This window comes from Triticum urartu, chromosome 2A (assembly GCF_056163025.1).
Source record: "Triticum urartu cultivar PI428250 chromosome 2A, HENAU_Tu73, whole genome shotgun sequence".
NCBI classification, from domain to species: Eukaryota; Viridiplantae; Streptophyta; class Magnoliopsida; order Poales; family Poaceae; genus Triticum; species Triticum urartu.
In genome coordinates, this window is record NC_141874.1 from 625278021 (window position 1) to 625422199 (window position 144179).

The 144179-nt window shown below is 43.0% G+C and overlaps 1 pseudogene; it reads right to left on the reverse strand.

The window, feature by feature from the left end:
• Window positions 1-37919: 37919 nt before the first annotated feature.
• Window positions 37920-99427, reverse strand: LOC147986289 (uncharacterized; annotated as a pseudogene).
• Between the last annotated feature and the right edge of the window lie 44752 nt (window positions 99428-144179).

Genomic DNA, 144179 nt, shown 5'->3' on the forward strand with positions numbered 1-144179 from the left:
ATGATTTTTCAAAGTTCCTGTCTGAGGGAAGCCTTTGTGAAGGAACTGCTAGCTAGGGTGATCCAAATGAGTTGAAATTTTGCACACTCCTGCATGTGCTCATATCATTTCCCTCCTCCAAGTTTCAGCCCTATCCAATCATCTATGTGAGCATAGGACCAAATCTTTTTTTCTGGCAATATTTTTAGGTTATGAAGCAAGTCTAATTTTAATGCTTCATTAATTCTGATAAATTACTAGATCATGCTTCTACCCATATAACATATCTCCACCAAATTTGGGATCATTTTCTTAGGCCATTTGATCACCAAAATTATTTCTAGTTTGTCCAGAGGAGATGTTTGTGAAGCAAGTACTATTTTGGCATGTCCATTTGGTATGAAACTTTTTGAGCATCTTCATATGGACAAATAACCCTGCCTTGCCAAGTTTCAACTCGACTTGACACTCCATGTGAGTGCACCTTCCTGATCAAGTTTCTGGACCAAATTTAGCAGTTGTTAAGCAAGTGCATTAAATATTGGTCCACTTCCATCCAAAATTCACAGGATCGTAGTCCTTCCTATCCTAAACACCTAGACAACTCCATTTTACCCAATCAAGTTCATGTGGATCAGCAGTGCTTGGACAAGTCTGATACAGCAAAGTTTCAACTATGCCACACTCCTCTCGTTGTCTCCTTCTCTAGATCCATCGACTCCCTAAGCTTATATGATGAAGGGACTCATCACTAGACAATGTTTCCCTGCCTCTTGCGTCCCCTCCTTGCCGGTCACAGTGGTGACCACCATTTTGGCATGGCGTTTCTCGCGCTCTAGCGCCTCTGTCTTCTTCTCCCTCGCTGCGCGCTTGTCCCGCCGTCGCCTAGCTATGTCCAAAGCCTTCCCCGTGATGTCGACGTCCCTCTGGAGCCCTTGCCCCCTCCGTCCCCTTCCCCGGTGAGCCGTCTCCGTCACGAACAGAGCGTGTCCACGGGTGCGCTGTAGCCGACCATCGCCTTCCTCCTCTGTCCGCTTCCTCCACATGCCTCTTGGCCGCCTCCGCCCCGTGAGACTCTCGCCCGTTCCCTCCTTCATCGCCTACCTTCGAGCTCATGCGCGTGCACACGCGTCCGCGGCGCCGGACACGCGTCCGCGGCGGCACCCGAGCTCGAACCGTCTCTTCCCGCCTATAAATAGCCAACCTCGTGGCCACCCGAGCTCACCATCGCACTCAAGGCACTCCCCTAGTTTCCCCCAGGCCCTCCTCTGAGCTCGAGCGGCTCTCCACATGGCCATTGCTCGCCATGGCCGCCGCACGGCCTCGGCTAAATTAGCCCGAGCCGAGCCCTCCCTCTCCTCCTGGCCACCACCAGAGCCCTCCACGGCACCCCTAGAGCCTCCCCGCCGTTTCCCTCCTCCTCTGGTAGCCCCTCGCCGCGATGCCCAACCCCCAACCGAAGCCATCTCCGCCGGAGTCCAGGCCCTCGTCACTCCGGTCCTCCTCAGTGTCCGTGCCCTACAGGGACAGGTTCGCCTCGGTCCCCTCTGCGTGTGGGTGGTCCGGGCACTGCGAACGGTGGCCGGAGCCGGCTGGACGAGCGCAGGCGCCGTGCTCCTCCTCTGCTCTGCGGGCGCATGTCGGGAGATGGAAGAAGGGACGAAGAGGAGAGAGTCAACGCCCGCGGGACCCACGTGGAAGCCACTTCGGCCTGGACCGCCTCTGCGTGCGTTGACCCGTACGGTCAGCGTGGATAAGTGACGGGCCCTACCCCGTGGGACCCGCACGTCAGTGAGACAAGTCGTGGCCCCGCCTCTGCCTAGTCACGTAAGTGGAAGCGTATTCGCAGGAATACGTTTCCGTTTCTCAAAAGCGTGTTCTTCCTTTTGATAAACCAATATGCGCTTTCCCTTCCAGAAAGCGTATTTCCTTAACTTCAGCTCATAATACGTTTTCCTTTTCAGAAAAGTACTCAGCAGAAGGCGCTTTCAGTTTTTGTCTCCAGGGACTTGTTTGTTGAAGTTTTATTCACAGATTGGTCCCTGATGTTCAACACCTCATATCTCCGCAACCGTAACTCCGATTGAGGTGAATCCAACGCTCACTTCTTCGTCTCTTCGAGCCCAAACTTTTGGTACCATTTTCATGATGTTTCAACATTCTGAAAATGACCATTTTGCCCTTGCCCCTAATCAGCCCCCTCCGAGAGAACCCTTTCCGACGAATCTTTTTGCGGCTTCACCACACTTCTTCCCAGAGTCTTCTCCATCCCCAGGCAAGCCACAACAACCATTTGCATGATATCCATGCAGAAGCATTTGGTTTTCAACTTGAATCTTTAATAACTGTTTGTTGGTTTTGCTACAGCTGACGGTATTCCGGTTATGCTTATGGATTGGTGTTTACCGTCATGCTATGTTTTCTTGCACTCTGTTATTATGTTCTTCACACTAGTATTACTTTAATATTGGCAATGTTTGGTAGTAGTACATGTTATTGATGGTCTTCGGTGCATGACTATCGTCTATTCCGAGTACCGCCGTTATGCAAGTTCCTTTGCATCCAGTTGATTAAATACTTGCATGGTAGTTTTATCGGTATGTTATTGCATGATGTTATTGTTGATGCTAGTGGTCATGTTATGCTATGAGTAGTGTTATATTTGTGATGTTCATGATCGCCATTATGCCATGCTTAGTTGGATATGATTTATTGTTGATATGGTTAATGGTTATGTTGCACCCCATGCTTATGTTGATATCATGTTCATGCATTGTAGTTGCATCCTGTTATTTTTGTCATGGCTCAGCACATTGCATTCAAGTTTAACCGGATTAAATTGAACTTGAACAACTGTTGGCTGAGTCATGGTGCCACCATATCGATCTGACCAGTGCAACCACGCTTACCCTATGAGAGGGTCCTAGCTGGGTCTATTGTCATGCCTCTCACCGGTGCCTCCCGCGAGGGAAGGTTATGCGCGGGCGCTACCTTGGCTAGGTAGGACGACATAAGCCTTGTGTGCCCGTTGTTTTTGTAAGAATCCTTGTCCCCGTGTGGGACCGTTTTGTCACGACGGTGGCCGTTAGTGCCTTTGGTAGGCACGGGGCCACCCAGGACTTATCCCAAAGGGGAATTGGTCGGAGTGGCCGGGAGAGTGTCATGGCAGTAGGACGGTGTTGCCGGAACGCTTTGGTCCACCCGAATGGGAGTGCGAGGCCAGGGTTCCATGGTGTGGGTACAATGTGGTAACCTCTGCAGAGTGTGTGTTTAATCTATCGATAGCCGTAATAATAATAATAATAATAATAATAATAATAATTTGCTTAATAGAAACCCCGGTTCAATGATGAAAGAAGTTGGTTGATCTTTGTTGTGATCACGAGAGGATCACTGTGGTATTGTGGATACCGAGTTGTTGATATTTGTGGTGTTATGCGAGAGTCAAGGGTAAAGGTCAAGCTCCTTGTGGTCATGTATGATTACTACGGTATTGTTAATACCAAGCTTCATTGGATCCTGAGATGATCGTGTGATGTCCGTGATGGTAAGTGATCCATGTGGTGGTTACGATGTAACCTAAATAGAGTAAGTTGGTGCATGATAGTTCATCATGTTGCATGCTAGTCTCGTCATGTTCATATGGTCATGCCATTGTTCGTATTGTACTAGCTGTATCATCTTGTTCATGCTATGATTGATCTAATAGTACCATGTTAAACCTTGTTAACCTGTAATTGCCATGCTATTGTTTGTCTTGATTGCTTTGGTGGCTGTGAGCTTGCAAGTACATTGAATGTACTGACCTGGCGTGTCATGCCAGTTTGCAGGTCATGCCGGATATGATTGCTTGTTTTCCATGGATCCCTTGTTTGTGCGCTAGGATAAGCGTTCCAGTCAGAGTCCCTGCGGAGTGGAGTTCATCACCATCGTCGTTGTTCCGCTGCCAGTAGTCATTCCGCTGCGTCGAGTTGTTGTGCTGCTTGCATAGAGCAACCGTGGCAGGCGTAGTGTTGTCGTGCCGATGTAATCCCTTTGTACCTAATATAGCTTGCAATAAAGAGTGGGTTTGTTCTATGCTAAGCAGTGCCGTATTCTAGAAGACCTCTCCTCGATCTCTGGGCTGGAATACGGGGCATTCCGGTTTCTCTGAGCCGGGGTGCCACAGCATGTGCGTCGACTTCACCAACCTCAACAAGGCGTGCGCTCAAGACCCCTTTGCGCTACCACACATCGACCAGATCGTCGACTCCACCACTGAGTGCGACCTGCTGTGCTTCTTGGCGCATTCTCAGGGTATCACCAAATCAAGATGGCGGTACAAGATGTCGAGAAGACGGCTTTCCTGACCCCGTGCGGGGTGTGCTGCTACACCTGCATGCCCTTTGGGCTGCGTAATGCCAGAGCAACCTTCCAGCAGCTGATGCACATCGCTCTGGGCAAACAGCTCGGGAGGAACACTGAGGCCTACATCGATGACATAGTGGTGAAGTCTCGAGAGGCGTGGACCCTCATCGAGGACCTGGAAGAGATGTTCGCCAGCCTGCGCAAGGTGGACTTGCGGCTCAACCTGGAGAAGTGCATGTTTGGTGTCCCCTCCGGCAAGCTGTTGGGCTTTCTGGTGTCACACAGGGGGATCGAGGCAAACCCGGAGAAGGTCAAGGTGATAGAAAGGATGAGTCCCCCACAGACCCGTAAGGAAATGCAAAAGCTAGCGGGCTGTGTGACCTCGCTCGCAGGGTGCTTCATATCAAAGCTGGGGGACCGCACCCTCCCGTTCTTTAAGCTGATGAATAAGAAGGGACCGTTCGAGTGAACCCCGGAGGTTGACGCCACATTTCAAGATCTCAAGAGATACCTCACCAGCCTGCCGGTGATGGCGGTGCCGCGTTCACTCGAGCCCCTGGTGCTTTACTTGGCCGCCATGCCTCACCCAGCCAGTGCGGCACTAGTGGCCGTCAAGGAAGAAGTCCAGCCCAAGGGCCTGCCACGCGACTCCACATGCTCGGTCAAGACGACGCAGCCTCAAGGCGGCGCTCCTAAGGCCACAGTTGTGCCAACGGGCGACCAAGCTCCTAAGGTCCGCCAGCCTCAGGAGGCGCCTCAGCCCCAAGAGGTCTCGGACTACACCGACAGCCCCACCCTCGTCAAGCACCCAGTGTACTTCGTCAGCATCGTACTACAGGATGCACGGGCACGCTACCCCATGTCGCAGAAGCTCTTGCTCGCGCTTCTCGTTGCCTCGCGCAAGCTGCACCACTATTTCCCAGGCCATCCCATCAAGGTCATTTCGGCCTACCCAGTAGAGAGGGTGCTCCGGAGCCCCAATGCTGGAGGAAGGGTCGCCGAGTGGAATATCGAACTGCACGCATTTCAGCTGGAATTCAGCACCACCAAGGTCATCAAGGGAGCTACGCTCGCCGACTTCATGGCGGAATGGACTGACGCCCTAGGACAGGAAGATGGCGAGGGCCGATCGCTCTCACCGGGGAGCGAAGCACCAGATGGCTAGGTCATGTACTTCGACGGCGCCTTCGCACGACAGGGTGCAGGGGTTGGAGCCTACTCAGGACAAGCTCTACTACGCCGTGCAGCTCTGCTTCCAGCACCGCGAAAAGGTCTCCAACAACATCGCAGAGTACGAAGACTTGATCACCGGCCTCAAGGACGTAGCCACTTTGGGTGTGAAGCGCCTCACCATCAAGGGAGACTCCCAACTTCTCGTCAACTTGTCCAACAAAGTGTATGAGCCGAATGATGAACACATGGAGGCATACCTGGCGGAGGTACGCAAGATGAAGAAACAATTCTTGGGACTGGAGCTGCAGCACGTGCCCCGATGCGCGAACAAGGAAGTCGACAACATCACCAAGAGAGCATCCAAGCGCCTACCTTAGGAGCCCCGTGTCTTTGAGGAGCGGCTCTTCAAACCGTCGGTGCCCCCTCCCCTGGTCGCGAGGCCAGCATTTACTCAGGAGGAGCTCCCACCAGCACCAACCTCGGGAGCCCCCGCCTATGGCCCGGCTTCGGGAGCACACCTGCTCCTAGCGCTCGAGCCTCAGGAGGGGTGCTGGACCGAAGAATTCAAGGCGTACCTACTTCCGGGAACCCTGCCGGAGAAGGAAGAAGACTGACGGTGTCCTGGACTAGGGGGTACTTGATAACCCGCAAGTATAGGGGATCGCAACAGTTTTCGAGGGTAAAGTATTCAACCCAAATTTATTGATTCGACACAAGGGGAGCCAAAGAATACTCTCATGTATTAGCAGCTGAGTTGTCAATTCAACCACACCTGGAAACTTAATATCTGCAGCAAAGTATTTAGTAGCAAAGTAATATGATAGTAGTGATAATGGTAACAAAAGGTAACGGTAGTAAAAGCAATGTTTTTGGTATTTTGTAGTGATGATAGCAATAGCAACGGGAAAGTAAATAAGCGAAGAACAATATATAGAAAGCTCATAGGCAATGGATCGATGATGGAGAATTATGCCGGATGCGGTTCATCATGTAACAGTCATAACCTAGGGTGACACATAACTAGCTCCAGCTCATTGATATAATGTAGGCATGTATTCCGAATATAGTCATACGTTCTTATGGAAAAGAACTTGCATGGCATCTTTTGTCCTACCCTCCCGTGGCAGCGGGGTCCTTACGGAAACTAAGGGATATTAAGGCCTCCTTTTAAAGAGAACCATGACAAAGCATTAACACATAGTGAATACATGAACTCCTCAAACTACGGTCATCACCGGTAAGTATCCCGATTATTGTCACTTCGGGGTTAACGGATCATAACACATAATAGGTGACTATAGACTTGCAAGATAGGATCAAGAACACTCATATATTGATGAAAACATAATAGGTTCAGATCTGAAATCATGGCACTCGGGCCCTAGTGACAAGCATTAAGCATAGCAAAGTCATAGCAACATCAATCTCAGAACATAGTGGATACTAGGGATCAAACCCTAACAAAACTAACTCAATTACATGATAGATACCATCCAACCCATCACCGTCCAGCAAACCTATGATGGAATTAATCACGCACGGCAGTGAGCATCATGAAATTGGTGATGGAGGAAGGTTGATGATGACGATGGCGACGGATTCCCCTCTCTGGAGCCCCGAACGGACTCCAGATCAGCCCTCCCGAGAGGTTTTAGTGCTTGGCGGCGGCTCCGTATCGTAAAACGTGATGATTTGTTCTCTTTCATTTTTTCACCCCGAAACTCAATATATGGAGTTGGAGTTGGAGTCGGAGAGGCAACAGGGGGCCCACGAGGTAGGGGGGCGCGCCCCCATCCTCATGGGCGGGTGGTGGGCCCCCTGGCCTTCATCTTTTGCAGGTATTTTTCATATTTTCTGAAAAGTTGCTCCGTGAAGTTTTAGGTCATTCCGAGAACGTTTGCTCCTGCACATAAATAACACCATGGTAATTCTGCTGAAAACAGCGTCAGTCCGTGTTAGTTCCATTCAAATCATGCAAGTTAGAGTCCAAAACAAGGGCAAAAGTGTTTGGAAAAGTAGATACGTTGGAGACGTATCAACTCCCCCAAAATTAAACCTTTGCTTGTCCTCAAGCAATTCAGTTGACAAACTGAAAGTGATAAAGAAAAACTTTTACAAACTCTGTTTTCTCTTGTTGTTGTAAATATGTAAAGCCAGCATTCAAGTTTTCAACAAAGATTATAACTAACCACATTCGCAATAACGCATAGGTCTCAAGTTTACTCATATCAATAGCATAATCAGCTAGCGAAATCTCGGATGACAACACTTTCTCAAAACAATCATAATATGATATAACAAGGTGGTATCTCGCTAGCCCTTTCTGAGACCGCAAAACATAAATGCAGAGCACCTTTAAAGACCAAGGACTGACTAGACATTGTAATTCATGGTAAAAGAGATCCAGTCAAGTCATACTCAATGTAAACTAACAGTAATGAATGCAAATGAGAGCGGTGCTCTCTAACTGGTGCTTTTTAATAAGAGGATGATGACTCAGCATAAAAGTAAATAGATAGGCCCTTCGCAGAGGGAACCAGGGATTTGTAGAGGTGCCAGAGCTCGGTTTTGAAACAGAGGTGGATAATATTTTGAGCGGTATACTTTCATTGTCAACATAACAACCAAGAGATGGCGATATCTTCCATGCTACACACATTATAGCCGGTTCCCAAACAGAATGGTGAAGTTTATACTCCCCCTTCCAGCAACAAGCATCAATCCATGGCTTGCTCGAAACAATGAGTGCCTCCAACTAACAAGAGTCCCAGGGGGAGTTTTGTTTGCAATTATTTTGATTTAGTTTGCATAAAGCATGGGACTGGGCATCCCAGTGACCAGCCATTTATCTCGTGAGTGACGAGCGGAGTCCACTCTCTTGAGAATAACCCGCCTAACATGGAAGATACGGACAACCCTAGTTGATATATGAGCTATTCGAGCATACAAAACAGGATATATATTTGAAGGTTTAGAGTTTGGCACATACAAATTTACTTGGAACGGCAGGTAGATACCGTATATAGGTAGGTATAGTGGACTCATGTGGAATAACTTTGGGGTTTAAGGGGATGCACAAGCAGTATTCCCTCTTAGTACAGGTGAAGGCTAGCAAAAGATTGGGAAGCGACCAGCTAGAGAGCGACAAGAGTCATGAACATGCATTAAAATTAATCAACACCGAATGCAAGCATGAATAGGATGTAATCCACCATGAACATAAATATCGTGAAGGCTATGTTGATTTTGTTTCAACTACAGGCGTGAACATGCGCCAAGTCAAGTCACTTAAATCATTCAGAGGAGGATACCACCCTATCATACCACATCATAACCATTTTAATAGCATGTTGGCCTGCAAGGTAAACCATTATAACTCATAGCTAATCAAGCATGTCACAAGAAACTATGATCTCTAATTGTCATTGCAAGCATGTTTATTCATAATAGGCTGAATCAGGAACGATGAACTAATCATATTTACAAAAACAAAAGAGGTCGAGTTCGTACCAGCTTTTATCATCTCAGTCAGTCCATCATATATCATCATAATTCCCTTTCACTTGCACGACCGAACGATGTGAATAATGATAATAGTGCACGTGCATTGGACTAATCTGGAATCTGCAAGCATTCAATAAACAGGAGAATACGAGGCAATATGGGCTCTTTTGTCAGATAAACAATAATGCATATAAGAGCCACTTCAACAATTTAATCATGGTCTTCTCCTATCGACCCCCAAAGAAAAGAAATAAAACTATTTACACGGGAAAGCTCCCAACAAGTAAAAGAAGAACGGGAAATATTTTTGGGTTTTATTTTTAATTACTACTACAAGCATGGAAATTAAACTAACTAAAAGCTACAACTAACTTTTTTGGTGTTTTCTTAAGGTTTATTAAATACACAAGAAGAAAGCATAAACAGGGAAATAAACTAGCATGGATGATACAATGAAAAAGTATGAGCACCGATATCTAGCAATGAGTGTGTGAACATAAATGTAATGTCGGTGGGAAATACGTACTCCCCCAAGATTAGGCTTTTGGCCTAAGTTGGTCTATGGCCACGGCTGGCCTGGCGGATATCCATAAGAGTAGCTGGGGTCGTACTGCGATGCAGCGGCTATCGCCTGCTCAGCTGCAGCGTGGCGATGAGCGGCCTCCTCTCTCCTCTCGTACTCATCTGCCTCCTCTCTGGTAATAGTATATCTTCCTCTTGCCTGATAATCAAAGAAGGCAGGAGCAGGGAGAGTAATACGGACAGCACGACGTTTGTCAAAGATTAGTCGATATTGGAGAGGTGATTCGTTTCGCTCGACAAACTGGTGGTGAACCATAGCATTAAAATCTAGATAAGCAGGAGGTAATTCAACATCATCTTCGCGTATGGCTACACCAAGAAAATTAGCTATGCGGGTTGCATAAATTCGACCAAAGAAATCTCCATTGAATCTATTAAGATGCAACCTACGTGCAACAATGGCTCCCAAATTATAAGATTTGTCTCCTAACACAGCACTCCTAAGAATACTGAGGTCAGGGACACACATGTGGCATGCTTCATATTTACCATTTATGCATCTACCTATGAAGAGAGCAAAATAATGTATAGCAGGAAAGTGAATGCTCCCTATGGTAGCTTGTGTAATATCTCTAGATTCTCCCACAGTTATGCTAGCAAGAAAATCTCTAAATTCATATTTTGCGAGGATCCCTTATACTACCCCATTGTGGAAGTTTGCGAGCAGTGGTAAAATCCTCTAAGTCCATAGTGTAAGATTTATCATAAAGATCAAACAGGATAGTTGGAGAATTACGTGAAGTTGAAAATTCAAACCTCCTCACAAAGGTACTAGTGAGGTTGTGACACTGGCTGCACTTCTCTTCCTCGAAGCTCACAAGATCAGCGTTACGCAAATATGCGTTGAATTGTTCCTTAATTCCTGCTCGATCCATAAAGTTCTCAGAAGGCCATTCACAAGGACGCACTGGAGCGTCTCTTGGTGGCTCGTCATCAGCATCACGCATTGCAAGCCTGGGTCCTTGCTTCCTTGAAGAACCACCTTGGAACATTTTCCTAAGCATATTTCTTCCTCTGAAAAATTCTGAAATTTTTTAGTAACTTCAAAATAAAAGTAAACCAAACTCAATAATATTGATAGCAACTACTCCTACAAGTGCCTAGAGCCTATATCATGCATCAAAACTACTTGGAACCATATAAATTTGACATGAAAGCTCAAGAACAGGGTCACCTAAGCAGCAAAAATTTGCAAGGCATAAAGCACTAGAACAAAAACTAATTGGACCAATGGAGGAGTCACATACCAAGGAACAATCTCCCCAAGCAGTTTTGTGAGAGGTGCTTTGAGCAAGGAGATCGAAAATGGCAGCAAAACGAGCTTGGACTCGGGTTTGAGCTGGATATTCGTGTTTGGGGGAGGAAGAAGGAGTGTATGGGTAAAAGGATAAGTGGAGGAGGGCCACTGTGGGGGTTGGCCCCCCTACTATGTTCTCAGTGCCAAATATTCTCAAATATTCTAGAAAAAATCATATTTAAATTTTAGGGCATTTGGAGAACTTTTATTTTCGAGGTATTTTTATATTGCAAGGATAATCAGATAACAGACAGAAAAATATTTATTTTTATTTTATTTAACATAAATAACAGAAAGTAAAAGTGGGGTACAGAAGGTTCTGCCTTCTAGTTTCATCCGTCTCATGATCATCAAAAGGAATCCAGTAACAAGGTTGATCAAGTCTTGTTAACGAACTCATTTCAAATAACATGGAACCGGAGAAATTTCGAATAACACTATGTTACCTCAACGGGGATATGCACATCCCCAATAATAAGAATATCATATTTCTTCTTGACAGTAGGAAGAGGAAATTCAAAACCTCCAAATATAATCGATGGAATTTTTCCAATAGAGTTGATATTATGGACTTGAGGTTGTTTCCTCGGAAAGTGTACCGTATGCTCATTACCATTAACATGAATAGTGACATTGCCTTTAGTGCAATCCATGATAGCCCCTGCAGTATTCAAAAAGGGTCTTCCAAGAATAATAGACATACTATCGTCCTCAGGAATATCAAGAATAACAAAGTCTGTTAAAATAGTAACGTTTGCAACTACAACAGGCACATCCTCACAAATACCGACAGGTATAGCAGTTGATTTATCAGCCATTTGCAAAGATATTTCAGTAGGTGTCAACTTATTCAAATCTAGTCTACGATATAAAGAGAGAGGCATAACACTAACACCGACTTCAAGATCACATAAAGCAGTTTTAACATAGTTTCTTTTAATGGAGCATGGTATAGTGGGTACACCGGGGTCTCCTAGTTTCTTTGGTATTCCACCCTTAAAAGTATAATTAGCAAGCATGGTTGAAATTTCAGCTTCCGGTATCTTTCTTTTATTTGTAACAATTTCTTTCATATACTTAGCATAAGGATTCATTTTGAGCATATCAGTTAATTGCATAGGCAAAAAGATAGGTCTAATCATTTCAGCAAAGTGCTCAAAATCCTCATCATCCTTTTTCTTGGATGGTTTGGGAGGAAAATGCATGGGTTTCTGAACCCAAGGCTATCTTTCCTTACCATGTTTCCTAGCAACAAAGTCTTTGTTATCATACCGTTGATTCTTTGATTGTGGATTATCAAGATCAACAACAGGTTCAATTTCTATATCATTATCATTACTAGGTTGAGCATCATCATGAATATTATCATTAACATTATTACTAGTTTCAGGTTCATTACCAGATTGAGTTTCAGCATCAGAAATAGAAATATCATTTGGATTCTCAGATGTTTCAGTAACAGGTTCACTAGAAGCATGCAAAGTCCTATCATTTTTCTTTTTCTTCCTTTTTGAAGGACTAGGTGCATCTATATTATTTCTCTGAGAATCTTGCTCAATTCTCTTAGAGTGGCCTTCAGGATACAAAGGTTCCTAAGTCATCTTACCACCTCTAGTCATAACTCTAACAGCATTATCATTATCTTTACTATTCAATTCATTGAGCAAATCATTTTGGGCTTTAAGTACTTGTTCTACTTGAGTGGTAACCATAGAAGCATGTTTACTAATAAGTTTAAATTCACCTTTGACATTAGCCATATAATCACCCAAGTGGTCAAGCATATTTGAATGTATTTCAATTGTCTACCAAAATAAGCATTAAATTCTTCTTACTTAGCCATAAATTTATCAAACTCATCTAAGCATGGGCTAGCAAATTTAGTAAATGGGACTTCAGCTTTATCATATCTATAGAGAGAATTTACCTTTACTACCTGTGTCGGGTTATCAAGACCATGAATTTCTTCAATAGGTAAAGGATTAAGATCATATGTTTCTTCAACAGGCGGTAAATTAAGACCATGTATTTCTTCAATAGGAGGTAAATTCTTAACATCTTCAGCTTTAATACCTTTTTCTTTCATAGATTTCTTTGCCTCTTGCATATCTTCAGGACTGAGAAATAGAATACCCCTCTTCTTCGGAGTTGGTTTACGAATAGGCTTAGGAATTGACTCCGGAAGTGTCCAATTATTTTCATTTGTCAACATATTATTCAATAGAATTTCAGCTTCATCCGGTGTTCTTTCCCTGAATACAGAACCAGCACAACTATCCAGGTAATCTATGGAGGCATCGGTTAGTCCATTATAAAAGATATCAAGTATTTCATTTTTCTTAAGAGGATGATCATGCAAAGCATTAAGTAATTGGAGAAGCCTCCCCCAAGCTTGTGGGAGACTCTTTTCTTCAATTTGCACAAAATTATATATATCCCTTAAAGCAGCTTGTTTCTTATGAGCAGGGAAATATTTAGCAGAGAAGTAATAAATCATATCCTGTGGACTACACACACAACCAGGATCAAGAGAATTAAACCATATCTTAGCATCATCCTTTAATGAGAACGGAAATATTTTAAGGATGTAAAAGTAACGAGTTCTCTCATCTTTAGTGAACAGGGTGGCTATATCATTCAATTTAGTAAGATGTGCCACAATAGTTTCAGATTCATAACCATGAAAAGGATCAGATTCAACCAAAGTAATTATATCAGGATCAACAGAGAATTCATAATCCTTATCAGTAACAAAGATAGGAGAAGTAGCAAAAGCAGGGTCAGGTTTCATTCTAGCATTTAGAGATTGCTTACTCCATTTAGCTAATAATCTTTTGAGTTCATTTCTATTTTTGCAAGCTAAAATAGCTAAAGAAGCTTCTTGATCAAAAACATGACCCTTAGGAATAACAAGTGATTCTTCATCATCACTTTCATCAGTATCATCAGATTCAAAATTTTCAATTTCTCTAGCCCTAGCAAGTTGTTCATCAAGAAAATCACTAAGTGGCATAGTAGTATCAAGCATAGAGGTAGTTTCAACATAAGTATCATGCATAGCAGAAGTGGCATCATCAATAACATGCGACATATCAGAACGAATAGCAGAAGCAGGTGTAGGTGTCACAAGCTTACTCAAAACAGAAGGTGAATCAAGTGTAGAACTAGATGGCAGTTCCTTACCTCCCCTCGTAGTTGAGGGATAGATCTTGGCTTTTGTATCTCCCAAGTTCTTCATAATGATAAGCAGATATATATCCCAAGTGACTCAAAGAACAGAGCTATGCTCCCCGGCAATGGCGCTAGAAAATAGTCTTGATAACCCGCAAGTATAGGGGATTGCAACCGTTTTCGAGGGTAAAGTATTCAACCCAAATTTATTGATTCGACACAAGGGGAGCCAAAGAATACTCTCAAGTATTAGCAGCTGAGTTGTCAATTCAACCACACCTGGAAACTTAATATCTGCAGCAAAGTATTTAGTAGCAAAGTAATATGATAGTAGTGATAACGGTAACAAAAGGTAACGGTAGTAAAAGCAATGTTTTTGGTATTTTATAGTGATGATAGCAATAGCAACGGGAAAGTAAATAAGCGAAGAACAATATATGGAAAGCTCATAGGCAATGGGTCGGTGATGGAGAATTATGCCGGATGCGGTTCATCATGTAACAGTCATAACCTAGGGTGACATAGAACTAGCTCCAGTTCATTGATATAATGTAGGCATGCATTTCGAATATAGTCATACGTGCTTATGGAAAAGAACTTGCATGACATCTTTTGTCCTACCCTCCCGTGGCAGCGGGGTCCTTACGGAAACTAAGGGATATTAAGGCCTCCTTTTAATAGAGAACCGGAACAAAGCATTAACACATAGTGAATACATGAACTCCTCAAACTACGGTCATCACCGGTAAGTATCCCGATTGTTGTCACTTCGGGGTTAATGGATCATAACACATAATAGGTGACTATACAATTGCAAGATAGGATCAAGAACACTCATATATTGATGAAAACATAATAGGTTCACATCTGAAATCATGCCACTCGGACCCTAGTGACAAGAATTAAGCATAGAAAAGTCATTGCAACATCAATCTCAGAACATAGTGGATACTAGGGATCAAACCCTAACAAAAATAACTCTATTACAAGATAGATCCCATCCAACCCATCACCGTCCAGCATGCCTATGATGGAATTACTCACGCATGGCGGTGAGCATCATGAAATTGGTGATGGAGGATGGTTGATGATGACGATGGCGACAGATTCCCCTCTCCGGAGCCCCGAACGGACTCCAGATCAGCCCTCCCGAGAGGTTTTAGGGCTTGGCGGCGGCTCCGTATCATAAAAGGCGATGATTTCTTTGCTCTGATATTTTTCTCCCCGAAACTCAATATATGGAGTTGGAGTTGGAGAGGCAACAGGGGGCCCACGAGGTAGGGGGCGCGCCCTACGAGGGCACGCGCGCCACCACCCTCGTGGGCAGGTGGTGGGCCCCCTAGCCTTCCTATTTTGCAGGTATTTTTCATATTTTCTGAAAAGTTGCTCCGTGATGTTTCAGGTCATTCCGAGAACGTTTGCTCCTACACATAAATAACACCATGGTAATTCTGCTAAAAACAGTGTCAGTCCGGTTTAGTTCCATTCAAATCATGCAATTAGAGTCCAAAACAAGGGCAAAAGTGTTTGGAAAAGTAGATACGTTGGAGATGTATCAGTACTCACCACATCGTCTCCTGATCGGTTGGATTGGGCCGAGCACCCCCATGGCCGTTTACTAATGGGCCAGTTCGGACAGCCGAAGACATATATGAGGAAGATTTTACATGGCTTGGTGATCAAGACAAGGACTCCTCTCCATCGGCGTATTCGACTAGGACTCTTGTTATCCTAGGCCTCTGGTACATTATATAAGCCGAGGCCAGGGTAGTTGGTAGATTATTATGACATTACCCATCATACCTGTAGGGTTTAGACCACAACATACGATCTCGATGTAGATCAACTCTTGTAACACGTATACTCATCAAAGTCAATCAAGCAGGAAGTAGGGTATTACCTCCATCAAGAGGGCCCGAACCTGGGTAAACATCGTGTCCCTTGTCTCCTGTTACCATCGATCCTTAGACGCACAGTTCGGGACCCCCTACTCGAGATCTGCCGGTTTTGACACTGACAAAGGTGCTTTCATTGAGAGTTCTGATGTGTGATCGGCAAAGGATCAATGGCTCGCCCGCAGATCAGCTGCGACGCCGGCATCTTCATCGCCGGCTCGACTGGTCACCTTGGCTTGACCGAGGACCGCGCTCCATCTCCGATTGTCATGTTCAGACTAGGGGCCTTCATCAACATCAACTCCTATCTCCATCAAGATCATGGAGGAATCATCCATGGAGCTCGGGGCTCAACGTCAACATTGCCCTCGGGCGACCATGCTGTTTTTTCGAACAGCAAACATATATCCACTGCCACCACCTCCTCGAGCTCCGCTTTCACGATTCCTTTGGTGGAATTGTGCGGAATTGAGTCTACAACAACCATGCAAAATTTCGTCGAGTTCCGATGTAGGAATCTCCAGCAATCTATGATATACCGGAGCCGTGTCAAATTTGGACGGGAATCTGGATGAGTTTAGGGCGTGGTCTCCAGCACCTAGCTCGGACGTCCTTTGGAAGATCCAACCGTTGATCGGCTGCGGAATTCCTATATCTACCAGTCCTCGAAATTTCAGCTTGATCCAATCGTCCAAACTCCAGGAACCTTCTGATTAGTGCATCACTTTTCAGATCTGTTTTCTGCGCGAATACAGATCCGACCAGAATTCATGTTTCTTTATGAACGTGATATTGGACAACCTTTTTAAAGGAATTTTCTTCTATGGTATTGTGCGTTGTTTTTAACATGTGCACATCAAATTTTAAGCCTTCTTTGAGGCACTCTTCACCATCATGCTGGTGTCACACCAGTCCGGTAACATTGCTCCACGTCTGCCGACCCGCGCTAGACAAATCGTTGCTTCATCGAGCCGAGCCTAACCTTATCGGATCATCAGCTCGGCAAGCCGAACAATAGTTCGGCATCGTGAAGGATAAATCATCACCAACACCATCGCCCCACGGATTGCATGGGTCAGGCGCGCCGACATCGCCGCTCGGTCACTTCATCAATCCGGCATTGACCGCATCACAAGTTATGACCAACGTCGGCATGGCCGCTCTGTTGCTTTTTCAATCCGATGTCCATCACGCCGAACTGCTTCAACACCTCGGCTGACATGGCAGATGCAACGTCTCCTTACTGACCTGCTCCGTCATCTCGGCTAGACCGGGGACTTTGCTATTTCTTCATCAACATACTTCGGTGACTTCGGCGTCACCAGCCGACCAGCTTCGTCACGTTAGCTGGACCGGGGGCTTTTCGTCGGCGAGCCCACCTTTGCCAACATCGCCATGCCGTCTCTTTATCGCCCATCAGGCAATGGGTGTGCGGATCGAGTCCCAATTTTGGGAGTAACCTTTCTTCAGATTGCTACAACAGATAAACCAGGTGCTATTAATCTTAGTATTTTTTCTTGCTTGGGTTTATTTTTCCCAAGGAATTATTACTCTGCTTTGTTTCATCATGTGTACACAGGTCTATCAAATGGTGGCCGCATTAACAACGATCGCGTGGTGGTTCGGTCAGTTTCCGTATACAGTTCGGTAAATGCCGCATCCGGAACTTAGACCGGCCTGTAAAGTCACGCTTTGCCATGCCTTCACCGCGTCACGCCGATGCCCTGCATCGGCATTGACTTCGGCGCCAGGCCACATCTCTTTCAATAAATTATTTTTGCGAAAAAAATTATCCTTTTTGGACCGCACTATTTTATGTGTGTAGGTGATTGACTTCGACTCCGTCACGCAGTCACTTTGGCAAGCCGACGTCGTTGTCCCAATCGGCATAAATCGGCTCGCGTGATCACCTTGTTGGCCTAATCGCCATACCGACATGTTCGGTTGCCTCGGGGACTTCGGCATCACTGAGAGAGCTCTACCTCATCGAGTGTTCGGCACACGGGTCATATTTTTTTTATTATTCATTTTGCATAAATTATTAATTATGCAGAGATTTATTATTATTATTATTATCATTATTATTATCTCCAGATTGCACTATCTTTTGTGCACATGTAAATGCGACCGGGCAGCGCTATTAACTTGGCGCACCAATGTGCTGATGTGGGGGTTCTGTCGTCACCTTGCCGACCTACCACATCACCTCGGCTTGACCGGGGGCTTCATCTTCACTTCATTAACACACGTTGGGGGCTTCGGCGTCACACTGCCGGCCTGCTCCGTCGCCGTGGTCGGACTGGGGTTTTCACCTCGCCCATCGACTATGTTGCGTCACCACTTCATCAAGCCGAGCTCTTTACTCGGACATTTCGGGACCGGCTTGGGGGCTGGGATCTCGTCCCGCCACAATCTTGGCATTTGTCATCAACATAGAGCACATTGACCATCTAAGTCGCTTTCATGCTCAAAAACTTTTAGTTTTAAATTTTGTTCGGTTCGACCAAGCATTATACTTTTTGGCAAAAAGTTGTTTGTGGCAAAATTCCTTGTCAAACCTTTGCTTGTGACACACAAATTCAAATACCCCGTTTATTTAGGGGCTTCCTTTATGAAGCCTTTCCTCTTGCATATGATTATACTTGTACGGCTTCGTTCCTTGTTCATGTATTACGCCACAATATGCACCATGTTGACTTAAGTGTTTCGCAAGCTGGGTTGCCTGGCTCCTGTGCTTACCCCTACGTTCCCGATTGTTCGGCTAGGCGGTAAATGGAGCACCTCTGGGATTGTTACTACCGGTTCATCCGAGTTAGTACCTCAGACTGGGTGAAGCCGAAAGCTAGCGCTCTTATTGTTTTCAATAATAGTCGCCACACAATGGAACTCATGAGTACAAAAAATCTATTGCACAAGTCTCATAGTAACAATGAGCAACCGACGAAAGGTATCGGTGGAGGTACTATTTTCTTCTAAGATGCTTCTTACACTTCGTTAGTAATATAGCATAAGTTCCCTGAGCACGCTTTGTCTGTTACAGCCTTATTGCCTGATTGCCTAGTTATCGGAAACACCGTCGATGCTTTTGACAGGTGGAGTACATGACACTTTTCGGTCCTTGACTGAAGAGGGAGAAGCCGACAATCGGTTAAGATGCGTTTAAAGTTCGGGTGAACACAGATATGATATAAGTACATCGGTACATACAATCATTATACATAAAATTCTTTTACCCAAGTCACTTGGGGTCTCTTAAAATTTATATGAGCTGTTTTATAGTAAATATGTTTTCTTCTTGGTCGTTGCCGAATAGCCTGTCTTCTCTCTAAAAATCCGCTCAAGTTTAGTTCGCTAAACTGGCCTCGAAGAAGTACTCCGCCTTTGGGATAAGGAGTTCGAAGCCGTAGGCTGGCCTGCTAGAAGTGTTGAGATCGGGTGTGTCATGTTAAAGCACGACAGAAGCACAATTTTTTCTTTTTTCCAATTTTCGGATTGACACCGAACACTTGATCTTGTTCAGACGTCAAGTTTTTACTGATGTTTGTTGGTTTTACAAGCTTATGGAACTTTTAAACTATTTGTGTGTTTTCAGCAGAAGTCAACGCCGGACACCTTTAGAGATTCGGCAAAAACATTCTTGGATATTGCTAAATATGCATCGGTTTCGAATTGTGTCTTCGATCAATAGTTGGGTTGCCCGGCTCCTGCGCTTGCCTCCTACGTTCCGCTTTGCTCGGCTAGGTGTGCAAAGGGAGAACCACTGCGATTGTGCTTCCAGCTCACATGGTTAAGCACCTCGGTGGAGAAAGCCGAAAACTGACGGTCACAATAAGCGTAATCTGGTCAGCGATCTGATGACTGTGTTAAATGACGAGCCGTTCATAACATTGGCTGAAGTGTTTACGGCTTAACCTCAGCTTTCGCCGAACACTAACCGGGGGCTCGTAGCTAGCTTCCCCAGTTTAAAGCTCCTATGACTAAGTGAAAGTTATAAAGCCCGCATATCTGATTGCCTCGTTTCCGCTAACACAACCGCCTTCGAGCACCGAGATGTCGGCTAAGGGTTGTCTTGTTATTGCGAAAACACCCTGCGTAGTATCTGCACAGGGGTAGAAGTCGACGATGGGTCACTTTCAAGTGATAAACGGTCGCAACGGAGTCAAAATAAATATATCATCGGCGTTCGTATTTTATATACGAGGGCTACCTTCCGTAATCATCGTTATAAAGCCATAAATATGCATCAATTTGACTTAAGATTTTTGCCAAGCTGGGTTGCCTGGCTCCTGTGCTTACCCCTACGTTCCCGATTGTTCGGCTAGGCGGTAAAGGGAGCACCTCTGTGATTGTTTCTACCCGGTCATCCGAGTTAGTACCTCAGATTGGGTGAAGCCGAAAGCTAGCGATCTTAAAAGGATCACATTGGTCAGCAATGACAGAAGTAAAATTTTTGGTTCATTAATACCATATATTTCGGGAACTTTCCCCGAACTAAATCCTCAATATTTTCCTCCCACATTGATCGGAGGTGAGGTTTCATGATCATGATAAGCATGACGACCCAAAGAAAGGTACCGATAGCGGGACTATTTTCCTTGGAAGTTGTTTCTTACATTAAGTAATATAAAATACCTCTCCCCGTACCTTTGTTCATAAAACCGTATGGCTAGATTGCCTTGTTTTCCATAAATCTTTGCCCTTATAACGGCTTTCTAAGTAGGACAAACACTCCCCGGCTTCTGGACGAGGAGGTTGAAGTCGATGGTCGGTCAACAAAGTTTTATATAATCCGGATCCGAGCATTAATGATGTAAAGTACTTGGATATGTAGAATCATTACACATAATTTGTGGTTTTACTCTGGATATCGATCCTTAATTCGGCATTAAGGCTTGAGGGCTACTGGGCTTCGGGCTTATCATTCACTAATATTGAAAGGGGCGTATCGACCCCCTGATCTGGTGTTGCCACCCGACCAGTGTCTCGGGGGCTACTGCATTGACAATCCAATGCAGAAAATTTAAAGTGCAATATAGCTTTCTAGGAGATTATGATCCTTAGGTTGGTCGGCCGCACCCAACCTGAGTCTCGAAGAATTTGCACGCCGCTTTTTGTGTCCCGAAGTATTCCTCCGAGCTAGGAGTTGATCCTCAGGCTGATTTTGTGAATCAACCTGAGTCTTAGGGGCTACTGGGATCAGCGGTCTTATGTCATCCTTCAGGGCTACTGGCTATATATCTCGGCAGATAATAAATTGCACCATCAAAAATATTGACAGAAAATCGGCCCACAGTTGGGGTGGTGCACCACTTTGGAAGCAGTCCGGCATAAAGCTCGGTCGCTAGTGGCTGGCTCCATAGAGGGCATTTCCGGCATTAAGCTTGGCTAAACTCCTTCAACTTTTTTGAACCAAGGTGATTTATGACACCTCGGATATAGTCCGGCGTTGGAGCTCGGATACAGTCCGACGTTGGGGCTCGGACACATTCCGGCGTTGGAGCTCGGAAGCGGTCCAGCGTTGGTGCTCGGCTGCAAAACATACTTCGAATGCAGTCCGGTGTTGGAGCTCGGATGCAAGAGGACGCTGCCGCCCGGGAAAAACTTCAAACCCGAGGTGTGGCATAAAAATAGCAAGGCATTGATAAAGGCCGAGAACTTAAAGGGGCTCCTCGCATACCCGACGTGTAAACTATTCGGATTTACTTTGGCGATCCTCAAGATCGAAGATGGGAAGATTTATTGAACCAGTTTTCAAGACCGACGACCGAAGATGAAGAATAGTTCGGGAGAATCGAGGAGCGTCCCCAACTTGAAGACCGGTTGAGGGGGCTACTGACGGTGTCCTGGACTAGGGGGTACTCACCACATCGTCTCCTGATCAGTTGGATTGGGCCGAGGACCCCCATGGTCGTTTACTGATGGGCCAGTTCGGACAACCAAAGACATATACGAGGAAGATTTCACAAGACTTGGTGAACAAGACAAGGACTCCTCTCCACCGGCGTATTCGACTAGGACTCTTGTTATCCTAGGCCTCTTGTACATTATATAAGCCAAGGCCAGGCTAGTTGCTAGATTATTATGACATTACTCATCATACTTGTAGGGTTTAGACCACAACATACGGTCTCGAGGTAGATCAACTCTTGTAACCCCTATACTCATCAAAGTCAATCAAGCAGGAATTAGGGTATTACCTCCATCAAGAGGGCCCGAACCTGGGTAAACATCATGCCCCCTGTCTCCTATTACCATCGATCCTTAGACGCACAGTTCGGGACCCCCTACCTGAGATCTACCGGTTTTGACACCGACAAATATGCCGAGCGCGTGGCTCGGTAGTCCACAACCTACTGCATTCGGGACGGTGAGCTATACCGAAAACGACCAATCGATGTTTCCTTGTGGTGTATCTCCAGGGAGCAAGGGTGCAAGCTGTTAGCTAACATACACGGCGGAGACTGCGAACATCACTCGTCATCACGCACCTTGGTGGGCAAGGCGTTCCGCAGCAGGTTCTACTGGCCCATGGCACTCAGCGACGCTGTCGAGCTGGTGAGATCCTGTGAAGCCTGCCAGTTCCATGCCAAGCAAGTCCACCGGCCTGCTCAGGGCCTCCAGACCATCCCGCTCTCATGGCCGTTTTCGGTCTGGGGGCTGGTCATCTTGGGTCCGTTCCCTTGAGCGCCCGGGGGCTACCGCTACCTCTATGTCGCCATCGACAAGTTCACCAAATGGGCATAGGTCGAAGTCATCCGCACCATCCCGGCAGGTTCGGCAGTCTAGTTCATCAAGGGCCTCATGAGCCACTTCGGGGTCCCTAATCGTATCATCACCGACAACGGCTCACAGTTCACTAGCATTCTCTTAAAAACATATTGTGCTAACCTTGGAACGCAGATATGCTACGCATCTGTAGCACACCCGAGGAGCAACGTCCAAGCTGAGCGCGCCAACACGGAGGTCCTGAGAGGCCTCAAGACAAGAACCTTCAAGAAGAAGCTCGAGGCCTGCGGCAGGGGCTGGCTCGATGAGCTCCAGTCTGTGCTATGGTTAGTCCGCACCACCACGACCAAGCCGACCGGCGAAACTCCATTCTTCCTCATCTACAGAGCTAAAGCGGTTCTTCGACATGAGGTCAAGCATCGCTCCACGTGGGTCTTGGCGTTTGAAGAGGCATTCCAGGACGCCACGCAGGGGATGGACCTTGTGCTGGGGGAGGAATGTCACTGTCAAGCCTCCCCCAGCTCAAGGTGGGTGATCTCGTCCTACTGCGGGTGCTCTCCAGGGAAGGGCTGCATAAGCTTTCATCCATGTGGGAGGGCCCGTTTAGGGTCACCCGCGTCTCCAAGCATGGCGCCACGCGCCTGGAGACACAGGACAGGACCCCCATCTAGAATGCCTAGAACATCCAGCACCTCTGGAAGTTCTACCCATGAAGCAAGGCCCAGTGCCTGTGAAGGTCTCCGCTCATGACACTCTCACGTAATAATGAGTGGGGCTGTATGATAACCCACATGTATAGGGGATCGCAACAGTTTTCGAGGGTAGAGTATTCAACCCAAATTTATTGATTCGACACAAGGGGAGCCAAAGAATATTCTCAAGTATTAGCAGCTGAGTTGTCAATTCAACCACACCTGGAAAACTTAATATCCGCAGCAAAGTATTTAGTATCAAAGTAATATGATAGTAGTGGTAACGGTAACAAAAGTAATAGTTTTGGTTTTATAGTGATTGTAACAGTAGCAACGGAAAAGTAAATAAGCGAAGATCAATATGTGAAAAGCTCGTAGGCAATGGATCAATGATGGATAATTATGTCGGATGTGATTCCTCATGCAATAGTTATAACATAGGGTGACACAGAACTAGCTCCAGTTCATCAATGTAATGTAGGAATGTATTCCAAAAATAGTCATACGTGCTTATGGAAAAGAAGTTGCATGACATCTTTTGTCCTATCCTCCCGTGGCAGCGGGGTCCTATTGGAAACTAAGGGATATTAAGGCCTCCTTTTAATAGAGTATCGGACCAAAGCATTAACATTTAGTGAATACATGAACTCCTCAAACTACGGTCATCACCGGTAAGTATCCCGATTATTGTCACTTTGGGGTTAACGGATCATAACACATAATAGGTGACTATAGACTTGCAAGATAGGATCAAGAACTCACATATATTCATGAAAACATAATAGGTTTAGATCCGAAATCATGGCACTCGGACCCTAGTGATAAGCATTAAGCATAGCAAAGTCATACCAACATCAATCTCAGAACATAATGGATACTAGGGATCAAACCCTAACAAAACTAACTCGATTACATGATAAATCTCATCCAACCCATCACCGTCTAGCAAGCCTATGATGGAATTACTCACGCACGGTGGTGAGCATCATGAAATTGGTGATAGAAGAAGGCTGATGATGACGATGGCGATCGATTCCCCTCTCCGGAGCCCCGAACGAACTCCAGATTAGCCCTCCTGAGAGAGATTAGGGCTTGGCGGCGTCTCCATATCGGAAAACGTGATGAATCCTTCTCCTTTTTTTTTCTCCCCGAACGTGAATATATGGAGTTGGAGTTGAGCTCGGTGGAGCGTCAGGGGGCCCACGAGGCTGGGGGCGCGCCCAGGGTGGTAGGCGCGCCCCCACCCTCGTGGACAGGGTGTGGGCCCCCTGGCCTTGATTCTTTTGCCAATATTTTTTATATATTCCAAAAATATTTTCCGTTGATTTTTAGGTCATTCCGAGAACTTTTATTTCTGCACAAAAATAACACCATGGCAATTCTGCTGAAAACAGCGTCAGTCCAGGTTAGTTCCATTCAAATCATGCAAGTTAGAGTCCAAAACAGGGCAAAAGTGTTTGGAAAAGTAGATACAATGGAGACGTATCAACTCCCCCAAGCTTAAACCTTTGCTTGTCCTCAAGCAATTCAGTTGATAAACTGAAAGTGATAAAGAAAAACTTTTACAAACTCTATTTGCTCTTGTTGTTGTAAATATGTAAAGCCAACATTCAAGTTTTCAGCAAAGATTATGAACTAACCATATTCACAATAACATTTAGGTCTCATGTTTACTCATATCAATGGCATAATCAACTATAGAGCAATAATAATAAATCTCGGATGACAACACTTTCTCAAAAAATCATAATATGATATAACAAGGTGGTATCTCGCTAGCCCTTTCTGAGAATGCAAAACATAAATGCAGAGCACCCTTGAAGATCAAGGGCTGACTGGAAATTGTAATTCATGTTAAAAGAGATCCAGTCACAGTTATACTCAATATAAACTAATAGTAATGCATACAAATGACAGCGGTGCTCTCCAACTGGTGCTTTTTAATAAGAGGATGATGACTCAACATAAAAGTAAATAGATAGGCCCTTCGCAGAGGGAACCAGGGATTTGTAGAGGTGCCAGAGCTCGGTTTCGAAATAGAGATGAATAATATTTTGAGCGGTATACTTTCGTTGTCAACATAACAACCGAGAGATCTCGATATCTTCCATGCTACACACATTATAGGCGGTTCCCAAGCAGAATGGTAAAGTTTATACTCCCCCACCACCAACAAGCATCAATCCATGGCTTGCCCGAAACAACGGGTGCCTCCAACTAACAACAATCCTTGGGGAGTTTTGTTTGCAATTATTTTGATTTGATTTGAGCATGGGACTGGGCATCTCGGTGACCAGCCATTTTCTTGTGAGTGAGGAGCGGAGTCCACTCCTCTTGAGAATAACCCGCCTAGCATGGAAGATACAGACAACCCTAGTTGATACACGAGCTATTCGAGCATACAAAACAGAATTTCATTTGAAGGTTTAGAGTATGGCACATACAAATTTACTTGGAATGGCAGGTAGATACTGCATATAGGAAGGTATGGTGGACTCATATGGAATAACTTTGGGGTTTATGGGATTGGATGCACAAGCATTATTCCCGCTTAGTACAAGTGAAGGCTAGAAAGAGACTGGGAAGCGACCAGCTAGAGAGCGACAACAGTCATGAACATGCATTAAAATTAATCAACACTAAATGCAAGCATGAGTAGGATATAATTCACCATGAACATAAATATCGTGGAGGCTATGTTGATTTTGTTTCAACTACATGCGTGAACATGTGCCAAGTCAAGCCACTCAAATCATTCAAAGGAGGATACCACCCTATCATACCACATCACAACCATTTTAATAGCATGTTGGCACGCAAGGTAAACCATTATAAACTCCTAGCTACTTAAGCATGGCATGAGCAACTATAATCTCTAATTGTCATTGCAAACATGTTTCATTCCTAATAGGTTGAATCAGGAATGATGAACTAATCATATTTACAAAAACAAGAGAGGTCGAGTTCATACCAGCTTTTCTCATCTCAACCAGTCCATCTTATATCGTCATTATTGCCTTTCACTTGCACGACCAAACGGTGTGGATAATAATAATAATGCACGTGCATTGGACTAAGATGGAATCTGCAAGCATTCAATACAAGGGAGAATACAAGGTAATATGGGCGCTTTGTTAGATCAACAATAATGCATATGAGAGCCACTCAACATTTTCATCATGGTCTTCTCCTCTCGACCCCCAAAGAACAAGAAATAAAACTATTCGCACGGGAAAGCTCCCAACAAGCAAAAGAAGAAAGAGAAATCTTTTTGGGTTTTCTTTTTAATTACTACTACTACAATCATAGAAAGTAAAGTAGCTAAAAGCTACAACTAATATTTTGGTGTTTATTAAGGTTTTTCAAACACACAAGAAGAATGTTGGAAAAGAAAATAAACTAGCATGGATAGTACAATGAAAATGTATGAGCACCGACAACTGGCATGAGTGTGTGAACATGAATGTAATGTCGGTGAGAAGTACGTACTCCCCCAAGCTTAGTTTTTTGGCCTAAGTTGGTCTATGCCCACAGATCAAAGCTGCCCTCTCCGGTGTACTGAGGAGGATCCTCAGGGTGCCACTGGTTAGCGATCTCCTCCGGATCCCACTGATAAACAGACTGACGGTGAGGATCAAGTGGTGGCTCCGGCTCAGGCTCTGGAGCTGATGTCAGGCTCCGTTATGCATGAACGGCCTCCGGCGAAACAAGGTACGTGCCTGAAAATATGTTGAACAAAGAGGGAGCAGGCAAGGTAATAGTCTCAAAGTAATTTTTATCAAATATCAGTCTATAGTTAAGCATCTTCTTCTTATTCTTAACAATAAAATCATGTGCTACCATACTCTTATAATCTAGAAAAATATGAGGCAGAAACTTTTCCTCTTTCTCATAATGCCTAATAGGTATGCTAAAGTGTGCAGCAAGGCGCGAGGCAAATATGCCTCCAAAGACGGGGCCCTTTGTACGGTTCAGATTTAACCGTTTAGCAACAATAGTGCCTAAACTAAAAGTGGTATCAGGAAACAAAGCATGGTGCAAAATAACAATATCAGGGGCACTAAGATTTCCACTGTTCCCGCGACCAATTAAGCATCTACTAGCAAATATTGCGAAGTAACGTAGGATAGGAAAATGTATGCTAGTAATTCTTGCATCGGAAACCTTCCTCGTTTCCCCTACAGCAATCATATCAATGAATCCTTCCACATCATTACAATGTGGTTCCTCTATTCTACCCTCAAAGGGTATCCTACAAACCCGGCAAAAATCACAAAGTGACATCTCCTTATGCTCATCATCACTACAAGAAATCTGTTAATACGTGACGGTCCTCGGCCGTCACAGATCAACCAAAAACTGTCATGCATGTCCATCCTTGACGGACTTGAGATCCATCATGTATATCGTGTCATAATTTGACATTGTAGCTTCCATGACGGATCTTGGCCGTCATGGAACAGCCTCAGGCCCGCCCAAGCCCATACTAGGCTATGACGGAATAGACCGTCATGGACCAATGCCATGTAGGATTTTCAATTGATTAATTGGAATGACGTGGCTGCCTACGTGGACACTATTTGTTTGTCACAAAAACCGTCATGGATTTAGGATCAATTTAAATTTGGTCCCATCAACTTCCTTCAGCCCAATTTTGATCGAATACACTTGTAGCATAATATGTTCCATAAACCATAATACATTTTTTGGACCAAATCACTCAATATGCAAAAATCCATAGGTATATACAACATATATTGACGAAATCACTCAATATGCAACCATCCATACATATCTACAACCTAGCAGTTTATAATATCCATCCATAGATAATAATCAACAATTTATACAACATATATCTACAAAATATATCACATAGCAAGGATTAGGAACCGGTACAATTCAATTACATCAACAAAACATATAAACTACTAAGGTTGTCACTCTTGTTCTTGTCATCGACCCTCCTAATGGCAACTATATGTCATGGCGGATTGTGATGGATAGCAACATACCTACCATATTCACAACAACATTAGACATTTGTAGATATGAATATACAGTAGAAGAAGAAACTTAAAAAACAAGTTACATGCTTTCAAAAATCCTTAAATGTTATTGTGCCTACAAATGAGAATAACAAAGGATCTAGTATAAAACAACAATAAATTGACTCACTAATACATGTGCGTAGTACACAAATAAACAGGTTTAAACCTTTGCATTCTTACTGTAGGACTGCCACAATGTAACTACGTAATTTTCTTCTTAGATTCGGATTAAACTTATTTCTGGAATACATAATCACCCGGAGGCATGAGGTGACAAGGATAGAAAAACAAATGCCTAGGGAGAAAACCCACCAAAAAAATAATGCTCAACATTTCTAAAGAAAGAATAGTAGTATGGTCCGTGTTTGTCCATACAGTAGGTTAATGGTTTTAAAGGTCAAGATAATGTTCAGCATTTCCTAATTGAAATTTCAGATTAGATCTGGAAATTCTGTACATATATTTTGAAGGTAAAAGTTGAGTTTTTGCCAAGTTCATCTTCATATACCATTACTATATATACACCGCCAGTAAGGAATGAGGATTGGTTTTAAATTTCTCAGATTTGAGAAGAAACCCCTATTTACTAGAATGCAGTTTCAGCGTACTACTCACTCTTGAAACAAGAGTTCGAGCTATCCTGTTTACATAAACACTTGATCCAGTCGAAAAGTAAACAGGCAAGAAGGCCTACTCACAATGTTACTTGGCTGACCCAATCGAACATTCAGTTCTGGGTGCAATATAGAGAAAAACAATATTGCAAAACACTTGAAAAACATGGAAGGATCATATATATTGTGTATCAAAATTTCTAAAACTACAAGTAAATGGGACACTAGAGTAAGGATTCCTTCTTTTTACGAACAGGAAGAGCAAAGAGGTTGTAACTTACTATTTGTCTCCACTAGATGATCACTTGTTTCCATTTTATCCTCCATCAACGAGAGCTCAAGGAATGTGACAACAAGGATCTAGTGCCTCTTCCATACTAGCAGCCTTACTGGGACCATGAGGAACATTGTTCCCAGCATAATAATCACAACCGCGGTGCCTGTTCATATAGCATGACATGCAAATAAGTATGGCGTAATCTGCAGAATGCAGAGTGCATTATAAAGGTTCAGCTCCACTTGCTTTTAGAAGTTTACTAGTATGGCGTAATACACATATATGCAATGCAACTTCTAGATTTACCATGATATTTAGGAAATAAAAAATTATTGGAATAGTAGATCTATTAATAACTTCGAGACACAAATTTTAAACATGAGGACATACAAATGCAACACATATTCTCTGGTTGCCTACAGATTTCCAATAGTGGTAGCACCTACCTTATCCCTCTCATTTCAACAAGATAACTACTTTGCTCAAGCCTAAACATAATCGAATCGAGCTAATCGAGCCCAAACAGCACCAATACCCTAACTAACCATGGATCAGGTTCAGCTCAAAGGCCACAAAACAGTGTATGCCACAGCCACGGGCTCAGAGCAGAGGAGGGAGGCAGAGATACAACTGCTCACTGAGGTGGTTTGTAGATGATGCAAGGGTCGCAGAGGAGGTCGGCCACCGTCACCGCGCGGCAGAGGAGGTCGCCACCGATAGCACAAACACACTCTTCACTGAACAAAAAAAATGTACTTGTACCAGCACATGAACCAAATTTTATCTATCAACCAAGCTTAAATGATTTAGTCTATCTCATAGCTGATTTCAAGTAATTGTTATTTTCTTCCAAGCAAACCAGAAAACTGATGGACTTCCCAGTTTAAATTAAAATGGAAACAAAATTATGATCAAGTGGATCACCTATGATCAGGAACTTAATGAACATGTAAAATACTTCTGATACGAATAAGAGTTACGACCGCAAGGCCAACTGTTATCAGGGGGTAATGCTAAGTTACTAACTAGGCGAACTACAACATCACATGACAAGAATGGGTACTGGAAATCTATATTAACTCATGTCCTAAAACTTTAAATTGTCCAAACCCAAATCATGTGCTCGTCTCGGACCCTGCATATAATAACAACAAAAGGCCAACATAGGCAGAAGTCCTTAGTCACATGTAACAGGAATTACTCCCAGATAAATACCATAAAGCTATAGAATTTATTAACTATCAGCTAATTAGTGTATTCATGTCACGCCATTGCAGCAACAAGGTTTAGATCAAACAAAATGGAAACTGTGACGAATCATTCAACTATTTCTTACCCCTGTAGAGAGAAGTCGTTGTGACAGGCAGTGAACTAATGGCGCCAACCACGCCTCCCACAACCTACAGAGGATGAGCTCCGGTGACCTGCGGTAGAGGAGTCGGTCCTTTTCTCCCCTTTGCCGCTTTACCCGACGCAGATGCAAGTCAGTTGGGGGGAGTACGGCAGCGGGAGGGCCGACGCTGCCAAGGCGCTCACTCGTTGTAGCCGCGCCCTTGGCAGTCCTCCGAATAGGGCCTCGCCGCATCTCAGTGTGCACCATGTTCGGGGTGGTCGGCGGCGCATCACCGTGCGTACCATGGTAGTGGCGGTCGTTGACGCGGTCAAGAAGAGTGGATGATGTATTCCTGCTCGACCCACAGGGAAAGGGCGGCCGCCACGCCCCTTGAGGAGAAGAAGAGCACCGGAGATCCTAGATCGGGCGTGCAGGTGTGGATGAGGTATATGGGAGCCATCTATGGGTTAGAAGGGACCTACATCCATGATGCCGGAGGGAGGAGATCGTCGTGGCCGACGAGGGACGACAACGACAAAGGGGTGGTGGTGGCCGGCATCGCTGGTTGAGGTTGGGGGCTGCGACCAGATCCGGGGAGAAGGAGCCCCCGACGGAGAGCTCCACGAGCACCTAGATGGACGGGGGGGGGGGATGACCATGTCCGCGCGTATCTGGTGAGGGGCGCGTCGGGAGCAGAAGTCTACGGCGCCACGATCCAAAATCAGGGGGATCACTGGGAGGGAGTAGCCGGTGGCTCGTGGTGGAGGAAGAAAGAAGGGAAAGAGAGAGAGAGAGAGGAGAGAGAGAGGGGAGGAGTATGCCTACCGTCGGATCCAGGAGGGATGGACGGTCCTTATGTGTGATCCGTGGGAGCGTCGTACCAACCAATTAGAAAACAGCTTCGGCTCCATGCAAGATTGACCCATCAGCACAAGCCGTTCGTGACGGACCGGGTGGCGTACATAAAAAGAGAAGGGTAGGTCCAGTTGGTCGATCCATGACAGTTTCCATGACGGTCTGTTGATGTATGTCATAAAGGTACTATTGTTTTGGAGGCTATTCGCATCTTGTTCAATTGTGACAATTTTCATGACGGCTTTTGAGAACGTCATCAGGAATCCGTCATGGATTAACAGATTTCTTGTCATATAAATAAAATTCCACTGAAGGTGGCGATCTCCTAGCATGGAAATGAAAATTTTGCACAAAAATATTGGTGAGTAAGAGATACTGTTCACGCTGGTCGTGGTGGAAGTCGGTGAGGCCTGCATTCTCAGCCAAATAATAAAAATCTTCATAAATCCCGGCTTCTCTTAAGAACTCATCACAAGGTCATTCACACGGCCGAACCTCCATAGTATGAGGGAGATTATAATTGGGCTTCTTATTTTCTTCACTTTTCTTATCCTTCGAGCTTCGGCTCGATGAGCCCCTCAAAAAGCTCTTCATCTTTTTCTGAAATTTTTAGTAACTTAAAATAAAAGTGAACCAAACTCAACAAAACTGATAGCAACTACTCTACAAGTGTCTAGAGGCTATATCATGCATTAAAACTACTTTTGACCACATAAATTTGATATGCTAGCTCAAGAACAGGGTCACCTAAGCAGCAAAAATTTGCAATAAATAAAGCACTAGAACAAAACTAATTGGACCATTGGAGGAGTCACATACCAAAGAACAATCCCCCAAAGTAGTTTTGTGAATGGAGCTTTGTGCAAGGAGATCGAAAATGGTAGCAAGATGAGCTAGAACTCGGGTTTGAGCTGCTAGGTGATTTTTTCTGGAGGAAGACGAAGTGTGTGGGTTCAAGAATAAGTGGAGGGGACCCACATGGGGTCACGAGGTAGGGGCGCACCCTCCACCCTCGTGGGCACATGGTGAGGCCCCTCGGTGTGTTCTCAGTGCCAATAATTCTTAAATATTCCAGAAAAAATCATATTAAATTTTCAGGGCATTTGGAGAACTTTTATTTTTAGGGTATTTTCTATTGCAAGGATAATTCAGAAAACTGACAGAAAATGCTATTTTTGCTTTATTTAAACTAAATAACAGAAAGTAAAAAGAGGGTACAGAGAGTTGTGTTTTCTAACTTCATCCATCTCATGCTCATCAAAAGGAATCTACTAACAAGTTTGAGCAAGTCTTGTTAACAAACTCATTTCGAATAACATGAAATCGGAGAAATTTTGAATAACACTAGGTTACCTCAACGGGGATATGCACGTCCCCAACAATAAGAATATCATATTACTTCTTGAGAGTAGGAAGAGGAAATTCAAAACCTCCAATAGTAATTGTTGAAAATTTTCAATAGAATTAATACTGTGGACTTGAGGTTGTTTCCTCGGAAAGTGTACCGTATGCTCATTACCATTAACATGAAAAGTGACATTGCCTTTGTTGCAACCAATAACAGCCCCTGCAGTATTGAAAAAGGGTCTTCCGAGAATAATATACATACTATCATCCTCGGGAATATCAAGAATAACCAAGTCCGTTAAAATAGTAACATTTGCAACCACAATAGGCAAATCCTCACAAATACTGACAGGTATAGCAGTTGATTTATCAGCCATTTGCAAAGATATTTCAGTAGGTGTCAACTTATTCAAATCAAGTCTACGATATAAAGAGAGAGGCATAAGACAAACACCGGCTCCAAGATCACATAAAGCAGTTTTAACATAGTTTCTTTTAATGGAGCATGGTATAGTTGGTACTCCTGGATCTCCAAGTTTCTTTGGTATTCCACCCTTAAAAGTGTAATTAGCAAGCATGGTGGAAATTTCAGCTTCCGGTATCTTTCTTTTATTAGTAACAATATCCTTCAGGTACTTAGCATAGGGGTTCATTTTAAGCATATTAGTCAAACACATACGCAAAAAGATAGGTCTAATCATTTCAACAAAGCGCTCAAAATCCTCATCATCCTTTTTATTGGATGGTTTAGGAGGAAAAGGCATGGGCTTCTGAACCCATGGTTCTCTTTCTTTACCATTCTTCCTAGCAACAAAGTCTCTCTTATCATAATGTTGATTCTTTGATTGTGGGTTATCAAGATCAACAGCAGGTTCAATCTCTACATCATTGTCATTTCTAGGTTGAGCATCAACATGAACATCATTATTAACATTATCACTAGGTTCATGTTCATTACCAGATTGTGTTTCAGCATCAGAAATAGAAATATCATTGGGATTCTCAGGTGTGTTAACCACATGTTCACTAGAAGCATGCAAAGTCCTATTATTTTTCTTTTTCTTCTTCTTAGAAGAACTAGGTGCATCGACATTAGTTCTCTGAGAATCTTGCTCAATTCTCTTACGGTGGCCCTCAGGATACAAAGGTTCCTGAGTCATTTTACCCGCTCTAGTCATAACTCTAACAACATTATCATTTTTCTTATTATTTAATTCATTGAGCAAATCATTCTGAGCCTTAAGTACTTGTTCTACTTGAGTGGTAACCATAGAAGCATGTTTGCTATAAGTTTAAGTTCACCTTTAACTCTAGACATATAATCACTCAAGTGTTCAACTATATTAGCATTGCGTTTCAATTGTCAACGAACATAAGCATTGAAGTTTTCTTGTTTAACAATAAAATTATCAAACTCATCTAAGCATTGGCTAGCAGACTTATAACGAGGGATATCACCTTCATGAAATCTATAGAGAGAATTTACCTTTACTACCTGTGTCGGGTTATCAAGACCATGTATTTCTTCAATAGGTGGTAAATTCTTAACATCTTCAGCTTTAATACCTTTTTCTTTCATAGATTTCTTTGCCTCTTGCATATCTTCGGGACTGATAAATAGAATACCCATTTTCTTCGGAGTTGGCTTAGGAGTTGGTCCAGGAAGTGTCCAATCATTTTCATTACTCTTAGCTTTATCAATTGTTCTTTCCCTGAAAACACAACTAGAACAACTATCTAAGTGGTCTTTGGAAGCATCAGTTAGTCCATTATAAAAGATATCAAGTATTTCATTTTTCTTGAGAGGATGATCAGGCAAAGCATTAAGTAATTGGAGGAGCCTCCCCCAAGCTTGTGGGATACTCTCTTCTTCAATTTGCACAAAATTATATATTTCCCGTAAGGCAGCTTCTTTCTTATGAGCAGGGAAATATTTAGCAGAGAAGTAATAAATAATATCCTAGGGACTATGCACACAACCAGGATCAAGAGAATTAAACCATGCATGTTTTAGCATCACCCTTTAATGAGAACGGAAACAACTTAAGGATAATGTAATAGCGAGTTTTCTCATCATTAGTGAACAGGGTGGCTATATCATTTAATTTAGTAAGATATGCCACAACAGTTTCAGATTTATAGCCATAAAAAGGATTAGATTCAACCAAAGTAATTAACTCAGGGTTGACAGAGAAATCATAATCCTTATCAGAAATACAGATAGGTAAAGTAGCAAAAGCAGGGTCATATTTCATTCAAGCATTAAAAGATTCTTCTTTCATCTTAGCTAATAGTTTCTTAAGATCATATCTATCATTGCAAGCTAAAAAGTCTCTAGCAGTTTCTTCATCCATAACATAACCCTCAGGCACAACAGGCAATTCATATCTAGGGGGAGAATCTTCATCATCACTTTCATCAATATTACCAGTTTCAATAATTTCATTCTCTCTAACCCTAGCAAGTTGTTCATCAAGAAATTCACCTAGTGGCACAGTATTATCAAGCATAGAAGTAGTTTCATCATAAGTATCATGCAAAGCAGAAGTGGCATCATCAATAACATGCGACATATCAGAATGAATAACAGGAGTAGGTGTCGCAAGTTTACTAAAAACAGAAGGTGAATCAAGTGCAGAGCTAGATGACAGTTCCTTACCTTCCCTCGTAGTTGAGGAAAAAATCTTGGTTCTTTTATCTTTCAAGTTCTTCATAGTTATCATCAGATATAAATCCCAAGTGACTTAAAGAATATAGCTATGCTCCCCGGCAACAGCGCTAGAAAATAGTCTTGATAACCCACAAGTATAAGGGATCAGAATAGTTTTCGAGGGTAGAGTATTCAACCCAAATTATTGATTCGACACAAGGGGAGACAAAGAATATTCTCAAGTATTAGTAGCTGAGTTGTCAATTCAACCACACCTAGAAAACTTAATATCTGCAGCAAAATATTTAGTAGCAAAGTAATATGATAGTAGTGGAATGGTAGCAAAAGTAATAGTTTTGGTTTTATAGTGATTGTAACAGTAGCAACAGAAAAGTAAATAAGCGAAGATCAATATGTGAAAATCTCGTAGGCAATGGATCAGAGATGGATAATTATGTCGGATGTGATTCCTCATGCAATAGTTATAACATAGGGTGATACGGAACTAGCTCCAGTTCATCAATGTAATGTAGGCATGTATTCCGAATATAGTCATACGTGCTTACGGAAAAGAACTTGCATGACATCTTTTGTCCTACCCTCCCGTGGCACCGGGGTCCTATTGGAAACTAAGGGATATTAAGGCCTCCTTTTTAGTAGAGTACCGGAACAAAGCATTAACACTTAGTGAATACAGGAACTCCTCAAACTACGGTCATCACCGGTAAGTATCCCGATTATTGTCACTTCGGGGTTAACGGGTCATAACACATAATAGGTGACTATAGACTTGCAAGATAAGTTCAAGAACTCACATATATTCATGAAAACATAATAGGTTCAGATCTGAAATCATGGCACTTGGGCCCTAGTGACAAGCATTTAGCATAGCAAAGTCATAGCAACATCAATCTCAGAACATAGTGGATAATAGGGATCAAACCCTACTAAAACTAACTCGATTACATGATAAATCTCATCCAACCCATCACTGTCCAGCAAGCCTACGATGGAATTACTCACGTACGGTGGTGAGCATCATGAAATTGGTGATGGAGGAAGGTTGATGATGACGATGGCGACGGATTCCCCTCTTCGGAGCCTCGAACGGACTCCAGATCAGCCCTCCCAAGAGAGATTAGGGCTTGGCGGCGGCTCTGTATCGTAAAACATGATGAATCCTTCTCCCTGTTTTTTCTCCCTGAACATGAATATATGGAGTTGGAGTTGAGGTCAGTGGAGCGTCAGGGGGCCCACGAGGCAGGGCGCGCGGCTAGGGGGTAGGCGCGCACCCACCCTCGTGGACAGGGTGTGGGCCCCCTGGCCTTGATTCTTTCGCTAGTATTTTTTCTATATTAAAAAAATATTCTCCGTTGTTTTTCAGGTCATTCCGAGAACTTCTATTTCTGCACAAAAATAACACCATGGCAATTGTGCTAAAAATAGCATCAACTGGGTTACTTCCATTCAAATCATGCAAGTTAGAGTCCAAAACAAGGGCAAACATGTTTGGAAAAGTAGATACGATGGAGACGTATCACTGTACACGCCCCGGAGTCTCCGGAGAGCCGCTCTCAGGCCTTGGGGGCTCCCTCCCACGTCCTAGTGGCAGCACTTAGCTTCGTGCTGGTGAGAAGACTAGACTAGGTGTTGGACGCGACTGTTCAATTGCTTGCTTTCTGTAGTTGGTTTGTGATATTTCTTAGTGGAATTTTGAGTTCTCGCATTTCGGATTGCCAAGTTGGATTTCCCTCTCGCCTTTTCTCTTGACCGCCGGTCACGGCCCTGGATGGATGGCAGTTGCCCGCTGCTCTTCCTCGCGCGTCTCGCGCGTAGGCCTGGGCAGGTATGTACGTGCACGTCGGGCCTATCCCGCGTCACGAACATACTTCGCCACAGCCCTGTCCCCCAGGGCCTTAGATTTTTCTATCCTTGAGATACGCTCTCGACCTAGCTTGTGGTTGGCACATCTCCTTAAGTCCGTGCCCCCCGGGTACCGCGACGCGATGCACTAAGCCGTGACTAGCTCGCGCCTGAGGACTCACGCAAGGCAGAACAGGACACCCGACAAAATTTTCTAATGATTCTACAGCTTCATGATGCCTCCTGAGGCTAGCAACCCCTGAGCCAACAGTAAGGGGACCTCACGAGATGATGGAGAACGCGACATCACGAGAGGGAAGAATACTACAGGTATATCAAGCTAAGGTTATCCTACCCTACCCATTTGAAGCACAAACACCGCAGCATAACACCGGAACAACAAACGTAGCATAGCAGCATAAATGCCATGGTTCATTACACGCCCCTGCAGGGCCCTCTTCTTTCTTTTTCAAATGCAGGAAGAAAGGAAAGGTTAAACAAAAGCGGCCCGAGCGACCGCAGCAGCTCGTGAGGCCTGGTTCCAAGGGCCTCCCGGACTCAGCTTAGCCTGAGCCTTCCTCATGCTTCACCGAAGCATGGTGGCACGATGACCCGCCACCATCCTCGAAGCGAGCCCGGTAGCGTGGTGGCTGGTCGTAGCCACCGCTTCTGGTGCTCTCGCTGGAGAAGGAGCTGCCATCGCTAGACGAACCGCGGCCGTCGATAAGGGCAAGCTCGCCCTCTGAGTCGTCACGGCCGTCGTCAAGGCCGAGCTCGTAGTCGCCGTCGCTGTCTTCGGGGAAGCACCCTGCGCGGCGACCATCGCCCTCGGTGTTGTCACGGCCGTCGTCAAGCCCGATCTCATCGTAGTCAACACCTTGAACTTGTTGAAAACATTTTTGTGAAAAGTCGAGCTTTGTAGATAGTAACACTATCATCAGCGTCCATCTTCCTCTTAAAGATCCATTTATTCTCAATGGTTGCCGATCATCGGGCAAGTCCACAAAAGTCCACATTTTGTTCTCGTACATGGATCCTATCTCAGATTTCATGGCCTCAAGCCATTTATTGGAATCTGGGCTCATCATCGCTTCCTCATAGTTTGTAGGTTCATCATGGTCTAGTAACATGACTTCCAGAATAGGATTACCGTACCACTCTAGTGGGGAACATGCTCTAGTTGACCTACGAGGTTCGGTAGTAACTTGATCTGAAGTTTCATCATCATTATCACTAGCTTCCTCTCTAGTTGGTGTAGACATCACTGGAACTGATTTTTGTGATGAGCTACTTTCCAATTCGAGAGAAGGTACAATTACCTTATCAAGTTCTACTTTCCTCCCACTCACCTCTTTCAAGAGAAACTCCTTCTCTAGAAAGGATCCATTCTTAGCAACAAAAATCTTTCCTTCGGATCTCTGATAGAAGGTGTACCCAATAGTTTCTTTTAGGTATCCTATGAAGATGCACTTCTCTGATTTGGGTTCGAGCTTATCAGTTTGAAACATTTTCACATAAGTATCGCAACCCCACAGTTTAAGAAAAAACATCTTTGGTTTCTTGCCAAACCATAGTTCATACGGTGTCACCTCAATGGATTTAGACGGTGCCCTATTTAATGTGAATGCAGTTGTCTCTAATGCATAACCCCAAAACGATAGTGGTAAATTGGTAAGAGACATCATAGATCGCACCATATCTAATAAAGTACGGTCACAACGTTCGGACAGACCATTGCACTATGGTGGTCCAGGTGGCGTGAGTTGTGAAACTATTCCTCATTGTTTTAAATCAAGGCCTAACTCATAACTCAGATATTCGCCTTCGTGATCATATCGTAGAAACTTTATTTTCTTGTTACCATGATTCTCCACTTCACTCTGAAATTCTTTGAACTTTTCAAATGTTTCAGAGTTGTGTTTTATTAAGTAGGTATACCCATATCTGCTCAAATCATCTGTGAAGGTCAGAAAATAACGATACCCGCCACGAGCCTCAACACTCATCGGACCACATACATCAGTATGTATTATTTCCAGTAAGTCTGTGGCTCGCTCCATTGTTCCCGAGAACAGAGTTTTAGTCATCCTGCCCATGAGGCATGGTTTGCAAGCATCAAATGATTCATAATCAAGTGATTCCAAAAGTCCATCCACATGGAGTTTCTTCATGCGCTGTACACCAATATGATCTAACCGGCAGTGCCACAAATATGTTGCACTATCATTATCAGCTTTGCATCTTTTGGCATCAATATTATGAATATGTGTATCAATACGATCGAGATTCAATAAACCATTTACACTGGGTGTATGACCATAGAAGGTTTTATTCATGTAAACAGAACAACAATTACTCTCTGACTTAAATGAATAACTATATTTGCAATAAATATGATCCAATCATATTCATGCTCAATGCAAACACCAAATAACATTTATTTAGGTTCAACAATAATCCCGAAGGTAGAAGGAGTGTGCGATGGTGATCTTATCAACCTTGGAATCACTTCCAACACACATCGTCACCTTGCACTTTAACTAGTCTTTGTTCATTTTGCAACTCCTGTTTTGATTTACTAATCTTAGCAACTGAAACGCTATCAAATACCCTAGGGTTACTATGAACACTAGTAAAGTACACATCAATAACATGTATATCAAATATACCTTTGTTCACTTTCCCATCCTTCTTATCCGCCAAGTATCTGGGGTAGTTCCACTTCCAGTGACCATTCCCTTTGTAGTAGAAGCACACAGTTTCAGGCTTAGGTCTAGCTTTGGGTTTCTTCACGGGAGTGGCAACTTGCTTGTCATTCTTCTAGAAGTTCCCTTTCTTTTCCTTAGCCCTTTTTCTTGAAACTAGTGGTCTTGTCAACCATCAACACTTGATGCTTTTTCTTGATTTCTACCTTCGCTGATTTCAGTATCGCAAAGAGCTCAGGAATCGTTTTCGTCATCCCTTGTATATTATAGTTCATCACGAAGTTCTAGTAGCTTGGTGATAGTGACTAGAGAACTCTGTCAATCACTATCTTATCTGGAAGATTAACTCCCACTTGATTCAAGCCATTGTACTACCCAGACATTCTGAGTACATGCTCACCGGCTGAGCCATTCTCCTCCATCTTGTAGGCAAAGTACTCGTCAGAGGTCTCAAACCTCTTGACATGGGCATGAGTCTCAAATATCAATTTCAACTCTTGGAACATCTCATATGCTTCGTGGCATTCAAAACATTTTTGAAGTCCCGGTTCTAAGTCGTGAAGCATGGTGCACTAAACTATCAAGTAGTCATCATACCAAGCTTGTCAAACGTTCATAACGACTACATTTTCTCCTGCAAAAGTTCTGTCACCTAGCAACGCATCAAGGGCATGATTCTTCTGTGCAGCAACAAGGATAATCATCAGATCACGGGAGCATATCATCTTTCAACTTAGTTTTCTATAGGAACATATCAAAATAAAACAGGGGAGCTATACGCGAGCTATTGATCTATAACATAGATATGCAAATACTATCAGGACTAAGTTCATGATAAATTAAGTTCAATTAATCATATTACTTAAGAACTCCCACTTAGATAGACATCCCTCGAGTCATCTAAATGATCACGTGATCCATATCAACTAAACCATGTCTGATCATCACATGAGATGGAGTAGTTTCCAATGGTGAACATCTCTATGTTGATCATATCTACTATATGATTCACGTTCGACCTTTCAGTCTCCAGTGTTCCGAGGCCATGTCTGTACATGCTAGGCTCGTCAAGTTTAACCCGAGTATTCCGCATGTGCAAAACTTTCTTGCACCCATTGTATGTGAACATAGAGCTTATCACACCCGATCATCACGTGGTGTCTTGGCATGACTAACTGTCACAACGGTGCATACTCAGGGAGAACACTTATACCTTGAAATTTTACTGAGGGGTCATCTTATAATGCTACCGCCGTACTAAGCAAAATAAGATGCAAAAAGATAAACATCACATACAATCAAAATATGTGACATGATATGGCCATCATCATCTTGTGCCTTTGATCTCCATCTCCAAAGCACCGTTATGATCTCCATCGTCACCGGCTTGACACCTTGATCTCCATCGTAGCATTGTGGCTGTCTCGCCATCTATTGCTTCTACAACTATCGCAAACGCATAGTGATAAAGTAAAGCAATTACATGGCATTTGCATTTCATACAATAAATCAACAACCATAAGGCTCCTGCCAGTTGCCGATAACTTCTACAAAAACATTATCATCTCATACAATAACGTATATCACATCATGTCTTGACCATATCACATCACAAAATGCCCTGCAAAAACAAGTTATACATCCTCTACTTTGTTGTTGCAAGTTTTACGTGCCTTCTACGAGCTTCTAGTAAGAACTATTCTTACCTATGCATCAAAACCACAATGGTGATTTATCAAGTTTGCTGTTTTAACCTTCAACAAGGACCGGCCGCAGTCAAATCCGATTAAACTAAAGTTGGAAAAACAGACACCCGCCAGTCACCTTTATGCATAACTAGTTGCTGTCGATGGAACCGGTCTCATGAATGTGGTCATGTAAGGTTGGCCGGGCCACTTCATCCAACAATACCGCCGGATCAAAATAAGACATTGGCACAACTCTTTGTCTACTACTCGTGCATATCATCTACGCATAAACCTGGCTCAAATGCCACTGTTGGGGAACGTAGTATGCAATTTCAAAAATTTCCTATGCTCACGCAAGATCTATCTAGGAGATGCATAGCAACGAGAAGGGGAGACTGTGTCCACGTACCCTCGTAGATCGAAAGCGGAAGTGTTTGACAATGCAGTTGATCTAGTCGAACTTCTTCTCGTTCTGACCGATCAAGCACCAAACGTACAGCACCTCCGAGTTCTGCACATGTTCAGCTCGATGACATCCCTCGAACTCTTGATCCATCAAAGTGTCGAGGGAGAGTTTCACCAGGATGATGGCGTGGTGACAGTGATGGTGAAGTGATCTGTAGCGACCAGACCTCAAATGGTCCAATCTCTGTGCTCAGGTGTCATCCCTGGATCAGTAATGCTGACACCACACAGTACTTGAAGGATTTATAATAGAGTAGCAATCACACACATATTACATCGAGTGTCTCAAAAGAGAACTTATTACAATAAATATGGCTTAAGGCCATCTAATCACGATAACAACGGAAGGCTTGGAACATAAGTGAGTCCATCAACTCCAATGGCATCACTGAGTATAGAACCACGACCTAAAGGCACCTTAATCGTCGTCTGAAAAGTTTGCAACATGAATGTTGCAGCCTGAAACAGGTCAGCGCATGGAATATGCTGGCAATGTAACACATAGAGAGCAATGAAAGATACAAGCTATACTGTATGCATATTTGGCTGGTGGAAAGCTCTATGGTTACAGTTTTGCGTAAAGCCAATTTTTCCCTACTGCAAAGGAATAAATTTTATTTAACTATCATGGTAGTTGTTAAACATTGAGAATGGTTGACAGCATTCTCAATCCCAATTAAGCATCATCATTAAACAACCCAACAAAATTAATTGAAGAACATGATGAGATTCATATGATAATCCAGGTACTAGATACTCAAGATGTCCATAACCGGGGACACGGCTAACCATGATTAGTTTATACACTCTGCAGAGGTTGCGCACTTTTCCCCATATGACTCGATCTCCTCCGTTGGGATTCTCGCACTACATGGTGTTTGAGAAACGGATGACCGAGACATAGTCTTTCAGAAGCGCTAGCACCTTACGATCGGGTAGACCGTTACACCTACTTTCCCCTACATCTGCTAGTCTACCACTGTAAGAGTTCGCACGACTTAGTCAACTATGCTAGAGCCCATAGTAGCTTGTGGCTGCACACGGAAGTTTCTAGCATGAATAATCTCATGATCCCTTTGAGCCTGGGTGGCGGTCCAAAATAAAAAACAGGAAATCGCTGGAATACCCAGGTGCCTCAATCCACCCGGATGTGTATTTAAGTTGCCACCTTAGATAAACCATTAATTTAAGAATCTCACATCTGTCATGGATTTCACTCACCCAATCCACGTCTACTAGCATAGCATGGCATAATAAGCTAACGTAGAAGTAACTCCCAAAGGTTTGATAATAGAACAGGTGATAGGTACTACCTCATCTACTTCCCAAACCCACAATTTAATTAGATCCTAATCATGCAATGTGTGAGCATTGATCTAATGCAATAAAAACTGGGTAGTAGGAGGTATGATCAAAGTGTTACTTGCCTTGCTGATGATCCGCAAAACATAGCGATTCGAAGTAGCAAGCGACACACTCCGGGTACTCTATCGCAAACAAACAAGCAGACAATAAGTACTCAACTAATGCACAGGTAAAACTCGAATAAGAGATCTAACCAGAAAGTTCAACTTAAGAACTTCGGTTGGCCAAAAGAATCAACTCGAACGAAGCAACGAAAGACAAACGACAAAAGAAACAAGCTTCATTTACTATTCTGGATCTAGGGCAATTTTTGCAGTGGCAAAAACTTCTTTGAGTTGGTTAAACGGAAAGAGGGTTTCGAGACGAAACTCCAGGCGCTTGAATCGCCTGATTCCGATAAACGAGCGAAAAGTTATACTAGAACGAAAATCGGATCAGGAATCGCGATCAGAGAAATCGCGGATTTAATCCGAGAAAAAGAAAAACGACAAACAGATTAACGAACAAACGTTCGTTATCTGGATCGAAATGATGAACGCGTTCGTTAAAACGAACAAACGAGCGAACGCTCGCTAATTAAATAAACCGGAAAAACCGATCTATTAAAAAAATGAAACTAAAAGAACGAACAAAAAACCGACAGAAGACTGAATGGTTTTTTGAGAAAAACCGGCGGCGGCGAGGTCAACCTCTGGCGAGCGGCGGCTTCAGCGGGCGAGGTCGGCGGCGGCGGCTTCGGCTCTGGCGGGCGGCGGCGGCGCTAGGGTTTTGGGCGCGCTAGGGTTTGGCTCGGCTGGGCTCCTCCCCTGGCTTATAAGGCCGGCCGGGCCAAGTGTCCGGGTCGGACACGGCCCGATAGGTCGGTTCGCGTTTTTTTAAATAGTTACGCTCAGAAAAAAGGAATACTAAGCGGACTCCAAAAATCCCGAAATAAATTTTCCCCGGCTTCTAAAATCAAGCCGCACAGGATGAACATTTATTTGGGGCCCAAATGCAATTTTGAAAAACACGCAGTTTTTTTAAATTCAAATAAAATAGCAAATAAAACCAAAATAAAATCTTATTTGATTTTATTACTAAATCCTCAATATTTCTTTATTTTGGGAAATTCATTTTATTCCCTCTCTCATATTTTTGTAATAGAAATAATTGAAGATAAAATAAATGAAATCAAATGATTCTATTTCAGAATTTGAGAAAACTCAAATATGAAAATAACAAAAATCCCCGACTCTCTCCGAGGGTCCTTGAGTTGCGTAGAATTTTCTAGGATCAACCAAAATGCAATAAAATATGATATGCAATGATGATCTAGTGTATAACATTCCAAACTGAAATTTCGGGATGTTACAAACCTACCCCCTTAAGATGAATCTCTCCCTCGAGATTCGGGTTGGCTAGAAAATAGGTGTGGGTGGTCCTTCAGCAATTCTTCCTCTCGCTCCCAGGTGGCTTCATCCTCCGTGTGGTGGCTCCACTGAACTTTGCAAAACTTTAGAACCTTGCTGCGGGTGACTCGACTGGCATATTCTAGAATCTTGACTGGTTTCTCTTCATAGGTCAAATCACTGTCCAACTAAATTGCTTCCAGCGGCACTGTATCTCTCAGCGGTATATCAGCCATCTCTGCGTGGCACTTCTTCAACTGGGAAACGTGGAACACGTTGTGAACTCCTGACAATCCTTTGTGCAACTCCAACTTGTAGGCTACTTCTCCCATACGATCCAAAACTTTGTATGGGCCTACAAAATGGCGCTAACTTTCCCTTAACTCCAAAGCACTTAACTCCTCGAAGTGGAGATACTCGAAGATAAACTCGGTCTCCGACTTCGTAAACTGTCTCCTTGCGTTTAGAATCTGCATAGCTCTTCTTCCTGGATTGGGCTACCTTGAGCCTATCGCGAATCAATTTTACTTTCTGTTCAGACTTCTTAATCAGATCCGGTCCAAACAACTGGCGGTCTCCAACTTCATCCCACGACAATGGGGTCCTGCACCTCCTTCTGTACAAGGCTTCGAAAGGGGCCATCTTCAAACTAGATTGATAACTGTTGTTATAAGAGAACTCTGCATATGGCAAATTCTCGTCCCAACTAGATCCGTAATCTAGCACACAAGCTCTCAGCATATCCTCCAAAATCTGATTGACTCTCTCGGTTTGTCCATCTATCTGTGGATGGAAAGCTATACTGAACTCTAGCCTGGTACCCAAAGTTTCATGCAACTGATTCCAGAATTTTGAGGTAAACTGGATTCCTCTATCTGATACAATGCTCCTTGGAACTCCATGCACACATACGATTCTGGTCATGTATATCTTTGCCAACTTTGCACTGGTATAGGTAGTCTTCACTAGAATGAAATGAGCTACCTTTGTCAAACGATCGACTACAATCCAAATCGATTCATAGCATGAACGTGTTCTGGGCAATCCTGTGATAAAATCCATTCCTAACTTATCCCACTTCCATTCGGGTATCAGCAATGGCTATAGCAATCCTGCTGGCTTCTCATGCTCCGCCTTCACTCTCTGACATACATCACAAACTGCTACATACTCCGCAATATCCTTCTTCATTCCGGTCCACCAGAAAATATCCTTCAAATCCAAATACATCTTGGTATTTCCTGGGTGAATCGAATATGGTGAATCATGGGCCTCTTGTAGAATTAACTTCCTGATCTCTGAATCATTAGGCACATAAACACGGTCTTCAAACCATAAGGTATTGTGCTCATCCTCACGAAATCCTTTAGCTTTTCCCTTGCTCATTTTCTCTTTAATAGAAGTGATCTCCTTGTCAGTCCTTTGAGCTTCTCTGATATTGTACATCAAAGTAGACTGAATCTCCAATGTTGCTACATAGCCTCTCAGAACTATCTCCAAACATAGCTCATGAAGATTCTTGGCTAACTCTCTTGGTAAATCTCCCGTCATTAGTGTGTTGACATGGCTCTTACGACTCAGCGCATCGGCTACTATGTTAGCCTTTCTAGGGTGATAATGCAATCTCATATCATAATCCTTGATGAGCTCCAACCATCTCCTTTTTCTGAGATTCAACTCCTTCTGCATGAAAATATACTTCAAACTCTTGTGATCCGTGTACACCTCACAATGATTTCCAATGAGAAAGTGTCTCCAGGTTTTGAATGCATGCACTACGGCTGCTAACTCCAAATCATGCGTAGAATAATTCAACTGATGAGGCTTAAGCTGTCGTGAGGCATATGAAACAACTCTTCCTTCTTGCATAAGCACTGCTCCAAGTCCTCGACGTGAAGCATCGCAATACACCTCATAATCCTTGGTTTGATCTGGCAAAATCAACATAGGTGATGTAACCAAACGTGTCTTCAACTCCTAGAAACTGGCCTCACATTCCTCAGTCCATATGAACTTGGTATCCTTCTTCAGCAACTCCATCATAGGCTTTGCAATCTTCGAGAAATTTTCAATAAATCTCCGGTAGTATCCTGCAAGTCCAAGAAAACTCCAGATCTCTCCAACTGTTGTTGCGCTTCCCAATTTGTCACAGTGTCAACCTTGGTGGGATCTACTGTTATACCTTCTCCAGATATAACGTGTCCGAGAAATCCAACTTCCTTCAACCAAAACTCACATTTGCTAAACTTGGCATATAACTGATGTTCTATGAGTTTACCAAGTACCAAACGCAAATGCTCCTTATGCTCCTCTTCGTTCTTCGAGTAAACCAGGATATCATCAACGAACACTACGAAGAACTTATCCAAAAACTCCATAAACACTTTGTTCATCATGTTCATAAAATATGCAGGTGCATTAGTCAGACCAAATGACATAACGGTATACTCGTATAGCCCATACCTGGTGGTAAAAGCCGTCTTAGGTATATCCTGTTCTCGAATCTTCAACTGATGGTATCCTGATCGCAGATCGATCTTGGAAAATACCTTAGCTCCTTGCAATCGATCAAACAGATCATTGATCATCGGTAGTGGGTACTTGTTCTTGATGGTTACTTCATTCATTCCTCAATAATCAACAACCATCCTTAACGATCCATCCTTCTTCTCCACTAGAAGTACTGGCGATCCCCAAGGCGAAGAACTTGGGCGAATATAACCTTTATCTAGTAACTCCTTAATCTGCTTCTTAATCTCCACCAAATCCTTTGAGGGCATCCTATATGGTCTCTTAGATATTGGCCCTGTGCCTGGCAAAAGCTCAATCAAAAACTCAATATCTCTATCCGGTGGCATGCCTGACGATTCTTCTAGAAATACATTAGGGAAATCCTTCACTGCTGGTACTTCCTCCTACACAACTCCTGTTAGACAATTTACTTGAGTCCTCTTTGGCACATGCCGGGATACATACTTGATCCTTCTCCCTTCTGGGGTGGTAAGAAAAATTGACTTACTGGCGCAATCGATGTTTCGTCCATACATCGACAGCCAATCCATACCCAGAATTACATTCAATCCTTGTGATTCCAAAATGAGCAAATCCGAGGGAAACACATGCCTACCTATACTCAATGGCACTTGAAAACATCCCTTACTAGCCATATACTCCGCTCCTGGTGAGCTTACTAACATAGGTGTTCTAAGAACTTTGGTGGGCAGCTTATACTTATCCACGAATCCCCTTGATATGTATGAATGTGATGCACCAGTATCAAAAAGAACGAGTGCAGTAAATGACTTAACCAAAAACTTACCGATTACTGCACCCGGCTTCTCTTCAACCTCCTCCACGTTAACGTGGTTCACCTGTCCCCTGTTGAAAGGGTTCGGCTTCTTCCCAGAGCTTCCAGTGCCATTTCCATTCTGGGATTCAGGACATTCATTTGCATAATGTCCCGTCTTCTGGCACTTGAAACAAGTGACTTGGCTCAGGTCTCTCTTGGCTGGGGTTGATGGGTTGGTGCGGTTCTGGCCGTTGCTTCCTCCATTCCCATTACCATTCTTGGTACCATTGTGATTGTGCGAGCTACCTCCTCCATGGGTATGCTGAAAATGTCCTCCCGGTCTAGGGGTAAAACGTGGCTTCTGCTGAGCTCCTGAATTGTACTTCACTTGTCCATACTTCCTCTTGCGATTCTCAATCTCCTGTTGCTTCCCTTCAATCATGAGAGCACGATCTACCAACTCCTGGTAGTTGTTGAAGGTTTCTACCATCAACTGCATGCTCAACTCATCATTCAGTCCTTCCAGAAACTTCTCCTGCTTAGCTACATCCGTAGCTACGTCATCTGGGGCATAACGTGCTAACTTACTGAAGTCCTCCACATACTGGCCAACTGTCCGTCCTCCTTGGCGCAAATTGCAAAACTCTCGCTTCTTCATGGCCATAGCTCCTGCTGAAACATGGGCAGTATGGAAAGCCTGTTGGAACTGGTCCCATGTGACAGTGTCGACAGGGAAAGTGGCTGTGAAATTCTCCCACCATGATGCTGCGGGTCCTTCAAGCTGATGTGCGGCAAACTTCACCTTTTCCACATCTGTGCACCCTGCCGTAGTCAACTCCCTTGCTGTCTTGCGGAGCCAATCATCTGCTACTATCAGCTCGGTGCTACTGGAAAACATCGGCAGATTCGGCCTAAGAAAACGGGCTAAGTGATCAACAGGTGGTGGTGGTGGGTTGTTGTTGTTGTTCCCCTGATTCTAATTCTGGACTAACAACTGCATCAATGTGTTCTACTGCTGGATCAACTGAGTGAGCTCCGGTGGGAAGGTAAATCAGGGGTCACGTCTCGGAGGCATCTGAGGGTTGAGAAAAGATGAGATTTAAGAATAGAGAGGGGTCTAGAGAGAAAACACTACCCATATGCACATGAGGCAAAAGCAAACAATTCACTTCATTCAATCAATCAAACAAGGGCATACAATCGATCTAACTATCGCAAAAGTGCTCGGACTACTATATTTACAAGGTGGACTACTACTACTGATGGGGTGGTCTACTAGAAATATTCTTCGGTTGCAGACTCCATGATATCTGCTCCAGCTTCATCAACATAGTCATCATCGCTACCATCTGGATCCGAGTCGGTGTCGTCGATGATGATGTAGTCTTCCGGGCGAATCTCCTTGGGTTCTTTGTCTTCTTCTACTGGGGTAGGGCCTCCCATAAATATTCCAATCTTCATTGTTAGGTCGGCATTCTTGTCCACTAGTACTTCGATTTCCTCTTCATAATCTTCATGTGTGGCCTTGAGTTCTTCCTCCAGTTCCTTGATTCTTGTCCTCGCCTTCTTCAGATCTATCATGTCGGAGCACATCTGGTTTTCCTGACGTCAAATGTGCTGGTTTAACTCCTGGATAAAAGCTGCAATTGATCTATCCTTCCTGGTGCTGATCATCTCCCAATGCTCATCTCGGCGCCCACAAATCTGGTAGATAGTATCCTTGAGATCATTGCGGTAAACTTCTCCAATGCGTCCCATGGTGATGTGAGCTGCCATGCTCTTTCCTAGATTCCAAGTTGGTTCATCAAAAGAAAAGTCTATGGGTTCAGTGACTGGCATGAATGTCCTTCCTGGAACTTGAACTTGAATCATCCAGCTCTCCTCTTCAGGTAAAGTGGCATTGTAGGTTCCGGTGAAGCTTGGTACTCCTATGTTCAGGTATCTAGTGACTTCCTTCAAGTGACGTCCAAAGGGTGTATCTTCATCCGGTTGTGTGAACTTGTTCCTTGCATCCGCAATCCTAAAAGAGTAGAAAAGATGAGAAGTCAGAATGAGAAGAGAGTGAGTAGTGATCTAGGTCTTTAGCTTAGTGGTCGTGTCCTATAGTCAGCGTGTGCTCTGATACCATCTTTTAGCGACCAGACCTTAAAACGGTCCAATCTCTGTGCTCAGGTGTCATCCCTGGATCAGTAATGCTGACACCACACAGTACTTGAAGGATTTATAACAGAGTAGCAATCACACACTTATTACATCGAGTGTCTCAAAAGAGAACTTATTACAATAAATATGGCTTAAGGCCATCTAATCACGATAACAGCAGAAGGCATGGAAGATAAGTGAGTCCATCAACTCCAACGGCATCACTGAGTATAGAACCACGACCTAAAGGCACCTTAATCGTCGTCTGAAAAGTCTGCAACATGAACGTTGCAGCCCGAAACGGGTCAGCACATGGAATATGCTGGCAATGTAACACATAGAGAGCAATGAAAGATACAAGCTATACTGTATGCATATTTGGCTGGTGGAAAGCTCTATGGTTACAGTTTTGCGTAAAGCCAATTTCTCCCTACTAAAAAGGAATAAATTTTATTTAACTATCATGGTAGTTGTTAAACATTGAGAATGGTTGACAGCATTCTCAATCCCAATTAAGCATCATCATTAAACAACCCAACAAAATTAGTTAAAGTAACATGATGAGATTCATATGATAATCCAGGTACTAGATACTCAAGATGTCCATAACCGGGGACACGGCTAACCATGATTAGTTTATACACTCTGCAGAGGTTTGCGCACTTTTCCCCACAAGACTCGATCTCCTCCATTAGGATTCTCGCACTACATGGTGTTAGAGAAACGGATGACCGAGACATAGTCTTTCAGAAGCGCTAGCACCTTACGATCGGGTAGACCGTTACACCTACTTTCCCCTACATCTACTAGTCTACCACTATAAGAGTTCGCACGACTTAGTCAACTATGCTAGAGCCCATAGTCGCTTGTGGCTGCACACGGAAGTTTCTAGCATGAATAATCTCATGATCCTGTTGAGCCTGGGTGGCGGTTCAAAGGAAAAAACAGGCAATCGCTGGAATACCCAGGTGCCTCAATCCACCCAGATGTGTATTTAAGTTGGCACCTTAGATAAACCATTAATTTAACAATCTCACATATGTCATGGATTTCACTCACCGAATCCACGTCTACTGGCATAGCATGGCATAATAAGCAAACGTAGAAGTAACTCCCAAAGGTTTGATAATAGAACAGGTGATAGCTACTACCTCATCTACTTCCCAAACCCACAATTTAATTAGATCCTAATCATGCAATGTGTGAGGATTGATCTAATGCAATAAAAATTGGGTAGTAGGAGGTATGATCAAAGTGTTACTTGCCTTGCTGATGATCTACAAAACTTAGCGATTCGAAGTAGCAATCGGCGCACTCCGGGTACTCTATCGCAAACAAACAAGCATACAATAAGTACTCAACTAATGCACAGGTAAAACTCGAATAAGAGATCTAACCAGAAAGTTCAACTTAAGAACTCCGGTTGGCAAAAAGAATCAACTCGAACGAAGCAACGAAAGACAAACGGCAAAAGAAACAGGCTTTGTTTACTATTCTGGATCTAGGGCAATTTTTACAGTGGCAAAAGCTTGTTTGAGTTGGTTAAACGGAAAGAGGGTTTCGAGACAAAACTCCAGGCGCTTGAATCGCCTGATTCTGATAAACGAGCGAAAAGTTATACTAGAATGAAAATCGTATCAGGAATCGCGATCAGAAAAATCGCGGATTTAATCCGAGAAAAATAAAAAACGACAAACAGATTAACGAACGAACGTTCGTTATCTGGATCTAAATGATGAACGTGTTTGTTAAAATGAACGAACGAGCGAACGCTCGCTAATTAAATAAACCACAAAAACCGATCTATTAAAAAACGAAACTAGAAAAACGAACGAAAAACCAACGGAAAACCGAACAGTTTTTCGAGAAAAACCGGCGGCGGCGAGGTCAACCTCCGGCGAGCGGCGGCTCCGGCGGGCGAGGTCGGCCGCGGCGGCTCCGGCTCTGGCGGGCAGCGAGGGGCGGCGGCGGGGCGGTGCGGCGGCGGGGCGGCGCGGGCGGCGGCGGCGCTAGGGTTTTGGGGGCGCTAGGGTTTGGGCTCGGCTGGGCTCCTCCCCGGCTTATAAGGCCGGCTGGGCCATGTGTCCGGGTCGGACACGGCCCGATAGGTCGGTTCGTGTTTTTTTAAAAATAGTTACGCTCAGAAAAAAACAAAAGGAATACTAAACGGACTCCAAAAATACCGAAATAAATTTTCCCTGGCTTCTAAAATCAAGCTGCACTGGATGAATATTTATTTTGGGCCTAAATGCAATTTTGAAAAACGCGCATTTTTTCTAAATTCAAATAAAATAGCAAATAAAACCAAAACAAAATCTTATTTGGTTTTATTATTAAATCCTCAATATTTCTTTATTTTGGGAAAGTCATTTTATTCCCTCTCTCATATTTTTGTAATAGAAATAATTGAAGATAAAATAAATGAAATCAAATTATCCTATTTTCAGAATTTGAGAAATCTCAAATATGAAAATAACGAAAATCCCCAACTCTCTCCGAGGGTCCTTGAGTTGCGTAGAATTTTCTAGGATCAACCAAAATGCAATAAAATATGATATGCAATGATGATCTAGTGTACAACATTCCAAATTGAAAATTTGGGATGTTACATGATCCGCGCAGGGCTTCGCCTAAGCACTACGACAATATGATCGGAGGCGTAAACTATGGAGGGGGGCGCCGCACACGGCTAACAATTATTGGTGTATGTTCTAGCGGTGCCCCCCCCTAATATATATAGGTTGGAGGGGGGAGAGGCAGCCAAGGGGGCACCCCAAGTAGGAGGGTCCTCCCAATTCGGCCTCCCCCATTTCCTATTCCAATTCGGGGAAGGAAGGAAAGAGCGGGAAGGGGGAATCCTATTCCCTTTTTCCTTTCCTCCTTCCCCTTTTCTACTCCAATTTGGCCAGCCATGTGGGGGGGCACGCACCAGCACCTTAGGGGCTTGTCTGTCCCTCTCTTGGCCCATTACGCCCATATAGTTTGCCGGGGGTTGCCCGGAACCCCTTCCGGTGACCCGATACGTACCCGGTACCCCTAGAACACTTCCGATGTCCAAATACTATCGTCCTATGTATGAATCATCACCTCTCTACCATTTTGAGACTCCTCGTCATGTCTGTGATCTCATCCGGGACTCCGAACAACATTCGGTCACCAAATCACATAACTCATATAATACAAATCGTCATCGAACGTTAAGCGTGCGGACCCTACAGGTTCGAGAACTATGTAGACATGACCGAGACACCTCTCCAGTCAATAACCAATAGCGGAATCTGGATGCTCATATTGGCTCCCACATATTCTACGAAGATCTTTATCGATCAAACCGCTATGACAACATACGTTATTCCCTTTGCCATTGGTATGTTACTTGCTCGAGATTCAATCGTCGGTATCTCCATACCTAATTTAATCTCGTTACAGGCAAGTCTCTTTACTCATTCCGTATTGCATCATCCCGCAACTAACTCATTAGTCGCATTGCTTGCAAGGCTTATTATGATGTGCATTATCGAGAGGGGCCAAAGATACCTCTCCGATACTCGGAGTGACAAATCCTAATCTCGATCTATGCCAACCCAACAAATACCTTCGGAGATACCTGTAGAGCATCTTTATAATCACCCAGTTACGTTGTGATGTTTGATAGCACACAAGGTATTCCTCCAGTATCCAGGAGTTCCATAATCTCATAGTCAAAGGAATATGTATTAGTCATGAAGAAAGCAATAGCAATAAAACTTAACGATCATTATGCTAAGCTAATGGACGGGTCTTTTACAACACATCATTCTCCTAATGATATGATCCCATTCATCAAATGAGAACACATGTCTATGGTTAGGAAACTTAACCATCTTTGATTAACGAGCTAGTCTAGTAGAGGCTTACTAGGGACATGGTGTTTTGTCTATGTATCCACACATGTATCAAGTTTTCGGTTAATACAATTCTAGCACGAATAATAAACATTTGTGTTGATATAAGGAAATATAAAATAATAGCTTTATTATTGCCTCTAGGGCATATTTCCTTCAGCTAACGCCGCCGTCCTCGACCTCAGGTGCCGGCGATCCCCGCCACTCGATTCGTCGCGTCCAGAGCATCACCAAGCCAGACGACCTACCCAACTGACTCTCGGTGAGTGATTGCTTGTATCTACGTTGGTAATAACCCAAAGAGGAGAGTATGATGCAGCACAGCAACGGTAAGTATTTCCCTCAGTTATGAAAGCAAGGTTATCAATCCAGTAGGAGAACCAAGGAACACTATATAAATGATACCTACACACAAAGAACAAATACTTGCAACCCAACGCGCGTGAGAGAGGTTGTTAATCCCTCCAACGTATTGATACGTCTCCAATGTATCTATAATTTTTTATTGTTCCATGCTATTATATTATCTGTTTTGGATGTTTTATATGCATTAATATGCTATGTTATATTATTTTTGGGACTAACCTATTAACCTAGAGCCAGTGCCAGTTCCTGTTGTTTCCCTATTTTTGAGTTTCACAGAAAAGGAATACCAAACGGAGTCCAAGAGGAATAAAACCTTGGCGATGATTTTTCTTGGACCAGAAGACAACCAGGAGAATTAGAGATGAAGTCGGAGGATCCATGAGGCGGCCACAAGGACGAAGGGCGCGCCTAGGGGGGTAGGGCGTGCCCCACCCTTGTGCCCCCCTCGTGCACCTCCTAGCCTAATTCTTTCTGCTATATATTCCCAAATATCCTCAAACCACTAGGGGCATCCACAAAAACACTTCTCCACCGCCGCAACCTTCTGTACCCGTGAGATCCCATCTAGGGACCTTTTCCGGCACCCTGCCGGAGGGGGATTCGGTCATGGAGGGATTCTACATCAACTCTATTGACCTTCTGATGAAGCGTGAGTAGTTTACCACAGACCTACGGGTCCATAGCTAATAGCTAGATGGCTTCTTCTCTCTCTTTGAGTCTCAATACCATGTTCTCCTCGATGTTCTTCGAGATCTATTCGATGTATTACTTTTTTGCGGTGTGTTTGCCGACATCCAATGAATTGTGGATTTATGATTAGCTTGTCTATGTATATTATTTGAATGTTCTCTGAATTATTTTATGCATGATTTGATATCTTTAAAATTCTCTTCAAACTATTGGTTTGGTTTGGCCAACTAGATTGGTTTTTCTTGCAATGTGAGAAGTGCTTAGATTTGGGTTCAATCTTGCGGTGTCCTTTTGATACGTCTCCAACATATCTATAATTTTTGTTGTTCCATGCTGTTATATTATCAATCTTAGATGTTTTATAATCATTTTATATCATTTTTTGGTACTAACATATTGACATAGTGCCAAGTGCCAGTTGCTGTTTTTTGCATGTTTTTTACATCATAGGAAATCAATACCAAACGGAGTCCAAATGCAACGAAACTTTACGGAGATTTTTTATGGACCAGAAGACAACCTATGGGCCAAGGCATCGCATGGGGGGTGCTCCGAGGGGAGCACAACCAACCAGGGCATGCCTGGAGGCCCAGGCGCGCCCTAGTGGGTTGTGCCCACCTCGGGTGCTCCCTGGACCGCCTCTTTGCTCTACAAATACCCCAATATTCTAGAAATCCTAGGGGAGTCGATGAAAATCAATTCTAGCCTCCGCAGAGTCCAGAACCACCAGATCCAATCTAGACACCATCATGGATGGGGTCACCACTTCCATTGGTGCCTCTCTGATGATGCGTGAGTAGTTCTTTCTAGACCTTCGGGTCCGTAGTTAGTAGCTAGATGGCTTCCTCTCTCTCGTTTGATTCTCAATACAATGGTCTCCTGGAGATCCATATGATGTAACTCTTTTTGTGGTGTGTTTGTTGGGATCCGATGAACTTTGAGTCTATGATCAGATCTATCTTTTTTATATCCATGAAAGTTATTTGAGTTTCTTTGACCTCTTATATGCATGATTGCTTATAACCTCGTATTTCTCCTCCGACAGTTGGGTTTTGTTTGGCCAACTTGATCTACTTATCTTGCAATGGGAAGAGGTGTTTTGTAGTGGGTTCGATCTTATGGTGCTTGATCCCAGTGACAGAAGGGGAACCGACATGTATGTATCGTTGCTACTAAGGATAAAACGATGGGGTCTATCTCTACATAGATAGATCGTGTCTACATCATGTCATCGTTCTTATTGCATTACTCTGTTTCTCCATGAACTTAAAACACTAGATGCATGCTGGATAGCGGTCGATGTGTGGAGTAATAGTAGTAGATGCAGGTAGGAGTCGGTCTACTAATCTTGGACGTGATGCCTATATAATGATCATTGCCTGGATATCGTCATGATTATTTGAAGTTCTATCAATTTCCCAACAGTAATTTGTTTACCCACCGTTTGCTATTTTTCTCGAGAGAAGCCACTAGTGAAACCTACGGCCTCCGGGTCTATTTCTAATATTATTTCCCCTTCCATTCTATTTTCCTTTGCTTTTAATTTCAGATCTATTAAACCAAAAATAAAAATACCTTGCTGCAATTTATTCTTATTTATTTTATTTGGCATTCGATCTATCAATCTACTACAATTTATTCACATCTGTTTGCCATTTTCTGGTGTCGTTACCCAAAAGGGATTGACAAACCCTTTTACATGTAAAGTTGTGAGTATTTGTTATTTATGTGCAGGTGATGTTTACGTTGTGTTGCTTGGTTCTCCTACTGGTTCGATAACCTTGGTTTCATATCTGAGGGAAATACTACCGCCGCTGTGGTGCATCATCCCCTTCCTCTTTGGGGAAATACTGACGTAGCTTCAAGCGACATTAAAAGGAGTTTCTGGCGCTGTTGCCGGGGAGGATCTTCAACATATACCAGGTTCCTAATCACAAATCACATATCCTCGCAATTTACATTATTTGGCATTTTCCTCTCCCCCACTTCCCAAAAATTTGCCGTTTTATTGGGCCCTCTTTTTCTTTCGCCGTTTTCTTGCCGGATCTATTTTTAGTGCAATCTTGCTTGCTTTTATCTTCATGGATAGTTCGTCCTCTATTGCGTGCACTCCCGAGAATGAAGTTCTCAACTTTAAGCAAAGGGGGGAGAAAATTTAAAAGATGCTTGGTGTAGAATTTGCAATGCTGATAATAGATCTATTCGAAAGCAATATACCGTTGTTCTTCTTCATTGTTTTTATGTGGGCATCACCACTTGGTATAGGTTCTTCCTTGATACGATTACCGGTGGAAATTTCTTGATGTGTCCCTCTCTTGATGGTTTTAATGCTATGGGAAATTTAGTAGGATCACCACCCCTTATGATTAATGAAACAACTTTGACTCTTGAGCATGTCATGGAAAGATTAGATGCTATTGAAAAGAAAATACTTACTGAAGAGCATATTGAAAATTTGGATAAAAAGATGCATAATTTTGCTACTAATATTGGGTCAAAAGCGGGAGAAGTTTTTAAGTTGTTAAAGGAGAAGGGGACCGTAATTCATGAAAGAATTGAAGAAAGTCCTTCTCGGATTGATAAACTAGAACAAATCTGTAGTAATTTGAGCACAGCTTTTGCTTCCGCTAAAACTATTTAAAAAACTCCCATAAAGATCAGCAAGACTACTCATGTTACTAAGAACAAGGGAGCAACTTCTAGTAATAGTAAAGAGGATCTTAAGATGATTAGCATCCACCCGGATTTTGTTGAAGTTATAAGAGATCCCTTTGGCAAGAATGAATTCTTTAAAATTGTTCCTAGGAATATTGTCATTGAAAATCTTTATGCCAAATCTTTGAGGAATTCTAAGTGTTTGATCGAAGAGTTGAACAAGGATGACAAAACTTAGATCCTTGCTTTATGCCTAGCTAAGGGCGTAAAACTATATCGCTTGTTGGGAGGCAACCCAATGAATAAAATTTATTTTTGCTTTTTGCTTTCTATTCTTGAGTGTTTGCACAATCATGCTACTATTATGGATGTGTTTTTTTATGTTTTAATTAATGTTTGTGCCAAGTAAAGCCTTTGGGATCTTCTTGGGTGATAGTTGTTTGATCTTGCTGAAAAAACAGAAACTTTTACACTCACGAAAATAATTTTCATTCTTAACCAGAGAGCGTTAAAATACCAATTCCTTCTTAAGTACATTAATATAAAAATTTCATAGGTCGTCCTAATTTTTCAGAGTTTTTGAAGTTACAGAAGTATACGAAGTATCCAGATTGGTACAGACTGTTCTGTTTTTGACTAATTCTGTTTTCTTTGCGTTGTGTGCTTATTTTGATGGCTCTATGGTTTTCTTTTATGATTTTTTGCCATAGAAAAGTTGGAATACAGTAGATATAATTCAATAACAAAATATGAATTGGTTTGCTACAACACTTACAGTAGTGATTTTTTTTCTTATACTAACGGATCTCACGACGGCTTTTATTGAGTTTTGTGTGATTGAAGTTTTCAAGTTTTGGGTTATCTTACGATGGATGAAGGAATAAGGAGTAAGAAAAGCTTAAGCTTGGGGATGCCCCGGCATCCCAAGCTATTATCCAAAAGAGAGCAAGCAATTAAGCTTAGGGATGCCCCCGGGTGGCATCCCCTCTTTCTTCTAACAACCATCGGTATTTTACTCGAAGCTATATTTTTATTCGTAACATACTATGTGTTTTACTTGGAGCATCTTGTATGATATGAGACTTCGCTTGTTTTATTTTGTGTTTAAGTCTTCATCCCTTGCTGGACACACCTATTTTAGAGATCCAAAATTATGTCATGACTTGTTAGAATTGCTCTCTATGCTTCACTTAAATTTTTTATGAGCTATGGACTTGCTCTAGTGCTTCACTTATATCTTTTTGAGCACGGTGTGCTTTAGTATTTTTGAAGAAATGCTCTCTTGCTTCACTTAGATTTATTTGAGAGCTATTAAAATTTTCAAGAAATTCTCTCTTGCTTCACTTAAATTAATTTGAGAGAAAGAAATAGTATGCTCATGATCTTCACTTATATTTGTTTGAGATTATCAAAAGCAACATATGAAAATTAGTCCCAAAGTGATAGATATCCAATAAGGATATAATAAAAACTTTCATGAAGATCATAAAATTGGTTCTTAGTAATAGTTTTGAGATATGATGATGTGATATGTGAGTCATCTTGATGAGTAATTATGCTTTAGTAAGAATAATGGTGTTAAGGTTTGTGATTCCCTATGCAAGCACAAAAGTCAATAATTATGCAATGAAATTATATCCTACTTGTGGTGCATTATTCGGTGTTAATTATGCTTAATGCTCGCTTATGAGATTATTCGTTTCTTGGTTGGTCGCTTCTCAATCTTTTTGCTAGCCTTCATTTTGCACTAAGTATGATCACTACTTGTGCATCCAAAAACCTTTAAACCAGTTTTGCCACATGAATCCACTATATCTACCTATATGCGGTATTCTTTTGCCGTTCTAAGCAAATTTGTATGTGCCATCTCTAATTTTCCAAATACACTTCTCTTTTGTGTGTTTGTACCGCTCATGGAGCGGTGAGGGGTGGCTAATATTTTCCATGCTAGATGTGTTATTATCGCGATGAGTGTTTATTCACTTGTCATTGCACGAGAGTAAGGCAAAGGTATTAGGGATGCCCAGTCCCGAAATGAAAAATGAATTTACTTTATGTTGTCAAATAATAAATTCCTTGGAAAGTGTTGGTATGGAAGGCACCCGTGGATACGGTTAGCCATGGAAAGTGAAAGTATGGTGGAATGGAATAAACTTTAATTTCTCTTTGGGAACTGCCTATGATATATCTAGCATGGGAAGTGTTGGGAACTCTAAGTCGTTTTCGTTGGTGGGAAAGACACACCTCCCAACATGTTTTTATCTCTAAGTTTTTCGCTTTGAGCTCTGGCACCTCTACAAATCCGTACTTCCCTTTGCAAAGGGCCTTTATTTTACTTTATGTAATTTTTACTTATGAATTTGACTGCATCTTCTCTTATAAAAGCACCAACTAGGAGGCACTATGATCGTACTAGAGTATTGGGTGTAGTTAATATGTGAGTGTATTTCATGAATGGATCAATGATTGAGCATGATGGGCTAGGGATAGCTTATTTTAGCATTGATATTTTGAAATACATGGTTGCTTGTTGATATGCTTGAGTATTTAAGTTATCATGTCAAAACTAGACTATTGCTTTGAACAATATAAAAGTACAAATGTCCATGCTATAAAGAAAAGAATATGATATGACATGTTGGGCAACATTCCACATCAAAAATTCTATTATCATCACTTACCTACTCGAGGACGAGCAGGAGTTAAGCTTCGGGATGCTGATACATCTCCAAAATATCTATAATTTTTTATTGTTCCATGTTGTTATATTATCAATCTTGGATGTTTTATAATCATTTTATATCATTTTTGGTACTAACCTATTGACATAGTGTCAAGCGTCAGTTGTTGTTTTTTGCATGTTTTTTACATCGCAGAAAATCAATACCAAACAGAGTCCAAACGCAACGAAACTTTATGGAGACTTTTTATGGACCAGAAGACACCCAATGGGCCAAGGCAACGCCTGGGGGGTGCTCCAAGGGGAGCACAACCCACCAGGGCACGCTTGGAGGCCCAGGCGCGCCCTAGTAGGTTGTGCCCACCTCGGGTGCCCCCCGGACCGCCTCTTTGCTCTATAAATACCCCAATATTCCAGAAACCCTAGGGGAGTCGACACAAATAAATTCCAGCCACCGCAGAGTCCAAAACCACCAGATCCAATCTAGACACCATCACGGAGGGGTTCACCACTTCCATTGGTGCCTCTCCGATGATGCGTGAGTAGTTCTTTGTAGACCTTCGGATCCATAGTTAGTAGCTAGATGGTTTCCTCTCTCTCGTTTGATTCTCAATACAATGGTCTCTTGGAGATCCATATGGTGTAACTCTTTTTGCGGTGTGTTTGTTGGGATCCGATGAACTTTGAGTTTATGATCAGATCTATCTTTTTATAACCATGAAAGTTATTTGAGTTTCTTTGATCTCTTATATGCATGATTTCTTATAGCCTCGTATTTCTTGTCTGATATTTGGATTTTCTTTGTACAACTTGATCTATATATTTATCTTGCAACGGGAAGAGGTGCTTTGTAGTGGGTTCGATCTTACGGTGCTTGATCCCAGTGGCGGAAGGGGAACCGACACGTATGTATCGTTGCTACTAAGGATAAAACGATGGGGTCTATCTCTACATAGATAGATCGTGTCTACATCATGTCATCATTCTTATTGCATTACTTTGTTTCTCCATGAACTTAAAACACTAGATGCATGCTGGATAGCGGTCGATGTGTGGAGTAACAGTAGTAGATGTAGGTAGGAGTCGGTCTACTAATCTTGGACATGATGCCTATATAATGATCATTGCCTGGATATCGTCATGATTATTTGAAGTTCTATCAATTGCCCAATAGTAATTTGTTTACCCACCGTTTGCTATTTTTCTCGAGAGAAGCCACTAGTGAAACCTACGGCCTCCGGGTCTATTTATAATATTATTTGCCCTTCCATTCTATTTTCCTTTGCTTTTAATTTCAGATCTATTAAACCAAAAATACTAAAATACATTGCTGCAATTTATTCTTATTTATTTTATTTGGCGTTCGATCTATCAATCTACTACAATTTATTCACGTCCGTTTGCCAATTTGAGGCGTCGTTACCCGAAAGGGATTGACAGCCGCTTTTACACGTCGGGTTGCGAGTATTTGTTATTTGTGTGCAGGTGTTGTTTACGTTGTGTTGCTTAGTTCTCCTACTGGTTCGATAACCTTGGTTTCATATCTGAGGGAAATACCTAGCGCCGTTGTGCTGCATCATCCCTTCCTCTTTGGGGAAATACCGACGTAGCTTCAAGCGACATCACCTTTCCAAGTGACAGTAGGGGTAGCAAGGCACGTATTGTATTGTTGCCATTGAGGATAAAAAGATGGGGTTTTCGTCATTTTGCTTGACTTAATTCTTCTACATCATGTCATCTTACTTAATGCATTACTCTGTTCTTTATGAAATTAATACTCTAGATGCATGCTGGGTAGCGGTCGATGTGTGGAGTAATAGTAGTAGATGCAAAATCGTTTTGGTCTACTTGACACGGACGTGATGCCTATATTCATGATCATTGCCTTAGATATTGTCATAACTTTGCGCTTTTCTATCAATTCCTCGACGGTAATTTGTTCACGCACCATATTATTTGCTATCTTGAGAGAAGCCTCTAGTGAAGCCTATGGCCCTCGGGTCTATTTTCCATCATATAAGTTTATGATCTACTATTTTGCAATCTTTTACTTTCTGTTCTATAAACCAAAAATACCAAAAATATTTACTTTATCATTTATCTATCTCTATCAGATCTCACTTTTGCAAGTAACCATGAAGGGATTGACAACCCCTTTATCGTGTTGGGTGCAAGTTGTTTGATTGTTTCTGCATGTATTCGGTGATTTGTGCATTGTCTCCTACTGGATTGATACCTTGGTTCTCAAACTGAGGGAAATACTTGTCTCTACTTTCCTGCATCACCCTTTCCTCTTCAAGGGAAAAACTAACGCAAGCTCAAGAAGTAGCAGCAAGAATTTCTGGTGCCGTTGCCGGGGAGATCTATGCCAAGTCAAGACATACCAAGTAACCATCATAAACTCTCATCTCTTGCATTATATTATTCGCCATCCACCTCTCATTTTCCTCTGCCCCACTTCTAAAATGGTTTTCAAAAAGATTTACCTTTTCTTCACCCCGCTTCCGTTTGTTTGCTTTTTGTGTGCTCGTGTGTTAGATTGCTTGCTTTGTCACGATGGCTCAAGAGAATAACAAATTGTGTGATTTTTCCAACACCAATAATCAAGATTTTATTAGCACTCTCATTGCTCCTGCCACTAGTGCAGAATCTTGTGAAATTAATGTCGCCTTGCTGAATCGTGTTATGAAAGATCAATTTTCCAACTTTCCTAGTTAAGATGTTGCATCCCATCTAAAAAATTTCGTTGATTTGTGTGATATGCAAAAGAAAAAAATGTGGATAATGAGATTGTTAAGTTGAATCTATTTCCGTTCTCACTTCGAGACCATGATAAAACTTGGTTGTCATCTTTGCCTAAAAGTAGTATTGATTCATGGAATAAGTGCAAAGCTGATTTTATTTCCAAGTATTTTCCTCCTACTAACATCATCTCCCTTAGGAACGATATTATGAATTTTAAACAACTTGATCATGAACATGTTGCACAATCTTGGGAGAGGATGAAATTGATGATACGAAATTGGCCTACTCATGGTTTGAATTTGTGGATGATTATACAAAAAATTGATGCCGGATTGAACTTTGCTTCTAGAAATCTTTTAGATTCGGCCGCAGGAGGTACTTTTATGGAAATTACATTAGGAGAAGCTACTAAACTCCTAGATAATATTATGGTTAATTATTCTCAATGGCATACCAAAAGATCTTCCACTAGTAAAAAAGTGCATGTGATTGAAGAAATTAATGTTTTGAGTGGAAAGATGGATGAACTTATGAAATTATTTGTTAGCAAGAGTGCTTCTATTGATCCTAATGATATGCCTTTGTCTACTTTGATTAAAAATAATATGAATCTATGGATGTGAAATTTGTTGGTAGGAACAATTTGGGTAATAACGCGTATAGAGGTAATTTTAATCCTAGGCCGTTTCCTAGTAATTCCTCTAATAATTATTGTAATTCCTAAAACAATTCTTATGGAAATTATAATAGGTTGCCCTTTTATTTTGAGAATAGTGTTAAAGAATTTATGAGTTCGCAAAAGAATTTCAATGCTTTGATTGAAGACAAATTACTTAAGATTGATGATTTGTTTAGGAACGTGGAAAGAATTTCTATTGATGTTGATTCTTTGAAACTTAGATCTATTCCACCTAAGCATGATATTAATGAGTATCTCAAAGCTATGAGAATTTCCATTGATGAGTGCAAAGAAAGAACCGCTAAGATGTGTGCTAAACGAGATTGGTTTGTAAAAAAGTGTTCTTCCAGTTTCTGTGAAAATAATGATGAAGATCTTAAAGTGATTGATGTGACTCATATTGAATCTTTGTTTTTCAATGTAAATCTTGATAAAGATAGGACCGGAGATGACTCAACTTTAGTTAAAAGGCGTCCCAATGACTTGGAGTTTTTAGATCTTGATACAAAAATTGATAAAAGTGGGATTGGAGAGGTCAAAACTTTAAGTAGAAATGAACCCACTCTTTCGGATTTCAAGGAATTTAATTATGATAATTGTTCTTTAATAGATTGTATTTCCTTGTTGCAATCAATGTTGAATTCTCCTCATGCTTATAATCAAAACAAAGCTTTTACTAAACACATCATTGATGCTATGATGCAATCTTTTGAAGAAAAGCTTGAATTGGAAGTTTCTATCCCTAGAAAACATTATGATGAGTGGGAACCTACTATCAAGATTAAGATTAAAGATTATGAGTGACATGCTTTGTTTTATTTGGGTGCTAGTGTTTCCACGATTCCAAAAACATTATGTGATGTGTTAGGTTTCCGTGAATTTGATGATTGTTCTTTAAATTTGCATCTTGCGGATTCCACTATTAAGAAAACTATGGGAAGGATTAATGATGTTCTTGTCGTTGCAAATAGGAATTACGTGCCTATAGATTTCATTGTTCTTGATATAGATTGCAATCATACATGTCCTATTATTCTTGGTAGACCTTTCCTTAGAACGATTGGTGAAATTATTGATATGAAAGAAGGAAACATTAGATTTCAGTTTCTATTAAGGAAGGGCATGGAACACTTTCAAAGAAAGAAAATTAAATTTCCATATGAATCTATTATGAGATCCACTTATGGATTGCATACCAAAGATGACAATACTTAGATCTATTCGTGTTTTATGCCTAGCTGAGGGCGTTAAACAATAGCGCTTGTTGGGAGGCAACCTAATTTTATTTTTTTTCTTGCCTTTTAGGTTCTGTTTTGCAATAAGTAATTCATCTAGCCTCTGGTTAGATGTGGCTTTGTGTTTTAATTAGTGTTTGTGCAAGTAAGACCTTTGGGATAGCTTACAGTGATTGTAGATTTGATCTTGCTGAAAAGCAGAAACATTTGCGGAGGAAAATAATTTTCATTTTTATACAGAAGCATGATAAAATAATGACTCTTTTTGAAGAAGATTAATAAACAAATTGCTTAGGCCGTCCTAATTTTTGAGAATTTTTGGATTTATAGAAGTATTCGAGAGTTACATATTAGTATAGACTGTTCTGTTTTTGACAAATTCTATTTTCTATGTTATGTTTGCTTATATTGATGAATTTGTGGGTAGTATCGGGGGGTATGAACCATGGAAAAGTTGGAATATACTATATACTACACCAATAAAAATAAAGAATGAGTTCACAATAGTACCAAAAGTGATGATATATTTTCTTATACAAACGGAGCTTATGAGATTTTGTGTTGTGAAGTTTTCAAGTTTTGGGTAAGGATTTGATGGACTATGGAATAAGGAGTGCCAAGAGCCTAAGCTTGGGGATTCCCAAGGCACGCCAAACTAATATTCAAGGACAACCAAGAGCCTAAGCTTGGGGATGCCCCGGAAGGCATCCCTTCTTTCGTCTTCGTCTATCGATAACTTTACTTGAGGCTATATCTTCATTCACCACATCATATGTGTTTTGCTTGGAGCGTCTTGTATGATTTGAGTATTTGCTTTTTAGTTTGCCACAATCATCCTTGCTGTACATGCCTTTTGAGAGAGACACACATGAATCGTGATTTATTAGAATACTCTATGTGCTTCACTTATATCTTTTGAGCTAGGCAATTTTGCTCTAGCTAGTGCCTCACTTATATCTTTTTAGAGCGCGGCGGTGGTTTTATTTCATAGAAATTAATGAACTCTCATGCTTCGGTTATATTATTTTGAGAGACTCTAAACAGCATGGCAATTTTCTTTGGTTATAAAATTAGTCCTAATATGATAGACATCCATGAGGGATATAATAAAAACTTTTATATAAAGTGCATTGAATACTATGAGAAGTTTGATTCCTTATGATTGTTTTGAGATATAAAGATGGTGATATTAGAGTCATGCTAGTGAGTAGTTGTGAATTTGAGAAATACTTGTGTTAAGGTTTGTGAGTCCCGTAGCATGCACACATGGTGAACCTTTATGTAATGAAGTTGGACCATGAGATATTTTTTGATTGTCTTCCTTATGAGTGGCGGTCGGGGACGAGCGATGGTCTTTTCCTACCAATCTATCCCCCTAGGAGCATGCGCGTAGTACTTCATTTCGATAACTAATAAATTTTTGCAATGAGTATGTGAGTTCTGTATGAATAATGTTGAGTCCATGGATTATACGCACTCTCACCGTTCCACCATTGCTAGCCTCTCTAGTGCCGCGCAACTTTCGCCGTTACCATAAACCCACCATATACCTTCCTCAAAACAGCCACCATACCTACCTATTATACCTACCTATTATGACAAGGCCAAATAAAAAAAGATGGCCCAAAAAATGAGAGAAAAGAGAGAAAGGGACAATGCTACTATCCTCTTTCCACACTTGTGCTTCAAAGTAGCACCATGATATGTTAGGTAGCATTCCTAATCAAAAATTCTATTTTTATCATTTACCTACTCGAGGACGAGCAAGAATTATGCTTGGGGATGCTTGATACATCTCCAACGTATCTATAATTTTTTTATTGTTCCATGATATTATATTATTTGTTTTGGATGTTTTATATGCATTAATATGCTATTTTATAATTTTTTTGGGACTAACCTATTAACCTAAAGCCCAATTCCAGTTCCTGTTATTCCCTGTTTTTGAGTTTCGCAGAAAAGGAATACCAAACGGAGTCAAAACGGAATAAAACATTTGTGATGATTTTTCTTGGACCAAGACACAACCGGGAGACTTGGAGATGAAGTCGGAGGAGCCACGAGGCGTCCACAAGGACGGAGGGCACGCCCCCCACCCTTGTGGGGGGCCCCGTGCACCTCCTGGCCTAATTCTTTTGCCTATATATTCCCAAATATCCTCAAACCACCAAAGGCATTCACGAAAACACTTTTCCACCGCCACAACCTTCTGTACCCGTGAGATCCCATCTAGGGACCTTTTCTGGCACCCTGCCAGAGGGGGGTTCGATCACGAAGGGCTTCTACATCAACTCTATTGACCTTCCGATGAAGCGTGAGTAGTTTACCATAGACCTATGGGTCCATAGCTAGTAGCTAGATGGCTTCTTCTCTCTCTTTGATTCTCAATACCATGTTCTCCTAGATGTTCTTGGATATCTATTCAATGTAATACTTTTTGCCGCGTGTTTGCCGAGATCTGATGAATTCTGGATTTATGATCAGATTATCTATGAACATTATTTGAATCTTCTCTGAATTCTTTTATGCATGATTTGATATCTTTGAAATTCTCTTCGAATTACCGGTTTGGTTTGGCCAACTAGATTGGTTTTTCTTGCAATGGGAGAAGTGCTTAGCTTTTGGTTCAATCTTGCGGCGTCCTTTCCAAGTGACAATATATAGGGGCAGCAAGGCACGTATTGTATTGTTGCCATCGAGGATAAAAAGATGGGGTCTTCATCATATTGGTTGAGTTAATTCCTCTACATCATGTCATCTTACTTAATGTGTTACTCCGTTCTTTATGAACTTAATACTATAGATGCATGTTGGATAGCAGTCGATGTGTGGTGTAATAGTAGTAGTTGCAGAATCGTTTCGGTCTACTTGACACAGACATGATGCCTATATTCATGATCATTGCCTTAGATATCGTCATAACTTTGCGCTTTTCTATCAATTGCTCGGCAGTAATTTGTTCACCCACCGTATTATTTGCTATCTTGAGAGAAGCCTCTAGTGAAACCTATGGCCCCCGGGTCTATTTTCCATTATATAAGGTTCTGATCTACTATTTTGCACTCTTTTACTTTCTAATCTATAAACCAAAAATATTTACTTTATTGTTTATCTATCTCTATTAGATCTCACTTTTGCAAGTAACCATGAAGGGATTGACAACCCCTTTATCGTGTTGGGTGCAAGTTGTTTGATTGTTTCTGCAGGTATTCGGTGATTTGTGCATTGTCTCCTACTGGATTGATACCTTGGTTCTTAAACTGAGGGAAATACTTCTCTCTACTTTGGTGCATCACCCTTTCCTCTTCAGGGGAAAAACCAAGGAAAGCTCAAGAAGTAGCAGGTATTGAGATAGTTTAAATTGTAAGAGATTGGATAAATAGATTTGACAGAAACACAAAATAAAAAAAGAAAAAAAGTGCAACAAAGATATTTTTGGGTTTTTGGAATAATAGATCTGAAAACAATATGATCGAAAAAAAGACCCGGGGGTATAGATTTCACTAGTGGCTTCTCTCAAGAAAATAGCATACGGTGGGTAAACAAATTACTGTTGGGAAATTGATAGCAGAGGAAATAATTATGATGGTATCCAAGGCAATGATCATGTATATAGGCATCACGTCCAATAATAGTAGACCGAAACGATTCTGCATCTACTACTATTACTCCACACATCGACCGCTATCCAGCATGCATCTAGTGTATTAAGTTCATGGCGAAACGGAGTAATGAAATAAGAACGATGACATGATGTCACTGGTACGCGTCGGTCCTAAACAAACGGTTTTAACCCCTTTCCGCGATGGTACTCGAAACTGTCGCCAAGTGAGTGTGGGGGATAGGGGGTCCTTCCCACACGACCTAGAAACCATTGGGGATATGCCCTCCTGGCACACACGCTCGGCAAAATGAGGTCGTGTGCGACCGGCGAGCACTCAAATACAGAAATACGTATAGTAGTGCTAAAAAATACAATTATACAAGCGAAACCATTTCCGGTCGTAAGTACATCCCACACAGTCAGTCACCACTAAACGTTTCCGGTCATATATACATCCCACATAGTCACTACAAGGAAAACATTTGCGCAAGGTGGCGTAACGCAAATAGTTTTGAAGAGAATGGCGTGTGTGATTGTTCATTGATCCAACATGGTTTATTCCTAGAAACTGTGTGCATTTCCTGAGGTCATCGCCCATGGTGTTTTCTCATTAACAGTTTGCAATAGGAAAACCCAATTAGCAAGCTAATTGGCCAATTAGTGGGCTAATTGCACTATTATTAATAATCCATTTACTAATCTAATTGACATTCATATTAAGCACATAATATATTCCATTTCCATATTAAGGAAGCAGGATTTCATAATTGAAATACATCGGAGTACTACATGATATAGCTTCAGCACTCAGCTACCCCATTACACAACTGCACCAGCAGCAAGTTTCACATGCAACATCTAGAACCTTTTAAAATTAGCATCATAGACGGTACATAGAGAGATGCATATCATCTGGAAAAATGCTGAAGCGTAAGGAAAATATTGAGCCTTCATTCATGTTGAAGGTCTCTTCAACTTTAGGCCAGTGCGTGTGGATGATTGACCGTCCATCCTCTGACCTCTTCATGAACACTTCAATATTAAACCGTGGGTGTTGTATGAAAACTTTCCTCGCCTCCTGACCACAGAGGTGGTTTGAGAGGTAATCATCAGTGAACCCTGAAAACAAGGATGTGCATAAATATCTTCTCTATATTGGAAACGGGGCAAAGGAATAAAAATGGCAAGGTATAATAGTTAGTACCATCTTTTAAACCTCAGTGCTTCCCATTGTTTCCCTGCAACACATATAAGGTAGTTAGTCATCAGGTTAAGTAAGGGTTCGCATGCTATCAGTAAAATATGTTGATGAAAAATAAGCACATTACAGATTCATCAGATTAATTCAAGCCACATGGAAAACCCATTTATCCAAACCAAGCATGGTTAAGAACTAGGAAATATATCACTTGTATATATTTCTCATGTATTAAGTGCAGCCAAATTCGATTTATTCCTCACATGGTATACAATAACAGAATGCAGCCACAACAATTGAACATCGCGTTGCAGAATTGAACCAAGCAGTTAACTAAACACCACAACAAATGAAGCAAACGTTAACTGAGCACCACATTGCACAATATAACATACTCCTAATAGAAGATCAGACAGTTAACCAAACCAAGCATGCTTAACAACTTGGAAATATAGCAATTGTATTTGTTTCTCATGTATGTAGTACAACCAAATTCGATTTATTCCTCACATGGTATACAATAAAAGAATGCAGCCACATCAATTGAACATCGCATTCAAGAATTGATCCGAGAATTTAACTAAAGACCACAACAAATCAACCAAACGTTAACTGAGCACCACATTGCACAATATAACATACTACTAATAGAAGATCAGACAGTTAACCAAACCAAGCATGCTTAACAACTTGGAAATATTGCACCCTGAAGAATTGAACATCACATTTGCAAAATTGAATCAAGCAGTTAACTGAACATCACATTGCACGACATATAGAACATATAAATTATAGCAGAAGATTGCATGGTAAAAGTAGATAGCACAATTCACTAGAAATGGTTAAGGAAAGGCAGTAGCTAGCAAACTGAACATGGGTCCTTATAGTGAGCTAATCAGACAAGCTACTCCTCATTGTCGGAGATATCGATGACGATTGGCTCCTTGGACATGGAAGAGGGCGAGGCCTCCGCATCATAGGTACCCTCGTTGTAGTGGTGAGTGCCTGAGCCGCTCCGAGCACCAACCTGCTGGCTCTCGAGATGAGGTAAGCACGTGCACGCTGAGAAAACACCTCGTAGTCTTCGTCGAAGGCACCGACAGTGGCCTCGAGAAAACGCCATGAATTGTCGTTTAAAGCAGCCAACTGCGCCACGGTGTCGGTGCGCGAGGCATCAACGGTGGCCTCGATGGCCATGTGCTCCTCTAAGATCTGGGGGTCAGCACGAATGGCAGCCATCGCGACCTCATCCGCGCGTGCGGCCGCGATTTGCTTCTCCGCTGCCAAATGCTCCTTGAGGTCCTGGCTATATTGCATGCACCATGGCTTAGGCCGGTGCTTATTTGGTGGAGAGGTCGATGATTTGGGTGGAAGGTGTTGCGCTTGCACCAGCGGTCGGGGCATGTGGGATGTGGAAGGAGGAGGAGGATGGGGGTCGCGTGTGGATTACCTGCCTGGATAGGCGAGGCCGAGCAGCGTGAAGGAGGGTCGCCGGCGAGGAGGCGGCGGTGCTGCAAGCAAGGAGTGAAGGTTTCAACTTAGAAAGGAAGGCAAAAACAGGGGAAATATGGCTTTTGGTAAGGGGGAGGGGGGGAGGTAGATATTTCCGCGGAAGCTGAAAAATTGGAATCGCTTCAGCCAAAAAACTGGCATGCAAAGTGTCATCAGACACGGTCCCTTATTCAGAGCGGGTTGTGGACTGTAGCTATCGCACCTTCTCGCGTAAGCCATATACGTACTATACTCCGACGATGCTCCAAGATATTTTGTGCTGCATCTCACACGGTTGGTTATAATAAACTGTGTGGGATCTACTCAATTTTTCGTCTTGATTTGAATTACATAATGGGGTCACAGCGGCCAAGGACGGTGTTTGAATTGCTAGACATTTTATCTGTAGTGATCATGCAACTATATGTGTGTCATAAAAGAATTGGAATTATTCAAGGTTCGTTTGGAAATTTTTATGCATTAAGCGAGTTTTCAATGCATTTATGTGCATAATTCAGATTTGAACTACATGCACATGCTCCAGTGCATATAAATTGCTTGAAAAATCAAATCTTTGTCCTTGGGTGCATGCTTAGGTCCCATGCAAGAAATGGGAATGAATTTCAAACACCAGGGCACCATTGATTGCCGACAAAACATTGAGATGCCTGGTTTTTAAATTCTAGTAAATCCAAAATTCGACTAAAATTCATGAAACTTGGCATGCTATCATGGAGCGGCATCAACATGTCGTGCTAATTTTTTTACCCCATTTGGGGCGGGTTTGGGTATATGCTTCTCACAAACCAGAGCTTCTCACAACAAGCATGATGGTTTCGGTAGGCAACGCCCCACCTTTGGGGACGAAATGATATCCATTGCCTCTTATTACTTTCAAAAAAATTTCTCGTGCCAACATAGAACAACAGGAGTGTTGTGTTATTTTTTGATTTTTCGGGGTTCATTTGGACATTTTTATGCATTAAGTGAGTTTTCAATGCATTTATGTGCATAATTAAAATGTGAACTACATGCACATGCTCCAGTGCATATAAATTGGTTGAAAAATAAAATATGTGTCCTTGGGTGCATACTTAGGTCCCATGCAAGAAATGGGAATGAATTTCAAACACCAAGGCACCGTTGATTGACGGCAAAACATTGAGATGCATGTTTTATAAATTCTAGTAAATCCAAAACTCGTCTGAAATTCATGCAACTTGGCATGCTATCATGGAGCGGCATCAACATGCCGTGGTAAATTTTTTGTCCCATTTGGGGCACGTTTGGGTATATGCTTCTCACAAACCAGAGCTTCTAACAACAAGCATGATGGTTTCGGTAGGGAACGCCCCACCTTTGGGGATGAAACGATATCCATTCCCTCTTATTGCTTTAAATTTTTTTCTCATGTCAACATAGAACAACAGGAGTGTTGTGTCAATTTTCGTGATTTTTCAGGGTTCGTTTGGACATTTTTATGCATTAACTAAGTTCTCAATGCATTTATGTGCATAATTCAAATTTGAACTACATGCACATGATCCAGTGCATATATATTGGTTGAAAAAACAAATTTGTGTCCTTGGGTGCATGCTTAGCTCCCATGCAAGAAATGGGAATGAATTTTAGACACCAGGGCACCGTTGATTGCCGGCAAAACATTGAGATGCCTGGTTTTTAAATTCTAGTATATCCAAAACTTGTCTGAAATTCATGAAACTTGGCATGCTATCATAGAGCGGCATCAACATGGCGTGCTAAATTTCTTCTCGTGTCAAAATAGAACAACAGGAGTGTCAACATAGAACAACAGGAGTGTTGTGTCAATTTTTGTGATTTTTAGGGGTTCGTTTAGACATTTTTATGCATTAACTGAGTTTTTAATGCATTTATGTGCATAATTCAAATTTTAACTACATGCACATGCTCCAGTGCTTATAAATTGGGTGAAAAATCAAATCTGTGTCCTTGGGTGCATGCAAGAAATGGGAATGAATTTTAAACACCAGGCCGTTGATTGCTGGCAAAACGTTGAGATACTTTGTTTTTAAATTCTAGTAAATCTAAAGCTCGTCTGAAATTAATGAAACTTGGCATGCTATCATGGAAGGGCACCCGACATGCTGTCGTATTTTTCGTGTCCATTTTGAGAGAAGGCGCACTCGAATAATGACAGCCAACAAAGGCATTTAAAAAAATAGCTGCCACTTTAATATCTCAAACGTTTGTATAATTCAAACCATGTGCGTTTGGTTAAACATTCACGTGATGCCACGTGTCTTGGTTTTAATGGCTATAGGAGGTGCCGTGTGGACAGCTGCTTGACTGAACGAGAGGCGTGCGAGCGCAGTCCGGTCCGCAGGCTCACCGGGAAGCGATCAAGTTGTTCAACGTAGGATCTGTGCATCTCTTCAACGCAAACGGTTCAGATTACAGTATGCAAATTAAAGTGAAACTTCGGCATTAAGTCAAGAGACACTGCGATTTGTCAAAATATGCAGCTAAAAATCAATAGCACTATCTATTTTTTGCAACTAAAATTTAGTAATTAAGCATAGATTTCATTCATACTAGAGCTTAAGCAGTCGTTCTCACCGGGAAGCGAGACAGCCTTGCACCGCCGCCCGCCTCGCTCTGACTGGTCTATATTAATGGCGCCGTCAAGCGGCCGCACCCCCCATCCTCGCCACACACAATTACTCTCTCTCCGCCAGCATCTCCGATGCCGCTCTGAGTCCTCAAAGCCATCAGTGTATGAGGATGGCGCCGAAGCGCCCCATCGGAGGGAGTGGCAACGCCGGGGCTGCTGAAGCACTTGAGCACGGCGTGAATATGGAGATAGAGGTTTCCATCCCCGCCAACGAGGTGGAGAACGAGGCTGCCAACAAGTAGAGGCGGGTCGAGAAAGAACCGCAAGCGACTCCAACAGGCCTAGACTTCATCAACAACCTCCCCGATGATATTTTGATAGTCAACATATCCCTCCTCCCAATCAAATATCAGGCGAGGTCGCGAGGATAGCCGCCCTTTCCCGGTGGTGGCGCATCCTATGGCTCCGCACCCCTGTCGACCTCCTCGACGCCCACAAGCTCTGCCATGTCTATCGCCAAAGCTTGGATGCGTTCTCCCAGATCCTCGGTAGTCATGATGGCCCAATCAAAGGCCTTATCACGGGCAAGTTATGTTCCAATGGCAAGGACTAAGACAAGCTTGACGAGTGGTTCCGATCCCGCACCATAGATCAGCTCGAGAAGCTAAGTTATAATGATGGGCATATGCGCTTGCTGCCAACGTCCGCGTCTGCTTCGCACCCATGCCGCACCTCGCCAAGTTCATGAACTGCCATCCCCCTCCCCCCTTAATGACGTGCCTGCTCTTTTTCTAACATTACTGAAGCACCTCGAGCTCGTCGTCATCTGCATCCCAAAGGATGACATGGAGCGCCTCCTCCGCGGCTGTACTGCACTCGAGTTCCTTCGTCTTCAGGCGATGAATTGATCAAGTACCTTGCACGTCACCTCTAGGACTCTCTGAACTATTTATGTATGTTGTTGGTACTGCAACGAGAGATCACAAAAGGTGGACCACAATATGGTCATCTAGGACACACCTTCACTTGAGAGATTACTTGTAGTTGATCAACAAGGTCCAACAAGAATCAACGTCATTTCTGTGCCAAAATTGAAAGTGGTGGGCTACTTGTCTGTCAAATACTACAACTTTCAGGTACAATAGTCGCCTTATATACCTCTCCTTCTTGATATCAATGTTATTTCTAGTTTTGAAGATGTATGTTCGTTTGTCATCAAGCGAAGCTTCAGCCAGACTCTGGGCACAGTGAAGGTCTTGGCACTAGAATTTGTCGGGCCCAACCTGGACCAAGTTGTCAGTTGCCTGAGATGCTTTTTGTGCCTGAAGAAGCTGTATATCGAGGTGATGTTCCTTTCCTGTTAAATGTTAACCATAAGGGAGTTCAATTTTTTGCACCTTTTCCCAAGTTTACAATGACAATGTACTACGATTTCTGAAGGAATTTTGGAGGATTGTAGGACATACACCCCCACCCCATATTGGTTGCTTCATTCATATGGTTACAATCGTCCATAAGCATTTCTCCTTTGGATTCATTTGTACTAGTTTTCTTAGGGAATTTTTCATCCAATCCAACCTCTTGTGAAGAAGACTACATGTTAATCATGCCAGATCGAAGATGGCACATTGGTGCATTTTACAAATCCTGCAAACCAAATGGGCATGTAGCAGTGTTCAAAACTGCATGTAGGCACTAACACGTTCTCTTCTTTCGTTGTGCATATTAGGCCCGGAGGTGGATGATGTTTATAACGACAATCACATCGAATGCCTGGATCTGCATCTCTCAAATATTACTTTGAACTCCTACCGAGGGACCCCACCGGAGATTACACTCGCCAGGTTCTTTCTTGCCAGAGCAAAGGTGCTGAGGGTACTGAGGTTGAACACGCATTTAATTAGGAAAGATCAATGGTATGATTATCAGAGTCGGCTGGCACTATGGAATGGAAGTGCCTCCAAAAATGCCAAACTTCTGATTGGAAGAGCATATGGCAAAGCAATTGGAAGTTATTGTGTCAAACCCATACATGACTTGTCAGCGGCTGATCCCTTTTCATAAATGACGCGGCTTGCAATGTTTGAATTTGGGCATTGTAATCTTTGAATTCGAACCTTGCAATATTTATGGTATTTGTTATATTGAACCATTTCTATTCTCTTGTCTCAACGCAAACTGTTCATCCAGGTGAACCGCATGTCGTACATCGCACACACATTGATCTGGCTGACCGTTTCTATTGTGTTGCCTAATGGCAAACAGTTCATCTGAGTGAACTGTATGCTGTACATTGCACACACCTTGATCTGGCTGACCGCTTCTTTTGTGTTGCCTAATCACAAACAGTTCATCCGAGTAAACAGTATGCTGTACATCGCACACACCTTCATCTGGCTGCCCGTTTCTTTTGTTCCTCCTCATCGAAAATGGTTAATTGAACTGAATTGTATGCCCTAAATCGCACATGCAACTAAAATCTTAACCATGTTTGATGCATCTGTCATCGCAAACGTTTTGCACCTTTTTTGATAGTTTTTACACCACCGTTTGCGATTATTGCATCGCACACAGTTTCGTCGAAGGGTCTCTGATCGTAGTGTCGTGTTAGCAGCATCCTGTAGTAGTGTGTAGACAAGATCTATTCACGTAGGAATTAGACTCCATCTTAGCAACGATACATGCTTGTCATGTCTTGTTGTGTCACTGAGATTGAGCACCGCAAGATCGAACCATCACAAAGCACCTCTTCCCATTGTAAGAAAAATCAATCTTGTTGGCCTAACTAAACCAAAGTTTCGGAGAAGAAATACAATACTATAATAATCATGCATATAAGAGATCAAAGACGACTCAAATAATATTAATAGATAAATTTGATCATAAACTCGCAATTCATTGGATCCCAACAAATGCACCGCAAAAAGTCATTACATCAAATAGATCTCCAAGAACATCGAGGAGAACATTGAATTGAAATAGAATAATCCATCTAGCTACTGCCTATGGACCCGTAGGTCTATGGTAAACTACTCACGCATCATCGGAGGAGCACCAATGAGTATATATGATGAAACCCTCTATGATCGTGTTCCCCACCGGCAAAGTGACGCAAAAGGGCTGTAGATTGGATCTCGTGGTTCTGGAACTTGCGGCGGCTAGAATTGTGTTTCGTCCACTCCCCTAGGGTTTCTGGAATATTTGGGAATTTATAGAGCTGAGAGGAGGTGGAAAAGACTCCCGTGGGCCCCACCACCCAGCTGGGCACGCCAGGGGACTCTGGCATACCCTGGTGGGTTGTGAGTCCCATGGGCCTCCCCTCTGATGCTTCCTTGGCTCCCAGGTTGTCTTTTGGTCCAAAAAAATCTCAAAAAAGTTTCGTGGCATTTGGACTTCATTTGGTACTGATATTTTGCGAAGCAAAAAATAGCAACTGGCACTAGGCACTATTCAATAGGTTAGTCCCAAAAATGATATAAAGTTGCTATAAAATGAATGTAAAACATCCATGAATGATAATATAATAGCTTGGAACAATAAAATATTATAGATATGTTCGAGACGTATCAGTGAGCCCCTGAGTATCTCCGCTCTCCCCTTTTGCTCGCTCCCGTGTTGTAGCATCGTTCCCCGCTATGACCGAAGCCGTCGTCCGCCATGGTCGTTGCTCCTTCAGCCACCGTGCTTCTCTGCTCGGACCCGTGCGCCATGGATACTCCTGGAGCAACTAGGAGGCTAATGCCGCCCCTAGCCGGCTTCATTGCGAGCCGCGGCCCCGCAGCCGCACACCTCGGAGCTCCGTCCGCCGCCCAGCTCGTCGTCACCGCCATTACAACATCATCACAATCTTCGTATACTTTTCAAATAGAGATTCAATTTCATAAGAACCCTTAAAAGCAACAAGTTCTTCTATTTGTTCCACATCATAGTAATCATATCTACCATTAGCATAAGAAGCCAAGGTTTCATTGTCGTTAAATTTGTAAGAAAAGGAAAGGTGTGGAGCTTTCATCCTAGATCAACAAGTATAATCATATCTCAAGCATAGATCCCGAGCATACCAATGCAACATATGAATTTGATTGCATAATAGTTTCCCTTTTTCAGTCAAGTGATAGTCCCTAAAGTATTCACGTTGATCAAACGTGTCTCACATTGAGGGTTTTAGGAGGTTCCCCATCTCCAAGAGTAGCAAGTACAACTAATTTTTATGGTATTTCGTGTTCCATATCCATAACTAAAGATAGAGAACAACTTAGAATAGAAAATAAAAACTACTTAGTGATAAACCAAACAAGAACACACAAGAATATTCACCCCACGCTATTGCTCCCCAGCAACGGCGCCAGAAAAAGGTCTTGATAACCCACAAGTATAGGGGATAATTTGTAGCCTTTTTGATAAATAAGAGTGTCAAACGCAACGAGGAGCTAAAGGTAGAACAAATATTCCCTCAAGTTCTATCGACCACCGATACAACTCTACACGCACTTGACGTTTGCTTTACCTAAAACTAGTATGAAACTATTTTGTAGGTGTGATACTAGAACTACTTTGCAAGAATAAAACTAGGAGTAATTTGTGAGATAATAAAAGTAGATAGCTTTTGTCACACAAGAAAGTCATTTGTCCCTGTGCGATCGATAACTAGACCGGTGATCAGTATTGCAATTTTATATGAGGGAGAGGCATGAGCTAACATACTTTCTCTACTTGGATCATATGCACTTATGATTGGAAATCTAGCAAGCATCCGAACCTACTAAAGATCATTAAGGTAGAACCCAACCATAGCATTAAGTATCAAGTCCTCTTTATCCCATACGCAACAACCCCCTTAGTCGGGTTTGTGCTTCTATCACTCACGTCGCCCACCATAAACGAATCATGAACGTATTGCAACACCCTACAGCGGGGATCCCTAACGTTTGCATGATATGGAGGGCACCATAGTATAGCACCAAAAATATATACAACTCAAACCAATCATGAACATCTATGAACCCATAGCACAAAACAAATCTACCCAAACATCATAGGATAACCACATATCATTAGATAATAATATATAGTGTTGAGAACCATGTTTAAGTAGAGATTACAACACAGAGAAGAGGTGTTACACCGCTGCATAGAGGGGGAGAAAGTTGGTGTTGACGGTATCAAGATTGTTCATGTAGATCGCCGTCACGATCCTTCCCCCGGCGGCACTCCGACGCCACCGGGGGAGAGGGGGAGAGACAGAGACCCTCCTTCTTATTCTTCCTTAACCTCCCCCCTAGAAGGGAGGGAGAGTTCACCCTCTGGTCCATGGCCTCCATGGCGGCGGAGGGGTGAGAGCCCCTCCAAGATTGGATCTCCCTCTCTGTTATCTTCTGTTTTGCGTTCCTGTTTTCTGGCCGAAAACCGTTTCTTATATTCCTGGAGATCCATAACTCTGATTGCGCTGAGATTTTAACACAATTTTTTTCCAGATATAAGCTTCCTTGCGCCCGAAGTAGAGTAGCAACCGCCTTATGAGGTGGCCGCGCCCTGGTGTCTTGTGGTGGCCGTGGCCTCCATTTGCATTGATTCCACCTCCAAAAAATCACATGTATTCCAAAATAATTCTCTATAAATTTTTATTGCATTTGGACTTCGTTTGACATGGATATTCTATGAAACAAAAAACATGCAACAAACAGGAACTCTCATTGGGCACTGGATCAATATGTTAGTCCCAAAAAAGAATACAAAATGTTGCCAAAATTATATAAAAGTTGTATAATATTGGCATGGAACAATAAAAAAATTATACATACGATGGAGACGTATCAGCATCCCCAAGCTTAATTCCTACTCGTCCTTGAGTAGGTAAATGGCAAAAGAAAGGATATTTTTTTATGTGGAATTCTATGATACGTCTCCAACGTATCTATAATTTTTGATTGTTCCATGCTATTATATTATCTATTTTGGATGTTAATGGGCTTTATTTTACACTTTTATATTATTTTTGGGACTAACCTATTAACCCAAGGCCCAGTGCAAATTGCTGTTTTCTTGCCTATTTTAGTGTTTCGAAGAAAATGAATATCAAACGGAGTCCAAACGGAATGAAACCTCCGGGAGAGTTATTTTTGGAACGGAAGCAATCCAGGAAACTTAGAGTAGACGGCAGGGAAGCTTCGAGGAAGCCACGAGGTAGGGAGGCGCGCCCCCTCGTGGCTCCCCTCACCGACTTCTTTCGCCTATATATGTCCATATACCCTAAAAACATCAGGGAACAGAATAGATCGGGAGTTCCGCTGCCACAAGCCTCCATAGCCACCGAAAACCAATCTAGACCCGTTCCAGCACCCTGTCGGAGGGGGGAATCTCTCTCCGATGGCTATCTTCATCATCCCGGCGCTCTCCATGACGAGGAGGGAGTAGTTCACCCTCAGGGCTGAGGGTATGAACCAGTAGCTATGTGTTTGATCTCTCTCTCTCTCTCTCGTGTTCTTGAGTCGGCATGATCTTGATGTATTGCGAGCTTTGCTATTATAGTTGGATCTTATGATGTCTCTCCCCCTCTACTCTCTTGTGATGGATTGAGTTTTCCCTTTGAAGTTATTTTATCGGATTGAGTCTTTAAGGATTTGAGAACACTTGATGTATGTCTTGCATGTGCTTATTTGTGGTGACAATGGGATATCATGTGATCCACTTGATGTATGTTTTGGTGATCAACTTGCGAGTTCTGTGACCTCGTGAAGTTATGCATAGGGGTTGGCACATGTTTTCGTCTTGACTCCCCGATAGAAACTTTGGGGCACTCTTTGAAGTTCTTTGTGTTGGTTGAATAGATGAATCTGAGATTATGTGATGCATATCGTATAATCATACCCATGGATACTTGAGGTGACATTGTAGTATCTAGGTGACATTAGGGTTTTGTTTGATTTGTGTCTTAAGCTGTTATTCTAGTACGAACTCTATGATAGATTGAACGGAAAGAATAGCTTCGTGTTATTTTACTACGGACTCTTGAATAGATCGATCAGAAAGGATAACTTTGAGGTGGTTTCATACCCTACCATAATTTCTTCGTTTGTTCTCCGCTATTAGTGACTTTGGAGTGACTCTTTTTTGCATGTTGAGGGATAGTTATATGATCCAATTATGTTATTATTGTTGAGAGAACTTGCACTAGTGAAAGCATGAACCCTAGGCCTTGTTTCCTAGCATTGCAATACCGTTTATGCTCACTTTTACCACTTGTTACCTTGCTGTTTTTATATTTTCAGATTACAAAAACCCTTGTATCACCATCTCTTCGCCGAACTACTGCACCTATACAATTTACCATTGTATTGGGTGTGTTTGGCACACAAGAGACTCTTTGTTATTTGGTTGCAGGGTTTCTTGAGAGAGACCATCTTCATCCTATGCCTCCCATGGATTGATAAACCTTAGGTCATCCACTTGAGGGAAATTTTCTACTGTCCTACAAACCTCTGCACTTGGAGGCCCAACAACACCTACAAGAAGAAGGTTGTGTAGTAGACATCATGCTACCTAGCATAATCTTGATCATATATCTAATCATGGCATGAATATTAAGACACGGGTGATTCAAAGCAATAGTCTATAATTTGACATAAAGACATCAATACTCAGGCATCCCAACAAACAATCATGTACTTCAAAATATCAATGCTAAAGAATGCTATCCCTTCAAAATCATATAGTCTGTCATGCTCCATCTTCTTAACACAAAGTATTTCTCATGCACAACCCCAATGACAAGCCGAGCAATTGGTTCATACTTTTTAATGCGCTTAAACTTTTTCAACCCACTGCAATACATGAGCGCAAGCCATGACCATAGCACTATGGGTGGAATAGAATATGATGATATTGGAAAACATAGAGAAGACAAAAAGTAAGAAAGTCTCACATCGACGCGGCTAATCAACGGGCTATGGAGATGCCCATCAATTTATATCAATCCGAGGAGTAGGTATTGCCATGCAACAGATGGACTAAGAGCTATATGTGTATCAAAGCTCAATATGAAAACTAAGTGGGTGTTCATCCAACTTGCTTACTCATGAAGACCTCGGTCATTTGAGGAAGCCTATCATCGAAATATACAAGCCAAGTTCTATAATGAAAAATTCCCACTATTATATGAAAGTGAGTACATAGGAGACTCTCTACATGAAAAACATGGTGCTACTTTGAAGCACAAGTGTGGTATTTGAATGCCCCTTCTCTCTTTTCTCCCATTTTTTCTTTTCTTTCTGTTTTTTTGTTCTTGGGCACTTTTTGGCCTCACTTTAGTCTCCTTTTTTTCTTTGTTCGGAGTCTCATCCCGAGTTGTGGGGGAATCATAGTCTCCATCATCCTTTCCTCACTGGGACATGCTCTAATAATGAATAATGATGATCATCACACTTCTATTTACTTAAAACTCAATATTACAACTTGATACCTAGAACAAACTATGACTCTATATGAATGCCGCTGGTAGTGTACCAGGATGTGTAATGATCTTGCGTACCAAGGATATCAAAAAATAGACAAGCCATGAAAATATCGTGCTAACTATAATACAATGGATTTGTACAAAGGGGATAATTATTTTTGTTGAAAAGTTTTTGTAATTCTATATTCAGAAACTTTCCATGGGCATGAACCAAGTTCAAGGCATGCTCCCGCTTCCACGGTGCTCGTCTTTCCCACTTTCACTTTTCTTTTTGTAAAGTTTTAAGTTCCCCTCTCTATATTTTTTGTTTTTAAACTTTATAAAAGCACACAATAGAAGTAAATGACTCTCTAAAACTTCCAGGTTGTCTCCCTGGCAGTGTGTTCTTTAAAGCCATTAAGCTAGGCATAAAGTGCTCAAGTAATGGATCCACCAGGATCCCAAGGTATATCAAAGACAATTTTAATTAGCAATGATTTATAATTTAGTAGTGAGCACAAAGCAATATATATCATGCAATAATGAAGTCTAACTCTCTTCCTATGCTTCGGCATGTCATAGAAGAACAATTCATGCACACAAAGTAAAGGTCGATACATAGCATAAAAAGTTTCTTGCAATCTTATTGTGTTGCAAACATAGAGAGGCGGGGATGTAGTTCCTCTCTCATAATTCATGCATGTTTCGAAAATAAAATAAAATGTTGCGAAAAGTATATAAAAGTTGTATAATATTGGCATGGAATAATAAAAAATTATAGATATGATGGAGACATATCAACCACCGGTCTGTTTGACCTTGCCACCTCAACGTTAACCTGGCCCCATAGGTCAGCCTCTGCTACTGACCCTGTTACACTGACATGCAGGACCCACAAGTCAGGTTCGACCTTGGACGCCTCTGTTGACCTGCTGACGTCATACTGATGCAGTAATGCCTTTTCTGGAATTAGTTATTTTAAAATAGCCAGGAAATTCCAAAAATGCTATAAACTTCTAAAAATCATAGAAATTCAATCGTAACTCCAAATGTGATAATTGATATATGAAAATTTATCAGAAAATATGAAGAATATGTCTATGGCATTTCCATGCATGTTTGAACAACTTAGAGCTACTTTATATGACAATTTCAATAAATGACATTTTAAATGTCTTATATGAATTTTGAATTTGAACCTTGAGTTCAAAACAACTTCATTTCAATTGATGTTAGTTTCACTAGCCCAATCACAGCATATTGCCATGTCATGATCATGCACCATATTGTTGCTTTGCATTGATTGTCTTCCTTCTCTGTTTGTAGGTGTTGTTCCCTCTCGGTAGTAGACCGTTCCGATGCAATGATCGTTGACACCGATGAAGAGGTATACTATCTTCAGAAGTGACAGACAGGAAAACCCCTTTAAGCATTCCGATACAAACCCACTCTCTTGCCCATGCTCTCTTTTACCGCATTAGGACAACAACGATTCAACTATTGCATGTTGCGGTAGTTGAACCCATTCCTCTGCATGACCTGTCTTTGCCACAGTAAATAGTTGAATCCCACTAGCATGAGTAGGAGTTGTTTGAGCCATGATGTGCCTACTCATTCGCGTTTTCTTGTTATGCTTGCTATTGCTTACAGTTGTGTTAGGTCTAGTTCATTGGGGATGAATTGGTGTGTTAAGATCATGTCCTGATGTTCAGAGCTAAGTGTGTGAACATGATTTGGTAAAGGTAGTGATGAGAGTCCACGTAGGAGTACATGGTGGGTTGTATCATTGAGACCGTCCTTAAGAACTGAGTTGTGTGTATGTTATCCAAGACTAGCTACTACCACATGTTGGGCCAGAAATACGACCCTGCTTGACTTATTAATGACCTTGATCTTCGTCCAGGAGTTGCAAATAGTTTCTGGTATTTGTAGGTCATGCTAGTAGTCCACCAAGTGGCACCCAGTACAAGTGGGCTTGGGACAGACTAGGCACCATGGCCCGGCGTACCAAGCGTAGAACCATCCATCGAGGTGGACTTGGGAACCCTACGCACATCTGCTACATCTTGAGATTATGTTGGTTCTCCCCTTGAAGAGGAAAGGGTGACGGGGAAAACTAGAGATAAGTATTTCCCTCAATTAGAGAACCAAGGTATCAATCCAGTAGGAGGTCCAAGCAAGTCTCCAATCTATGCACCTACACAAACAATCAAACACTTGCACCAAACGCGATAAAGGGGTTGCCAATCCCTTTAGGGTCAACTGCAATGGTGAGATCTGATAGAGATAGTTATAAAAGATTACTAAACCATAAAACTAAAATAAAAGTAACTAAATTGAAGCAAGGCATTTTGGGGTTTTTTTGGTTATAGATCTGAAAATATATGAAGGAAAATAGACCCGGGGGCCATAGCTTTCACTAGAGGCTTCTCTCTTGAAGGCAAATAATACGGTGGGTGAACAAATTACTGTCGAGCAACTGATAGAAAAGCACGAAGTTATGACGATATCCAAGGCAATGATTATGCATATAGGCATCACGTTCGTGTCAAGTAGACCGACTCCTGCCTGCGTCTACTACTATTACTCCACACATCGACCGCTATCCAGCATGCATCTAGAGTATTAAGTTCATAAAGAACAGAGTAATGCCTTAAGTAAGATGGCATAATGTAGAGGGATAAACTCAAGCAATATGATGAAAACCCCATCTTTTTATCCTTGATGGCAACGATACAAAACGTGCTTCGCTACACTACTTTGTCACTGGGTGGGGATACCACAAGATTGAACCCAAAACTAAGCATCTCTCCCATTGCAAGAAAAACCAATCTAGTTGGCCAAATCAAACCAATAATTCCTAGATAAATACAAAGATATCAAATCATGCATATAAGAATTCAGAGAAGATTCAAATAATATTCATAGATAATCTGATCATAAATCCACAATTCATCGGATCTCGACAAACACACCGCAAAAGAATATTACATCGGATAGAACTCCAAGAACATCGAGGAGAACATGGTATTGAAGATGAAAGAGAGAGAAGAAGCCATCTAGCTACTACCTAGGGACCCGTATGTCTGAGGTAAACTACTCGCGCTTCATTGGAAGGGCAATAGGGTTGATGTAGATGCTCTCCGTTGTCGAATCCCCCTCCAGCAGATCGCCAGAAAAGGCCCCAAGATGGGATCTCACGGGAAAAGAAGGTTGCGGAGGTGGAAAAGTATTTTCGTGGATGCTTCTAATGTTGGGGGATGATACGTCTCCAACGTATCTATAATTTTTGATTGTTCCATGCTATTATATTATCTGTTTTGGATGTTTAATGGGCTTTAATATACCTTTTTATATTATTTTTGGGACTAACCTATTAACCGAAAGCCCAGTGCAAATTGTTGTTTTTTGCCTATTTCAGTGTTTCCTAGAAAAGGAATATCAAACGGAATCCAAACGGAATGAAACCTTCGCGAGGATCTTTTTTTGGAACAAACGTGATCCAGGAGACTTAGAGTGGACGTCAAGGAAGCAGCGAAGCAGCCACGAGGTAGGAGGGTGCGCCCCCACCCTCGTGGGCCCCTCGCAGCTCCACCAACATATTTCTTTTGGCTATATATACTCTTATACCCTGAAACCTTCGGGGAGAGCCACGAAACACCTTTTCCACCACCGCAACCTTTTGTACCCGTGAGATCCCATCTTGGGGCCATTTCCGGTGATCTTCCAGAGGGGGATTCGATCACGGAGGGCTTCTACATCAACACCATAGCCTCTCTGATGATGTGTGAGTAGTTTACCACAGACCTTTGGGTCCATAGTTATTAGCTATATGGCTTCTTCTCTCTCTTTGGATCTCAATACAAAGTTCTCCTCGATCTTCCTGGAGATCTATTCGATGTAACTCTTTTTGCGGTGTGTTTGTCGAGATCCGATGAATTTTGGGTTTATGAACTTGATTATCTATGAATATTATTTGATTCTTCTCTGAATTCTTATATGCATGATTTGATATCTTTGCAAGTGTCTTCGAATTATCAGTTTGGTTTGGCCTACTAGATTGATCTTTCTTGCAATGGGAGAAGTGCTTAGCTTTGGGTTCAATCTTGCGGTGTCCTTTCCCAGTGACAGTAGGGGCGACAAGGCACGTATTGTATTATTGCCATCAAGGATAAAAAGATGGGGTTTATATCATATTGCTTGAGTTTATCCCTCTACATCATGTCATCTTGCCTAAAGTGTTACTCCGTTCTTATGAACTTAATACTCTAGATGCATGCTGGATAGTGGTCGATGTGTGGAGTAATAGTAGTAGATGCAGAATTGGTCTACTTGTCACGGACGTGATGCCTATATTCATGATCATTGCCTTAGATATCATCATAACTATGCACTTTTCTATCAATTGTTCGGCAGTAATTTGTTCACCCACCGTAATACATGCTATCTTGAGAGAAGCCACTAGTGAAACCTATGGCCCCCGGGTCTACTTTATAACATATAAGTTTCCAATCTACAATTCTAGTTTACTATCTATTTTGCAATCTTTATTTTCCAATCTATATCATAAAAATACCAAAAATATTTATCTTATTATCTCCATCATATCTCACTCTTGTAAGTGACTATGAAGGGATTGAAAACCTCTTTATCACGTTGGTTGCAAGGTTCTTGTTTGTTTGTGCAGGTACTAGGGGATTTGCGTCTAGTATCCTAGTGGATTGATACCTTGGTTCTCAAAAACTGAGGGAAATATTTACGCTAGTTTGCTGCATCACCCTTTCCTCTTCAAGGGAAAACCAACGGATGCTCAAGTGGTAGCAAGAAGGATTTCTGGTGCCGTTGCCGGGGAGATTTGCACCAAGTCAAGTCGAGACATGATCTCCCGTCAACTAGCCATTTCTGGCGCCGTTGCCGGGGAGATCTACGCCAAGTCAAGACATTCCAAGTACCCATCATAAACTCTTATCCCTTGCCTTACATTATTTGCCATTTGCCTCTCGTTTTCCTCTCCCCCACTTCACCCTCATCGTTTTATTCGCCTAATTCTCGTTTGCCTTTTTTGCCATGGCCGAATCGAAAAGGGGTAAGGGTTCTCTCCAGAGTTCTAGTACTTTGGATAGACCCTCTGTCCTTTCTAAGCTCATAAATAATGATGCTATGGAAATATCTACCGGGGTTATCAATGAGAGTTTGGATAATTTTGATGAAGATGATTCCAGAATTTTCCGTTATTTGCTTGATGAGTCTTTGAAAGACGCTTGGGATAGGTTATTAAGGATCCGAGCTAGCTATGTACCCCAATATCAAATTGAGATATACCTACAAAGCTTTTATGTTGGCTTACCCTCTTCGTTCAAGCAAGTTTTAGATTCTATTTTTGAAGAAGGTTTTCTTGAGGGGGATGCCATAGATACCTATGAAAAGATGAAAACTATATTTGGCCACCCCATGAGTGAGAAGGTTGAATCCACCTCTCCTTTGTGCTTTATCAAAATGAAATTATCAAAGAGATGAAGGATAGCTTAGATGCAAATTTTCGTAGCGTGCTTAATCTTTCTTCCACCATTAATGGCCATGTGCTTTCTCAAAATAGAAAGATAAATGCTATAGATAAGAAATTTTCTCTTTTGTTTCCCAACACCAAAGATGGCAATACCTAGATTTATTCTTGCTTTTATGCCTAGCCAGGGGCGTTAAACGATAGCGCTTGTTGGGAGGCAACCCAATTTTATTTTTGTTCATTGCTTTTTGTTCATGTTTAGTAATAAATAAATCTCCTAGCCTTTAGGATTGGCCTACTAGATTGTGTTTTTTATGTTTTAATTCGTGTTTGTGCCATATAAAGCCTTTAGGATCTTCTTGGATGATTGTTATTTGATCTTGCTGAAAAAAATAGTAAGTATGCGCTCATGAGAATAATTTTCATTTTTAACCAGAGAGCGATAAAATACTGATTCCAACTGAAGTAGATCAATATACAAATTATTTAGGTCTTCCTAAATTGGTAGAATTTTTGGAGTTACATAAGTATTCTAAACCTACAGATTACTACATACTGTTCTGTTTTTGACAGATTCTGTTTTTCGTGTGTTGTTTGCTTATTTTGATGAATCTATGGCTAGTATCGGGGGGTATGAACCATAGATAAGTTGGAATACAGTAGATTTAACACCAATATAAATAAATAATGAGTTCGTTACAATAACTTAAGTGGTGATTTGTTTTCTTATACTAACGGAGCTTATGAGATTTTCTGTTCAGTTTTGTGTTGTGAAGTTTTCAAGTTTTTTGGTAAAGATTTGATGGATTTTTGAACAAGGAGTGTAAAGAGCCTAAGATTGGGAATGCCCAAGGAACCTCAAGGTAGAATCCAAGGAAAAACAAAAGCCTAAGCTTGGGGATGCCCCGGAAGGCATCCCCTCTTTCGTCTTCGTCTATCGGTAACTTTACTTGAGGCTATATTTTTATTCACCACATGATATGTGTTTTGCTTGGAGCATCTTGTATGACTTGAGTATTTGCTTTTTAGTTTACCACAATCATCCTTGCTGTATACACCTTTTGGGAGAGACACACATGAATCGGAATTTGTTAGAATACTCTATGTGCTTCACTTATATATTTTGAGCTAGATAATTTTGCTCTAGTACTTCACTTATATTTTTAGAGCATGGTGGTGGATTTATTTCGTAGAAATTATTAATCTCTAATGCTTCACTTATATTATTTTGAGAGTCTTTTAGAACAGAATGGTAATTTGCTTTGGCTATAAAATTATTCCTAATATGATAGGCATCCAAGATGGGTATAATAAAAACTTTCATATAAAGTGCATTGAATACTATGAGAAGTTTGATAATTGATGATTGTTTTGAGATATGAAGATGGTAATATTAGAGTCATGCTAGTCGAGTAGTTGTGAATTTGATAGATACTTGTGTTAAAGTTTGTGATTCCCGTAGCATGCACGTATGGTGAACCGTTATGTGATGAAGTCGGAGCATGATTTATTTATTGATTGTCTTCCTTATAAGTGGCGGTCGGGGCGAGCGATGGTCTTTTCCTACCAATCTAACCCCCTAGGAGCATGCGTGTAGTACTTTGTTTCGATAACTAATAGATTTTTGCAATAAGTATGTGAGTTCTTTATGACTAATGTTGAGTCCATAGATTATATGCACTCTCACCCTTTCACCATTGCTAGCCTCTCTAGTACCACAAAACTTTTGCCGGTACCATAAACCCATCATATACCTTCCTCAAATCAGCCACCATACCTACCTACTATGGCATTTCCATAGCCATTCCGAGATATATTGCCATGCAACTTTCCACCGTTCCGTTTATTATGACACGCTTCATCATTGTCATGTTGCTTTGCACGATCATGTAGTTGACATCATATTTGTGGCAAAGCCACCCTTCATAATTCTTTCATACATGTCACTCTTGATTCATCGCATATCCCGGTACACAGCCGGAGGTATTCACATAGAGTCATATTTTTGTTCTAGTATCGAGTTGTAACATTGAGTTATGAGTAAATAAAAGTGTGATGATCATCATTATTTGAGCACTGTCCCATGTGAGGAAAGAAAAAAAGAGAGATCAAAGAAGCCCAAATAAAAAAAGAGGCCAAAGAAGCCCAAATAAAAAAATGTAAAAAATGAGAGAGAAAGAGAGAAGGGACAATGTTACTATCGTTTTTCCACATCCGTGCTTCAAAATAGCACCATGGTCTTCATGATAGAGAGTCTCCTATTTTGTCACTTCCATATACTAGTGGGAATTTTTCATTATAGAACTTGGGTTGTATATTCCAATGATGGGATTCCTCAAAATGCCCTAGGTCTTCGTGAGCAAGCGAATTGGATGCACACCCAATTAGTTTCTTTTTGAGCTTTCATACACTTATAGCTCTAGTGCATCCGTTGCATGGCAATCCCTACTCACTCACATTGATATCTATTGATGGGCATCTCCCTAGCCCATTGATACGCCTAGTTGATGTGGGACTATCTTCTCCTTTTTTGTCTTCTCCACAACCACCTTTCTATTCCATCTATAGTGTTATATCCATGGCTCGCGCTCATGTATTGCGTGAAGATTGAAAAAGTTTGAGAACATCAAAAGTATGAAACAATTGCTTGGCTTGTCATCAGGGTTGTGCATGATTTAAATATTTTGTGTGATGAAGATAGAGCATAGCCAGACTATATGATTTTGTAGGGATAACTTTCTTTGGCCATGTTATTTTGAGAAGACATAATTGGTTTATTAGTATGCTTGAAGTATTACTATTTTTATGTCAATATTAAATTTAATCTTGAATCTTTTGGATCTGAACATTCATGCCACAATAAAGAGAATTACATTGAAAATTATGTTAGGGAGCATTCCAGATCAAAATTTTCGTTTTTATCATTTACCTACTCGAGGACGAGCAGGAACTAAGCTTGGGGATGCTTGATACGTCTCCAACGTATATATAATTTTTGATTGTTCCATGCTATTATAATATCTGTTTTGGATGTTTAATGGGATTTAACATAGCTTTTGTGAAGCCCTCGATTCAACCGTACACTAATCATGCACGCAAATGTGTACGATCAAGATCAAGGACTCACGGGGAGATATCATAACACAACTCTAGACACAAATTAAAATAATACAAGCTTTATATTACAAGCTAGGGGCCTTGAGGGCTCGAATACATAAGCTCGAATACACAAGAGTCAGCGGAAGCAACAATACCTGAGTACAGACATAAGTTAAACAAGTTTTGCCTTAAGAAGGCTAGCACAAAAGCAACATTGATTGAAAAGGCAAGGCCTCCTGCCTGGGAGCCTCCTAACTACTCCAAGTCGTCAGCGGCCGTCACGTAGTAGTAGGCACCCTCGGGGTAGCAGTAGTCATCAGTGGCGTCGTCTGGCTCATGGGATCCGTCATCTGGTCACAACAATCGGGTATGGGGGAAAAAGAAGTAGCAAAGCAACCGTGAGTACTCATCCAAAGTACTCGCCAGACTTACATCAGATCTAAACTAAGTATGCATCTGTATCAAAGGAATGGGTTGTATCTCTGGACTAAACTGCAGAATGCCAGAAGGGAAGGGAAAAGCCTAGCCTATTGAAGACTAGCATCTTCTGGAAAGCACCATCTTGCAGCAACAGGAGGGAGTAGAGTAGCATAAAGTAAAGTAGATGTAATGTTATCAACCTCGGCCAGAGATCCTTTCTCGACTCCCTGCGAGAAAGCAAACCCAGAGCCATACTATCCAAGTGTCAACACATTCCAAATCGCATCACCATCCAGTTCTCATCACAAGTATCCAGTTCTAGTTCTATCGATCAGGATACAACTCCAGTGTCCCTTACAGTAGGACAGCCTATCAATAGATGTTTTCTTCCCTGCAGGGGTGCACCAACTTACCAACCACGCTCGATTAACTCCAGCCGGACACACTTTCCTGGGTCATGCCCGGCCTCGGCCAAACAATACGCCGCAACCCGACCTAGGCTTAACAGAGAGGCCAGCACGCCGGACTAAACCTATGCCCCCAGGGTTCATGGGCCATCGCCCCGGGAACTCCTGCACGTTGTGTGGGCGGCCGGTGAGTAGACCTAGCTACCTCCTTCAACAAGGCAGGAGCTTATGCAGTCCAACCCGGCGCGCGCCACTCAGTCGCTGACATCTATTAAACTTCGGCTGATGTATACGACGCAGAACGCCCATACAATGCCCACGTGATGGTTAGTGCTATCAGGCAGAGGCCCCTCAGATCAAATATCCAAATCGTAGTGGACTAGGAGCACGCGGTAATGAGCAGAGACTCACGATCGATGTGACCCCGTCGCCCCGTCTCGAGTACTTGCGGCAAGGGCTAAGAATGCCCGGTCACACCTCGTAAGTATCTCGTGGGCACCTTCCAGGTCAACCCGACTCCACATCACTCGCTATTAAGCTTGCGCGGGTACCCCTCAGGGCCGACCGTCTTTAGTAACATGGCTCAGTGCAAAGTCGTAGTAACCATAGTAACTGTGTGTCTAACACCAAGGGGAAAACCCGAGGAATCACCCCCGACGAATTCCACTCGATGTTATCATCAAGGTGAACGTAAGAGGATCCACCCTGGAGGTTCACGCTTGAGGGGTTGCACGACAGAGCCGTATCGGAAGTGGTTAAGGAGGAAATCACCCTCGATGACTACGACCGGATAGCTACAATACAGAGGTCTCATCAGGACTGATGTAAGAGGTTCCACCCTCGGCACTCAATGGTAACTCTACAGAGTCGTACAACTAAGGGGGGTGATGTGCGGTGTCGTGGCATGGACGTCGATCACGTTGATCGAGTCATCGAACATAAAGCGGGGCAACTGGGCCAAGGTGGGGGTCACTGATGGATCTCTAACCAACCTATACTAAGCAGTTTAGGATAAGCAGGTAAGGTATGAAAGAAGGTAACAACAACAGGCTATGCATCAGAGTAGGATCATACAGAAAGCAGTAGCAGTTCTAATGCAAGCATGAGAGGGAAAGAAATAGGCGATATCGGAATGCTCAAAGGGGGGGTTGCTTGCCTGGTTGCTCTGGCAAGGAGGGGTCATCGTCGATGTAGTCGATCAAAGGGGCAACATCAGTCTTGGGGTCTACCGGAGAGAAGAGGGGGAAGAAACAGAAAATACAGAGCAAACAATGCATCACAAGGCATAACATGACGATAGGCAGAACTAGTGTTGCCCTAACGTAGTACTACACGTTGCAGACGGAGGGGATAAACATTCAAGGATGAATTCCCAATGTTAGTTGGATTCCGAACAGAGGAAAAGAGGGGGAAAGTTCCATGTTCAACATGTTAGGGGCATGTGACAGATGAACGGACTGCGTATTCGGATTGGTTGGATTTTTCTGAGCAACTTTCATGTAGAAAACATTTTCATCCGAGTTACGGTTTAATTTCTATGAATTTCTAAAGATTTTCCTATTTTCTGGATTTATTTTATTTACAAAAAAAGATATATGATGTCAGCATGATGTCACAGTGAGATCAACAGGTCAACAGACGGCTGACCAGGTCAAACCTGACATGGGGGACCCACCTGTCATAGACAGTGGGTTAAACAGAGTTCAAACTAATCTAAATTTAGTTAGTAAAACTATTGGGCCCACATGTCAGTGTTTAATTAACTAAACTAATTAGTTTTTAATTACTAAAACATTTTAGTTAGTGGAATAAGCGGTGGGGCCCGCGTGTCAGTGGCTGGGGCCTGCCTAGTCAGCCCAGTTGACCAGGTCAACTGGTCAACAGGGGGCCAGGGGCCCCATTGGCAGTGACCCAAGGGGTGGCCCCAGGTGTGCCAGCTCAGCGTGGCCAGCGGCTCAACGCCAGCGATGGCAAATGCGGCGGTGCTGCTCGGATCTCGCCGGAAAACGCGTAGAGGGCCCGGGGAGGATCGGGGCTAGGCTCATTCGAACGAGCTCTCAACGTCGCGTCCAATGGTGGCTGTAGCATCGCCGGACTTGGCCGGAATCGGCAAGTAGTGGAGGCGGCGGCATGCACGGGTGCTCGACGAAAACGGAGCTACGGCACGCTATCGAGCAAACGGAGAGTCTGGGGGGTATCTACGTGGTGCGGGGAGTGCAACGGGCTTGAGCCCGTGACCAAAAGGTCACCGGAGCCTTGCCGGCGGCGAGCTCCACGGCGATGCGTTCGGACGCTCATCGAGGATGGCGCTATGAGGCATGGGAGGAAGCGTGTGCATGCGTGTTGGGCTCCTAGGGACACCAGGAGTCCGACCGTGGCCTCAGGCGGCGGTGACATCGACCACATCGACGGCCAGAAGCTCGTCGGTGGCGAGCAGAGCACGGACGCGACGGCAGCTAGATACAGCATGCGTAGATGCTATCGAAGGGGAGCAGGAGACGGAGAATATCACCGAGCGGCCCACGGAGGCCGGTGAAGGATTAGTAGCAGCAGGAGTTGACAGCGCTCGTCGGAGACGCGCCGGGGATCCGAGGAAGAAGACGAGGCCGGGGCAGCGTTCGCAGGCACACCGGCGTCCTGCGGCTCGCCAGGGAGGCGTAGTTAAAGGAGGTGGAGTGAGCAGACACATCGGAGAGGTGCGGAGGTCGCGGTGGCCGCGAGTTCTATGGCGGCAAGGCCATGGCGGCGCTCGGATGTGGTGGGGAACGAGGGGGAGTGCAAGGAGGGGTCCGGTGGGAGAGGGAGAGGCGGAGCGGGCGACAATGGAGAGTGGGGGGAGGACCGAGGTGGCGGGGATCCTTATTCCCTCGACGCGGCGCCGGCGGGCTGGTTGGACGGGGATGGCTCGGGCGGGCGCTCGGTCGGTCGGCTGTACAGGAGAGAGAGGCGACCGGGAGGGGGAGGGGTTAGGTGGGCCGGATGGGCCGGTCTAGTTGGGCTAAGGCCCAGGGGAATTAGTGGGGGAGGGGGGCCTTTCTCCTTCCCCTCCTTTTTCTCCTTTTCTTTTCTCTTTTTAAAGCTTTTCTGATTTAGCTATTTTAGGCCACATAGGCATTTTGCAAAAATGTTGGTTCACCACCAATATTACCAGGAGAATATTTTACACATGAAGAACATTTTAGTTTTCATGTTTGAGCATTTTGAAATTCACTTAGAATTTGAATTTGAATTCAACTAGAATTTGAAACAACATGAGGCAATAATGATCAGGCACATGTTTAGAAAAAAGATTAACTTAACCCCAGGGTTACTGTAGCAACATTACACCGGGGTGTTACAACTCTCCTCCTCTAAAAGAAATTATCGTCCCAAGAATTAAGAGGTAGAAGGGAACATTTCAGGGTATTCAGCACGGAGGTTATCCTCGCGTTCCCAAGTGGCTTCATCCTTAGAATGATTTGACCATTGCACCTTGAGGAACTTGGTAACCTTCTGGCGTGTTTGACGTTCAGCTTCTTCAAGAATGCAGATCGGATGCTCCTTGTATGTGAGATCATCTTGAATTTCAATCAATTCCGGATCCACTTCACGTTCCGGATCCTTGAAGCATCGACGAAGTTGCGACACGTGGAAGACATCATGAACATGAGAGAACTGAGGTGGCAACTCCAGTTGATATGCCACCAATCCACGACGGGCGAGAATACGGAAGGGACCAATGTAGCGAGGAGCTAGCTTGCCCTTGACTCCGAATCAATAGGTGCCTCTCAAAGGAGTGACACGCAGATAAGCTTGTTCACCAGGTTGATAAGTTGAACCCCAGTGTTTCCGGTCATAGTTGCTTTTCTGGCGGGACTGGGCCGCCTTGAGATTATCCCGGACAATGCGAACCTGCTCTTCAACTTGTTGAATAATGTCTGGACCAATGAGAGTCCGTTCCCCAGTTTCTGACCAATTCAGAGGGGTTCGGCACTTACGTCCATAAAGCACTTCGAAGGGTGCCATCTTCAGGCTGGCTTGATAGTTGTTGTTATAAGAGAACTCCGCATAAGGGAGAGATTCTTCCCACTTCTTACCGAAATAAATAACTCAAGCTCGAAGCATGTCTTCAAGAATTTGATTGACTCGCTCGACTTAACCTTGGGATTGGGGATGATAAGCAGTGCTCCAGGTAATATGAGTTCCCATTGCCTCTTGGAAACTATCCCAGAACTTCGAAGTGAATAAACTGCCACAGTCTGAACTGATCTCCTTCGGAATGCCGTGGAGTGACACAATTCGGGAGATATACAAGTTTGGTAATTGACTGGCAGTGATAGTCTCCTTGACTGGCAGAAAGTGAGCAACCTTCGAGAATTGGTCGATGACGACAAAAATAGCATCGTTACCTTTCTGAGACTTGGGAAGGCCAGTGACAAAGTCCATTTGGATCTTATCTCACTTCCATTCAGGAATCGGAAGCGGTTGTAGAAGTCCAGCCGGTTTCTGATGTTCTGCTTTGACGCGATGACAAACGTCACATTCTTCAATATATCGAGCAATGTCTTGCTTCATATTAGACCACCAGTACTTCTGATGGATGTCTAGATACATCTTGGTACTTCTTGGATGAATAGAGAGAGGGGTATCATGCGCTTATTTCATCACCTTCTCTATCATAAGCTCGAACCGGGGTACGACAATGCGATCTATGAAGTATAAGGTTCCATCTTCACCAAGTGAGAAATCTCTGGATTTATCTAAGGCAAGATCCTTTTTCATCAAATCCACGTGAGCATCTTTGGCTTTTGCAGACTTAATTGCTTTCAGCGGAGTTGGTTCCAGGACAAGGTTATTCAGAGAACCTTGTGGAACTAGTTGAAGGTTCAGCTTGCATAGCTCTTCATAAAGGCGGGGTTGAGCTTTGAAGACCATGTGATTGTTGCAATAAGACTTACGGCTCAGGGCATCGGCCATTACATTAGCCTTGCCAGGTGTATAAGATGTACCGTAGTTGTATTCAGCAGTAGCTTCCATCCATCGCTGCTAACGGAGGTTCAGATCTGGCTGAGTAAACAAATACTTCAGACTCTGATGATCAGTGAAGATCTCACAACGATTACCGAGAAGGTACTGTCGCCATAGCTTCAGTGCATAGATAACCGCAGCAAGCTCAAGGTCATGAACTGGGTAGTTCTCTTCATGAGGACGCACTTGACGAGAGGCATAAGCAATCACTCCGCGCTCTTGCATTAGGACACATCCTAATCCTTGACGTGAAGCATTGCAATAGATGACAAAGTCCTTGCGAGAATCAGGGGGAGCAAGCACTGGGGCAGATGTCAGCTTGCCTTTGAGTGCCTCGAAACTTTCCTGACATTTGTCTGTCCAGTAAAACTTAATGCCTTTGTGAAGCAGATTGGTCGGTGGCTTGGCAATCTTGGAGAAGTTCTCAACAAAGCGGCGACAATAGCTGGCTAGACCGAGAAAACTTCTGACTTGCTTGACAGTCTTCGGAGGGGTCCAGTCAAGAATAGCCTGAACGCGCTCTGGTTTGACGGCAATACCATCCTTGGATATGACATGACCAAGGTAGGTGACTTCAGGAAGCGAGAATTCACACTTGGAATACTTGGCATAAAGTTGATGTTCTCGCAGCTTCTCCAGAACAAGTCGAAGATGTTCAACATGTTCTTCTTTGTTCTTCGAATATACCAAGATATCATCCAGATAGACTACGACGAACTTGTCGAGGTAATCCATAAATATGTAGTTCATCAGACGGGAGAATGTGGCTGGAGCATTGCTCAAGCCAAAAGACATGACGGTGTACTCGTAAGAACCATAACGAGTGACGAATGCGGTCTTTGGAATATCCTCTTCACGAACACGGATCTGGTGGTAACCCAACCTCAAGTCGAGTTTAGAGAATATTGATGAACCAGCAAGTTGATCATACAGATCATTGATCCGAGGAAGTGGATATTTGTTCTGAATTGTTGCTTGGTTGATAGGACGATAGTCTTGTACCAAATGATTCGTTCCATCCTTCTTGTTCACAAATAGAGAAGGTGCTCCCCAAGCTGAGGAACTTGGACGAATGAAACCACTGCGAAGAGATTTGTCGATTTCCTCCTTAAGTTCAAGGAGTTCATGAGGCGGCATCTTGTAGGGTCGTTTGGCAATAGGAACGGTGCTTGGTGTCAAGTCGATGATGAACTCGACAGCCCGAGTAGGAGGTATTCCTGGAAGTTCTTCTGGAAAGATGTCTAGGAAGTCGCGAACAACTGGGATATTTTCAATTCCCTCAAGAGGTGCTCTGTTCAACGCATTCAATGCATAAAGTCGTGCTTCGGCGTTTTGAACAATCTGAGCATGGTAGCTTACTATCCCATCAGAAGGATGTAGGAGATGAACGACTTTGGTGGCACAAACGATAGAGGCAGTATGTGCTTTCAACCACTCCATTCCCAGAATGAGGTCAATGTTGGAAGACTCCAGAATAATGGGAGAAACATGAAATTCCAACCCTTCAATTTCAACGGGGACGTGGCGACCAATCATGGTAGTTCGACACTGACCCGCAGGGGTGCATACCACTATCGGAGTGTTCATGGGCTCGCATCGAATGTCGTGTGCATATGCAAAATTTTCTGACATGAATGAATGCGATGCTCCTGAATCAAATAAAACAGATGCTGGTACTGAATTAACAAGGAGAGTACCCATCACAGTAGCAGGCTGGTCTTGAGATTCATTCAGATCAACATGATTAGCCTGAGCACGACCATAAGGTCTGGCATTGTTGTTCTGGGGCTGGTTGTTACGGCCAGTTGAAGGCAAAGCCAGCTGGTTCTGATTCTGAGGGCAGTTCCTGGAACGATGGCCTGGAAGGCCACACTTGAAGCACAGACCATCATTGGGATTGTGAGCAGAAGCTTGGGGTGGTACAGCCCGAGGGGGCTGCCTCTGCGGTGGAGGAGGCAGACGAGGTGCAGCATGGTCTGTCTTGGTGCAGGTGCAGCTGCATGATACATGTTGTGTGGAATCCATATTCGACGCTTCTGCGCTGACGGTCCCGAAGATGAGCCAGTGTCACGGCTGCGCCTAAGGGATCCCTGGTGTTCCTGAAGACCAGTCTCAACCTGAATAGCCTTGTTCACCAAGGTGGCAAAGTCGGGAAAGTCATGAGCGAGCAGTGCTAGCTTAATATCAGGGTGAAGTCCATCACGAAACTTTTCTTGCCTACGAGCATCAGTTGCAATGTCTTCTTCAGCATAACGAGACAAGTCTAGATATTCCCGCTGATAAGCATCTACAGTATTGTTGCCTTGGGTGAGGTTGCGGAAATCTCGCTTCTTCCTGTCCATGATTCCTTGAGGAATGAAGCGGGCACGGAAAGCAGCTTGGAAATCCAGCCAAATGATGACCGTTCCAACAGGCAGGGTACGCCTGTGGTTGTCCCACCATTGAGCAGCGGGACCCTTCAGAAAGAAAGATGCAAAGGTGACATAGCTAGCAGGGGCCACACTAGCTGACTCCATTTCATATGTGATGTCGTGGAGCTAGTCATCAGCATCAAGGGGTTGAGTTGAGCTGCGGTAAATAGTTGGGTTGAGATGCATGAAGTCCTGCAGAGTTCCTGGGGTTGGCTGTTGATTCATGTTCGAACGAGGAAACTGAGCCATCATTCCTTCCATGAATTGATGATTCAGCTCAAACTGTTGCATCATTCCAGCAAAGAATTCAGGCGGTGGTGGATCGTTGGCACCACGGCCACGACCAGCGGGTCTAACCATCCTTCTAACAAGTAACAGGGGGTAGTTTAACATTGAGCATTTGTAAAAACAAGGATCATTCATGATGAAACATGCATAATGAACGAGGTAGATGGATACCACTTCGTTGTCATCCGGACAGTGCGTGTACTATCCAGAATACTATTCTAAGGAAAAACTATGGCGTATCCAGCTTTGGGGTGAATGCGGTCATGGGATCCTAATGTTAGAGTTAGTAAAACCATTTTAACCCGAATAGAAGAGAGATCAGAGACCCAGAGTATAGATGAGGAATAAAAGATCCTAATACCACCCATATGGCGACGTGGGCCCGTAAGACACACAGCCATGTTAGTAAAAGTTTTTGTAGTGACTAGACTCGACTTCGGCCAAGGAGTTAGAAAGGGGGCTACCTACAGGCAGTCGGCTCTGATACCAACTTGTGACGCCCTCGATTCAACCGTACACTAATCATACACGCAAATGTGTATGATCAAGATCAAGGACTCACGGGGAGATATCATAACACAACTCTAGAAACAAATTAAAATAAAACAAGCTTTATATTACAAGCTAGGGGCCTCGAGGGCTCGAATACATAAGCTCGAATACACAAGAGTCAACGGAAGCAACAATATCTGAGTACAGACATAAGTTAAACAAGTTTTGCCTTAAGAAGGCTAGCACAAAAGCAACATTGATCGAAAAGGCAAGGCCTCCTGCCTGGGAGCCTCCTAACTACTCCAAGTCGTCAGCGGCCGTCACGTAGTAGTAGGCACCCTCGGGGTAGCAGTAGTCATCAGTGGCGTCGTCTGGCTCCTGGGATCCGTCATCTGGTCGCAACAATTGGGTATGGGGGAAAAAGAAGTAGCAAAGCAACCGTGAGTACTCATCCAAAGTACTCAGAAGACTTACATCAGATCTAAACTAAGTATGCATCTGTATCAAAGGAATGGGTTGTATCTGTGGACTAAACTATAGAATGCCAGAAGGGAAGGGAAAAGCCTAGACTATCAAAGACTAGCATCTTCTGGAAACGACCATCTTGTAGCAACAGGAGGGAGTAGAGTAGCATAAAGTAAAGTAGCAGTAATGTTATCAACCTCGGCCAGATATCCTTTCTCGACTCCCTGCGAGAAAGCAATCCCAGAGCCCTACTATCCAAGTGTCAACACATTTCAAATCTCATCACCATCCAGCTCTCATCACAAGTATCCAGTTCTAGTTGTATCGATCAAGATACAACTCCAAGTGTCCGTTACCGTAGGACAGGCTATCGATAGATGTTTTCTTCCCTCCTGGGGTGCACCAACTTACCCACCACGCTCGATTAACTCCGGCCGGACACACTTTCCTGGGTCATGCCCGGCCTCGGCCAAACGATACGCCGCAACCCGACCTAGGCTTAACAGAGAGGCCAGCACGCCGGACTAAACCTATGCCCCCAGGGTTCATGGGCCATCGCCCCGGGAACTCCTGCACGTTGCTTGGGCAGCCGATGAGCAGACCTAGCTACCTCCTTCAACAAGGCAGGAGCTTACGCAGTCCAACCCGGTGCGTGCCGCTTAGTCGCTGACGTCTATTAAGCTTCGGCTGATGTATACGATGCAGAACGCCCATACAATGCCCACTTGATGGTTAGTGCTATCAAGCCAGAGGCCCCTCGGATCAAATATCCAAATCGTAGTGGATTAGGAGCACACGGTAACGAGCAGAGACTCACGATCGATGTGACCCCGTCGCCCCGTCTCGAGTATTTGCGGCAAGGGCTAAGAATGCCCAGCCACGCCTCGTAAGTATCTCGTGGGCACCTTCCAGGTCAACCCGACTCCACATCACTCGCTATTAAGCTCGCGCGGGTACCCCTCAAGGCCGACCCGTCTTTAGTAACATGGCTCAGTGCAAAGTCATAGTAACCATAGTAACTGTGTGTCTAACACCAAGGGGAAACCCCGAGGAATCACCCCCGGTGAATTCCAGTCGATGTTATCATCAAGGTGAACGTAAGAGGATCCACCCTGGAGGTTCACGCTTGAGGGGTTGCACGACAGAGCCGTAACGGAAGTGGTTAAGGAGGAAATCACCCTCGATGACCACGACCGGATAGCTACACTACAGAGGTCTCATCAGGAGTGATGTAAGAGGCTCCACCCTCGGCACTAGATGGTAACTCTACAGAGTCGTACAACTAAGGGGGGTGATGTGCGGTGTCGGGGCCTGGACGTCGATCATGTTGATCGAGTCATCGAACATAAAGCAGGGCAACTGGGACAAGGTGGGGGTCACTGATGGATCTCTAACCAACCTATACTAAGCAATTTAGGATAAGCAGGTAAGGTATGAAAGCAGGTAACAACAACATGCTATGCATCAGAGTAGGATCATACAGAAAGCAGTAGCAGTTCTAATCCAAGCATGAGAGGGAAAGAAATAGGCGATATCAGAATGCTCAAGGGGGGGGGGTTTGCTTGCCTGGTTGCTCTGGCAAGGAGGGGTCGTCGTCGATGTAGTCAATCACAGTGGCAACATCAGTCTCGGGGTCTACAGGAGAGAAGAGGGGGAAGAAACAGTAAATACAGAGCAAACAATGCATCACAAGGCATAACATGACGATAGGCAGAGCTAGGGTTTCCCTAACGTAGTACTACACGTTGCAGACGGAGGGGATAAACATCCGAGGATGAATTCCCAACGTTAGTTGGATTCCAAACAGAGGAAAATAGGGGGAAAGTTCCATGTTCAACATGCTAGGGGCATGTGACAGATGAACGGACCGCGTATTCGATTGGTTGGATTTTTCTGAGCAACTTTCATGTAGAAAACATTTTCATCCGAGTTACGGTTTAATTTCTATGAATTTCTAAAGATTTTCCTATTTTCTGGATTTATTTTACTGACAGAAAAAGATATATGACATCAGCATGATGTCATAGTGAGATCATCAGGTCAACAGACGGCTGACCAGGTCAAACCTGACATGGGGGACCCACCTGTCGTAGACAGTGGGTTAAACAGAGTTCAAACTAATCTAAATATAGTTAGTAAAACTACTCGGCCTACCTGTCAGTGTCTAATTAACTAAACTAATTAGTTTTTAATTATTAAAACATTTTAGTTAGTGGAATAAGCGGTGGGGCCCGCGTGTTAGTGGCTGGGGCCTGCCTAGTCAACACAGTTGACCAGGTCAATTGGTCAACAGGGGGCCAAGGGCCCCACTGGTAGTGACCCAGGGGGGTGGCCTCAGGTGTACCAGCTCAGCGCGGCCGGCGGCTCAACGCCGGCGATGCCAATTGCGGCGGCGCTACTTGGATCTTGCCGGAAAACGCGTAGAGGGCTCGGGGAGGACCGGGGCTAGGCTCATTCGAACGAGCTCTTAGCGCCGCATCCAATGGTGGCCGTAGCATCACCGGACTTGTCCCGAATCGGCGCTAGCGAGCGGTGGAGGCGGCAGCGTGCACGGGCGCTCGACGAAAACTGTGCTACGACGCGCTATCGAGCAAACGGAGAGGCTGGGGGGTATCTACGCGGTGCGGGGAGTGCAACGGGCTTGAGCCCGTGACCAAAAGGTCATCGGAGCCTTGCCGGCGACGAGCTCCACGGCGATGCGATCGGACGCTCATCGGGGACGGCGCTATGAGGCATGGGAGGAAGCGTGCGCGTGCGTGTTGGGCTCTTAGGGACACCAGGAGTCCGACCGTGGCCTCAGGCGGCGGTGACATCGACCACATCGACGACCACAAGCTCGTCGGTGGCGAGCAGAGCACGGACGCAACGGCAGTTAGATACGGCACGCGTCGATGCTAACAGAGGGGAGCAGGAGATGGAGAATCTCACTGAGCGGCACACGGAGGCTAATGAAGGCTTAGTAGCAGCAGGAGTTGACGGCGCTCGTCGGAGACGCGTCGGGGATCCGAGGAAGAAGACGAAGCCAGGGCAGCGTTCGCAGGCACGCCGGCGTCCTGCGGCTCGTCTGGTAGGTGTAGTCGAAGGAGGTGGAGCGAGCGGACACGTCGGAGAGGTGCGGAGGTCGCGGTGGCCGCGAGTTCTACGGCGGCGAGGCCATGGCGGCGCTCGGATGTGGTGGGGAACAAGGGGGAGTGCAAGGAGGGGTCCGGTGGGAGAGGGAGAGGCGGAGCGGGCGATAGTGGAGAGCGGGGGGGGGGGGAGAGGACTGAGGCGGCGGGGATCCTTATCCCCTCGGGGCGGCGCCGGCGAGCTGGTTGGACGGGGACGGCTCGGGCAGGCGCTCGATCGGCTGTACAGGAGAGAGAGGCGACCGGGACGGGGGAGGGGTTAGGTGGGCCGGATGGGCCGGTCTAGTTGGGCTAAGGCCCAGGGGAGTTAGTGGGGGAGGGGGCCTTTCTCCTTCCCCTCCTTTTTCTCCTTTTCTTTTCTCTTTTTTAAAGCTTTTCTGATTTAGCTATTTTAGGCCACATAGGCATTTTGCAAAAATGTTGGTTCACCACCAATATTACCAGGAGAATATTTTACACATGAAGAACATTTTAGTTTTCATGTTTGAGCATTTTGAAATTCACTCAGAATTTGAATTTGAATTCAACTGGAATTTGAAAGAACATGAGACATCAGGCACATGTTTAGCAAAAAGATTAACTTAACCCCAGGGGTTACAGTAGCAACATTACACCGGGGTGTGACACCTTTTATATTATTTTTGGGACTAACCTATTAGCCGAAAGCCCTGTGCAAATTGCTGTTTTTTTCCTATTTCATTGTTTCGCAGAAAAGGAATATCAAACAGAATCCAAATGGAATGAAACCTTCGCAAGGATCTTTTTTGGAACAAACGTGATCCAGGAGACTTGGAGTGGACGTCAAGGAAGCAGCGAGGCGGCCACGAGGTAGGAGGGCGCGCCTAGGGGGGCAGGCGTGCCCCCCACCCTCGTGGGCCCCTCGCAGCTCCACCGACCTATTTCTTTCGCCTATATATACTCTTATACCCTGAAATCTTCGGGGAGAGCCACGAAACACCTTTTCCACCGCCACAATCTTCTGTACCCGTGAGATCCCATCTTGGGGCCTTTCCGGCGATCTGCCGGGGGGGATTCGATCACGGAGGGCTTCTACATCAACACCGTAGCCTCTCTGATGATGTGTGAGTAGTTTACCACACACCTTCGGGTCCATAGTTATTAGCTAGATGGCTTCTTCTCTCTCTTTGGATCTCAATATAAAGTTCTCCTCGATCTTCTTGGAGGTCTATTCGATGTAACTCTTTTTGCGGTGTGTTTGCCGAGATTCGATGAATTGTGGGCTTTATAAACTTGATTATCTATGAATATTATTTGATTTTTCTCTAAATTCTTATATGCATGATTTGATATCTTTGCAAGTCTCTTCGAATTATCAGTTTGGTTTGGCCTACTAGATCGATCTTTCTTGCAATGGAAGAAGTGCTTAGCTTTGGGTTCAATCTTGCGGTGTCCTTTCCCAGTGACAGCAGGGGCAGCAAGGCACGTATTGTATTGTTGCCATCGAGGATAAAAAGAAGGGGTTTATATCATATTGCTTGAGTTTATCCCTCTACATCATGTCATCTTGCCTAAAGCGTTACTCCATTCTTATGAACTTAATACTCTCAATGCATGCTGGATAGCGGTCGATGTGTGGAGTATAGTAGTAGATGCAGAATAATTTCGGTCTACTTGTCATGGACGTGATGCCTATATTCATGATCATTGCCTTAGATATCATCATAACTATGCGCTTTTCTATCAATTGCTCGGCAGTAATTTGTTCACCCACCGTAATACATGCTATCTTGAGAGAAGCCACTAGTGAAACCTATGGCCCCCGGGTCTACTTTATATCATATAAGTTTCCAATCTACAATTTAGTTTACCATCTATTTTGCAATCTTTATTTTCCAATCTATATCATAAAAATATAAAAATATTATCTTATTATCTCTATTATATCTCACTCTCATAAGTGACCGTGAAGGGATTGACAACCCCTTTATCGCATTGGTTGCGAGGTTCTTGTTTGTTTGTGTAGGTACTAGGGGATTTGCGTGTAGTCTCCTACTGGATTGATACCTTGGTTCTCAAAAACTGAGGGAAATACTTACGCTACTTTGCTGCATCACCCTTTCCTCTTCAAGGGAAAACCAACGCATGCTCAAGAGGTAGCAGGGGGATATTTGGGAATTTGTAGGACTTAGAGGGAGGTCGCACTAGTGCAGAACCGGGCTTTAGTCCCGGTTCGTAAAGGCCTTTAGTGCCGGTTCCATAGCCGGCACTAAAGGGAGGGCACTAAAGCCCCCCCCCTTTAGTACCGGTTCGGTATGAACCGGCGCTAAAGTGCCACCACGTGGCACGAGCCAGGCCACGGGTGCGGTAGATCATTAGTACCGGTTGGTAACACCAACCGGTACTAAATGTTTGTGGGTTTTGGTTTTATTTTTTATTTTTCCTTTAAATTTCTGTTATCAATTTAATTTAGGATTTTTTTACGTTATAATGAGTTGTTAAATCATTAGGTGAATGTACCGCAGATTAGTTTCGATTGGATGCATATGTGGATTAGCTAGCTGAGTGATCAAGTATATGCCATATATCCATATATATTACTTGATCACCTAAGTAATCAAGTAATATGGATATGGCATATATATATACTTGATCACTTAGCTAGGATCCATCCAGTTCAAACTAATTTGCGGTTTCTTTCATAAATGATATATATAATAACTCATCATCATCATGATCATCACCATCATCACATATTAATATATAAACTCTTGCATCATATCATCACCAACAACAATATATACTAGCTAGCTAAAAATCATCGTAGTCATCATTACCACTATTTAATCATCATATTCATTACCGCTATCTAATCACCACCAACACTAGCTTAAAGAAGAAACATTCACTTGTAACAGAAGCAAAGATATCATCGAGTTCAACATGGTCATGATATTATAAGCGTTCACAAGCAAATCACCCTTTGAGATTAATTATGTTCAGGATGAGAATACGGACATGAGAGGACAAGTACTAAGTGCATGAACTAGCTAAATCACTCTTGCTGCTCCCTCAGATTCATGTATAGCTCTCCTGATTCATCATACTGGAGCATGCAGATGAATCTGTCTCCTAATCGTGGGATGCGCTTCTCCTTGCTGCCCCCTAGTACTTCTCTGGGATCGTTAACAATTTTGCTCCAATCTTTCACTATTAAGCATTCATCGCTTTCAGAAATCCTGAATGCACTCACGCGCAATGTAGGATATCTTGGTCGTAAGCTAACTATTGACATGCGACCTTTTGTCTCGATCCACTGAGGTACAACTGTCATCGGGAGTCCCTGTTAAAGAACATCGTATAATAATTAACTAGTAAATTGTACATGCTCTGCATGTCATTTGAATATGTATGCAAATTTCAATTCATGGGTACACGCTTGCTCCCTTCAAACATGGTACCTTCGCACGTAAAGCTTCATCGAGTTCATTATTGTAGCCATTCTTAGTATCAGTATCTCGTACTAAGCTTACTTTGAAACTTGTTGAAAACTTCCAACTTCTCCCTGACGCAATTAGTGTGCGCATTGCGGACACTCTGCCAGTGTATGTACCTTGACCAGTTACATGCATGAATGATAACCTTAGGCAAGTGAAAATTTTCCTACATTGGTATATAGTGATGGTTCTAGAAATCAATGGTACATTCACTGATACTGTAGTTCGTACTGTAGCTGCGAATCCCACAATTTTCAGCCATCTGATTGACTCTATCAATGGCTCACATTGCTTTTTGGTTTTGAGATCCAAACATTTAAAACTCGTACACTATAGAGTACTATAGATATACTTAGCAATGAAAGTTTAGCTTCAAAAATAATGTATGCAAAAGATGCACTAAGGACAAATAATAAAAATCTTACCATCTTTCCATTATAGATGTGACCGTAGTTCAATACGATCACTATTGGTCGCACGTTTTGAGTACTAACATTTCTAAGTGCAGGAAGAAAATTTGTCTTGATAGTATGAAGATCCTCAAGCCATGAAACATAATGACTTATCTCCTCGCAGTTTAGTTCAGCCCCGGGACAGTAGTAGGTCCTGTCTACCTAGCGTCGGACATGTTTGCTTGAACCGAAATAAGCTGACAATAGAAATTAGTTGTCAACTATTTTTGAATAAACAATATCAAAGACATAAACATGGTTGAGAAAAACTCACATAATGGTAGAACTGGAGGCGTCTGCACATCGACCCAGATGTCTCTATTACCTTCAATATCATCTTCCGGACGAATATCAAAGGTGATAACCATATCAGGCTCAAATGCATAAGCCTTGCATAGTGCTTGCCAAGTTTTGCATTCAAAATGGGTGTATGTGTCTGCATTGTATAATTTGACGTTGAAAGTATACCCATGCTCGGTCTTCAAGTAAACTCTCTTTACCTCCATATCATTCATCGCACTGAAACCTATCTTATCCAAGACAAAAATTCGAGCATGGCAGGGGATGCGCTAGTAGAATAGTGAAAATTTAAAATTATAAGTTCAAGCAAATGAAGCATAAGTCATGCTTTATTACGAAAAAATACTTGCCGTTGTGACTTACTGTATCCCTTTTGAATGTCTCATCCAGCTTGATGTTGAAGCGCCTATTATCAACAAGGAAATTTCTGTCGCACAGGCCGCGTTGTCTTCACAGTGTTCGCACATAATGAAATCTTTTTCATCGTCAGACGACATTTCCTATGTTCATATAGGTGAAACATTAAACACTTACTATCTAACATTAATTAATATCTAGCTAATTCTAATATTCATCTAACATTTGACATTAATATCTAACATATATTTCTATCTAATTCATCTAACATTTGACATTAATCTAACATTTATATAAACTAAATATATATATATATAATTAAAAAAAGAAAAAAGCATTAACAAATAACAGAAAAAAATCATTAACATTAACATCTGGCTAGTTAAGTTCTATATATAGGTGAAACATTACTAGTTCTATTATTTCAACTAATTCAACTAGTTCTATTAATTCAACAAGTTCTATTAATTCAACTAATTAATTCAACTAAGCATTTACTAAAAATAAACAAGTTATATTAATTCAACTAGTTCAAATCTCATATACCTAATTAATATCTGTAGCTAATTCATCTAACAATTGACATTAATATTTAACTTTTCTATCTAATTCATATCTAACATTTCACATTAATCTAACATTCTTATCTAGGTAATCTATATCTATCTATCTATACCTATACTAATTACAGACTCCCAATAAATTACCATGTTAATTAGAATTTACGAGCTGTTCATTTGGTGGGGCCGAATTATTACGGTGTAGATCTACAGATAAAATTCTGGGCATTTTCCCCCTCGGTTGTAATAAAAACTGAAAAGAAAATAAGTCCCATGTCAATCTATCACGTTTTTTTGAGGGAGTGTCAATCTATCACGTTTGTACCTTGCAAAAGGAAAAACTCTATCTTGCTTAAAAACAGAAGAAGAAAATAAAAACTACCGTGTCTGTCTAAGAAACCACGTTCTCCTGATTTTCTGGATCTATACACAGCGACATCCCAGAAATCCCGCGGCGGCGCCACCCGGTGGCTGTTGCCGTTCAAGCAGGAGCAGCCCCATCGCCGCATCATAGGATGAGTGGATATTCCCATCACAGACGACAAACTCAGATGCGGAGGAGTTCCCATCGCAGATGACGAGCTCAGATTTATGTCAATATAAAAAACATCATGCATGAATGGATGCATGCAGGTATGTGTATAGTCTGTAGTGGTGTTTGTTGGATGCGGGCGTCCCTACTTTGTACATGTACATCTCCCAGTAGTACTAAAGCCTGTAATCAATCCAATGATTCAGTGTGCGTGCGTTGTGTGTTGTCTCTAGCCAGAATTGGTCAATCTGATGGTTAGCTAGCTAGCTATCGTGTGTGTGTGTGTGTGTGTTTTTTGTGTGGTTGGGAGCTATTGTGTATTGATGCATTGCTGACCAATTAATACAGATGAAGTTTGCTTTCTACATGATTATATCAAAGAGGAACTGCCAGCTTGCTTCATTGTCGTCATTGTCGCCCCACTCGAGAAAGTACTTTCATAGGCAAGGCAATGAATCGCGATCAGGAAACTAGGATCCTCCGGTGGGTAATTGGTTGCTGCAAACAATATCTTTCGACTAATAATGTATATATATGCATGGTATACAATCTATGTGCACATGGTAAATTCTCCTGGAAACTTGGTATTTGATCAAGAATTCTCATGTACTTTCATTTACGGTTACCTTATACAGTGGAGTCCGCAGCATGATATTGACCTCACCTGCTTTGACCTTGACATACATAGAGAGAAATTTGTATCGAAGAGTGTCCTAATACGCTGGTTTGGCTGCTTTGACCTATAGAGAAATGAGAAACTATACTGCAGTTGAAAATGTTGTCCACATAGACTAGATCATAGGATGACAAATAAGACTAGTGTCAACAATGGCAATAACAGTTTATGCGTGATTTCTCATGCTTACATTGTTTGGCTAAGAGTTTTTTCCACTTCTGAATGTTGGGTACTTACAGAGAAATCTTATTGCAGACCAGATTTGGGATTATGTGCGGATTCCTTGCTGTTATTTGTTTAAATTAAAAAGCACCAAGGTGATTATCCTAACTGTTATAGTTACACTGGCAGAATTATCCTAGCAGTGGAGCCATTTATTATCTGGTGATTAGACATTATATTTAAGGTAGTTAATTTTATCTGTACAGTTTACCATGCCAGGTTGTTTTAGTTTCTATGTCAATATGGAACTTTTTAAGATGAGATATTATGGCTTGTCTCGGTGTGAATACTAGAAGAAAGAGCCTCTAGGTTTTCATTTAGAATGCAGAAATTAAAGTATGTTGATCCTTTGATAACAGAATTATGAATATATGAGGTAATCAAATGTTACAAATATTTGTGGTACAACCTGTTCTCTTTTCTGATATAGTTGCTTTGTGACTAAGTGCGACTATTTCGAATCGTGCCACTCATTTATCAAAAAATTGCAGGTAAACTAACATCTCCTCTTTAATTACGTGTATTACAAGCCTGTTCTATAAAAAGTTTGCAATTTTTCCTTAAGAACTTTTATCGGACTAGCTGAAACATTCCTTTCTTTCTGAATAAGATTTCTACCAATGGATTTATATAAATTTGAGATCAGACATGTTTGAATCAATATGTCGTATTTTACAATTAGAAAGCTAATAGTTGTGTTGCAATTAAGCGTGCATCATTGCATTTTTGCGTGGTTTCATACTACTATGTTCTATGTCCACATTCAGGTCCAATCAAATATATTTTCTCACGATCAAGGATATGAATTCAGAATCTTCCCACTTTCTGAGGTAATGTGTCTTTCAAGGGGAAAGGTCTAAATGTTTGACAGAACATATTGAATTACAAAGTTATCAAAGCTAGGGGTTCTAATCAGAATGAGCAACAAGAGGAAGTAGCAAGTATGTCAATCCGCCTACTCTATATTGCATTTGTTTTTTTCAGATTGCACAAATCCATGCATTTTGTATATTTTTTTATTAGTTTCAGCCTGCAAACATGTTCTCTTACTTGCTTATAATTGTCAATGAAACAGAGCTACCCTATGGAATAGTTTTTAAAATAAAGATGCCCACCTATCTACCAGTCTGTCACATTATTTACTACTATTGTCGTGTCATTACATTGATTGGTACAAAAAATAGGGCTTTCCTGAAAAATTCTACTTACATCTACATTGCTCCATTCTTTGGCATGATGAAGAAGGGGAAATAAGAGCTGTCTTTTTGTTACGAAGGATTGGAGCTGCTAAAGATGCTTCCAATATGGGATCAAAGACATTCTCATGTTGTCCTTCCATATATCTAAGCTCATTTTTAAGTTCAAATCAGGAAATAAAAGAATAATCAAATTCAAAACATATAACTCTATCTTAGGCCGTCTTTGCATTCTAATATTCAACAAGTGTATAAATTATCTTAAATTCACTTACAACCAATATTTGTGCAAAATAATGTATCAAAAAAGTGTATATGCATGGCTATATAATATCATGAACTTGATAGGTAAATGACTGAAAAATGACTAGCCTGTGCAGATGCACGGGTTGACGACTAGTTCATCTAATTAACAATTTGACATGCATTAATCTAAAAAACAGATAACAGAAAATAAGTAAAAAAATGTGTATGTGTGTGTGTGTGTACATACGAGCGGGGGCGGCGGCGTACGGGCGGCGGCGCGACGGGGGCGATGACAGGGACGACGCAACGGGGGCGGGGACGGCCGGGGCGCCGCGCGCGACAACGGGGATGGGGACGGCCGGGCGCGCGCGATGACGGGGGTGGGGACGGCCGGGGCGCGCGCGACGCCGGGGACAGCTGGGGCGCGACGACGGCGATGGGGACGGGGCGCGACGACGGCGACGGGGACGGGGCGGCGACGAAGACGAACAAAGGAACTAACTGAATTTTTTTAGTAAGTATTGTATATATAGGAGAGGCCTTTAGTACCGGTTGGAGCCACCAACCGGTACTAAAGGCCAACTTTGGCCAGGCCAAGAGGCGGGAAGAGCAGGCCATTAGTACCGGTTGGTGGCTCCAACCGGTACTAAAGGGGTACTAAAGGTGGTGCGCTGCCACCACAAAGTTTAGTCCGACCTCGCCGGGCGAAGGGCAGCCACACTAGTTTATAAACCCAGCCGCGGCTGCCCTTTCGAACTCCTCTATAAAGCAGGCTTCTGGGCCTAGCTACGGCGCGCTGCCCTATGAGTCTGCTGGGCCTTGTGGGCCTGAAATTGCACGCCTGTGGTCTAGCAGGCCCATAGGGCAGCGCCCCAAATTTTTTTATATAATTTTTTTTTCTTTTCTGCTTTATTTTTTGTATTTATTTCTGAGTAGTTTTTTCTTTTCTGCTATATTTATTTCTGAGTAGTTTTTTTATATAGTTTTTTCTTTTCTGCTATAGTTTTTTTCTTTTCTGCTATTTTTTCTTTTCTGCTATTTTTCTTTTCTTCTATTCATTTATTTTTATATACCATGCCAAGTTGATGGTTGAAACTTGATGGTTCAAAGTCTAGAGTTATAATAAGTTAAAAAAATGAAGTGCCGGTGTAACAGATGAGTTATCGTCTAAAACCGGCCCTGATACTTTGAAAGAGATTGTTCAGTTTGTACACAAAGTGCATCCAGTTTTTGCCGTAACAGGAGAAGTCCGGAGTTGTAATAAGTTATTAAAAATAAAAAAGAGGTGCAATGCTCGTTAATTAGCGTCAAGCCTTTCGGAATAGTGTAAACAACACTGCACATAGCTCCATGCAGTCTACCATATTCCTCAAGGCTTGAAGCTAAGCAACGTGAGCATTGAGCCTCTTCTTCATCGTCTCTGTACTCAGGACTTATAAACCGCTCCTAGTGTCTCTCTCTTCGCGAGGTGGGACTAAAAAACAGCTTACTAAGAAACTGTAGTACTAGTTCATGCCATGAACCGGTACTAAAGGTGCTCGTGGGGCCCCAGCCTGACCTGACACAACCTCATTAGTACCAGTTCGTGGCATGAACCGGTGCTAAAGGTTCGCCACGAACTGGTACTAAAGAGCTCCTCCCACCTAGCAGTTGGAACCGGCACTAATGGACACATTAGTGCCGGCTCAAATTCAAACCGGGACTAATGTATCTCATTTTGTAGTGCTTTTCAATTTCAGGGTCATTTAGCTCAAAACAAATCATTAAATGCATGAAAAATAGTAAATGAAGGCAGAAATGGTTGAAAGTTGATGGCGTCGCTTTGAATGGTGCATACTGAATGCACAAACAGTCTGGAGTTGTAATAAGTTTAAAAAAATGAAATGCCTTTGTAACAGATGAGTTTAATTTCGTCAGAAACCCAAATACTTCGAAAGAGATTGTCCAGTTTGTAAACGAAGTGCATCCAGTTTTTGCCGTAACCCTCTCTACTTTTTTGCACATGCTATGTGGGTGAAATGATGATACCATGCCAAGTTTCAACTTTTTCAGAGTTCATTTGTAGTGATTTTCAATTTCAAGGTCATTTAGCTCTCAAAACAAATCATTAAATGCAAGAAAAATAGCAAATGAAGGCAGAAATGGTTGAAAGTTGATGGCGTCGCTTTGAATGGTGCATACTGAACGCAAAAAATATAAGAGCATTTAGATCATGATCTTATATTTCTTTACAGTCTGAATTGTTAATATGATCTTATACATCAAAAATACTTTGATCATCAATGATCTTTTTGTGTACAATCTAAATTGTCAATATGAGTCCTCAACAATTTGTAAACCGGTGAAGACTCATATTGCGGCCACAAATTCTACACATAGAGTTCAATGAAGACCAAGTGCTTGTGATAGTTTGAGAAGTAACATATTTAAGGTGGTAAAAGCCTTGTTAGGGGAGCGAGGTGGGACTAAAAACAGCTTGCCATAACCTCATTAGTATCGGTTCGTGGTACGAACCAGCACTAAATGGTGATGGTGGGGCCATAGCCTGACCGTAGGCTGCCACAGCCTCTTTAGTACCGGTTCGTGGCATGAACCGGTACTAAAGGTTCAGCATGAACCGGTACTATTGATCGCCGCCACGAACCGGTGCTATTGATCACATTAGTGTCAGTTCTGTTACAAACCGGCACTAATGTGCTTCACATTTGACCCCTTTTCTACTAGTGTCGGTGGACTCCCGAGGGGTCCACAAGCCAGGGGCGCCCCTCCTGGTGCGCACCCTGCACTCTTGCCGCCTCGGTACTCTTCTAACTTGGTTCTCAAGTCCTACGTGTGTCATCTGGTCCAAGAAAAAACATCGTAAAGTTTTATTCCGTTTGAACTACGTTTGAAATTTCTTTTTCACGAAACTCAAAAACAAGGAAAAACAGAAACTGGCACTAGGCTCTGAGTTAATAAGTTAGTTCCAAAAATAATATAAAATGGCAAATTAATGCATATAAAACATCCAAAATAGATAATATAATATCATGGGACAATCAAAAATTATAGATACGTTGGAGATGTATCAAGCATCCCCAAGCTTAATTCATGCTCGTCCTCGAGTGGGTAAATGATAAAAACGGAATTTTTATGTGGAATGCTACCTAATATATGTATCCATGTAATTTTATTTATTATGGCATGAATATTCAGATCCATAAGATTCAAATTTTTTTTAATATTTACATAAAAACAATAATACTTCAAGCATACTAATAAAGCAATCATGTCTTCTCAAAATAACATGGCCAAAGAAAGTTATCCCTACAAAATCATATAGTATGGATATGCTCCATCTTCATCACACAAAGTATTAAATCATGCACAACCCCAATGATAAGTCAAGAAATTGTTTCATACTTTTGATGTTCTCAAACTTTTTCAACTTTCACGCAATACATGAGCGTGAGCCATGGATATAGCACTATAGGTGCAATAGAATGTGGTGGTTGTGGAGAAGACAAAAAGAAGGAGATAGTCTCACATCAACTAGGCGTATCAACGGGCTATGGAGATTCCCATCAATAGATATCAATGTGAGTGAGTAGGGATTACCATGTAACAGATACACTAGAGCTATAAGTGTATGAAAGCTCAAAAAGGAACTAAGTGGGTGTTCATCCAACTCGCTTGCTCACGAAGACCTATGAAAAATTGAGGAACCCATCATTGGAATATACAAGCCAAGTTCTATAATGAAAAATTCCCACTAGTATATGAAAGTGACAACATAGGAGACTCTCTATCATGAAGATCATGGTGCTACTTTGAAGCACAAGTGTGGAAAAAGGTAGTAACATTGCCCCTTCTCTCTTTTCTCATTTTTTGGTGGGCTTCTTTGGCCACTTTTTCTGTTGGCTTCTTCGGCCTCTTTTATTTTTTGTAAAGTCCGGAGACTCATCCCAACTTGTGAGGGAATCATAGCTTCCATGTAACATCCCAAATTTTCAATTTGGAATGTTATACACTAGATCATCATTGCATATCATATTTTATTGCATTTTGGCTGATCCTAGAAAATTCTACACAACTCAAGGACCCTCGGAGAGAGTTGGGGATTTCGTTATTTTCATATTTGAGTTTTCTCAAATTTTGAAAATAGGATCATTTGATTTTATTTATTTTGTCTTCAATTATTTCTATTACAAAAATATGAGAGAGGGAATAAAATGACTTTCCCAAAATAAAGAAATATTGAGGATTTAATAAAAAATCAGATAAGATTTTATTTTGGTTTTATTTGCTATTTTATTTGAATTTAGGAAATTGCATTTAGGCCCCAAATAAATGTTCATCCTGTGCGGCTTGATTTTAGAAGCCGAGGAAAATTTATTTCGGGATTTTTGGAGTCCGTTTAGTATTCCTTTTGTTTTTTTTTCTGAGCGTAACTATTTAAAAAAACGCGAACCGACCTATCGGGCCGTGTCCGACCCGGACACTTGGCCCGGCCGGCCTTATAAGCCGGGGGGAGGCCCAGCCGAGACCCCAAACCCTAGCCGCCCCGCCCCGCCGCCTCTGCCGCCACCGCCGCCTCGCCGGAGGTTGACCTCGCCGCCGCCGGTTTTTCTCGAAAAACCGTTCGGTTTTCCGTCGGTTTTTCTTTTGGTTTTTTTAGTCTCTTTTTTTAATAGATCTGCTTTTCTGGTTTATTTATTTAGCGAGCATTCGCTCGTTCATTCGTTTTAACGAACGCGTTCATCGTTTAGATCCAGACAATGAACGTTCGTTCATTAATCTGTTCGTCGTTTTTCTTTTTCTCGGATTAAATCCACGATTTTGTGATCGTGATTCCTGATCCGATTTTCGTTCTAGTATAACTTTTCGCTCGTTTATCGGAATCATGCGATTCAAGTGCTTGGAGTTTCGTCTCGAAACCCTCTTTCCGTTTAACCAACTCAAACAAGTTTTTGCCACTGTAAAAATTGCCCTAGATCTAGAATAGTAAACGAAGCCTGTTTCTTTTGTCGTTTGTCTTTCGTTGCTTCGTTCGATTTGAATCTTTTTGCCAACCGGAGTTCTTAAGTTGAACTTTCTGGTTTGATCTCTTATTTGAGTTTTACCTGTGCATTAGTTGAGTACTTATTGTGTGCTTGTTTGTTTGCGATAGAGTACCCGGAGTGCGCCGCTTGCTACTTCGAATCGCTAGGTTTCCCGGATCATCAGCAAGGCAACTAACACTTTGATCATACCTCCTACTACCCAGTTTTATTGCATTAGATCAATCCTCACACATTGCATGATTAGGATCTAAATAAATTGTGGGTTTTGGAAGTAGATGAGGTAGCACCTATTACATGTTTATTATGAAACCTTTGGGAGTTACTTCTACGTTTGCTTATTATGCCATGCTATGCTAGTAGACGTGGATTGGGTGAGTGTATCCATGACAGATGCGAGATTGTTAAATTAATTGTTTATCTAAGGTGGCAACTTAAATACACATCTGGGTGGATTGAGGCACCTGGGTATTACAGCGATTGCCTGTTTTTCTTATGGACCGCCACCTAGGCTCAAAGGGATCATGAGATTATTCATGCTAGAAACTTCCGTGTGCAGCCACAAGCTACTATGGGCTCTAGCATAGTTGACTAAGTTGTGCGAACTCTTACAGTGGTAGACTAGCAGATGTAGGGGAAAGTAGGTGTAACGGTCTACCCGATCGTAAGGTGCTAGCGCTTCTGAAAGACTATGTCTCGGTCATCCGTTTCTCAAACACCATGTAGTGTGAGAATCCCAACGGAGGAGATCGAGTCTTGTGGGGAAAAGTGTGCAAACCTCTGCAGAGTGTATAAACTAATCATGGTTAGTTGTGTCCCCGGTTATGGATATCTTGAGTATCTAGTACCTGGATTATCATGTGAATCTCATCATGTTACTCCAATTAATTTTGTTGGGTTTTGTTTAATGATGATGCTTAATTGGGATTGAGAATGTTGTCAACCATTCTCAATGTTTAACAACTACCATGATAGTTAAATAAAATTTATTCCTTTGCAGTAGGGAAAAATTGGCTTTACGCAAAACTGTAACCATAGAGCTTTCCACCAGCCAAATATGCATACAGTATAGCTTGTATCTTTCATTGCTCTCTATGTGTTACATTGCCAGCATATTCCATGCGCTGACCTGTTTCAGGCTGCAACATTCATGTTGCAGACTTTTCAGACGACGATTAAGGTGCCTTTAGGTCGTGGTTCTATACTCAGTGATGCCATTGGAGTTGATGGACTCACTTATGTTCCAAGCCTTCCGTTGTTATCGTGATTAGATGGCCTTAAGCCATATTTATTGTAATAAGTTCTCTTTTGAGACACTCGATGTAATATGTGTGTGATTGCTACTCTGTTATAAATCCTTCAAGTACTGTGTGATGTCAGCATTACTGATCCAGGGATGACACCTGAGCACAGAGATTGGACCATTTGAGGTCTGGTCGCTACAAGATGGTATCAGAGCACACGGTGACTGTAGGACACGACCACTAAGCTAAAGACCTAGATCACTACTCACTCTCTTCTCATTCTGACCTCTCATCTTTTCTACTCTTTTAGGATGGCGGATGCAAGGAACAAGTTCACGCAACCGGATGAAGATACACCCTTTGGATGTCACTTGAAGGAAGTCACTAGATACCTGAACATAGGAGTACCAAGCTTCACCGGAACCTACAACGCCACTTTACCTGAAGAGGAGCGCTGGATGATTCAAGTTCAAGTTCCAGGAAGGACGTTCATGCCAGTCACTGAGCCCATAGAGTTTTCCTTTGATGCACCAACATGGAGCCTAGGAAATAGCATGGCAGCTCACATCGCCATGGGACGCATTGGAGAAGTTTACCGCAATGATCTCAAGGATACTATCTACCAGATTTGTGGGCGCCGAGATGAGCACTAGGAGATGATCAGCATCAGGAAGGATAGGTCAATTGCAGCTTTTATCCAGGAGTTAAACCAGCACATTCGACGTCAGGAGAACCAGATGTGCACCGACATGATAGATCTGATCAAGGCAAGGATTAGAATCAAGGAACTGGAGGAAGAACTCAAGGCCACACGTGAAGATTATGAAGAGTAAATCGAAGTACTAGTGGACAAGAATGCCGACTTAACAATGAAGATCGGAATATTTATGGGAGGCTCTACCCCAGTAGAAGAAGACGAAGAACCCAAGGAGATTCGCCTGGAAGACTACATCATCATCGACAACACCGACTCGGATCCAGATGATAGCGATGATGACTATGTTGATGAAGCTGGAGCAGATATCATGGAGTCTACAACCGAAGAATATTTCTAGTAGACCACCCCATCAGTAGTAGTAGTCCACCATGTAAACATAGTAGTCCGAGCACTTTTGCGATAGTTAGATCGAATGTATGCCCTTGTGTGATTGATTGAATGAAGTGAATTGTTTGCTTTTGCCTCATGTGCATATGGGTAGTGTTTTCTCTCTAGACGCCTCTCTATTCTTAAATCTCATCTTTTCTAAACCCTCAGATGCCTCGGAGACGTGACCCCGGATTTACCTTCCCACCGGAGCTCACTCAGTTGATCCAGCAGCAGAACACATTGATGCAGTTGCTAGTCCAAAATCAGAATCAGGGGAACAACAACAACAACCCACCACCACCACCACATGTTGATCACTTAGCACATTTTCTTAGGCTAAATCCGCCGGTGTTTTCCAGTAGCACCGAGCTGATAGTAGCAGATGATTGGCTTTGCAAGACAGCAAGGGAGTTGACCACGGCAGGATGCACAGATGCGGAAAAGGTGAAGTTTGCCGCACATCAGCTTGAAGGACCCGCAGCATCATGGTGGGAGAATTTCACAGCCACTTTCTCTATCGACACTGTCACATGGGATCAGTTCTAGCAGGCTTTCCGTACTGCCCATGTTTCAGCAGGAGCTATGGCCATGAAGAAGCGAGAGTTTCGCAACTTGCGCCAAGGAGGACGGACAGTTGGCCAGTATGTGGAGGACTTTAGTAAGTTAGCACGTTATGCCCCAGATGACGTTGCTACGGATGCAGCTAAGCAGGAGAAGTTTCTGGAAGGACTGAATGATGAGTTGAGCATGCAGTTGATGGTAGCAACCTTCAGCAACTACCAGGAGTTGGTAGATCGTGCTCTTATGATTGAAGGAAAGCAGCAGCAGATTGAGAACCGCAAAAGGAAGTATGGACAAGGGAAGTACAATTCAGGAGCTCAGCAGAAGCCACGTTTTACCCCTAGACCAGGAGGACATTTTCAGCATACCCATGGAGGAGGTAGCTCGCACAATCACAATGGCACCAAGAATGATAATGGGAATGGAGGAAGCAACGGCCAAAACGGCACCAACCCATCAACCCCAGCCAAGAGAGACCTGAACCAAGTCACTTGTTTCAAGTGCCATAAGACGGGACATTATGCAAATGAATGTCCTGAATCTCAGAATGGAAATGGCAATGGAAGCTCTGGGAAGAAGCCGAACCCTTTCAACAGGGGACGGGTGAACCACGTTAACGTGGAGGAGGTTGAAGAACATCCAGATGCAGTAATCGGTAAGTTTTTGGTGAAGTCATTTACTGCACTCGTTCTTTTTGATACTGGTGCATCGCATTCATACATATCAAGGGGATTCGTGGATAAGTATAACCTGCCCACCAAAGTTCTTAGAACCCCTATGTTAGTAAGCTCACCAGGAGCGGAGTATATGGCTAGTAAGGGATGTTTTCAAGTGCCATTGAGTATAGGTAGGCATGTGTTTTCCCTCGGATTTGATCATTTTGGAATCACAAGGATTGGATGTAATTCTGGGTATGGATTGGTTGTCGATGTATGGAGGAAACATCGATTGCGCCAGTAAGTCGATTTTTCTTACCACCCCAGAAGGGAGAAGGATCAAGTATGTATCCCGGCATGTGCCGAAAAGGACTCAAGTAAATTGTCTAAAAGGAGTTGTGCAGGAGGAAGTACCAGTGGTGAAGGATTTCCCTGATGTATTTCCAGAAGAGTTGCCAGGCATGCCACCGGATAGAGATATTGAGTTTTTGATTGAGCTTTTGCCAGGCACAGGGCCAATATCTAAGAGACCATATAGGATGCCCGCAAAGGATTTGGTGGAGATTAAGAAGCAGATTAAGGAGTTACTGGATAAAGGTTATATTCGCCCAAGTTCTTTGCCTTGGGGATCGCCAGTACTTCTAGTGGAGAAGAAGGATGGATCGTTAAGGATGGTTGCTGATTATCGAGGATTGAATGAAGTAACCATCAAGAACAAGTACCCACTGCCGATGATCAATGATCTGTTTGATCGATTGCAAGGAGCTAAGGTATTTTCCAAGATTGATCTGCTATCAGGATACCATCAGTTAAAGATTCGAGAACAGGATATACCTAAGACGTCTTTTACCACCAGGTATGGGTTGTACGAGTATACCGTTATGTCATTTGGTCTGACTAACGCACCTGCATTTTTATGAACATGATGAACAAAGTGTTTATGGAGTTTTTGGATAAGTTCGTCGTAGTGTTCATAGATGATATCCTGGTTTACTCGAAAGATGAAGAGGAGCATAAGGAGCATTTGCGTTTGGTACTTGGTAAGCTCAGAGAACATCAGTTATATGCCAAGTTTAGCAAATGTGAGTTTTGGTTGAAGGAAGTCGGATTTCTCGGACACGTTATATCTGGAGAAGGTATAGCAGTGGATCCCACCAAGGTTGACACTGTGAGAAATTGGGAAGCCCCAACAACAGTTGGAGAAATCCGGAGTTTTCTTGGACTCGCAGGATACTACTAGAGATTTATTGAAAATTTCTCGAAGATTGCGAAGCCTATCACGGAGTTGTTGAAGAACGATACCAAGTTCATATGGACTGAGGAATGTGAGGCCAGTTTTTAGGAGTTGACGAAACGTTTGGTTACATCACCTTTGTTGATTTTGCCAGATTAGACCAAGGATTATGAGGTGTATTGCCACGCTTCACGTCGAGGACTTGGAGCAGTGCTTATGCAAGAAGGGAGAGTTGTTTCATATGACTTACGACAGCTTAAGCCTCATGAGTTGAATTATGCTACGCATGATTTGGAGTTAGCAGCCGTAGTGCATGCATTGAAAACCTGGAGACAGTTTCTCATTGGAAACCATTGTGAGGTATACACGGATCACAAGAGTTTGAAGTATATTTTCACACAGAAGGAGTTGAACCTCTGACAAAGGAGATGGTTGGAGCTCATCAAGGATTATGACATGAGATTGCATTATCACCCCGGAAAGGCTAACGTAGTAGCTGACGCGTTGAGTCGTAAAAGCCATGTCAACACCCTAATGACGGGAGATTTACCAAGGGAGTTAGCCGAAAATCTCTGTGAGATATGTTTGGAGATAGTCCCGAGAGGCTACGTAGCAGCATTGGAGATTCAGTCTACTTTGATGGATAAGATCAGACAAGCCCAGAAGACTGACAAGGAGATTGCTTCTATCAAGGAGAAAATAAGCAAGGGAAAAGCTAAAGGATTTCGTGAAGATGAGCATGATACCTTATGGTTTGAAGACCGCGTTTATGTGCCTAATGATTCGAAGATCAGGAAGTTAATTCTGCAAGAGGCCCATGATTCACCATATTCGATTCACCCAGGAAATACCAAGATGTATTTGGATTTGAAGGATATTTTCTGGTGGACCGGAATGAAGAAGGATATTGCGGAGTATGTAGCAGTTTATGATATATGTTAGAGAGTGAAGGCAGAGCATCAAAAGCCAGCAGGATTGCTACAGCCATTGCCAATACCCGAATGGAAGTGGGATAAGTTAGGCATGGATTTTATTATGGGTTTACCCAGAACTCATTCAGGCTATGACTCGATATGGGTTGTAGTCGATCGTTTGACAAAGGTAGCTCATTTCATTCCAGTGAAGACTACCTATACCAGTGCAAAGTTAGCAAAAATATACATGACCAGGATCATCTGTTTGCATGGAGTTCCAAGGAGCATTGTATCAGATAGAGGAACCCAGTTTACCTCAAAGTTTTGGAATCAGTTGCATGAAACTTTCGGTATCAGGCTAGAATTCAATACAGCTTTCCATCCGCAGACAGATGGACAGACCGAGAGAGTCAATCAGATTTTGGAGGATATGCTGAGAGCTTGTGCGCTAGATTACAGATCTAGTTGGGACAAGAATTTTCCATATGTAGAGTTCTCTTATAACAACAGTTATCAATCCAGTTTGAAGACGGCCCCTTCCAAAGCCTTGTACGGAAGGAGGTGTAGGACCCCATTGTCGTGGGATGAAGTTGGAGACCGTCAGTTGTTTGGACTGGATCTTATTAAGGAGTCTGAACAGAAAGTAAAATTGATTCGCGATAGGCTCAAGGTAGCCCAGTCCAGGCAGAAGAGCTATGCAGATTCTAAACGCAAGGAGACAGTTTATGAAGTCGGAGACCGAGTTTATTTTCGAGTATCTCCACTTCGAGGAGTTAAGCGCTTTGGAGTTAAGGGAAAGTTAGCGCCATGTATTTTAGGACCATACAAGGTTTTGGAACGTATAGGAGAAGTAGCCTATAAGTTGGAATTGCCCGAAGGATTGTCAGGAGTTCACGACGTGTTCCACGTTTCCCAGTTGAAGAAGTGCCATGCACCGATGGCTGATATACCGCTGAGAGATACAGTGCCTCTGGAAGCGATTCAGTTGGACAGTGATTTGACCTATGAGGAGAAACCAGTCAAGATTCTAGAATATGCCAGTCGACTCACCCGCGGCAAGGTTATAAAGTTTTGAAAATTTCAGTGGAGCCACCACACGGAGGATGAAGCCACCTGGGAGCGAGAGGAAGAATTGCTGAAGGACCACCCTCACCTATTTTCTAGCCAACCTGAATCTCGAGGGCGAGATTCATCTTAAGGGGTGTAGGTTTGTAACATCCCAGATTTTCAATTTGGAATGTTATACACTAGATCATCATTGCATATCATATTTTATTGCATTTTGGCTTATCCTAGAAAATTCTACGCAAATCAAGGACCCTCGGAGAGAGTTGGGGATTTCGTTATTTTCATATTTGAGTTTTCTCAGATTTTGAAAATAGGATCATTTGATTTTATTTATTTTGTCTTCAATTATTTCTATTACAAAAATATGAGAGAGGGAATAGAATGAATTTCCAAAAATAAAGAAATATTGAGGATTTAATAAAAAATCAAATAAGATTTTATTTTGGTTTTATTTGCTATTTTATTTGAATTTAGGAAAAATGCGCATTTTTCAAAATTGCATTTAGGCCCCAAATAAATGTTCATCCTGTGCGGCTTGATTTTTGAAGCCGGGGAAAATTTATTTCAGGATTTTTGGAGTCCATTTAGTATTCCTTTTGTATTTTTTTCGAGCATAACTATTTAAAAAAACGCGAACCGACCTATCGGGTCGTGTCCGACCCAGACACTTGGCCCGGCCAGCCTTATAAGCCGGGGGGGAGGCCCAGCCGAGACCCCAAACCCTAGCCGCCCTGCCCCGCCGCCTCTGCCGCCTCTGCCGCCGCCGCCCCGCCCCGCGCCGCCGCCGCCCGCCGGAGCCACGCCACCGCCTCGCCGGAGGTTGACCTCGCTGCGGCCGGTTTCTTTAGTCCCGTTTTTTTAATATATCGGTTTTTCGGTTTATTTATTTAGCGAGCGTTCGCTCATTTGTTCGTTTTAACAAACGCGTTCATCGTTTAGATCCAGATAACGAACGTTCTTCGTTAATCTGTTCGTCGTTTTTCTTTTTCTCGGTTTAAATCCGCAATTTTCTGATCGCGATTCCTGATCCAATTTTCGTTCTAGTATAACTTTTCGCTCGTTTATTGGAATCAGGCGATTCAAGCACCTGGAGTTTCGTCTCGAAACCCTGTTTCCGTTTAACCAATTGAAACAAGTTTTTGCCACTGTAAAAATTTCCCTAGATCCAGAATAGTAAACGAAGCATGTTTCTTTTGCCGTTTGTCTTTCGTTGCTTCGTTCGATTTGATTCTTTTTGCCAAGCGGAGTTCTTAAGTTGAACTTTCTGGTTAGATCACTTATTCGAGTTTTACCTGTGCATTAGTTGAGTACTTTTTGTATCCTTGTTTGTTTGTGATAGAGTACCCGGAGTGCGCCGCTTGCTACTTCGAATCGCTAGGTTTCTCGGATCATTAGCAAGGCAAGTAACACTTTGATCATACCTCCTACTACCCAGTTTTATTGCATTAGATCAATCCTCACATATTGCATGATTAGGATCTAATTAAATTGTGGGTTTGGGAAGTAGATGAGGTAGCACCTATTACATGTTTATAATGAAACCTTTGGGAGTTACTTCTATGTTTGCTTATTATGCCATCCTATGCTAGTAGACATGGATTGGGTGAGTGTATCCATGACAGATGTGAGATTGTTAAATTAATGGTTTATCTAAGGTGGCAACTTAAATACACATCTGGGTGGATTGAGGCACCTGGGTATTACAGCGATTGCCTGTTTTTCTTATGGACCGCCACCCAGGCTCAAAGGGATCATGAGATTATTCATGCTAGAAACTTCCGTGTGCAGCCACAAGCTACTATGGGCTCTAGCATAGTTGACTAAGTTGTGCGAACTCTTCAGTAGTAGACTAGCAGATGTAGGGGAAAGTAGGTGTAACGGTCTACCCGATCGTAAGGTGCTAGCGCTTCTGAAAGACTATGTCTCGGTCATCCGTTTCTCAAACACCATGTAGTGCAAGAATCCCAATGGAGGAGATCGAGTCTTGTGGGGAAAAGTGCGCAAACCTCTGCAGAGTGTATAAACTAATCATGGTTAGCCGTGTCCCCGGTTATGGACATCTTGAGTATCTAGTACCTGGATTATCATGTGAATCTCATCATGTTACTCTAATTAATTTGTTGGGTTTTGTTTAATGATGATGCTTAATTGGGATTGAGAATGCTGTCACCATTCTCAATGTTTAACAACTACCATGATAGTTAAATAAAATTTATTCCTTTGCAGTAGGGAAAAATTGTCTTTACGCAAAACTATAACCATAGAGCTTTCCACCAGCCAAATATGCATATAGTATAGTCTATATCTTTCATTGTTCTCTATGTGTTACATTGCCAGCATATTCCATGTGCTGACCCATTTCGGGCTGCAACGTTCATGTTGCAGACTTTTCAGACGACGATTAAGGTGTCTTTAGGTCGTGGTTCTATACTCAGTGATGCCGTTGGAGTTGATGGACTCACTTATCTTCCAAGCCTTCCGCTGTTATCGTTATTAGATGGCCTTAAGCCATATTTTTTGTAATAAGTTCTCTTTGCAGACACTCGATGTAATAAGTGTGTGATTTCTACTCTGTTATAAATCCTTCAAGTACTGTGTGGTGTCAGCATTACTGATCCAGGGATGACACCTGAGCACAGAGATTGGACCGTTTGAGGTCTGGTCGCTACATTCCGTCATCCTTTCCTCACATGGGACAATTCTCTAATAATGATGATCATCACACTTTTATTTACTTACAACTAAAGAATTACAACTCGATACTTAGAACAAAATATGACTCCATATGAATGCCTCCGGCGGTGTACCGGGATGTGCAATGATCTAGCGTAGCATATGTGCTACCTCTTGAGCATGCATTGGTTTTCCCATGAAGAGGAAAGGGTGATGCAGCAAAGTAGCGTAAGTATTTCCCTCGGTTTTTGAGAACCAAGGTATTAATCCAGTAGGAGACAACACACAAGTCACCTAGTACCTGCACAAACAATCAAGAACCTTGCAACCAACGCGATAAAGGGGTAGTCAATCCCTTCACGGTCACTTTCAAAAGTGAGATCTGATAAGGATAGTAAGATAAATATTTTTTGGTATTTTTGTTGTATAGATTGGAAAGTAAAGATTGCAATATAATAAACGAGATGCAATGTATCTAAAAGAGATGCAATATAATAAGAAAGAGACCCAGGGGCCATAGGTTTCACTAGTGGCTTCTCTCAAGATAGCATGTATTACGGTGGGTGAACAAATTACTACCAAGCAGTTGATAGAAAAGCACATAGTTATGAAGATATCTAAGTCAATGATCACGAATATAGGCATCACGTCTATGTCTAGTAGATCGAAACGATTCTTCATCTACTACTATTACTCCACACATCGACCGCTATCAAGCATGCATCTAGAGTATTAAGTTCATAAGAACAGAGTAACGCTGTAAGCAAGATGACATGATGTAGAGAGATAAACTCAAGCAATATGATATAACCCCCATCTTTTTATCCTCGATGGCAACAATAGAATACGTGCCTTGATGCCCCTACTGTCACTGGGAAAGGACACCGCAAGATTGAACCCAGAGCTAAGCACTTATCCCATTGCAAGAAAGATCAATCTAGTAGGCCAAACTAAACCGATAATTCAAAGAGACTTGCAAACATATCAAATAATGCATATAAGAAATCACAGAAGAACAAATAATATTCATAGATAATCAAGTTCATAAATCCACAATTCATCGGATCTCGGCAAACACACCGCAAAAGAGTATTACATCGAATAGATCTCCAAGAACATCAAGGAGAACTTTGTATTGAAGATCAAAGAGAGAGAAGAAGCCATCTAGCTAATAACTATGGACCCGAAGGTCTGTGGTAAACTACTCATGCTTCATCGGAGAGACTATGGTGTTGATGCAGAAGCCCTCAGTGATCGATTCCCCTTTCGGCAGATCGTCGGAAAAGGCCCCAAGATGGGATCTCATGGGTATAGAAGGTTGCGGCGGTGGAAAAGTGGTTTCATGGCTCCCCCTAACGTTTCTAGGGTATAAGAGTATATATAGGTGAAAGAAATATGTGAGTGAGTATATATAGGTGGAGAAGACAAAAAGGAGGAAGATGGTCTCACATCAACTAGGTGTATCAATGGGCTATGGAGATGCCCATCAATAGATATCAATGTGAGTGAGTAGGGATTGCCATGCAATGGATGCACTAGAGCTATAAATGTGTGAAAGCTCAACAAAAGAAACTAAGTGGGTGTGCATCCAACTTGCTTGCTCACGAAGACCTAGGGCATTTGAGGAAGCCCATCGTTGGAATATACAAGTCAAGTTCTGTAATAAAATTTTCCCACTAGTATATGGAAGTGACAAAAAAGAGACTCTCTATCATGAAGATCATGGTGCTACTTTGAAGCACAAGTGTGGAAAAAGGATAGTAGCATTGTCCCTTCTCTATTTTTCTCTTTTTTTTGTTTCCTCGCATGGGACAATGTTCTAATAATGATGATCATCACACTTCTATTTATTTACAACTCAAAGATTATAACTCGATACTTAGAGCAAAAATAAGACTCTATATGCGTGCCTCCGGTGGTGTGCCGGGATGTGCAATGAATCAAGAGTGACATGTATGAAAAAAATTATGAATGGTGGCTTTGCCACAAATACGATGTCAACTACATGATCATGCAAGGCAATATGACAATGATAGAGCGTGTCATAATAAACGGAACGGTGGAAGGTTGCATGGCAATATATCTCGGAATGGCTATGGAAATGCCATAATAGGTAGGTATGGTGGCTGTTTTAAGGAAGGTAAATGATGGGTTTATGGTACCGGTGAAAGTTGTGCGGTACTAGAGAGGCTAGCAACGGTGGAAGGGTGAGAGTGCGTATAATCCATCGACTCAACATGAGTCATAAAGAACTCACATACTTATTGCAAAAATCTACAAGTCATCAAAAACCAAGCACTACGCGCATGCTCCTAGGGGGGTAGATTGGTAGGAAAAGACCATCGCTCGTCCCCGACCGCCACTCATAAGGTAGACAATCAAAGAAATACCTCATGCTTCATATTTGTTACACAACGGCTACCATACATGCATGCTACGGGACTTGCAAACCTCAACATGAGTATTTATCAAATTCACAATTAATTTACTAGCATGACTCTAATATCACCATCCTCATGTCTCAAAACAATAATCAAGCGTCAAACTTCTCATACTATTCAATGCACATTATATGAAAGTTTTTATTATACCCATCTTGGATGCCCATCATATTAGGACTAGTTTTATAGCCAAAGCATATTACCGTGTTGTTCTAAAAGACTCTCAAAATAATATAAGTGAAGCATGAGAGAGAAATAATTTCTATAAATAAAACCACCACCGTGCTCTAAAAAGATATAAGTGAAGCACTAGAGCAAAATTATCTAGCTCAAAAGATATAAGTGAAGCACATAGAGTATTCTAATAAATTCCGATTCATGCTTGTATCTCCCAAAAGGTGTCTACAGCAAGGATGATTGTCTTAAACTAAAAAGCAAAAACTCAAATCATAAAAGACGCTCCAAGCAAAACACATATCATGTGGTGAATAAAAATATAGCCTCAAGTAAAGTTATCGATAGACGAAGACAAAAGAGGGGATGCCTTCCGGGGCATCCCCAAGCTTAGGATTTTGGTTGTCCTTGAATTTTACCTTGGGGTGCCTTCGACATCCCAAAGATTAGGCTCTTGCCACTCCTTATTCCAAAATCCATCAAATTTTACCCAAAAACTTGAAAACTTCACAACACAAAACTCAACAGAAAATCTCATATGCTCCGTTAGTATAAGAAAATAAACCACCACTTTAAGGTATTGTAATGAAATCATTATTTATTTATATTGGTGTTAAACCTACTATATTCCAACTTCTATATGGTTCATACCCCACGATACTAGCGATAGATTCATCAAAATAAGCAAACAACACACGAAAAACAGAATCTGTCAAAACAGAACAATCTGTAGTAATCTGGATGTTTCGAATACTTCAGTAACTCCAAAAATTCTGAAAAAAGATGAAGACCAGGAAAATTTGTATATTGATCTTCTGCAGTTGGAATTGGTATTTTATCGCTCTCTGGTAGAAAATGAAAATTATTTTCGTTAGCGCATACTTTCTGTTTTTACGAGCAAGGTCAAATAACAATCACCCAAGAAGATCCTAAAGGCTTTACTCGGCACAAACACTAATTGAAACATAAAAAACACAATTATAACAGAAGCTATATGAATTATTTATTACTAAACAGGAACAAAAAGCAAAGAACAAAAATAAAATTGGGTTGCCTCCCAACAAGCGCTATCGTTTAACGCCCCTAGCTAGGCATAAAAGCAAGAATAGATCTAGGTATTGTCATCTTTGGTATCCAATCCATAAGTGGCTCTCATAATAGATTCATAAGGCAAATTAATTTTATTCCTAGGAAAGTGTTCCACGCCTTTCCTTAACGGAAATTGGAATCTAATATTTCCTTCTTTCATGTCAATAATTGCACCAATCGTTATAAGGAAAGGTCTACCAAGAATAATAGGACATGTAGGATTGCAATCTATATCATGAACAATGAAATCTACAGGCACATAATTCCTATTTGCAACAATAAGAATATCATTAATCCTTCCCATAGGTTCTTAATGGTGGAATGCAAGATGCAAATTTAAAGAACAATCATCCAATTCACAGAAATCAAGCACATCACACAAAGTTTTTGGAATCATGGAAACACTAGCACCCAAATCACATAAAGCATAGCATTCATAATCTTTAATCTTAATTTTAATAGTAGGTTCCCACTCATCATAAAGTTTTCTAGGGATAGAAACTTCTAGTTCAAGCTTTTCTTCATGGGATTGCATTAAAGCATCAACGATATGTTTAGTAAAAGCTTTATTTTGATTATAAGCATGAGGAGAATTTATCACGGATTGCAACAAGGAAATACAAACTATCAAAGAGCAATTGTCATAATTAAATTTTTGAAATCCAAAATAGTTGGTTCATTGCTATGTAAAGTTTTGACCTCTTCAATCCCACTTTTATTAATTTTTGCATCAAGATCTAAAAACACCGAATCATTGGGACGCCTTTTAACTAAAGTTGACTCATCTCCAGTCCCATCTTTATCAAGATTCAAATTGTAAAACAAAGATTTAATAGGAGTCACATCAATCAGATCTTCATCATTATTATCATGAAAACTAGAAGAACACGCTTTCCCAAAGCAATCTTTTTAGCACGCATACTAGCAGTTCTTTCTTTGCACTCATCAATGGAAATTCTCATGGCTTTGAGAGACTCATTGATTTAATGTTTAGGTGGAATAGTTCTAAGTTTCAAAGAATCAACATCAAGAGAAATTCTATCCACGTTCCTAGCCAATTCATCAATCTTATGAATTTTTTCTTCAACCAAAGCATTGAAATTCTTTTGCGAATTCATAAATTCTTTAACACTAGTATCAAAATCAGAGGGCATCTTATTAAAATTTCCATAAGAGTTATTGTAGGTATTACCATAATTATTAGAGGAATTACAAGGAAACGACCTAGAATTAGAATCCCTCTATACGCGTTGTTACCAAAATTGTTCCTACCAATAAAATTCACATCCATAGCTTCATTATTATTCTCAATCAAAGTGGACAAAGGCATATCATTAGGATCTGAAGAAACACTTTTATTAGCAAACGATTTCATAAGCTCATCCATCTTTCCACTCAAAACATTAATCTCTTCAACCGCATGAACTTTTTTACTAGTGGATCTTTCGGTGTGCCATTGAAAATAGTTAAGCATAATATTGTCTAGGAGTTTAGTAGCTTCTCCTAAAGTGATTTCCATAAATGTGCCTCTTGTGGCCAAATCTAAAATATTTCTAGAAGGAAAATTCAATCCGGCATAAAAAATTGTATAATCATCCACAAATTCAAACCATGTGTAGGGCAATTACGTATCATTAATTTCATCCTCTCCCAAGCTTGTGCAACATGCTCATGATCAAGTTGCTTAAAATTCAAAATATCATTCCTAAGAGAGATGATCTTAGCGGGAGGAAAATACTTAGAGATAAAAGCATCTTTGCACTTATTCCATGAATCAATACTATTTTTAGGCAAAGAAGAGAACCAAATTTTAGCACGATCTCTAAGCGAAAACGGAAATAGCTTCAATTTAACAATATCATTATCGACATCTTTCTTCTTTTGCATATCACACAAATCAACAAAGTTGTTTAGATGGGTAGCGGCATCTTCACTAGGAAGACCAAAAAATTGATCTTCCATAACAAGATTCAGCAAAGCGGTATTAATTTCACAAGATTCAACATTGATAGTAGGAGCAATCGGAGTGCTAATAAAATCATTATTGTTGGTATTGGAAAAGTGACACAATTTAGTATTATATTGATCCATCATGACAAACAATAAATCCAACACACAAGCACACAAGAAGCAAGCAAAAAGAGATGAACAGAAAAGGGGCGAATAAAAGGCAAAGGTTTTCGAAAATCATTTTAGAAGTGGGGGAGAGGAAAACAAGAAGCGAATGGCAAATAATGTAATGCGAGGGAGAAGAGTTTATGATGGGTACTTGGTATGTCTTGACTTGGCGTAGACCTCCCCGGCAACGGCACCAGAAATCCTTCTTGCTACCTCTTGAGCATGTGTTGGTCCTCCCTTGAAGAGGAAAGGGTGATGCAGCAAAGTAGTGTAAGTATTTCCCTCAGTTTTTGAGAACCAAGGTATTAATCCAGTAGGAGACAACACACAAGTCACCTAGTACCTGCACAAACAATCAAGAACCTTGCAACCAACACGATTAAGGGTTTGTCAATCCCTTCACGGTCACTCGCAAAAGTGAGATCTGATAAAGATAGTAAGATAAATATTTTTTGGTATTTTTTTGTATAGATTGGAAAGTAAAGATTGCAATATAGTAACGAGATGCGATGTAAATAAAAGAGATGCAATATAATAAGAAAGAGACCCGGGGCCATAGGTTTCACTAGTGGCTTCTCTCAAGATAGCATGTATTACGATGGGTGAACAAATTACTGCCGAGCAATTTGTAGAAAAGCGCATAGTAATGAAGATATCCAAGGCAATTATCATGAATATAGGCATCACGTCCGTTTGAAGTAGATCGAAACGATTCTGCATCTACTACTATTACTCCACACATCGACCGCTATCCAACATGCATCTAGAGTATTAAGTTCATAAGAACTGAGTAACACTTTAAGCAAGATGACATGATGTAGAGGGATAAACTCAAGCAATATGATATAAACCCCATCTTTTTATCCTCGATGGCAACAGTACAATATGTGCCTTGTTGCCCTTACTATCACTAGGAAAGGACACCGCAATATTGAACCCAAAGCTAAGCACTTCTCCCATTGCAAGAAAGATCAGTATAGTAGGCCAAACTAAACAGAATATTCGAAGAGACTTGCAAAGATATCAAATCATGCATATAATAATTCAGAGAAGAACCAAATAATATTCATAGATAATCAAGTTCATAAATCCACAATTCATCGGATCTTGGCAAACACACCGCAAAAGAGTATCACATCGAATAGATCTCCAAGAACATCGTGGAGAATTTTGTATTGAGGATCAAAGAGAGAGAAGAAGCCATCTAGCTAATAACTGTGGACCTGAAGGTTTGTGGTAAACTACTCACGCTTCACTGGAGAGGCTATGGTGTTGATGTAGAAGCCCTCCGTGATTGATTCCCCTTCCGGCAGATTGCCGAAAAAGGCCCCAAGATGGGATCCCACGGGAACAGTAGGTTGCGGCGGTGGAAAAGTGGTTTCGTGGCACCCCCTGATGTTTCTAGGGTATAAGAGTATATATAGGCGAAAGAAGTACGTCAGTGGAGCTACGTGGGGCCCACGAGGTTGCGGGCACGCCTACCGCCCCCGGACGCGCCATCCTGCCTCGTGGCCACCTCGCGGAGTTCCAGACTTCAACTCCAAGTCTTCTGGATTGCTTTCGGTCCAAGAAAGATCATCGCGAAGGTTTCATTCCGTTTGGTATTCCTTTTCTGTGAAACTCTAAAATAGGCAAAAAAACAGAAACTGGCACCGGGCCTCCGGTTAATAGGTTAGTCCTAAAAATTATATAAAAGAGCATATTAAAGCCCATGAAACATCCAAAACAGATAATATAATAGCATGGAACAATCAAAAATTATAGATACGTTGGAGACGTATCAATATGACATCAAAAAAGGGACAAGCCATGTAAACATCATGCAAGCTATATTACGGTCATGCAAAGCAATATGACAATGGTGGAGCGTGTCATAATAAAACGGAATGGTGGAAGTTGCATGTCAATATATCTCGGAATGGCTATGGAAATACCATAATAGGTAGGTATGGTGGCTGTTTTGAGTAAGGTTAAATGGTGGGTTTAATGCATCGGTGAAAGTTGCATGGTACTAGAGAGGCTAGCAATGGTGGAAGGGCGAGAGTGCGTATAATCCATGGACTCAACATTAGTCCTAAAGAACTCACATACTTGTTGCAAAAAATTATTAGTTATCAAAACAAAGTAATAGATGCATGCTCCTAGGGGGATAGATTGGTAGGAAAAGACCATCGCTCGTCCCCGACCGCCACTCATAAGGAAGACAATCAATAAATAAATCATGCTCTGACTTCATCACATAACAGTTCACCATACGTGCATGCTACAGGAATCACAAACTTTAACACAAGTATTTCTACCAACCAACAATTACTCACTAGCATGACTCAAATATTACCACCTTTATATATCAAGACAATCGTAAGGAATCAAACTTCTCATAGTATTCAATGCACTTCATATAAAAGTTTTTATTATATCCCTCCAGGATGCCCATCATATTAGGACTAAATTCATAACCAAAGCAAATTACCATGCTGTTTAGAAAGACTCTCAAAATAATATAGGTGAATCATGAGAGTTGAACAATTTCTACAAAATAAATCCACCGCCGTGCTCTAAAAAGATATAAGTGAAGCACTAGAGCAAAAATTGCCTAGCTCAAAAGATATAAGTGAAGCACATAGAATATTCTAAGAAATTCGAGATTCATGGGTGTCCCTCTCAAAAGGTGTGTACATCAAGTATGATTTTGGAAAATCTAAAAGCAAAGACTCATATCATACAAGACGCTCCAAGCAAAACACATATCATGTGGTGAATAAAAATATAGCCTCAAGTAAATTTACCGATGAATTGAAGATGAAAGAGGGGATGCCTTCCGGGGCATCCCCAAGCTTAGGCTCTTGGTTGTCCTTGAATATTACCTTGGGGTGCCTTGGGCATCCCCAAGCTTAGGCTCTTGCTTCTCCTTATTCCGTAGTCCATCAAATCTTTACCCAAAACTTGAAAACTTCACAACACAAAACTCAACAGAAAACTCATGAGATCCGTTAGTATAAGAAAATAAAATCACAACTTTTGGTACTGTTGTGAACTCATTCTTTATTTATATTGGTGTAATATATACTATATTCCAACTTCTCCATGGTTCATACCCACCGATACTACCCATAGATTCATCAAAATAAGCAAACAATACATAGAAAACAGAATATGTCAATAACAGAACAATCATAGTAATCTGTAAACTTCGAATACTTCTATAACTCCAAAAATTCTAAAAATTTAGGAAAACAGAGGAAATATATATATATATATCTTGCGTATAAAATTCAGGGATTTATTGCGTTCCAGTAGCTCAGATCAATTCTGTTACTGGGTGAGGGAGTCCTGGACTAAGGGGTCCTCGGGTGTCCGGCCTATTATCCATGAGCCGGACTGATGGGCTGTGAAGACATGAAGGCCGAAGATTGCACCGTGTCCGGATTGGACTCTACTTGGCGTGGAAGGCAAACTTGGCGACCGAAGATTCCTTTTTATGTAACCGACTCCATGTAAACCCTAGATCCCCTTGGTGTCTACATAAACCGAAGGGGATAGTCCGGAAAGGACACCACATATACTCATTACCATATTCATAGGCTAGACTTCTAGGGTTTAGTCATTACGATCTCGTGGTAGATCAACTCTTGTAATACTCATATTCATCAAGATCAATCAAGCAGGAAGTAGGGTATTACCTCCATAGAGAGGGCCCGAACCTGGGTAAACATCGTGTCCCCTGTCTCCTGTTACCATCGATCCTAGACGCACAGTTTGGGACCCCCTACCCGAGATCCGCTGGTTTTGACACCGACATTGGTGCTTTCATTGAGAGTTCCACTTTGTCGTCGACAAAAGGTTTGATGGCCCCCTCAATCATCAATAATGACGCTGTCCGAGGAGGATCCTTCCTCCCCAGATAGATCCTCGCATTCGGCGGCTTCGTACTGCGGGCCAACTCGCTTGGACATCTGGAGCAGATCGACAGCTACGCCCCTGGCCATCAGGTCGGATTCGGAAGCTTGAACTACGTCGCGGATATCCGTGGAGACTTGATCTTTGAGGGACTTGAGCCCACAGCGATCGCTCCCCCTCATCCCGATGAAAGTGACTTAAATCTATCATCGGATCACACCCAGGAGATGGTTCATGCGGCTGCAACGACCTTAGAGCCAAAACAGATCGAGCCATCCGAGGCCTCGGAGTCCGCATCGTTGGAGCCGCACGTGGACGCGATGCCCTCCGATATTCGCTTTAACGGAACTTCGGACTCGTCTCCGGCTATAAGTTCCGGACTGTGTACACCCGCGGACACCGAGCTAGATAGGTTATTGATCATCGAGTTCAGCTCCGCTGACGTGTTCCAGCACTCGCCTATGGGTGACATGCTAAAATCTTTAAAGAATTTGTCCTTGGAAAAGGACTCACAACCAAACTATGTCCGGTTCGAGCTAGAGATGGATGATGAGGAATTTCGCTTCCCACCCGCCACCCACTTCATAGCCACCATCGATGACTTAACCGACGTGCTTGACTATGGCTCAGAAGACATCGACGGTATGGATGACAATGCCAACAAGGAGCACGGCCAAGACCCGCCATTCATTGGACGTTGGACGGTCACCTCTTCATACGACGTGTACATGGTTGATACACCTAAAGGATCCAGCGACGACAAAGAAGAGCCGGATATGAACAAAACCTCCGAGACACAGTCCAAGCGCCGGCGGCCCAAACGCCGCCCCAAGCCCACCTGCTCAATGGACGGCAACACTGGCACCGGAGAAAATAGTACTCCGGGCGACGCCAAAAACAGTGAAGACCCCGCCGGGGCTACATCCGAACAGGAACATGACAGCAGGCAAGACAACCCAGACGAACAGGCCATAGAAGATGACTCGGAGGATGATAGTTACCGTTCGTCCTCCGAGGAGGAGACAAGCCTTGGCAACGAAGACTTCATCGTGCCTGAGGATCCTCTCGAGCAGGAGCGCTTTAAGCTTCAGCTCATAGCCACTGCAAGGATCCTAAAAAGAAACAACAGCAGCTTCAAGCTGAACAAGATCTGCTCGTTGATAGATGGACTGATGTCCTGACAGCCGAAGAATACGGCCTCAACCGCCCAGCCAAGAGCTACCCGAAACGCAGACTGCTACCTCAATTCGATGAGGAGGAGCCGGAGCATATATCTCCCTCACATAATGCGGATCGACCACCATGTGGTCGGGGCAGGGCGGCGGAACGGCCACCCCGCGGTCGAGATAAAGCGGCAACTCAGGCCGAACAGCAGACCGCCCCACCACCGCGTCAAAATAGGGACAGAAGAGTCCGGAGTCATACGTACGACCTCCGACAGACTCTGGATAGTAGAGCAGGACACACAAGATCGATCTACGGATCACGAGGACGTGCCTCGAGGCGCGACGACAGCTACTTATTCGGACGTGACAAACCTAACCATGCTCGGGCCGAATGCCGCAGATGGACTCCTTCACAGCTCCACCACGATGCGGCCCGATATAGAGGCGCCGCACACCCGCTCTGCTTCACAGATGAAGTACTGGATCATGAATTCACCGAGGGGTTCAAGCCCGTCAATATCGAATCATACGACGGCACAACCGATCCTGCAGTATGGATCGAGGATTTCATTCTCCACATCCACATGGCCCGAGGAAACGACCTCCACGCCATCAAATACCTCCCATTAAAACTCAAAGGATCAGCTCGGCACAGGTTAAATAGCCTGCCTGGGAACTCAATCGGCAGCTGGGAGGACTTGGAAGAGGCTTTCCTCGACAACTTCCAACGAACTTATGTCCGGCCACCAGATGCCGGTGACCTAAGCCACATAGTTCAACAACCCGAAGAATCGGCCAGGAAATTTTGGACTAGATTCCTAACCAAAAAGAACCAGATCGTTGACTATCCGGATGCCGAGGCCCTAGTAGCCTTCAAACACAACATCCGTGACGAATGGCTAGCACGCCACCTTAGACAAGAAAAGCCGAAGTCAATGGCAGCCCTTGCGGCACTCATGACCCGCTTTTGCGCAGGTGAGGACAGCTGGCTGGCTCGTAGCAAAAACACAGCCAGCGAGGCAGGCCCGACAGAGGCCAGGAACAGCACTGGCAGACTCCGACGCAATAGACAAAAACGCAGAAGCAATGGCGACAACACCGAGGACAACACAATCAATGCCGGATTTAGTGGCTCCAAGTCTGGCCAACGGAAGAAACCCTACAAAAGAAACAACGAAGGACCTTCCAACCTGGACCGCAGACTCGACCGTCCGTGCCAAATTCACGGCACCCCAGATAAGCAAGCCAATCATACCAACAGGGATTGTTGGGTCTTCAAGAAGGCTGGCAAATTAAATGCCGAAAACAAAGAAAAGGGATCACAAAGTGAGTACGAGGATGAAGAGCCCCGGCAGCAGAACACGGGGGGACAGAAGAAATCCCCCTTCCCCAAATCAAAACGGTGAACATGATATACGGCACGCACATCCCCAGAGAGGAGCGCAAACGAGCGCTTAGGGACGTCTACGCGGTAGAGCTAGTCGCCCTGAAATTCAATCCATGGTCGTCATTTCTGATCACCTTCGATCGACGAGATCATCCGACTAGTATCCGCCACGGCGGTTCGGCCGCACTGGTCCTTGACCCAATCATCAACGGATTCCACCTCACACGAGTCCTGATGGATGGCGGAAGCAGCCTCAACCTGCTGTACCAGGATACAGTACGGAAGATGAGCATTAATCCCTCACAAATCAAACCGACAAAGACTACCTTTAAAGGAGTCATACCAGGTGTAGAGGCCCGCTGCACGGGTTCAATCACGCTAGAGGTGGTCTTCGGCTCTCCGGACAACTTCCAAAGCGAAGAGTTAATCTTCGATATCGTCCCCTTCCATAGCGACTACCACACACTGCTCGGACGAACCGCGTTTGCTAGATTTAACGCAGTGCCACACTATGCTTATCTCAAGCTCAAGATGCCCGGTCCACGTGGCGTCATAACAGTCAATGGCAATACGGAACGCTCCCTCCGAACAGAGGAGCAAACCGCCGCCCTAGTAGCAGAAGTACAGAGCGGCCTTCTCAAGAAGTATTATAATCTAGCTGCCGAGCCCTTGGACACCATCAAGCGGGTCCGGACAACACTGCAACCGGACAGTGCGGCTCGTCAAGAGCATGACTAGCAATTCGCCCTCCGTCCCAGCCCAATGAGGTAGTGGCATTCGTACCACGCGTACACAATTATGCACTCAAAATTCCATGGACATCGACAGAGGCACAAGATAACCAGGGTTCTACAATTCGGCCAGAACGATCCCGGACACACATACTTTTACCTCTTTTTCTTGTTTCAGGCACCTTTTTCCGCGGGCCTGATGTCAAGTCCTTTAGAAGGACTGAAGTACAGCGGAGGCAAGCAACACAGGTGTGTAGGGTAACCTTTATACGTTCTTCTTGACGGTATTCATACTTATTTCCGAGGACCCGCACGCTGCGCCCCATTCCGGCATGTTAAATGGCCGGACACTTCTCGCACCATCTGTACAAAATACGCCTTTACGTATCCATCCAATTATAATAAAAATGGTCCGTGGCCCAGTTCCTGTGGTTTTCGCCTCTTACTTCGTTTTTGTTTCGATCTGCTTATTTGCTGCATCGACACTCTTTTACGTTTAATATTCGCCAGGGGCTACCTGTCGCCGCACAATACGGTAGCACAGTCTGAACACTTCTTATATATGTGTTCGGCACCCCAAATTTAGCATTATATGCATTAGCTCCGAATCATGTCTTTGGTCAATTGTTCGGTTACTCGGCTCCTGTGCTCGCTACCCTACGTTCCGCTCCATCGGCTAGGGTAGTAAAGGGAGAACTACTGCGATTGTGCCCTGGCTTTGACCAGACGAGCACCTCAGTAGAGAAAGCCGAAAACTGACTGTCATGATATGGCGAGAGCTGGTCAGCTACTCGAGGGTTACAAATCGTTGGAGATTTTTTCCGCGTAACGCGAGAGATTGGCACTTCCCGATCAGATGCTGACAGCACTCTGGCTTAAACCAGGGGCTACGCTCATGCTTTATTATAAAACTCCTATGGCTAAGTGAGGGCGTTAAAGCCATAACGTCTGATTGCCTTGTTCGTTGCGCTAAACAACTCCTTCAAGGACTATATAATTGGATTAAGATTGTTTAGATTCCATCCCGAACACCTCCGTACTATCTACATGAGGGTAGAAGCCGACAACTGGCCAACCCTCAGATTACGCACAACACGGCCGCACAGGAGGAAACAATTCAAAGCATAATAAAATTACTTTACAAAAACTGGCTTTGTTCCCATAATACAAGACAAAGGCAACATGAATACATTTATTCAAATACAATGTCCTGCGAACATTGCGCCGCTACAAGTCGAGACCCTTCTACAACATCCTCAAAATACCGCTCGGGTGTGCGGTTCTCCTTGCCCTCCGGCGGCCCGCTGGCAACTTCAACAGCGTTCATCTTCGCCCACCACATCTTGCAACGAGTGAAGGCCATGCGGGCACCTTCAATACATACGGAGCGCTTGATAACGTCTAGCCGACGACAGACGTTAACCATCTGCCTCACGAGTCTGAAGTAGCTGCTAGGCATAGCTTCGACTGGCCACGATTGGATTATCACATCCTTAATGGCTAGTCCGGCCACCCTATGCAGCTCCACCAGCTGTTTCAGCTGATCGGTGAAGGGCACGGGATGCTTTGGTGCCGCATACTGCGACCAAAAGAGCCTCTTCGAAGAACCCCCTCCTTCGGCTCAATAGAACTCCACGACATCTGATACATTGCGTGGCAAATCTGCATAAGTCCCTGGGGAACTCTGAACCCAGGTTAGTAAAAGGTACTGCTTCTCCGCATACTTGCTTTGCAACTTAAATTCCTTACCCACAGTGATCTTCTTGGCCTCCTGGATCTCCTTGCGGGCTGCCTGGGCCTCATTTCATGCGGTCTCCACGCTCTGACGAGCCTTCGCGAGTTCGATCCCTCGAAACGACGCATCACGCTCCAAGGCCTCGCATTTTCTCACCGCATCCTGGAGCTCCTGGTGGACTTCTTTGACCCAGGACTTTAGCTTCTTGCGGCCGGCTTGCTGCTGGACAGATTGCTCCTCAGCCTCGCCCAGGGCCTTCCTCAGGGACTCGACCTCGGTCGCGGCCTCTGCACATATCACAATACCACTGTCAATATACAACGCTTATCCTTTCCTGAACATATAGCAAGTCGTTCCTCACCTTGCTTCTGCTGGAGCCGAACCTTAACCACGCCAAGCTCGTTCTCGGTCTGCTCCAGCCTCTGCTTCAGCTCGGAGACCTTGGCAACATGCGAGGTCGCGACCAACAGGGACGCCTGCTTATCGATACATATTCAGTCAGCCTCTTATAATTAAGGATTGATCCCCTGTCCGGTTCTCCCCGCTGAACACCGGACATCGTCTCAGGGGCTACGGACTATATGGTTTTTTTTCTCTTTCTTACCTCGAAACATGTTAATAGGCTCCTGTAGGCTTCATTCAGTCCGCTCTTGGAGGACTGAACCTTCTCGATCACAGCACCCATAAGGATACGGTGCTCGTCCACGACGGAGGCGCTTCGTAGCACCCCCATCAGGTCATCTAGCGCTCCTGGATGGACAGGAGCCACAGGTGGAAGCGAGGCAACCCCTCCTTCAAAGGAGGTTGCTCGCCCGATTCCGGAGCCACATTGGTCTCCGGAATCGTATTCGGCTGAGGGCCAAACTAGATACAGCCCTCTTTGCCAGTCTCCATGGTGATTGATTCCCCCATGTGTCCGGCAGTGGAGGTCCCGCCTTGTGGCGCCTCCCGGACAACGTCCTGGGCTCCTCCCTTCGGAGCGGTCCTCCGGGATAACACTTCGGTGTCGTCCCTGGCCCCGGGGGAGTAAGCAGGCGGTGGCGACATGCTCGCCATCTCCGACGGAGCCAACGAACCTCCAGATGAGGATCGCTGGATAAGGTCATGGGCCGGACTGCGATAGTGTGGATTAACCATATTAGAATAATAAAAAGGAAGGGCTGGATGTGCATGTAAATAAGCCATGTCACTTACTATGCGTCCTGGGGCCTAGTGCGGGCGCGACGTTCCAGACTGCTATCGATGTCCCGCGCGGTGTCAACCACTGGGGTGCCCTTCCCATTTTTGGGCGCTTGCGCCTCCAGATGTGTCGGGGCCACCCTCTTCTTCTTCTCCTCGGGAGGAGGGTTGTTTTCCTCCTCCTCCTCTTCCTCCTCGTTGTCCTCAGGGATAGAGGAATGGGCCTCATCGTCTTCGAACGTCGCGTCCAAAGTGCCCTTGTGACGGGGGCCACTCTTGTCCCCCTTGGCTTTCTTATTGGCCTTCTTCTCCGGCGCCGTATATGGTGCCGATACCAGCATCCTCGCCAAGCGCAGGATGACTGGTTCTTCGGGCAACAGAGCCGGGCACTGGATCCGCTTCGCCCTCTCCCCCCAGTCCTTAGAGAGCAATACTAAGATCTCAGACATCATCCTCGAAACATTTAAGTTGGGAATACGTCAAAAGTAACATACCTCGCTGGCGGGGCGGTTACAATTGTGACCACGGTCTTAGTCCGTGGCCGATGGCTTCTCGTTGCCCTTAAAGAGAAACTCCCAGGCCCCTTCAAGAGAAGTGTCGAAGAGCCTTCTTAGGGTCTGGTGCTTCTTCGAATTGAACTCCCATAAAGGGCGGCTTCGGCGCTGGCACGGAAGAATCTTGTGTATTAGCATCACCTGGATAACGTCAACGAGCTTGATGTCCTTGGTCACCATGCTTTGAATGCGCGTCTACAGTGCCATCAGCTCATCAAGTGAACACCAGTCCGGACTCTTCTCGACCCAGGAGGTGAGTTGCATGGGAGCATTGGGGCAGAATTCGGTAGGTGCGGCCCAGGTGGTGACACGAGGTTTTGTGATGTAGAACCACTGCTTCTGCCATTCCTTTGGGCCAGGAGACGTTGAACCACTGTCTCCACAAAGGTGCCTTTGGGCCAAGAGACGTTGGATAGTTTGCTCACCATGGCCCCTCCGCACTCCGCGTGCTGGCCATCCACCACCTTTGGCTTCATGTCGAAGACTTTGAGCCACAGCCCAAAGTGGGGATGAATGCAGAGGAAGGCCTCACACACGACGATAAACGCCGAGATGTTGAGGAAGGAATTCGGGGACAGGTCATGGAAATCTACCCCGTAGTAGTACATCAGCCCGCGGACAAAAGGGTGGAGTGGAAACCCTAGCCCGCGGAGGAAATGGGGGATGAATACTACCCTCTCTGTGGGCTCCGGCGTGGGGACAACTTGTCCCTCGGCTGGCAGGAGATGGGCGATCTCCTTCGCCAAATATCCGGCTGCCCGGAGCTTAGTAATGTCCTCCTCCTTGACAGTGGAGACCATCCACTTGCCCTGACCACCAGATCTGGACATGGTTGCTTGAGTGGAAAGGAGACGAGAACTTGGGCGCTGGAGCTTGAGATCGGAAACGCGGAGACAGAGAGAGAGCATGAGGAGAGGAGGAGCGAATCCTTATCCCCTTATAAAGGCAGCAAATATTAAACGCCTCCTCACTCGCCTTAGGGTTCGCCTGTTACCTAGGATTGTATAAATGGCACGGTTGAGTTACCCATGCCCGCATTGATGAGAATCCCGCAATAAGGGGGCATGATCTCTGTTTCGACAAGACGTGCCAATAGCAATCGCGTCTCGAAGCATCGGATGGCATAAGAAAAACGGTTCGAAATTATAACCGGACAGACGTGATGTCATGTTGGGAAAAAGCTATCAACAGATTAGATTTGTGCAAATATTATATTCTCTCTGTGGTTGTGTATGGTGTGCGTAACTGGTCAGGATACTATCATTGCATCCAAAGACTATCTTGCAGTTCAGAGAAAGGGGAACCCGCCTTACAATGCCGAAGACAATCAACGCGCCAGACTCCTCTTCATTGAAAGCCAGGTT